Raw genomic sequence first — 144,179 nt, 5'->3', positions numbered from 1 at the left:
GTACTTGGTGAGTGGCACTGGGAAAAGGCGGATGAATATCCAACCAAACCTGATCTTGTCTTCATCCGCTGTATACACATATCTCTTCCCTACAGCACCAAGTGGACAAGCAACAGCAACGTGGACAGGGGATAATTTTTTACATTCTGGACAGTTGGGCCCAAGTTTGTGTCTTTATTCTGACTGAGATCTGAGAACTCAGGGCAGACTGGGGATCAAGGCAAAGGTACATGTGGCCTGTGGGGTATAGTAATTCAATCAGCAAACCATGTCACAAATGATCAGTTGTTTTTTTAGGTTGATACCTGTAGTCCTACAATCTCAGGCCCCAAATTGGACTTTCTAAGTTGACCTGCAGCCAGAGAAATTGGGCCTGCCCAGAAAATTAGTCAAACTAAATTGAACAGCAACTGTCAGACACTGAGAACAATGGAAACCAAGGTTAACAAAATCACAAAGATTCAGGGGAGCCAACTACAACCAGTTACAGGGGAGCAATGACTTAGTGATATGGTTAGTCTTTAACGCAGAAACCCAGCTATTGTTCCGGGGACCTGGGTTCAAATCCCACCCCATGGTGGAAATTGAATTCAATAAAGAAGCTGAAATGAAGAGCCTAATGGTGACCATGAATCCATTGTCGATTGTCAGATAAAGCCCATATGGTTCACCAACGTCCTTTGGATGGAAATTGATCATCCCTTCCTGGTCTGGTCGACATGTAACTCTAGACCCACAGCAATGTGATTCAAACTTAACTGCCCTCCAGGCAATTAGGGATGGGCAATAATTGCTGTCCCAGCCAGAAAGAGCTAGCTTTGGCAAATAGAATTAAGGAGAATCCAAAGGGGTTTTACAAATACATTAATTACAAAAGGGTAACTAGGGAGAGAATAGGGCCCCTCAAAGATCAGCAAGGTGGCCTTTGTGTGGTGCCACAGAAAATGGGGGAGATACTAAATGAATATTTTGCATCAGTATTTACTGTGGAAAAGGATATGGAAGATATAGACTGTAGGGAAATAGATGGTGACATCTTGCAAAATGTCCAGATTACAGAGGAGGAACTGCTGGATGTCTTGAAACGGTTAAAGGTGGATAAATCCCCAGGACCTGATCAGGTGTACCTGAGAACTCTGTGGGAAGCTAGAGAAGTGATTGCTGGGCCTCTTGCTGAGATATTTGTATCATCGATAGTCACAGGTGAAGTGCCGGAAGACTGGAGGTTGGCAAACGTGGTGCCACTGTTTAAGAAGGGTGGTAAGGACAAGCCAGGGAACTATAAACCAGTGAGCCTGACCTCGGTGGTGGGCAAGTTGTTGGAGGGAATCCTGAGGGACAGGATGTACATGTATTTGGAAAGGCAAGGACTGATTAGGGATAGTCAACATGGCTATGTGCGTGGGAAATCATGTCTCACAAACTTGATTGAGCTTTTTGAAGAAGTAACAAAGAAGATTGATGAGGGCAGAGCAGTAGATGTGATCTATATGGACTTCAGTAAGGCGTTCAACAAGGTTCCCCATGGGAGACTGATTAGCAAGATTAGATCTCATGGAATACAGGGAGAACTAGCCATTTGGATACAGAACTGGCTCAAAGGTAGAAGGCAGAGAGTGGTGGTGGAAGGTTGTTTTTCAGACTGGAGGCTCGTGACCAGTGGAGTGCCACAAGGATGGGCCCTCTACTTTTTGTCATTTACATAAATGATTTGGATGCGAGCATAAGAAGTACAGTTAGTAAGTTTGCAGATGACACCAAAATTGGAGGTATAGTGGACAGCGAAGAGGGTTACCTCAGATTACAACAGGATCTGGACCAGATGGGCCAATGGGCTGAGAAGTGGCAGATGGAGTTTAATTCAGATAAATGCGAGGTGCTGCATTTTTGGAAAGCAAATCTTAGCAGGACTTATACACTTAATGGTAAGGTCCTAGGGAGTGTTGCTGAACAAAGAGACCTTGGAGTGCAGGTTCATAGCTCCTTGAAAGTGGAGTCGCAGGTAGATAGGAAAGTGAAGAAAGCGTTTGGTTTGCTTTTCTTAATTGGTCAGAGTATTGAGTACAGGAGTTGGGAGGTCATGTTGCGGCTGTACAGGACATTGGTTAGGCCACTGTTGGAATATTGCATGCAGTTCTGGTCTCCTTCCTATCGGAAAGATGTTGTGAAACTTGAAAGGGTTCAGAAAAGATTTACAAGGATGTTGCCAGGGTTGGAGGATCTGAGCTACAGGGAGAGGCTGAACAGGCTGGGGCTGTTTTCCCTGGAGTGTCGGAGGCCGAGGGATGACCTTATAGAGGCTTACAAAATTATGAGGGGCATGGATAGGATGAATAGGCAAAGTCCTTTCCCTGGGGTCGGGGAGTCCAGAACTAGAGGGCATAGGTTTAGGGTGAGAGGGGAAAGATATAAAAGAGACCTAAGGGGCAACGTTTTCACGCAGAGGGTGGTATGTGTATGGAATGAGCTGCTAGAGGATGTGGTGAAGGCTGGTCCAATTGCAACATTTAAGAGGCATTTGGATGGGTATATGAGTAGGAAGGGTTTGGAGGGACATGGACCGGGTGCTGGCAGGTGGGACTAGATTGGGTTGGGATATCTGGTCGGCATGGACGGGTTGGACCGAAGGATCTGTTTTCATGCTGTACATCTTTATGACTCTATCACTCACATCCATGAGGAATAAAGACTCAGTCCAAGGTTTGTGCATTGGAAAAGTTTCGATCATACTTGCAGGCCCCTTGACTTCCAGCAGTGCCTGAGGTCATGCACTTATACCCCTCCAACTGGTCAACAATGAAGGATGTTGGCATGACTCCATTGGATGCTTTGAGCCTCGATCATGACTCCATTGGCCAAAGGCCGTGGAACATTCTGGAAAGTCTGGGGCAAACATGTACCTGGAAGCCACCTCCTCAATGAAGACTCAGAACAAGATCCATGGTGGAAAATAGTGCAATAACCCTAAATGACCCAGGAGAAGTTCCACTCTGACCTGTGAGACCCACCTTCATGGAAAACAGCCAGCCCTACGTTGGCGAGGAAGGAGACTCCAACTGTCTAGTTCAGACACTTGCAACATTGTGGTAACATCCTTTTTCAGATGGATGGAACTAGATAGAGAGACAATATTGTGAGAATTTGGGAAATGCTCACATGGAGTTTTTAATAAGGGATATTTTGTTAATAAAATTGATTTGAACTGCACTTTGTCCCTTTTTTCCACCTCAGGGCAAGATCGATGGTGTAAAGTGTCATTCATACATAAATTGTCCAAAGCACAGATAACAATCGTATTGAAATTACAGTGAAGCCAAAGTTGACATAATCCGAGAGGACAATAGGGCTGCTCTCTCCTCTGAGCAGAATAAATGGTGGTGAGTTTAAGCTGAGCATCAGCACACCTCAAGAACGGAAAGGTGGAGCCTTTATGGTGGCCACAGGTAATATGGGAATCAAAGCCGTGTAATTCCCATCACTCTGAATTGCAAATCAGCCATCCAGCCAACTGAACTAACTGACCGTAGTCTCTGGGCTGAAAAATTAAAACTACACATCCAGTATAACTGAGAATATTATGAAATGATCATTTATTTGGTTCTGACCATATAATCTTTATTCAGAAGGTCTGAAGACTTTGGATTAATTGTTTATATAGAATCACAGAATGACCAATGCAGCATTAGACCGTTCAGTCCATTGTAACTGTGCCAGCTCTTTAAAAGACTTCTCTGAAGCATCCCAGTTCCATGCTGTTTTCCCAAAGCTCCAGACAACTTGTCTCTTTCCAGTATTTCTTCAATTCACTTTTGATGGTTAAATGAAGTATTCTATCAAAGACTCTGTCAATCGACAAGAAGCTGAATCTAAAGGAATCTGAAGCCTAGGCAGATTACATCTCTCTTGTCAGTCATTGTTCAAGCTGAGCAATTGGAAAATGCATGAAAGGAGTAAACAGTTGAATTCCAGCTGCTTCTAAACTAGTCGGAAACAGTGGGCAAAGATGGTCAATGCCACCATAACCTAAAGAAAAAAGAACAACAACCTTTCTTGCTTCTCATCTTCGGAATGTGGCTTTGAGCCTGGTAATCATTACATTCCCAGATGATACGCTTTATCTATGTTTTGGACTGAAGTAAGCAACTGTGCCGAGGTTCAGCAACAACTGGCAAGCCATTCAGGAGAGATCAGTAGGTGGTGGAAATATACCAATGCCTGACTGATAAAATCGTCAAGGAGTGAGCAGAAAAACAGACCCGCCAGACAGAAAGCAATGAGTTGGCAGCTGGACGAGGTTCCATCTGTAGCTATTTCCTAAAGGTCAGAATAGCAGACCAGATGTGTGTTAGAATCAGTTTAACCGAACAGTTAAGGAGACGTTGTTCACAATCTAGGTTCACTGACAGAAAAAGGAAGCTCAAACATAAATAGTTCTTCCCAAACCCACCAATTTTGGAACGAAATAGTTTTCCAATGACTGATTTATTTAATGTTTGATATACATTTGAGAGAGAAAGAATTGACTGTCACATTTTGTCAATGCAAGTTTTTGTGTTACATTTTTAAGATGGAGTTACTAAAGAGGAAATCTGGTTCTTTCCAACCTACAGAGAAAATTCTCTGACAATAAAAAGACTCCTAATTTATCATAAATTACCCAAAAGCACATTTAATCTCCAATTGACCTCACTGTATTATAGTACTTTGTTCTATTAATGTTAGAGCTAACAGGCCAGTTACTAACTGCAGCCACTTCAGATTAGAATGATACAATATTTTTGCATTTCATGGTACAATATTTGTGGTCCTTCTAAACTAATATGTCCACTGACTCTTTGAACATAGGAGTTGGGGTGTCATGTTGAGGTTGTACAAGATGTTGGTGATGTCTCTTCTGTGGAGTACTGTGTCTAGGAGGGGCTGGATAGGCTGGGAAATTTTTTCACTGGAGTGCAGGAAGTTGAGCAGTGAAGTTTATAAAGATTTATAAAATCATGAAGGTGATAGATAAGATGAACGGCAGGTGTCTTTTCCCTAGCATGGGGGCATATTTTTAAGGTGAGAGGAGAAAGTTTTAAAAAGGACATGAGTGACAATGTTTTTACACAGAGTGTGTGGAATGTACTTCCAAAGGAAGTGGTAGATGTGGTTACAGTTACAACATTTAAAAGACATTTGGATAACTACACGAATAAGAAATGTTTGGAAGGATATGGGCCAAGTGCAGGGACTTGTTTAGTTGGGATTATGGTCAGCATGGACTGGTTGGACCAAAAGGGTCAGCTTCCGTGCTATATGACACTATGGCCCTATGACTGACTGGAAATAACACCAGTAAGGACCCCTTCAGAACTGCCATCTAGTTTACTCCTGTCCAAAGAGAGTTGGCATGCTTATGTACCATGCAAAGGGGCATGGGTGACCTTGGCCTTCCAAAACTTCTGGTCAGATCTGCAGAGGATGAGCTTGTTGTTGGAGTTTTGCCAAGCTGCTTCCTTCATTGTCGACTTCTTTCTCATCTTCTGTTCTTCCTTCAAATTCTGTAAGAAGATCTCACTGTTCTACACATGTTTGAAGGACTCCCATATTTGTCACCTCACTCAACACATCTTCATTGTTATTTCCTCCATCTTTCCTCCATCCACCTGACATTAAGATTTTTTTGAGACACCACATTTTGAAGCTGATTTTCTTCTCTTTCATTTTCCAAATGTTCTCAGCTTCCCACAATTCATTACTGACCAGCCATTCTCTTTCAATATGTGCATTCCTGTTCCAAGACTTCAGCTGGAATTTCTTAGGATATGGCTTAATTTTTCTACCAACATTGGATTTTAGATTCTAATATCAAATGTTTCTGTTAACATAAGAAAATGAAAATTAGGAGCAGGAGTTGGGCATTCAGTCTCCTCAAGCCTGTCCCCATTTAATAAGATCTTGGGTGATCTAATGTGGCCTTATTTCCTCTTTTTTTCCTGTCTCCCAAATTCTTTTGTGAATCACAGATCTATCCAGCTCAGCCTATATTTTATTCAATGATCGAACACCAACTACTCATTGAGGAGAGAATCCGAAACAGTAATGATCCTCTGAGAGAAGAATTTCTGAATGCTCTGTTGATTGTTAATTTTTTTTTTGCAGTACTTGAACACTGTGGGCAGCACAGTGGCTCAGTGGTTAGCGCTGCTGCTTCACAGTGCTAGGGACCTGGGTTCAATTCCAGCCTCAGCAAAATGTCTGCATGTTCTCTGCATGGGTTCCCACCAGGTGCTCTGGTTTCCTCCCATAGTCACATAGATGTGCAGGTTAGAGTGGATTGGCTGTGCTAAAATTGCCCACCGTGTTCAGGGATGTGTAGGTTAGCTGCATTAGTCCAGGGGTGAATGTACGGGGGTGGGTTACTCTTTAAAGCATGTTGTGAAACATGAGTGTGAGCAGAAAAGATTTACAAGCATTTTGAGGGTTTGATCAATGGAGAGAGGCTGAATAGGCTGTGGCTATTTTACCTGGAGCGATGGAGGCTGAGGGGTGACCTTATAGAGGTTTATAAAATAATGAGGGGCATGGATAGGGTGAATAGACAAGGCCTTTTCCCAAGGATAGGGGAGTTCAGAACTAGAGGGCATAGGTTTAAGGTGAGTGTGAAGTGATTTAAAAGGGCCCTAAGGGGCAATTCTTTCATGCAGAGGGTGGTGCGTTTATGGAATGAGCTGCCAGAGGAAGTGGTGGAGGCTGGTGCAATTGCAACATTTAAAAGGCATCTGGATGAGTATATGAATAGGAAGGGTTTAGAGGGATATGGGTCAAGTGATGGCAAATGGGACTAGATTAATTTAGGATATGTGGTCAGCATGGACGAGTTGGACCGAAGTGTTTGTTTTCATGTTGTTCAAATCTACGACTCTATGTATCTATTTAGTATAATAGAACAGTCTTGAATTTCCTCTCCCTTTGTTATCACTGCAATGCATATTTTCTTATTATTGAATGTAAGCCCACATTCTGCACTTTCATTTACAACGGTGTCAATTAATTGTTTCATGTCTTTCTCTTTATTGCTGTATGTTGTCAGCATCAGAGATGTTGCTGATGACTCTCCCTCCCTCTTCATTCTGCAATGAAATTTCAGATATCCAGAAATCTCTGGTGCCACCAGCCCCAGACGCATGATCCCTCTCAACCTGGTCGTTCATTTTCCAGTCTCTGATCTCCCTTTGACATTGAGTGTCTTTCTATCCTGCAAGAGAAACTGGAATTTTCTTAGTGAGTCAAGAGACACTAATTCTATTGTCTCCTTGCATCCCCATGCCGCACAAAACTACCTATATCTTGCCAGCTTATCATACGCAATATCTATAGCACAGTGTAACATCTTTCACATGTGCTGATGATAATGACCCCATATTTCCCAGCCTGACTCTTGCCCCACTTGCAAAGTCCATCAGCTTCACACTGTCATTAGAGAATCTTTGATGCACCTGCTCTGATATCCAGCTGCCTTTCTGGATGAGAGGAGGTCACTTCTCCATTTGCAACACTGGACGCAAGATTCTGAGCACTCTGCATAGCTGCTTATCAGTTATGAGCCATTCTTGATGAAGGGCTTTTGCCTGAGATGTCGATTTTTCCTGCTCCTCAGATGCTGCCTGACCTGCTGTGCTTTTCCAGCATGACTCTAACCTTCTCTCTGATCTCCAGCATCTGCAGTACCCACTTCCGCATAACTGCTTATCACCTCAGTGATCTCCAGCACAAACAAGAGGGTTTCCAATCTCCATCTCACAGAATCATAGAATCCCTACAGTGTGGAAGCAGGCCATTCGGCCCACACCGATTCTCCAAGGAACATCCCACTCAGACACCCCCGCCCTACCCCTGTACCCCTGTATTTCTCATGGCCTGCACATTCCTGGACACTATTGGAAATTTAGCATGGCCAGTCTACCTAACCTTTGGACTGTGGGAGGAAACCGGAACAGCCAAAGGAAACTCTTACAGGCACAAGGAGAATGTGCAAACTCCGCACAGATAGTCACCCAAGGCTGGAATTGAGAGGGATAATCTCCTTGGGAATATTATTGCCCCATTCCTCTGGATGACCCAGGGAAGAACCTCGAGGGAAGCATTGCTGAATCATGGGCTCGAATCTTTGGCTGTGACAAGATACCTTTGTGAATGGGACATGGAGTGAAGAGGAGTTTGAGAACAAGAAATGCAGATAAAAGCATAGACTGAAAGAGGTCCAAGAAAATCAACTGACAGATGAATAGTCGAGGAAAGGTTTGGTAATGAGGAAGTGATAGTGGTGGTCAACTGATGGAGGGTGTCAAAGAGCTGGGAGTCACTGGAAAAAATTTCCACATAGCCCTGCAGGAATCCTCCTAGCTGGCACCAGTACTCTCTCCCCACAGAGACTGACCCTTCCAAAGACTTCTCTGAGCAGGAATTAGCTGATGGAGGAGAGTGAGGGGAATTGGGATTGGAAGCTTCCTACCCGCTAGGCTGGAGCAGGGACATGTGCCCGCTGCTCACTTGATAGAATTTGCATGGTAAGTGTGGGTGAGTGCACATATATGTATGTGCATGTTTGTGTGTACATGTGCGCCCATGTGGATGTACGTGTGTATGTGTGTATGTGCCTCAGTGCATGTATGTGTGTGCATGTGCGTGTGCACATGTGCGCGCATGTGTATATGTGTGTGCACATGCACGTATATGTGTGCACGCATGTGTGTGCACGTGTGCGTGTGTGTGTACATGAGTATGTGTGCACATATGTGTTTGTGTGTTTGTGTGTGTGTGTGTGTGCGTGTGTATATATCAGCTTCTAGAAATAGGGATTGAAATTGACACTCAATTCCTGTCCTGCCTTTGGGAGTCATGCTCGAATTAAATCCCTTTGAGTGGTTCAGTGAGAAATTGCCTCAAATATTAAGATGCAAATAAGATTCCTGAAGAAGGGCTTATGCCCGAAACGTCGATTCTCCTGTTCCTTGGATGCTGCCTGACCTGCTGCGCTTTTCTGGCAACACATTTTCAGCTCAGATGCAAATAAAGCCCAGTTATCCAGCACAAGATTCTGAAACTGCAAAGCCATTAGCAAGCTTGATGCAAATTGTGGCCACTGGCAATAAAGCTGGATTCATTAGAGCTGTGTTTATTTAATAATTCCCTTTGGAGAGATATATTTACCAGAATGCCCCCTTGGGATCAGTTCAGCTCCAGAAATGTTCTAACACATACTGTCACAGCTGTGGAGGGGAAGTTTTTTATAAATAACATCCTGAATTAGGAAACAATGAACAGAAACCAAAGGTGGAAAGGGTTCAACAAGTTGGAATCTGAATTTCAAATGACAACCGGTCATTTGCACAGAACACACACAAACAGCACTAACATTTAAAGCCAGACGGCTGCAGTTAAACATAAATAAATTAAATTAGAACAACATTAGATAATCTTGTGACTAAATTCATTGAATCTCTGAAGAAACAATCAAAATATAGTTAAAATGAGAAGGTAAGATATGAGTCTGTAGGTATGACTGTGTCAGACTGTTGTTTAGCTCCCCCAATTTTGACATGATCCCCTAAATCATAGAATTCCTACACTATCGAAGCAGCTCATACCTACCCTCCAAAGAGCAACTCACCCAGACCCTTACCCTGTAACTCCGCATTTCCCATGGCAAATGCAGCCACCATGGACAATTTAACATGGCCAGTCCACCGAAATTGCACATCTTTGGATCATGGGAGGAAACCAGAGCACCTGGAGGAAACCCACACAAACACTACAAGAACATGCAAACTCCATACAGACAGTTGCCTGAGGATAGAATTGAACCTGGGCCCCTGGTTCATGTGAGGCAGCAGTGCTAACCACTGAGCCATCGCGCCACCCTTAACTATTGGTAATAGCTGGATTTGTTGCTGTTGGTTCCAGTGTCTAGGCCCATGCCAGCTAGTCCATCCAGTTTCATTTTTTAATTGAATATTCTGTAGCGGTTTGATACAACTGAGTGGCTCATCATTTCAGTTTGTGTGTAATTTCAGAGGATGTTTTAAAATCAACCACGTTGCACTGAGCCTGGAGTTACATGTAGATCTGATCAAGTAAGGACACAAATTTCTTTAATAAAAACAGAAAATGCTTGAAAAACTCAGCAGATCTTGCAGCATCTAAGGGGGGTCAGGCAGCGTTTTAGGACGATAAAACGTAGGACTAGAAGTAGACCATTCAGCCTATCAAGTCCGCTCCACCATTCAATGAGCTCATAGCTGATCTGATAACCCTCGACTCCATTTTCCTGTCTTTTCCCCAAAACCATGATTCCCCTCCTGATTAAAAATCTGTCAATCTCAGCCTTGAATATACCTTAATACTCAACCTCAACAGCTCTATGCGATTAAGACGTCCACCAATTCTTCAGCCTCTGAGGGAAGGAATTCCTCCTCATCTCTGTCTTAAATGGACAACTCCTTATCCTGGGTTATACCTTCATGTCTTAAAGTCTCCCACAATGGGAAACAGCTGAAAATGTGTTGCTGGAAAAGCGCAGCAGGTCAGGCAGCATCCAAGGAGTAGGAGAATTGTCGTTTCGGGCATAAGCCCTTCTTCAGGAATGAGGAAAGTGTGCCAAGCAGGCTAAGATAAAAGGTAGGGAGGTGGGACTTGGGGGAGGGGCGTTGGAAAAGCGATTGGTGGAAGGAGGTTAAGGTGAGGGTGATAGGCCGGAGTGGGGGTTGGGGCAGAGAGGTCAGGAAGAAGATTGCAGGTTAGGAAGGTGGTGCTGAGTTCGAGGGTTGGGACTGAGACAAGGTGGGGGAAGGGGAAATAAGGAAACTGGAGAAATCTGAGTTCATCCCTTGTGGTTGGAGGGTTCCTAGGCGGAAGATGAAGCACTCTTCCTCCACTTCTTCCACAATCGGAAACAACCATCCCACATCTACCTGGATTTGATTTGATTTATTTTTTGCCACTGGTCAAGTGATCTAAGAATCCTGTATGTTTCAGTAAAGATTGCCTCTCATGCTTCTATATTCCAACAAGTACAAACCCATGCTACCTAACCTCAATCTCTTTTCTTATTAGACAGTCTCTCCAAAGGAACATAGGAACAGAAGTAGGCCATTCAGCCCCTTGAGCCTGTTGCACCATTCAATGTGATCATGGCTGATCTGTGGCCTAACTCATTTCACCTGTCTTTGGCCATTATTCCTTAATACCTTTCCTTATCAAAAATGTATCTATCTCAGATTTAAAACGAACAACTGATCTAGCATCTGCTGTCATTTATGCAGTAGCGTTCTTTATCGATATATGCCCTGTTAATATCTTGAAAACTTTGATCAGATCACCATTGACCTTCTCAATTTGAGAGAAAACAGGCCTAATGTGTATTATCTCTCCTTATAATTTAATTCCTGAAGTCCAAGTATCATTACTGGAAACCTATGTTATACTTGCTCCAACATCAATACATTAATAAATCCATATCTCGTGTCAGTTTAGTGAATCTTCTCTGGATTGCTGTCAGGATATCTTTCTTAAACATAGAAACATAGAAATGAAAAGCAAAAGAAAGTCATCCAGCCCTTTGAGCCTGCTCCATAATTCCTTATGACCATGGCTGATCACCCAACTGAGAATCATGCTTCTGATTTTTCACTATACTCAACTACTATATCTCACTCCTTCTTTGAAAACATTCAATGTTTTGGCTTCAGTTGCTTTCTATGGCACAAGCTTTCACAGGCACACCACTCTCTGAATGAAGACACTTCTCCTCATTTCATTCCTAAGTGGCCTACTCCATATCCTTAGTCTGTGACCCCTGGTTCTGGACTCCCCAGTTATCAGGAACATCCTTCCTAATTTAACAAGTCTGCTCTGTTGGAATTTTCCAGATTTCTGTGAGAATCCACTCACCCACCTCCCCTTCTTCTAAACTCCAGTAAATATATTCCTAACCAATCCATTCTTTCTTCATATGTCAGTCCTGCCATCCCAGCAATCAGTCTGGCAAACCTTTGTTGTTCTCCCTCCATAGCCAGAATATCCTTCAAGACCAAAACTATGCGCCACACTCTGGGACAAAAACAGAAGTTGCTGGAAAAGCTCAGCAGATGTGGCAGCATCTGTGAAGAAAAATCAGAGTTAAGGTTTTGGGTCCAGTGACCCTTCCTCAGGAGTGATACAGATTCTGCTTTGTTCAGTATTGGTGCCTGTGTCCGATGAACTGGAGACCACTTCAACTATCTCTCTAACGTTGTCGTTACCTGTAGCCCCAAGCCACTTCCTGCTCTTGCCTCTGAGTTTATTGCTCTCTTCTTGCAAAATCTCTGCCTCCATATAGATTTGCTTGCTCACATACATTGTCATGATCCCCATCTTGCTATCTTGCTATTGGTAAATCAAACACTACTTATTTACTTTGATAGCTCCCTATCACTGTTACCTTCCCCTGTTCCAAATCCATTCCTTTCTGTTAATGCTGGGAACAAAATAATCTCTTTCAAATCATTCAAATTCCTCCCTATCTTGCCTTTTGCCTAAAATTCAAGTTAACATTTATGTAGCAACTATTTGGTTAAATCTCATTCTCTTCACAACCTTCAGTAGCCTTAGAATTCATGGAATGCTTTCAGGGTAGTTTCTTAGAACAGCACATTCTGGGGGTAACCAGAGAGCAGGCTGTACTCAACCTAGTGCTTTTCCAGCACCACTCTAACCTAAACTAGGCTTAATTAATGATCTGTTAGTGAAGTCGCCCCTTGGTTCCTGAAGAAGGGCCTGTGCCCGAAACGTCGAATCTCCTGTTCCCTGGATGCTGCCTGACCTGCTGTGCTGTTCCAGCAATAAAGTTTCAACCTTGGTAGTAGTGACCAGGTTTTTAAAAAAAACATTAAATAAGGGGAATTGTAACAGTGCAGATAAAGTGAATTCACAAATTAGGTGAAAGGATGGGTCAGTAGAGATGCAGTGGAAAACATTTAAAGGGATATTTCAGAATATACAGAATAGATACATTCCAACAAGTAAGAAAAATTCCAAGGAATGTACCAATCCACTGCAACGCACCAGAAATGGAAAAGATTGCATATAGCTTAAAAATAAACATATAATTGTGATAATTGTGGTAATAGGTCAGAAGGTTGGACCAAGTATAAAACGCAGCAAATATTAACCAAAGAATAAAGAGGGGAAAATTGCATTCTATGAGAGAAAGCTGGTTAGAAATATAAAAGAATGATCTATTGATATTTAGTACAGAAAAGAGGCAACAAAGAGACAACAGAGAGTTATAAGGTAGCCAGGAAGGACCTGAAGAGAGAGCTAAGAGCAGCAAGGATGGGACATGAAAGGTCCTTAGTTGGTAGGATTAGGGAAAACCCTAAGGCTTTCTATAGGTATGTCAGGAATAAAAGAATGACTAGGGTAGGAATAGGTCCAGTCAAGGATAGTAGTGGGAAGTTGCGTGTGGAGGCTGAAGAGATTGGGGAGACATTGAATGAATACTTTTCATCAGTATTCAATCAGGAACAGGACATTGTTGTCAATGTGAGTACTGAGTCACAATTAAATAGAATGGATGGCTTTGAGGTATGTAGAGAAGAGGTGTTGGAAATTCTGGAAAGGGTGAAAATAGATAAGTCCCCTGGGCCTGATGGCATTTATCCTAGGATTCTCTGGGAAGCAAGGGAGGAGATTTCAGAGCCATTGGCCTTGAGTTTTATGTCCTCGTTGTCTACAGGAGTTGTGCCAGAAGATTGGAGGCTAGCAAATGTGGTCCCCTTGTTCAAGAAGGGGAGTAGGAATAACCCTAGTAACTATAGGCCGGTGAGTCTCACTTCTGTTGTGGGCAAAATCTTAGAGAGAATTGTAAGGGATAGGATTTATGAACATCTGGATAGGAATAATGTGATCAAGGATAGTCAGCATGGTTTTGTGAAGGGCAGGTCGTGCCTCACAAACCTTATTGAATTCTTTGAGAAGGTGACTAAGGAGCTGGACGAAGGGAAAGTGGTAGATGTGGTGTATATGGATTTTAGTAAGGCGTTTGATAAGGTTCCCCATGATAGACTACTGCAAAAAATACGGAGGTATGGCATTGAGGGTGAGTTGGAGGTTTGGATTAGGAATTGGCTGGCTGGAAGAAGACAGAGGGTAGTAGTTGATGGCAAAGGTTAATCTTGGAGTGCCGTCACTAGCGGTGTTCCGCAAGGATCTGTTTTGGGACCATTGCTGTTTGTCATTTTTATAAATGACCTGGAGGAGGGGTTAGAAGGTTGGGTGAGCAAGTTTGCGGATGATACGAAAGTTGGTGGAGTTGTTGACAGTGAGGAAGGATGTGGCAGGTTACAGCGGGATATAGATAAGCTGCAGAACTGGGCAGAAAGGTGGCAAATGGAGTTCAATGTAGCGAAGTGTGAGGTGATTCACTTTGGTAAGAGTAACAAAAAGATGGGGTACTGGGCTAATGGACGGATACTTGGTAGTGTGGATGAGCAGAGGGATCTTGGTGTCCATGTACACAGATCTTTGAAAGTTGCCACCCAGGTAAATAGTGCGGTGAAGAAGGCATATGGCGTACTGGCTTTTATTGGTAGAGGAATTGAGTTCCGGAGTACTGAGGTCATGTTGCAGTTGTATAAGACTCTGGTGCGGCCGCATCTGGAGTATTGTATGCAGTTTTGGTTGTCATACTATAGGAAGGATGTGGAGGCACTGGAACGGGTGCAGAGGAGGTTTACCAGGATGTTGCCTGGTATGGTAGAAAGATCGTATGAGGAAAGGCTGAGGCACTTGGGGTTGTTTTCATTGGAGAAAAGAAGGTTTAGGGGTGACTTGATAGAGGTGTACAAGATGATTAGGGGTTTAGAAAGGGTCGACAGTGAGAATCTTTTTCCACGTATGGAGTCAGCTATTACAAGGGGGCATAGCTTTAAATTAAGGGGGGGTAGGTATAGGACAGATGTTAGGGGTAGGTTCTTTACTCAGCGAGTCGTGAGTTCATGGAATGCCCTGCCAGTAGCAGTGGTGGACTCTCCCTCATTATGGGCATTTAAGCGGGCATTGGATAGGCATATGGAGGATAGTGGGCTAGTGTAGGTTGGGTGGACTTGGATCGGTGCAACATTGAGGGCCGAAGGGCCTGTACTGCGCTGTATTCTTCTATGTTCTATGTTAACAAGATAAGTATTACTGTTCTAGAAGAGTAAGGCATGTGAATTAATAAAATCACAATAAAGAATTAAAGAAAAACTGAACAAGCCTTTTGAATCTGTCTTTATCATAAAGGTGAAAATGAACTCTGGCAAGCTACATCATTAATACTGATAGAATCTGAACAGCGGAGGATCAGCGAACGTGTCCCGTATGGAATCATATCTGGGACCTTGAATCGAAGGTCTCATGAGGGCTGAATTAGGCAGATTTTTAATCAGGGACCAATCAAGTGTTATGGAGAAAGGGCAGGAAAGTTGAGGATTATCAAACCATCCATGATTTCATTGAATGGCAAAGCAGACTCGATGGGTTGAATGGCCCAGTTTTCCTCCGACATCTTATGGTTTTATCATGGGGCTGGAAAACCGTGAGACTGCACTTTCCTCGGGATGTGACGTAGCCACTTGTAGCTGTGCAGGAAACATCTTTGTTATGTCAACAATAAAGTGAAATTTACTATTTTATTTGATGCATTACTTGTTTGTTAATTCAAAAACATTTTCTTTGGTTCTGATTAGTGTTAAAATAGAAACTGCAAATGTGAAGTCAGCTTCATTTGGGGCTATCTGAAAATTTGGTTACATTGGTTTATGGCTTTCCCACAGCTTTTACCACACTTGTCTTAAACTGACATACAATTTCTTTATACTCCGACACCTTTACTCCATCATATTCTTTGACACATTTTTAATACCAGTACTCCTTAAGTCTTGATAATTTCACTAACTTATCTGTGAAGCAGGATCTCTTGCCTCAGAAATACATAGATAAATCTGAAGTGTCAAAAATTAATAATAAATCAACTACTCAAACAATACTCAGCACAGTAATGTCAATGTAAATACTAAATAGGATTAACTGTGTTTTCAGGCACACACCAGGGAGGCTTTAGTTTTGATATTCACTGCCTGTGTCTGTGGTACAACATGAATAAATTGAAGCTCTCAATGAGTCCATATCTCAACAATGGTTTTATTCAATTTTGTTTTGTTTCCCCAACATAATTCAGTTCAGCACAGTCTCGTTCCCTGGTGAGACTCGGTGGTTTAAATGAGGCAGTTTCAGGATGTGGTGGTAGTCATATATTAAACACTAACCTTTGAGAAATAAAGTTCTGAACAAGTTCATTGGCAGACAGTGAAGCTCCCTTTCCAAAAGTTCATGAGTTCAAATACCAGACTCCTCTCGTATTCAAGCCCATTGTCCCTCACTTAAAGTGCGGAACCACTCGACAGATGACTGCAGTGATTTGAACTATTCCATCCCAGAGGCAGAATTGAAATCTCTTTCTGTCACCACACTCTACTTATGTATATTTATATGTTTTAATGCTATCATTTATAATAGGCACACAGACTTTTATTATCCATTTATTGGCAATTCAGCGTGGGAATGTCACTGGTCTGGTTATCCAACGACCCACCCTAATACTGTGGGTTCAAATCCCACCACCATTACTGGTAGCGTTTAAATTTAATAATTAAATCTGGAATTGAAAGCTTTTTTCAGTGATGGTGTCTATGACAGCTATCAGCAGTCAGACTAACAACTGGTTCACTAATGCCCTTTAGGGAAGGAAATCAGTCATAGATTCCCAACAGTGTGGAAACAGGTCATGGCCCATCGAATCCACACCAACCCTCCAAACAGCACCCTACCCAGACCCAACCCCATAACCCTGCATTTCCCATGGCTACTTGACCCAACCTGCACATCCCTGGACACAGTGAGCAATTTTAGCATGGCCATTCCACCTAACCTGCACATTTTTGGATTGTGGGGGGAAACTGGAGCATCTGAAGGAAACAAACAGACATGAGGAGAACCAGCAAACCTCACACAGTCACCTGAGGCTGGAAATGAACTTGGGTCCCTGGCGCTGTAAGACAACAGTGCTAACTACTGAGCCACTGTGTCACCCCATCGAAGTCCATTGTAAGTCATCCTTACCCAGCCTGACCTAGAACCAGTTCACTCTTCACAACTGACTGAAATGGCTCATAAGCCACTCAGTTCAAGGACAATTAGGGAAGAGTAACAAACTCTGGGATTGTCAGTGATATTCACAGGCCACAAAAGAAGAAAGACAAAAAAAACTATTACCTTGTGGCTATCTCTTAAAATGAATGGAAACTGGAAGAATGGAAAATAGGGTAGAGAACAGAAGGAGGTGAAATTTAGGGACTAAAACCAACCAGCAAAGGAAAATGAAGCAAGCAAAATTAACGATGAAGAATAAAAGGATTGCAAACTTATAAACAGGAGAATAATATCACAAATGTTGAATTAGGAAATATTAACACCACAAGAAAATGTTAAGAAATTACCACAGAAGTCGGCGACAGATTGTAGCAAATAATTGTCAGCTAATAACTGGTACTGTAAACTGTAAAGTATTCTTAAGAGAATAGTTAGATACCTAGGTACATTTTGTTGTGAGATTTGCCAGCTAGTTGTAATAATTATGCTATAATACTGGAACTATATAGATCACTACAGATACATGAGAGCACGACCCCTTCAAGCTCCCCCACCCCCCAAGTCACTCACCATCCTGACTTGGAAATATATCACAGTACCTTCACTGTCGCTGGGTCAAAACCCTGGAATTCCCTCCCCAACGGCATTGTGTATCAATCCATAGCAGGTAGACTGCAGCAGTTCAAGAAGGCAGCTCACCACCATCATCTCAAGGGCAACTAGGGATGGGCAATAAATGCTGGCCAGCTCACATCCCAAAAACGAATATAAAAACAAAGGTGAGACTGCAACTAAAGTACTACACACTGCCTTTAGTCACTGCACCGCAAGAAGGATATGATCACAGCAGAAGGATGTAGAGAAGATTTAAGAGGATATTAACAAGAATAAACAAATTTAGTTTCGAGGAAAAATTGGATTTGATGGGGTAGTTTCCCCTCAGAGAAGGCTGACGGGAGACTAAAGTTAGGTGCAAAACATTGTAATAGATTGGATAAGCGGAATAAATTTCTTCAACTGAGATGCCTAATGAGCTCGGATTTAAAATAATTGGTAGATTGGAGTTGAAAAGGAATCTCTTCATCCAGATAGTGGTGTGCATCTGGAACTCAAAGTTCGAAAAGTTGATAAAAGACAAAATTGCATTTTGAAAAATATTTAGATGTGAAGTGCTAGAACCTACAGGCTAAAGACGAGGAGCTTAAAGGTCTTAGGGATTAGTCTAGATAGCTTTTTTTATCCAGCACAGATACAGTGGGCCAAAAGACCTCCTTCTTTGTCTTAAACTTTATTTCAGTTTCTATCCAAGGCTACACATTAGTTGTAAAGCTAATTAATCAGTGAATTTCAGCTTAACTTCGATGATGGGTCAAATATTTTGAAAACGATTTATTAAAAGCAAGCTACTGTATATTTGTTTATTAGAAGGTGTTAACCACTTCATTCACTGATCCTATCCCAAGGAAATGGTGAGGGGGGAGAGAAACTGTGTCCTACTGTAATGTCAAGAACAATGCTCTTCAATAAATTGATGTAAATGTCTCCGGTACATAACTTGCAAAAGTAAATAACATTTTATGGTTACTTACTCAATGGTTGACTAATGGCATGTTTCCTGCACTTACTCAAATATCCACAGTTGAACTCTGCTGTAGTCTGAATGATGGCAGTTCTAAATGGTCTTACGGCATTATAAAAAGAAACAAAGTAGTACATGCTCGAGACAAGGAAAACATGGCATTACCATTGTGTTTACTGTTACTGACACTGATATAGTAATACATATTCCCCATATGTAGAAGTAACCTCTTTAGAATAATTCATGATTTGGAGATGCTGGTGTTGGACTGGGGTGTACAAAGCTAAAAGATCACACAACCCCAGGTTATAGTCCAACAGGTTTATTTGGAAGCCCTAGCTTTCAGAGCGCTGCTCCTTCATCAGGTGGTTGAAGGAGCAGCGCTCTGAAGGCTTGTGCTTTGAAATAAACCTGTTGGACTATAACCTGGTGTTGTGTGATTTCTAACTGAGAATAATTCAGTATTGCTGCATAGAAGGCAAATGTTCAGCCCATCGAGTGTATGGCAGCTCCTTTGACGAGGAATCCAGTTAGACCCACTAATTGCTCTTTCCCCAGATCCAAGCAATTTTTCTCCTTTATTTATTTATCCAATTGCCCTTTGAAGGGAACAGCTGAATCTCTTCCCATTACCCCATAAAGCAGTGCACTCTAAATCTGAAAAACTGAGTGACTTTTCCTCAAGTCACCTCAGCCAATGTTTTATATATGTACATTTTTCTCCTAATTCATCCCTCTGCTTGGTACTTCATCGTTAGCTGGGGTAGGTGTGGCATAGAGAACAGTTGAATACATTTCTTGGATGGTTTTAGATATTTAGATGTCATTACACCACATCTGGAGCAGGTGGGACTTGAAGCTGGATTTCATGGGCTCAGAAGTAAGGAAATAGTCACTAGGCCACAGGAGTCTTCTCTGATTAGTTTAATTTTATAAAACTTTAGCCTATTTTTCTAATCAACCTGTTGGGGTTATTATCAGATACCTCTGGAGCAAGTGGGACGTGAACCTAGGCTTCTTGGTCCAGGGGTAGGGAGACTACCATTGTGTCAAAAGAGGACCCATTTTCTCTGATGAGTTTAAATTATTTTTTACTTAACTGATTTTTCCTAATCAATCTGTTATTATACCCCTTTGGAGCAGGTGGGACTTGAACCTAGGTTTTCTTGGTCCAGTGGTAGGGATACTACTACTATACCACAAGGGGATCCCTACTCTCTGATGAGCTTGAAAATTATTACTTTATAAGTTACAGGTGCAGGTACCTACATTGAGTACTTCTTGTCAATTGACAAACCCTGTCCACTTCTGACGATCCCATCCTTGACTGGCCTATGTGATGGTGAAATTCACTGAGACTAGGTTAATGTAACTATCTAAATAGGAGTGTATGCTTTATTTGGAAGGATTTTGTTTTATTCAAACGCAAGGTATAAGCATTACTGGCTGAGCCAGTGTTTATTTCACATCCCTTATTCCCCTGAGAAGGTGGTAGTGAGCTGTCTTCTTAAACCACTGCCGAAAGTAGACCCACAATGCCCTTAGCAAGAGACATTTAGGATGTTGGCTCAGTGACTGTGAAGGAACAGCAATATATTTCCAAGTCAGAATGGCGAGTGGCTTGGAGAGGAATTTTCAGGTGATGCATCCGTTACCCTTGTCCTTCCAGATGGTCGCAAATATGAGTTTGGAAGATGCTATCTACAGAGCCGTAATGACCTTCTGCAGTGCATCTTGTAGATAGTACACACTGCTGCTACTGAGCCGCAGAGTGAGGAAAGTGAATTTTTGTGGATGTAATGTCAATCAAGTGGACTGGTCGGTCCTGTATGGTGTCAAGTTTCTTGAGTGTCATTTGAGCTGCACTCATCTAGCCAAGTGGGGAGTATTGCAACACACTCCTGATTTGTGACTTTTAGATGGTGGACAGGCTATGTGGAGTCAGGAGGTGAGTTATTTGCTGTAGGATGCCTAGCCTCTGACTTGCTCTTGTAGCTACTGTATTTATATGGCTCACCCAGTTCATATTCTGGTCAATGGTAACCCCCAGGATGTGGACAGTGGTGATGGCAATGTTGTTGAATGTGAGGTTTCTTTGTTTCTTGTGGGACATAGCCACAGCCTGGTATTTGTGTGGTGTGATTGCTGCTTGGAACTTTGCAACCTAAACCTGGATATCAACCAGGCTGCATTTCAATGTTGGCGAAAGTGGGTACTGCAGATGCCGGATATCAGAGTCAAGATTAGAGTGGTGCTGGAAAAGCACAGCAGGTCAGGCAGCATCTGAGAAGCAGGAAAATTGATGTTTCGGGCAGATGAGACCTAATCAACATTTCGATGTTGACTGCTTCAGTATCTGTAGAGTTGTGAAGAGTGGTGTGTAGTAGAAAGTCACTGGGAAAAAGCTTGATGTAAAAGCATTTGTAAAAAAATTATTCTTTTGTTGTGATGTAGGTGTTGGTAGTGAGACCCATCTCTAATTGGCCATTAAATAATTGGCTTGCTAGGCCTTTTAAGAGTACAGTGAATCAACCATAAGCTAGGACTGGGTAAGCAAAACAGATTTCCTTCTCTAAAGGACATGAGTGAACAAGATGGATTTTTGCTACTAATGATAGTTTCACAGTAACCAGCTTTCAATCCTAGGTGCCGTTAAGTAAGATTACTTCCACAAACATTAAAAGCCATGGGAATTAGCCTACGTCTCTGGATTACTTGTGCAAGTGTCAATGATATCTTGGAGTAGCTGTCATTCTGCTGGGGGTTAGTGAACCACCAGAGGTTGTGGTTGATGTTAGATTCAGGTAGAAAAGGGCATGACTTCTTGAAAGCAGACTGTAGAGAACTAGAATAGAGACTGAAAAGCAGGACTTCTGAACTGGAGACAGCTATTTGAAGGGAATCAGTGACAAATCAATGGGAGTCATTCAAAAGAGAGATTCCATGGTTATGTGCTCCCTCAAGATAAAAGCTGGTATTGCTAAGTCTACAGTTTCCTAGTTCTCCAGAAGTATACAGAATAAGTCAAAGCTGAAAAAGATATCCCATGACAATCATACAAAAGACAATACTGTAGAACATAAAAATGTGTTGCTGGAAAAGCGCAGCAGATCAGGCAGCATCAAAGAAGAAGGAGAATTGACATTTCGGGCATAAGCCCTGCTTCAGGAATGAGAAGGGTGTGCCAAGCAGGCTAAGATAAAAGGTAGAGAGGAGGGACTTGGGGGAGGGGCATTGGGAATGCGATAGGTGGAAGGAGGTTAAGGTGAGGGTGATAGGCCGGAGAGGGGGTGGGAGCAGAGAGGTCGGGAAGAAGATTGCAGGTCAAGAAGGCGGTGCTGAGTCTGAGGGCTGGGACTGAGAAAAGATGGGGGGAGGGGAAATGAGGAAGCTGGAGAAATCCGCATTTATCCCCTGTGGCTGGAGGGTTCCTAGGCGGAAGATGAGTCGCTCTTCCTCCAGGTGTCGTATGGCCATGGTCTGGTGATGGAGGAGGCCAAGGACCTGCATGTCCTTAGCGGAGTGGGAGGGGGAGTTAAAGTGTTCAGCCACGGGGTGGTTGGGTTAGTTGGTGCGGGTATCCCGGAGGTGTTCTCTGAAACATTCCACAAGTAGGCGGTCTGTCTCCCCAATGTATGGGAGGCCACATCAGGTGCAGCAGATGCAGTAAATGATGTGTGTGGAGGTGCAGGTGAATTTCTGATGGATATTGAAGGATCCCTTGGGGCCTTGGAGGGAAGTGAGGGGGGAGGTGTGGGCGCAAGTTTTGCATTTTTTGCTGTTGCAGGGGAAGGTGCCGGGAGTGGAGGTTGGGTTGGTGAGGGGTGTGGATCTGACAAGGGAGTCACGGAGGGAGTGGTCTTTCCAGAACGCTGATAGGGGTGGGGAGGGAAATATATCCTTGGTGGTGAGGTCCATTTGGAGGTGGCGGAAATGACGAAGGATGATCCGATGTACCTGGAGGTTGGTGGGGTGGTAGGTGAGAACTAGTGGGGTTCTGTCCTGGTGGCGATTGGAGGGGCGGGGTTCAAGGGCGGAGGAGTGGGAAGTGGAGGAGATGCAGTGGAGAGCATCGTCAACCACATCTGAGGGGAAATTGCGGTCTTTGAAGAAGGAGGCCATCTGGGTTGTTCGGTATTGGAATTGGTGCTCCTGGGAGCAGATGCGGCGAAGGCGAAGGAATTGGGAATATGGGATGGCGTTTTTACAGGGGGCAGGGTGGGAAGTGGTGTAGAACACCAAGAGGAGCACAGTAGAATCTCGATTATCTGAACGAAACAGGCAGAGAGTATTTTATTCAGATAACCAATTGTTTGGATAATTGATCTGGTCATAAACAAGTGGTAATTTATGAGTGCCAGTTATCCAAAGATTTCTCAGTTATCCTGCAATGCCTGCCATAATGCTGTTTAACTGATAACTGAATGCTGAGTTGCCTAATTTCTTTTTTATGGGACCTTGAGATCTTGTTCGGATAATCCGATATTTGGATAATTGATGTTCGGATAATCGAGGTTGGACTGTATAGGGGTGAAATTATAAAAAAGTTACCGATTACAGTCGTGTCAACTGGACAAGGAGCATTAACATGAAAACAGGTAAGCCCAGCACTGGCATTTGAGTATCTATAAGGCTGCTGCTGAGGGCAACAGGTTTGACTCTCTATGACTAATATTTGTCATAAGACTATTTCAAAGATTTCTTGCACAGTAATATGGTTAGTGATTTTTTTCTCTTTTGCGAGAAATGAACTTCTATGTTCTTTGAATAAAAGTACACTAGCAGCTTCTTATATTTACCGACTGGCTACTACAGTGAACAAATTTCAAAAGCAACACTTATGATTTATCAAGTCAGGTTTCACTGGGGGATCTGACGTGGCAAAGTTACCATCAGTTAGGATCATAATATTGCTTTTGTCACTGTGGTGTGCGAACTCTCATAATTTATGTGCATCTGGTACAGTAATCTACTGTGATTGAGTTTGCTTTCCCTTGAAGGTTGGAAAGATCTAGTACCAACCTTTGCCAAGGTCTTTGTGAGAGATGAGAAGATAATATGGGCTCTATTGATTTCCATGGTATCTCTCGACAATGCAATCACTATTGCCTGAGTTTGCCTGTTAGATGAGTGGATATATCAGCTGGTGTCTGGAATGCCTGACTACCTCCTTGAAAACTAATAGGATAACCAATGGATAGTAGTCTGTTGCAATTTGCAACATCAATTCTATCAGATAGTCTGCAAAATGACACATCCCCATATTACTGCTAGAGCCTCTTTTCTTTGGTGACATCATGTTGTTTTGTTAATGAACTGGATGTGAAATAAAGTGTCTTCCTTCCACCATCATCCTAAGCTTGGTTGAGCATAGAATTTTTTTTATTCATTCACAGGATATAGCCATTTATAACTAGGACAGTATTGATTGCCTGTCCTTAATTGCCCAGAGGGCAGTTAAGAGTCAACCACATTGCTGTGGGTCTGGAGTCACATGTAGGCCAGACCAGGTAAGGACAGCAGTTTCCTTCCCTAAAGGACATTAGTGAACCAGATGTGTATTTCATGGTCATAATTAGACTCTTAATTCAAGATTTTTTTATGTTGAATTCAAATTCCACTATCTGCTGTGGTAGGATTCAAACCCAGGTCCCCAGAGCATCACCTGGATCTCTGAGTTCACAGGCTTGGGATAATACACTAGGCCATTGCCTCCCACCAACCTAGCAAGCTGTATCTACTGCTATCACCTTGGGCAAACTGGGATTGTAATAGGATAGCACGTCTGAAGAAAGTAATATTTCTGTTATTTTCTTTACTGCTATGGTCTGTCTGAGACTCCAAAGTCACTGTTGACTTTTTGTCAACAGCTCGTTTAAAGGTTGTGTGAATGTACTCAAATTTGGAATGAATTCTCTGACCCGGCTGATGATTTTTAGATATTGCTGGACACATTGGCACTCTTTGGTGATGAGAATTCATTAATTGGCTTTATTTTTCCTTAGGATCTACCTCTCTGTAGAATGATGTGACCCAAAAATCTAATTCTTGTATTGGAAAATTTACACTTCCTATTCAAATGAGGCCAAGAGTTCTATAATGTGTTCAGAACTTCAAGAACTCTGTGATCAAGCTCTTTCTCTGATAGTATCCTGTATGTCACCCATGTGACACATGATTCCTTCTTCCCTTCTACGATTTGGTGCAGTACAAGTTGAAATATTTCTAGGGCTGATGATATTTCAAAGAGCGATCCAAGTAAAATTGCCTAAAAGGCTAGGACGAAAGTGATTGTCCACCTTGATCATATTGAAGGGATATGTGTCCAAAAACCACCCTCATTATCTAATGAGGGAACAGCACTTTATTGGTTAGCTTTGTCAAACTGTCACCTAATGAATTGGAGATGCCGGTGTTGGACTGGGGTGTACAAAGTTAAAAATCACACAACACCATCACCTGATGAAGGAGCGTCACTCCAAAAGCTAGTGTGCTTCCAATTAAACCTGTTGGACTATAACCTGGTGTTATGTGATTTTTCACCTAATGAAGACATTGCATAAACTTCTCTCTGGACTGCTTTTTGAAGTCTACACTCAGCCCAACCCCACTATTTGTTTTGGGGACTGTTACAAGCCCTGAACTCTAGCTTTTAAGTTCAACAACAGCTGATCTAGAATTTTAAATTTCACCAGCAAGGCTGGGGTGACCTTTTGGGATTGTGTAGGCACTTTGGCTTCACATCCTCAAACAGTATTAAGTGACATTCTTCCTGAGCTTTCCTAGACTTTGAAAGAGCTGTGGGAAATAATGGTGGAATTCTATCTCCTTGTCATTTTGTAATACTGCATCCAATACTTCTAAGAACACTTAATTATTTATCTGTATTAAAGAGATGTTACCTGTTTCTTTTTGATGTAGAGAGTTTCATTGATCTCCTTCCCCTTCTGGCTAATTGTGGTTATGAACTGAACCTGCTCTGCAAGATCCAGACCCTCTTGGGGCCTGTTACTTGTTGGCTGGACATTGACTGATTTAAGACATGACAACTGGCCTTTACTCATTAAAAAGTTAAAAAAAGGAAGCTTGCTCCTTCTGTAATGACTACTAAGGATCTTTGTTTGCTTCTTTTGAACACAGCTAAGAAAGTAGATTTATCTTATTGATTCCTTTTATATGTAATTTGTCAAATTTTCTGCTTTTCAAGAACTTCTTCAAATTCTTTACCTTTTCTTGGAAATTCTTAACAGCTTTCTTGGTGATGATGTGCATTTAGATCAGCTTAAAGTGCCCAATGCTCCTCTATTGGAAACACTGTGCTCCCCCAGCTGGGCATTCATGGTGTTTGCAACATTGCTTTGCTCTCCACCAGGAGCATTCCTAATATAGCTACTGTACCAATCTCCTGTTCGTTTTCCGTTACTGTGGATTTTCACAAGGGTGATGGTGCCACCATATAGGCTACCTAATAGCCATCCAGCAGCTCAGTATTTCTCAGACAATGGCCTAAATCTGAGGTCTCTGCGTGGCTCGCACCAATTGTTTGTTTGAGGTCAAACGTTCTGAAAACTCAGCAACTTTCATGTTGGATACCCCGCATAAAGGCAATTCAGCTCATCTTGTAATGTACTATGTCCACAAGAAATAGTTAGTCAGTAAAGGTTGTTAAGGGATGACTTGATAACCTCCCATAACCTCTGGGATCTGATTAAATTGCATTTGCACAGTTATGAGGGTGTAATCTCCCCAAGCACTGAAGAACATGGGCAACAATATCCACTATCTGCAAATGCATTGCTGATATTTACCAAGGCTACTTACACACTACCTTCCAAATGCTAGTCACCTGCATCTTACATCAGCAAATATATGGGAATGCAACTATTTGCAAGTTTCCCTCCAAGCCACTCATCATCCTGACTTGGAAATATATCGCTGTTCGTTCAGTGTCACTGGGTCAGAATCTTGGAATTCTCGTCCTAACATCCAGTTGTAAATGCTGGTGGACAATTAAACAATTTACTGGATGGTGAGGCTCCACAAACATCCCCATAGTTAATGATTGGAGTGGGCTCAGTACATCAGGGTAAAATATAACACAAAAGGAATGCAATAATCTTTAGCAAGAAGTGCTGAGTGGATGATCTATCTAGGTCGCCTCTCGTGATTCCCAGCATCACAGATGCCAGTCTCCAGCCAATTTGATTCACTCCACGTGATATCAAGAAACTCTGGATACCACAAGAGCTATGATCCCTGGCAACATTCTGGCAATAGTATAGAAGATATGTGTTTCAGACATGGCACACATCAAGCCAAGCTGTTCCAATACAGATCCAACACTGGCATCTACCCATGAATGTGGAATATTGTCCGTCTATGTTCTGTACACATAAAAAAAAACAGGGCAGATCCAACCTGGCCATATACTGCCATCAATCATCAGCAAAGTGATGGAAAGTGTCATCACAGCGAAATCAAGCAGCACTTGTTTAGCAATAACCTGCTCACTGACATTTAATTTGGGTTCCACCAGGTTCACTCAGCTCCTCACCTTATTACAGCCTTGGTTCGAATATGGGCAAAAGAGCTGAATTCCAGAGGTGAGGTGAGAGTGACAGCCCTTGATATCAAGGCTGCATACAACTGAATTTGGTATCAAGGAACCTGAGCAAAACTGAAGGCAATGGGAATTACGGGGCAAATTCTTCACTAGTTGGAGTCATACTTGGCACAAAGTTAGATGATTGTAGTGATCATAGGTCAGGCATCTCAGCTCTAGGACATCTTGGCAGATATTCCTCAGGATAGTATCCTAGGCTCAGCCATCTTCATCAATGAATTTCCCTCCACCACAAGGTCAGTCATAAGGAAGTTTGCTGATGATTGAATAATAGTCAGGGCCATTCACAACTCCTCAGTTAATGTCCAAATGCAGTATGACCTGGACAATATCCAAGTTTGGGCTGTCAAGTGGCAAGTTATTTTCACAATAGACAAGTGCCAGGCAATGACCATTGCCAACAAGAGACAATCTAGCCATAGCACCTTGATTTAATGCCATTACTTTCAATGAATCCCACAGTGTCGTCATCCTGCAGGTTACCATTGACCAGAAATTCAACTGGATTAGCCATAAAAATGCAATAGCTACAAGACAAAGTCAGAGACTAGGAATACAGCAGCAAATAAATCACCTCCTGACTCCGCAAAGCATCTCTACCATCTACAAGGCACAAGTCAAGAGTATGATGGAATACTCTCATATGTCTGGATCTGTGCAGCTCCAACAACATTCAAGAACCATCCAAGACTAAAAATCCCAATTGATAGTGCCACAAACATCCACTCCCTTCATCACCAATGCTGAGTAGCAGCAGTGTACATGAACTGTAAGATGTACTTCAGAAATTCACAAAAGCTCCTTTGATAGCACCTTTCCAAACCCATGAGCACTACCATCCAGAATGACAAGGCAGCAGATGGAAGCACCACGCCTGAAAGTTCCCTTCCAAGCCACTCACCATCCTGATTTGGAAATATATCGCTGTTCCTTCACTGTCATTTGGTCAAAATTCTGGAACTCCATGTCTAACAACAGTGTGGGTTGGGTCTACCTGGACCAAATAAGCTTCAGTCCTTTGAGGAGACAAATCACTACCATCTTCTCAAGCTAGGGAAAGATAATAATAAATGCCTGGCAGCAATGCCCACTTCCCATGAATGAAAGAAAAAGCCACGCCTTCATCTCTTTAATCTTATTTACACTATACCATTTTACTTGTGGCTAAGGAAATAATCCAGACATTAAAAATCCATGAAATTTTGATTTTTAGCTGCTCATGCTCCCAACACCAAAACTTCTTTCTAAGTTCTACTTCAGTTGTTGGTACCTATGTTCACTGGATCATCTTTCGCCAACTGCAATTTTCCCTTCAGCCAGGGCAATTGTCCTGACCTCTGGCACTGGGCAGGCAAAACTGTCCTCTGGATTCTCTCTTACCTTTTGCTGCTAAATTATAGGAGGAACCTCATTGGAAATGGTGTAAATATAGATACTGGATGAAAACAGGCTTAGGCTTGGATGTAAAGTTCATCACAGCCTTTCTTTAAGCTCACACGTTTATTTTAACAGAACATGACAATCTCCAGCAAGGCTTTAGTGGTGCCAGTTGAGAAAGTTAAAGTGGATACACTGGAAACAAAAGGGGAACTAAAATAGGTCATAACATTATGATTAATTTGCTTCACATTACAGAATATTGATACATTTTATTTATACATTCAGGAGCACTACATTTTCATAATTGACTTGCTATTATATACATAATATGTATATATTATATAAATATAATGTTATTCCAAATGCTAAGTACTAATATGATTGACTAGCTGTGAGTGAAGAAAAGATATTGTATTTGAACACAGTCTGAGATATCTTGCCTCAGCAGTAACAACGTTTTCCCTCTCTTTCTCTGAAACCCCTCTCATTGAGTTGAAAAACTCACTGGAACACCTCATCAGCACAACTTGCACATTTGGAATACCCATCACTGTCTCCAGAAAAAGTGGTGTCAGCCCACCGGAACTGATCCAGGAACAAATCTAAGTGTCAAAAGCTTGTGCGGAAAATGACATTGGCTGCAGACCAGCATATGGGACAATCTGTGAATAGTTCTTTCATTAGAATTGAACTGTTACTTGGCTAAAGCACTTTTAAGATAACACATGGTTCAATTGTTGTTTTTCAAATAAATGATAATCAAGTGATGTAGAAATTCAGCAGATCTGGCAGCATCTATGGAGAGAGAAAAACAAAGTTAACGTTAATTTTGAGTCCAACGAGTCTTATTGGACTCAAGACATTAATTTTTATCTCTCTCCACAGTTGCAGACTCGCTAAATTTCTCTATCATGTTCTGTTTTTATTGCGGATCCCCAAGAGTACTTTGCTTTTATTTCAGTGTTCATTTTTTCCCCGGGCTCTTCTGAATTATTTTGTGTGTGTTTCATTTTTCAATCTTTACATCTTTTCTTGAGTAACTTTGTTTGAAATAAACTAGTTCTTTATTAATTATTTAAGGGACGTGGCTTGTGGTACTGAGGAACATGCAATAAGGTACATACTGATAATGTCACCTCCCTTCTTAAATCGTTGTCACCAGTGGAGGAATCGAACAAGGAATTAATGCATCCTACTGGTCAAATACATAACCCCAAAGAGAGCTAATCCCACATACAGACTCACACAGAACGCTCACATATAGAATTTTCACACACACACACACACACAGGTCCCCACAGAATTTTCAAATATGTGCGCAAGCAGAACTCAGGCAAGAAAAAGTGAAATGCTGTAGATGTAAGAAGCCTGAAATAAAAACAAATGCTTGGACACACTGACAATTCCTAGACAATTTCACACGGGGAGAGGCTGCTGTCATTTAGTGACTCCAGCCCGATACCCTCTGACTACATCCTTCCACCCTCCCACCGTCCCCCTCCCCACTCCCACTTCCTGCTTCTCTCTCATACATCTCCAACCACTCCCAACTTGGGAAAGCCTCTCTTTCTCTCTCTCTCTCTCGCTCCTCATCCATTCTGCCGAGCTGATGAGAAGTTTCAGAGCCGGGCTCTGACTCTGGTGTGAATTATTCGGTAGTGGGAAGGGGTTGGGGGGGGAGGGAGGTGGCTGGTGTGAGCGATGTTGCCTGCTCACGATTGTGGGGCAGATGCGTCTGTCTCCACCCCCAGTTGTCATTTGAAGAGAGACTAATGGATGAAATATATATATACACACACACACACACATACTTACATATATATACCCATCCTCCTGCAGGAGCGAGCTCATACTGAGCGACCTTGGTATATTCTCCAACTCAGGGGCTTACTCCACATCTTCTGCAAAAGATCCATCAACTTCAATTCCACAAAAGTACGGATTTACAAGCCAAAATAGTTATCCTGTCCGAACTTCAGCCTCCTCGGGAACCTGAAAGTGCCTCATTCATACTTGTTTTTAGACAAAAATATTATTTGCAAAATATCTCAATGTGTCTGATCACTTCAGTTTTTCTGTTCTCTTGAAAACTTGTAAGTCAATGCAAACTTATTGGATGTAACCCTTTGACGGTATAGGGAGAGGGAGAGAGCAGTGCTATATTCCATCTGGCTTTTTTTTTGTACAGCCGACTGTTCTCTAGTTTCCCTCTTGTTTGAGTGTAACGGGACGGCGCAGTGTGTGCACGGAATCCCTCTCTCCCACACACGCGCACAAATTCACCTGAAAAGATTCAGACAATTCCTGTCCTCTCAGTCAGGCAGAACTTCACTATCCAAGCAGGCAGCTCTTCAAACCAAGAGACTTTCAGATTTCCAACATGGACTTCTAAGAAAAGGTAAATGATGCTTTGTTTAAAAAAAAAATCTTTTGTTCTGTAGCTCTGTGGGATTCTGGCGTTTATTGAAGGGGTCGACCGCCTTTGGAAGTTTCTGAGGTTGGTGCTGTCTGAAGTATCGAATGTAACGTTGACCTGGTGACTGTGGATTGGGAATGATCTACATGCACTGTATTTCAGTCTGGGCTGCTGCACATTAGTGGGATTATACCCGACGCTAAAAGTATTAACGGCGGCAAGCGAGGCACATTGCATTTACGTTACAAATAGTTCCCCCTGTCCAGAGAAGGGGTCAATCTGGTCGTGTTGATAGGGAGTGGGAAGGACTGATATCACTTACAGTGAAAGGTTCTGAAAATATCACACATTGCCGCTTGCACAGTCAGTACTGGGGTTCTGTGTATGTGTGTGTGTGTGTTAATGTGTAATAAGAATCATCTGTATTTAGGTAGCTTGAGGGAGACGGCGTGTCTGTGGTGACAGATTGCAACAAAGGCTGTTGAATTTCATCGGCAGAGGTTTAGTTACACTTTCCAACTTCCTCCCAAACGAACCTTGCCAGCGAAATGCCAGAGTCAAACTGACCCCCCCACCCCCCCACCCCGTCAATGACCCGGCCGCCTCAGACACTCTCCCGGGAACTTTCGTGTTACATCTAGCACCCCAGCTTCTGCAGAACTCAGTGCGCACCGTTCCTGCCTTGCATCTACAAAAGAAAATAACTTTTATTTGGTATGGAAACGGTTTTCTGTTTTAGCTGGCTCAGCAAGCGTACTTTTTAAATTGGGGGTCAGGTCTAGAGAGGCATCGATATGCCAACTTGTAGTCGGAAGAAAAATGCGCGAGTTTATCTTGGAAAAGTTAACAGAAAAGGTTAGTTGGACGGACAGGGCCAGTCCACCTGGTTCCCAGTCACCCTTGAGTTCAATTAGACAGAGAAGCTTAAATTCAGAAGCTGTGCTCAGCCCCTGGGCTGAGAGTGAGATTTTGAACCAGTGACTGATTGAATGAACCACTAATAGCGCCCTGGGGTTAGGATTTCCCTCACAGGACTCCCTCTAACGGCAAAGGATCAACCCCCCCCCCCCCCCCCTCCCCATCTTTCCTAACCTGTCCACTCCGGAGAGCGGGGGAGCTCAACGCAAAAGCCTTGTCCTGTCGCCTATCCTGCAGGCACCAATCATCTTCCAGAGTCTCCCACATTCTTCCTGACTGACGCTGGGCGATTCCTCACAATGAGCTCCTGAAATTTGTTGTGATTCTTAGATTGACGCCAGATGAACGTGCAGCTATTGAGAGGGGGAGAGAAAACAGTGCAGGCAGACACACTGTGGATACTCGCCTGTAGTCAAAAGTCAACCACTGGCTAAAGTACAGAAGGAGTCTTTGGAATTCCTTGCCACAGGGAGCTGTGGGCGTAGAATCTTTGAGTATATTTAAACCTGAGATAGATTCTTCATCAACAGGGGACTCAAAGACCATAAGGAAAACGTGGGGTAGTGGATGTGAGGGTGGCTCAGTGGTTAGCATTGCTGCCTCACAGCACCAGGGACCCAGGTTTTTTACATTAGATGAGGTTCCATACAGTGTGGAAACAGGCCCTTCGGCCCAACAAGTCCACACCGACCCTCCGAAGAGTAACCCACCCAAACCCCTTTTCCCTTTAACTAATGCACCCTACACTATGGGTGATTTGGCATGGCCAATTCACCGAACCTGCACACCTTTGGATTGTGGGAGGAAACTGGAGCACCTGGAGAAACTGGAGCACCTGGATGATTCAGGAGAAGAGTGAAAGTAATAGGGTGGTTGTTATGGGGGACATTAACTTTCCAGATATTGACTGGGAAAGCTTTAGCTCGAGTTCGTTAGATGGGTCGGTGTTTGTCCAATGTGTGCAGGAGGGTTTCCTGACACAATATGTAGACAGGCCAACAAGAGGTGAGGCCATACTGGATTTGGTTCTGGGTAACGAACCAGGCCAGGTGTTAGAATTGGAGGTAGGCGAGCACTTTGGGGACAGTGACCACAATTCGGTGACTTTTACTCTAGTGATGGAGAGGGATAAGTGTGCACTGCAGGGCAAGAGTTATAGCTGGGGGCAGGGAAATTATGATGCGGTGAGGCATGACCTAGGATGCGTGGCTTGGAAAAGTAGGCTTCAAGGCATGGGCACAATTGATATGTGGAGCTTGTTCAAAGAGCAACTATTGAGTGTCCTTGATAAGTATGTACCTGTCAGGCAGGGAGGAAAAGGTCATGTGAGGGAGCCGTGGTTTAATAAGGAATTGGAATCCCTTGTTAAATGGAAGAGGGCGGCCTATGTAAAGATGAGGCGTGAAGGTTCAATTGGGGCGATTGAGAGTTATAAGGTAGCCAGGAAAGATCTGAAGAGAGAGCTAAGAGCAGCAAGGAGGGGACATGAAAGGTCCTTAGTTGGTAGGATTAGGGAAAACCCTAAGGCTTTCTATAGGTATGTCATGAATAAAAGAATGACTAGGGTAGGAATAGGTCCAGTCAAGGATAGTAGTGGGAAGTTGCGTGTGGAGGCTGAAGAGATTGGGGAGACATTGAATGAATACTTTTCATCAGTATTCACTCAGGAACAGGACATTGTTGCCGATGTGAATATTGAGTCACAATTAATTAGAATGGACGGCTTTGAGGTATGTAGGGAAGAGGTGTTGGAAATTCTGGAAAGGGTGAAAATAGATAAGTCCCCTGGGCCTGATGGCATTTATCCTAGGATTCTCTGGGAAGCAAGGGAGGAGATTTCAGAGCCATTGGCCTTGATTTTTATGTCCTCGTTGTCTACAGGAATAGTGCCAGTAGACTGGAGGATAGCAAATGTGGTTCCCTTGTTCAAGAAGGGGAGTAGGGATAACCCTAGTAACTATAGGCCGCTGAGTCTCACTTCTGTTGTGGGCAAAGTCTTAGAGAGAATTGTAAGGGATAGGATTTATGAACATCTGGATAGGAATAATGTGATCAAGGATAGTCAGCATGGTTTTGTGAAGGGCAGGTCGTGCCTCACAAACCTTATTGAATTCTTTGAGAAGGTGACTAAGGAGGTAGACGAGGGTAAAGCGGTAGATGTGGTGTATATGGATTTTAGTAAGGCATTTGATAAGGTTCCCCATGGTAGGCTACTGCAGAAAATATGGATGTATGGCATTGAGGGTGAGTTGGAGGTTTTGATTAGGAATTGGCTGGCTGGAAGAAGACAGAGGGTAGTAGTTGATGGTAAAGGTTCATCTTGGAGTGCAGTTACTAGCGGTGTTCCACAAGGATCTGTTTTGGGACCATTGCTGTTTGTCATTTTTATAAATGACCTGGAGGAGGGGCTAGAAGGTTGGGTGAGCAAGTTTGCGGATGATACGAAAGTCGGTGGAGTTGTTGACAGTGAGGAAGGATGTGTCAGGTTACAGCGGGATATAGATAAGTTGCAGAGCTGGGCAGAAAGATGGCAAATGGAGTTCAATGTAGGTAAGTGTGAGGTGATTCACTTTGGTAAGAGTAACAAAAAGACGGGGTACTGGGCTAATGGTCGGATACTTGGTAGTGTGGATGAGCAGAGGGATCTTGGTGTCCATGTACACAGATCTCTGAAAGTTGCCACCCAGGTAAATAGTGCGGTGAAGAAGGCATATGGCGTACTGGCTTTTATTGGCAGAGGAATTGAGTTCCGGAGCCCTGAGGCCATGTTGCAGTTGTATAAGACTCTGGTGCGGCCGCATCTGGAGTATTGTGTGCAGTTTTGGTCACCATACTATAGGAAGGATGTGGTGGCACTGGAACGGGGGCAGAGGAGGTTTACCAGGATGTTGCCTGGTATGGTAGGAAGATCGTATGAGGAAAGGCTGAGGCACTTGGGGCTGTTTTCATTGGAGAAAAGAAGGTTTAGGGGTGACTTGATAGAGGTGTACAAGATGATTAGGGGTTTAGATAGGGTTGACCATGAGAACCGTTTTCCACGTATGGAGTCAGCTATTACGAGGGGGCATAGCTTTAAATTAAGGGGTGGTAGGTATAGGACAGATGTTAGGGGTAGATTCTTTACTCAGCGAGTCGTGAGTTCATGGAATGCCCTGCCAGTAGCAGTGGTGGACTCTCCCTCTTTATGGGCATTTAAACGGGCATTGAATAGGCATATGGAGGATAGTGGGCTAGTGTAGGTTAGGTGGGCTTGGATCGGCGCAATATCGAGGGCCAAAGGGCCTGTACTGCGCTGTATTTTTCTATGTTCTGTGTAAAACCCACGCAGAGGGAGAATGTGCAAACTCCACACAGACAGTCGCCCGAGGTTGGAATCGAATCTGGGACCCTGGTGCTGTGAGGCAGCAGTGCTGACCACTGAGCCACCGTGCTGCTTCAATCCCAGCCTCGGGTGACTGTCTGTGTGGAGTTTGCACATTCTCCCTGTGTCCACATGGGTTTCCTTCGGGTGCTCCGGTTTGCTCCAACAGGCCAAAGATTGGCAGATTGGCCATGCTAAATTGCTCATAGTGTCCAGAGATGTGCAGGCTATGTGGGTTAGCTGTGGGGAATGCAGGAATAGTGTAGAGTAGTGGGATGCCCTTCAGAGGGTCAGTGTGGACTCAATGGGCAGAATAGCCTGCTTCCACACTCTAGGGATTCTATGAATGTCTGATCACCCATAGTCCTATTGAATGATGAAGAGGCATGAGGAGCCAAATAGCCTACTCCTGTTCCTATGTCTTACAGAGACCATTCTACCCATCACATCCCTGTTGCCTCTCTTCAGTTGTCTGTCGTTCCCCTCTCCCTACTCATTTTTGTTTCAGGCCATACACACACAAACACTATCCACACCTCTTTGCTATTTTGAAACTGAAATTGAATCAACTAATGGGTTTATAAAAGATTTACCAGTGTGCTGCCAGGAATGGAGGGTTTGCATTATAAGGAGGGGCTGGATAGGCTGGGACTTCTTTCACTGGAGTATTGGAGGTTGAGGAGTGACCTTATAGTGGTTTATAAAATCATGTGAGGTATAGATAAGGTGAGTGACTGGTGTCTTTTCTTTAGGGTGGGGGATTTCAAAATTAGGGGGCATATTTTTAAAGTGAGAGGTGAAAGATTTTTAAAAAAACACATGGGGGCAATTTCTTTACACAGAGAGTGGTTCGTGTGTGGAATGAACTTCCAGAGGAAGTGATGAATGTGAGTACAGTTACAACATTTAAAAGACATTTGGATAAGTACATGAATAAGAAATGTATGGAGGGATAGGGGCCAAGTACAGGCAGGTGGGACTAGTTTAGGTGGGAATTATGCACTGGTTGAGCTGAAGAGTCTGTTTCTGTGCTGTATGGCTTTATGTCTCTATGACTCTAGTCGGCCTAAAGAGCTGGAAGAAAAGGGGGCAGTATAATAGAAGTTAGATCTTCAAAGGAAACTTGCCAATTTAAAATAGAATGTCATTCTTGGGGATGCTAATCCAGACACACAGCCACCAGGGCACACGCAGATACACACTGGGACAAAGACACACACTCATACCAATGCAAAAACATACACAAACACAAAGCTCAAACATAACATACATACACAAACCTTCACACATATACAAATACACCCACCCACAGTTATATCCTCTTTCCAGGCTGTACAACAGCATGATAAAAATGTAAGCACGCCAACACACACAAAACATATGCCACACAAACCCATGCAACTATACCAACACATAAACACCAACTCCAAAACACACACAAACAGGCTCAGACCACAGATACAAGATTGTAAACTGCTGGAATCTGGCTGGTAGTCTCATACAATCCCAGGACAGATGTACCCAAGGCCAGCTGCAACTTTCCCCACTTCCTGCTGTCCAGCTTGGATCAAGTAACTTAACAGGGATTGAAAACTGGATGTGTCACCTTCCTGCTTTGTGTAGCACAGTGCTTCACTACACTGAGCATTTCATTTAAGGTGACCTTTGAACTTAATATATATTGCACTAAAGCTACTAGCTTTTCTTAATATTTTAATATACGATGCAGGTATTTGATTAAAAATTCTTTGAGACAATGGATGCCTTCCAATCTGAATCTCCTCCACCAACCAGTGCCATTAATAAAATTAAACCTTGATTTAGTGTCATAGAGTCCTTCAGCTTATCCAGTCCATGCCAGTCAAAAACTACCACCGGACTATTCTAATCCCATTTCCCAGCACTTGGCCTTATGTGCCTTGATATCACACATGCACATCTAAATCCTTCTAAATTGTTATGAGGGTTTTCACCTCCACCACCTTCTCAGAGAGTGAGTCCCAGATTCCCACCACTCTCTGGGTGAAAAGCCTTTTCCTCAGATCTCCACTAAATCTTCTATACCTTGGCTTCAATCTTTGCCCCTGGATCCCACCATCACGACCTTCCTCTCCACCCAATCTGTGCCCCTCATAATTTTATACATCACAACCATGTCCCCTCTCAAACTCCTCTGTTCTAAGGAAAACAATCACAGTCTGTACAATCTCTTTAGATCAGAAACTCAATATCATTCTCAAAATGTGGCTACCATATATTTACATTGGTTGTTAATTCATGTATATACAGAATTATAGAATGATGCAACACAAAATGAGGCCATTCATCCCATTATTCCAATATTAACTCTCCAAAAGAGCCATCCATTTGGTCTTACTCAACTTTCTCTTTGTCCCTGGCATTAGAGATGTGCCCCTTTTAAGTAATTTTCCTTTTTGATAGTTATGATTTAATCTGTTTCCACTCCCGCCCTACCCCTTGCCCTTTCAGATGGTGAGGCCCAGACCAGTAACCTGTTGTGCTTAGCTTTGCGACCTGGACATTTCTATGAAGCAGAATATGTACAGTACTTCAGCATCTAGCAGATTGTTACCAGTTTGGGTGTAAATCTTCATCAGAATTGTTACGCTAAATGCTTACATTTGAGTGTAAAACTGCCCCATTCAGATGTTAATGATTGCCCTATGCATCTCCAGTACTTTTTGATTAGAATTGCAGTATTTCACCTATTATCATCAGTCGGATCCCTTGTGCTGCACACTGGGTTATACATTGCATTGAAAACTGTATTGAATTCTGTGGGAACTCTGCATAAACAGTGTGCTCCTTTTCTGTTCTCACTGCAATGAGAAACTGCCTCTCTCACTGGGAATCTATCTATCTCCATGGAGTGCATTCCTGCCTGGAGCGACTGTCAATAGACACTGTCTACCATCAAGTGCATGACAAAGTCAAAATGAAAAAATGCAGGGTTGTTTCACTTAGGAATCATTTAAAGTGTACCATTGAAAACATATGGGAGGTGTGGTTGAATGCATTGATCATTGGCAGAGAGCCATTCATTGACTGCTTGAAGTTAGTATGTGTGAATCATGGGAGAGACCATTAACATGGGTGGGCGCGTGGGATTGGTTGCGGGTGGGAGATTAAATCAGGAAAAAATTACAAGCGGCCTTCTGGGTTTTACTGAGCTAGGACTGCTTTCAGGAGGCGAGTTGGCATTTTAAACATCTTAATGAGGCTAACAGCATTATAACTTGGTTTATAAATTTGACAGCGAGGCACAGAGCTTTGCCAGGCTTTGGAGCAAGGTGAGGGAAGCTTTGGGAGAAAGTAAAGGCTTTTGCAGCATTGCTTGTGGGCAAAGAGGAGCAGAGGAAGCCAAGCCTGGCAATCAGGACATCAGGCAGACCTTCAGGTGGGGAACCCTCAGGGCCATAAGACTCAGATTTAGGAGCCATGACTTGGAGGTGCCAGTATTAGACTGGGGTGGCCGAAGTTAAAAATCACATAACACCAGGTTATAGGTTTATTTGGAAACACTAGCTTTCAGAGTGCTGCTTCTGCATCAAGTGGTTGACCTAGCTTCGAAAGCTAGTGCTTCCAACTAAACCTGTTGGACTATCGCCTGGTGTTGTGTGATTTTTAACAATGTTTTGGAGGTAAGACCTCCAGGTTTCCTGAAGTTTAAAACCCCACCTACATTAAGCAGCTCAGTAAGTCTAGGCCACAAAACTATATGGAACAGTAAATGGCTATTCAAAACATTGAGTGTTTCCTTTGAGGGGGGTATATATCTGTTGCCTTTCTCTTCTCTTGCCACACAGACTTGGGATATATTTTTAATGGAGTCATAGAGTCATGCAGCATGGAAATAGACCTTATTGGTCCATGCGGTACATAATCTCAAACTAAATTAGTCTCACCTGCCTGCACCTGGCCCATCTCCCTCCCAGGAGAAAGTGAGGACTGCAGATGCTGGAGATCAGAGCTGAAAAATGTGTTGCTGGAAAAGCGCAGCAGGTCAGGCAGCATCCAAGGAGCAGGAGAATTGACGTTTCAGGCATAAGCCTGAAGAAGGGCTTATGCCCAAAACGTCGATTCTCCTGCTCCTTGGATGCTGCCTGACCTGCTGCGCTTTTCCAGAAACACATTTTTCAGCTCCCATCTCCCTCCCAGTTTGGTGCTGGAAAAGCACAGCCGGTCAGGCAGCATCTGAGGAGAAGGAAAATCGACGTTTCCTGATGAAGGGCTTATGCCCGAAACATTGATTCTCCTGCTCCTCGGATGCTGCCTGACCTGCTGTGCTTTTCCAGTACCACACTCTCGACTCTGATTTCCAGCATCTTCATTCATCACTTTCTCCATATCCCTCCAAACCTTTCCTATTCATGTACTTATCCAAATGTACTTTAAACATTGTATTTGTGTCCAATTCCACCACTTTCTCAGGAAGTTCATTCCACATGCAAACTGCACTCTGTGTAAATAAAATTGCCTCTTGTGTCTTTTTAAAATCTTTCTCCTCTCACCTTAAAAATGTGCCCCTGAGTCTTGAAAATCCCCATCCTAAGGGAACGACAATTACCATTAACCCTATCTACACCCCTCATGATTTTATAATCTTCTATAAGGTCACCTCTCAACCTCCAATCTACAGTGAAAAAAGTCCCAGCCTATCCAGCCTTTCTTTATAACTTAAACCTTCCATATCTGGCAACATCCTGGTAAATCTTCTGAACCCTCCCCAGCTTGATAATATCCTTCCTTTACAATGATCAATTCTTTTATGAAAGTTACTGTGGAAGTTGCTGCCAGCGTATTTCATTTACATCACAGCTTATGTCCTTAAAGAAATTAAGATCATACACCCTCTGATTCTTTTGCGAATTGTCTGTGATCAGAAAGAAGTCACGTTGATTCCAACAAAAGAGGTTGGAAATGAGATGAGGTCCTGAAAGCAGCATTCAGGGAATTGTGAAGGAGAGCAGATCTCTGGATCTATAATCTCAGGATTGCTCCCAGTGTTGCCAGTGAGCATCGGGGAATTGATCTACTGGACACATGGCTGAAGAACAAATGTAGAAGGAAAGGCATCCAATTTCTGATGCACTGAAATCAGCTGCATAAGCTGGATGGGTTACATCTTATCAGGACTGGGAATGATACCCTCATAGGGAGATTTGCTAGTGCCATGAAAGTTGGTTTGAACCACCTTGTGAGGAGGAATGGGAACCTCAGGGTTAACACAAATTGATAAGGAGTTAAGTTAGCAACAGGAAGTACAAAAAGCTCTAAAGACAAATAGAAGCAGGAAAAACAAAGCCGAGCATTTAATGTGCTTTTAATGCAGAAAAGAGTCAACAAGACATGTATTTGGTTGTATTTGTAAAGGTAAGGACTGATTAGGAATGGTTTTTACCTGATTAGGGATGGTCAACATAGCTTTGTGCGTGGGAAATCAAGTCTCACAAACTTGACTGAGTTTTTTGAAGAAGCAACAAAGAGAATTGATGAGAGCGGTGGACATGATCTATATGGACTTCAGTATGGTGTTCGACAAGGTTCCTCAAGGTAGACTGGTTAGCAAGGTTAGATCCCATAGAATAGAGGGAGAACGAGCTATTTGGATAAAGAATTGGCTCAAATGTAGAAGACAGAGGGTGGTGTTGGAGGGTTGCTTTTCAGACTGGAGGCCTGAGACCAGTGGTGTGTCACAAGGATCGGTGCTGGGTCCACTGCTTTTGGTCATTTAAATAAATGATTTGGATGTGAACATAGGAGGTATGGTTATTAAGTTTGCAGACAACACCAAAATTGGGAGATGTAGTGGACAGCGAAGAAGGTTACCTCAGAGTGCAATGGGATCTAGATCAGACAGACCAATGGGCCAAAGAGGGCAGATGGAGTTGATTTTAAATAAATGTGAAGTGCTGAACTTTGGAAAAGCAAATCAGGGCAGGATTTATTCACTTAATAGTACGATCCTGGGGAGTGTTGCTGAACAAAGAGACCTTAGAGTGCAGGTTCATAGTTCCTTGAAAGTAGAGTCATATGTAGATAGGATAGTGAAGAAGGTATTTGGCATGCTTGCCTTCATTGGTCAGTGCATTGAGTAAAGCAGGGGGAGGTCATGTTACGGCTGTACAGGATGTTGGGTGGCTACTTTGAAACTTGAAAGGGTTCAGAAAAGGTTTACAAGGATGTTGCCGGGGTTGGGCTATCGGGAGAGGCTGAGTAGAGTGGGGCTATTTTCCCTGGAGTGTTGGAGGCTGAGGAGTGATCTTTTCTTTTATAGAGCCATAGAGATGTACAGCACCGAAACAGACCTCTTGATCCAACTTGTCCATGCCGACTAGATATCCTAACCCAATCTAGTACCGCCTGCCAGCACCCTGCCCATATCCCTCCAAACCCTTCATTTCATATACCCATCCAAATGCTTTTTAAATGTTGCATATAGAGGTTTATAAAATCATGAGGGCATAGATAGGGTGAATAGCCAAGATCTTTTCCCGCCGGTGGGGGAGTCTAAAACTAAAGGGCATAGTTTAAGGTGAGAGGGGCAAGATTTAACAGGGATCTAAGGGGCAACCTTTACATGCAGAGGGTGATAAGTGTATGGAATGAGTTGCCAGAGTAAGTGGTGGAGACTGATACAATAACAACATTTAAACAGCATCTGGATGGGTATGTGAATAGGAGGGATTGAGAGGATTACTGGCCAAATGCTGGCAAATGGGACTAGGTTAATTTAAGATGTCTGGTCAGCATGGACCAGTTGGACCGAAGGGTATGTTTCCATGCTGTGTGTCTCTATTACTCTATGACTTTAAGACCAACCTAAGGGGACTGTGCCTGAATACACAAAGCATTTGCAACAAGATAAATGATCTAATAGAGGTAACTATTTATGATATAATTGCCATATCAGAAACATGGCTGCATGGTGACCAAGAGTGGGAACTAAATATTCAAGGATATTGACATTTAGGAAAGATAGACAAGAACGAAAAGGAGGTTGTGTTGCATTGATAGTACATGATGGGATCAATCCATTTGTAAGGAAGGATTTCAGATCAGAAGAAGTGTGTAGAATTTGTTTGGGAGGAACTAAGAAACAGCAAAGGAAAGCAAACATTGGTTGGAGTAATTTCTAAGTCATCAAATAGTAGCGGTAATTCGGGGGATAATGTAAATCAGGAGATGAGAGAAGCTTGTAGCATGCACAAGATTAAACATGGATAACTTGAACTTGGGTAAACCAAGTGAGAAATAAAGCCATGGAGACTGAATTTCTGAAATTTATAAAATATGGTTTTCTTGAGCAGCACATTGAAGAGCTGACTGGAGGACATGCTTTTTTGGATCTGGTCTTATGTAATGAAAAAGCCTAATTAATAACCTTGTTGTAAAATAAATTTCAGGGATGAGTCACCTTAATATGGTAGAATTTTACAGTATATTTAAAAGTGAGGTAGTTCAATCTGAAGCAGTGGGCATTATATTTGAATCAGGAAAGTTATGAAAGCTTGAGGCACAAGGGCTGAACTGAATTGGGAAAATATATTGAAAGGTGCAACTAAACGCACAGGCTATTGACAGTCTTTAATTATTACAGAAACAATATATTCCTTCAAGGTGTAAAGACTCAAAAAGATCAATCAACTGTGTCGAACAAAGGAAATTAAGGATTCTATAAGGTTAAAGGTAAAGGCTTATGTAGTGGCCAGAAATAATAATAAATCTGAGGATTGGGAAGTTTTTAGATTACAGCAAAGGAGGACCAAGAAACTGAGAAGGAAAGTAAATCTAAAATATGAATGTAGTCTCATAAATGGTGAAGTGATTGGAACCAGGTGGATCTCATTGACTGTGAGATCCTTGATTGTGGTTTTTAACCTGGGCCAAACAGGGATCCCTGGGTGAAAAATATAAACAGGAGATTGAGAATCCCTTCACTTGAGGGACAGACTCAAAGCAGGCTGTGCAAATGTATATAAAGGGTGACTTGGTGATGGGATACCAACCTCTGTGCTGTTATTTCAAATGGACTGTAAAAATTTCTAGAGACAAGTAAAAGGTGAATGTTTGGTTCAGATGAGAGTGAGTCCATTAAAGCATGGTCAGGAGACTTTATAATTAGAGGAATCTCAAAAAAGCTGTGATTTTATTTATTTTGTGTGTATTTTCACTGAGGAAGATGCAAGGGATTTCCCAGATTAAGAGTTCCAAATTACAAGGGATAATGAGGAGATGAAGGAAATTAATTTTATTAACATAATTGCACTGGAGAAATTAATGGGGTTGTAAGTTCTCAGACGTAATACGCCAGAGTGTTGAAAGATGTGGCTACAGGGATAGCTGATGCATTGTTAATCATCTACCAAATTTTCACAGATGCTGGAATGATTCCTGCAGCTCACCAATGTGACCTCACTATTTACAAAAGGAACAAGGAAAATAAACAGGGAACTGCAGAACCATCAGCCTTACAACAGTAGTAGGGAAAATGCTACTATCTATTTAAAGGACGTGATAAATGAACATTTGGGAAAAAAAATTATCTAATTAAGCATAGTCAGCATACATTTGTGAATAGAAAATCATGTTTATCAAACTTGTTAGAATTTTATTCATGTTAGAAACAAAACTGATAAAAGGGAGTCAAAAATGTAGTATATTTGGATTTTCAGAAGAATTTTAATAAAGTCTCCCATAATAGGTTGGTTAGCTAAGTTAATGCACGTGGCATAGGTGGTAATAGAGATAAAATTGGGTAACAGGCAGAAAACAAGGAATAGGAATAAGTGTGTCATTCACTTATTGGAGGACTGTGACCAGTGGGAATCTCAATAATCAATACTTAGGACCTAACTACTCAATGATTTGGATGCATGATCCAATGTAATGTTTTCAAATTTGCAGATGGTACAAAGCTAAGCAGAAATGTGCATTGTGAAGATGATTGAAAATGTTTTCAGGAGGATTTGGACAAGCTTAGTGATTGGACAAGAATGTGGCAGATGGGATATAATGTGGAACAATGTAAAGTTCTTGCAGAAAGAGCAGATATGCGGAGTATTTCTTAAATGGTGAGAGGTTGCAAAGTGTAGATGTACCAATGGAATTTGAGTGTCCTGATCAATAAGTTACTGAAGACTAACACAAAGGTGCAGCAAGCTATTGGGAAGACTGATGGAATGTTGGCCTCTCTTGCAAGTGCATTTGAATACAGGAGTAGAGTAATTTGCCCAATGGGGCTTGCTGTAGAATCATATAGCATGGAAACAGACCCTTCGGTCCAACCTGTTCCCAAACTAAACTAGTCCCACCTGCCTGTACTTGGCCTGTATCCCTCCAAACCTTTCCTATTCATGTACTTTTCTAAGTAACTTTCAAATGTTTTAACTGTACCTGCATCCATCACTTACTCTGGCAGTTCATTCCACATATGAAACACTGTTTGTGGTGGGGGGTTAGGAAGTAGTAGATGCAGCTGATTGGATTGTCTCAATCTTGGTGACAATTCAGTGAAGACACAGGTGAGAGGGAGACCCCTTCAAAGGGAAGGATCACGTAGTGAAGTCTTGCTTCAACTCTATCAGAGCACCTGGAGTACTTTTGTGCATTTTTGGTCACCTTATCTCAGCAAAGATATGATTGCCACAGAGGGAATGCACTACAGATTTACCAGAGTTGTACTGGGATGGCAGGACTATCCTATGGAGAGAGATTGGGCAAACTGAGTTTGTAATCTCTAGAATTTCAAAGAATGACAGGTGATCTCAATGAAACTTACAAAATGCTTAAAGGGATAGTCAGAGTAGATGCAGGTAAAATGTTTTCCTTGGTTGAAGAGTCAAGAATAAAGGCATAATTTAACAAAAGAAAGGGTGCCATTGAGGATCGAGATGACAAGAAATTATTTCACTCAGAGCGTGGCGAATCTATGGAATTGTCCAACTCAGAAGACTGTGAATGATCACTCTTTGAGTGTATTTAAAGTAGGGGCAGATACATTTTTGATTGTCAATGGAGCAATGGGTTAGAACATTGCACAAAATCTGGAGGGAAGGGATTGAGGGTGATTTAGCAGTTTGGATCAGTAATTGGCTGGCTGAAAGAAGACAGAGGGTGGCGGTTGATGGGAAATGTCCATCTTGGAGTTCAGTAACTAGTGGTGTGCCACAAGGATTTGTTTTGGGGACACTGCTGTTGGTCATTTTTATTAATAACCTAGATGATTGCGTGGAATGATGGATTCGTAAATTTACGAATGACACGAGTATTAAATGCAATTATACCAACTGCGATCTGAAGCAGACCTCAGGCCTGCTTCAGACACTAAGGTGGAGTTGTGGGTAGTGTTGAAGGATATTGCAGGTTACAGAGGGACATAGGTAAGCTGCAGAGCTGGGTTGAGAGGTGGAAAATGGAGTTTAATATGGAAAAGTGTGAGGTGATTCACTTTGGAAGGAGCAACAGAAATACAGAGTACTGGCTAATGGTAAGATTTTCAGTAGATTAGATGAGCAGGGAGATCTATGTCCATGTGCATAGATCCTTGAAAGTTGCCCCTCAGGTTGATGGAGTTGTTAAGAAGGCATATGGTGTGTTCGTTTTTATTGGTAGAGGGATTGAGTTTCGGAGCCATGAGGTCATGCATCAGCTGTACAAAACTCTGGTGCAGCCACACTTGGAGTATTGCATACGGTCCTGGTCACTGCATTATAGAAAGGATGTGGAGGCTTTGGAAAGGGTTCAGAGGAGATTTACGAAGATGTTGCCTGATATGGGGGGAAGGTCTTATGAGAAAAGGCTAAGGGACTTGAGTACAATAGGTCAGTGGGGAAGGAGATGAAGGTGATAGGTCAGGGAGGAGAGGGTGGAGTGGATAGGTGGAAAAGGAGCTGGGCAGGTCGGACAAGTCCGGACAGGTCAGGGGATCGAGTTGCTGGAGGTTAGAAGCTAGGATGAGGTGGGGGAAGGGGAAATGAGGAAACTGTTGAAATCCACATTGATGCCCTGGGGTTGAAGTGTTCCGAGGCGGAAGATGAGACATTCTTCCTCCAGGCATCTGGTGGTGAGGGAGCGGCGGTGGAGGAGGCCCAGCACCTCCATATCCTCGGCAGAGTGGGAGGGGGAGTTGAAATGTTGAGCCACGGGGCGATTTGGTTGATTGGTGCGGGTGTCTCGGAGATGTTCCCTAAAGCGCTCTGCTAGGAGGCGCCCAGTCTCCCCAATGTAGAGGAGACTGCATCGGGAGCAACGAATACAATAGATGATATTAGTGGATGTGCAGGTAAAACTTTGATGGATGTGGAAAGCTCCTTTGGGGCCTTGGATAGAGGTGAGGGAGGAGGTGTGGGCGCAGGTTTTACAGTTCCTGCGGTGGCAGGGGAAAGTGCCAGGATGGGAGGGTGGGTCGTAGGGGGGCGTGGACCTGACCAGGGAGGGAAATATATCCCTGGTGGTGGGGTCTGTTTGGAGGTGGCGGAAATGTCGGCGGATGATTTGGTTTATGCGAAGGTTGGTCGGGTGGAAGATGAGCACCAGGGGCGTTCTGTCCTTGTTGCGGTTGGAGGGGTTGGGTCTGAGGGAGGAGGTGCGGGATGTGGATGAGATGCGTTGGAGGGCATCTTTAACCACGTGGGAAGGGAAATTGCGGTCTCTAAAGAAGGAGGCCATCTGGTGTGTTCTATGGTGGAACCGCTCCTCCTGGGAGCAGATACGGCTTAGGCGGAGGAATTGGGAATACGGGATGGCATTTTTGCAAGAGGTAGGGTGGGAAGAGGTGTAATCCAGGTAGCTGTGGGAGTCGGTGGGTTTGTAGAAGATGTCAGTGTCAAGTCGGTCGTCACTGATGGAGATGGCCCCAAAGGAGCTTTCCACATCCATCAAAGTTTTACCTGCACATCCACTAATATCATCTATTGTATCCGTTGCTCCCGATGTGGTCTCCTCTACATTGGGGAGATTGGGCGCCTCCTAGCAGAGCGCTTTAGGGAACATCTCCGAGACACCCGCACCAATCAACCAAATCGCCCAGTGGCTCAACATTTCAACTCCCCCTCCCACTCTGCCGAGGATATGGAGGTGCTGGGCCTCCTCCACCGCCGCTTCCTCACCAGCAGACGCCTGGAGGAAGAACGCCTCATCTTCCGCCTCGGAACACTTCAACCCCAGGGCATCAATGTGGATTTCAACAGTTTCCTTATTTCCCCTTCCCCCAACTCATCCTAGCTTCTAATCTCCAGCAACTCGATCCCCTGACCTGTCCGGACTTATCCGACCTGCCCAGCTCCTTTTCCACCTATCCACTCCAACCTCTCCTCCCTGACCTATCACCTTCATCTCCTTCCCCACTGACCTATTGTACTCTCTGCCACTCTCTCCCCACCCCCACCCTCCTCTAGCTTATCTCTCCACGCTTCAGGCTCTCTGCCTTTATCCCTGATGAAGGGCTTTTGCCCGAAACGTTGATTTTGCCTGTCCTCGGATGCTGCCTGAATTGCTGTGCTCTTCCAGCACCACTGATCCAGAATCTGGTTTCCAGCATCTGCAGTCATTGTTTTTACCTAAGGGACTTGAGGCTGTTTTCGTGAGAGAGAAGAAGTTTGAGAGGTGACTTAATCGAGACATATAAGATAATCAGAAGGTTAGATAGGGTCAACAGTGAGAACCTTTTTCCTCAAATGGTGATGGCTAACATGAGGGAACATAGCTTTAAATTGAAGGTTGATAGATATAGAACAGATTTCATAGGTAGATTCTTTATTCAGAGAATAGTAGGGGCATGGAACGCCCTGCCTGCAGCTGTAGTAGACTTGGCAAATTTGAGGGCATTTAAATGGTCATTGGATAAACATACGGATGAAAATTGAATAGTGTAGGATAGATGGGCTTCAGATTGGTAGCACAGGTCAGCGCAACATTGAGGGCCGAAGGGCCTGTAATGCGCTGTGATGTTCTATGTTCTATTCCAGTTGCATACAAGTAACTGTTCTCAACAATCCTAACCTATTCAAAAACAAAATATTCACTAAACTAAGAGGTCAACTGTATTTAAGTTGTTTATATTTCAAAAAACCCAGTAAATACATATAACAATAGCAAAATAAACATATAGACCTGGAGTGGGGGTGCATCTATAAGGGTTACTTTGAGGAACTATCCCGTCCATAGTAGCCAGTTTAGCAATAAAGTAGCAAAAAATTTCCATGAATTACATATCCAACAAGGATTTCACAGTAGCTTAGGGCTAGCAATTTGGTTTGAAGATTAGTGTATTGAAAACACGAAGGATTACAATTGCATGCTGTTTTACAGTTGAATAAGTCTTTAATCCAGATCTGCACAATCAAATGCTGGGTTAGATTATTTTGCTGTAATCACTCCAGGCTATCTAAATTTCCATTAAAAAAATGATCCATTTCCCTAGTGAATTACCAGTGTTAAATTACTGCTGAATAATTCTCAGAAAGTTTACATTATTCTTTACATGATCGGCATGTCTTTTTTCCCCCCGTAAATTGTCTTTCTTTTGTGGTTCTCTGTCTCATGCCATTCTGTGGGCCAACAGTGAATGGGTAGAGGAGACATGTGCTCATGTAACACCACCTCAGGGAGACTAAGATTGACTCCCCCAGAGACGGGCAATGTCCTGGCCCACGCCTGCAGAGCCCACACAATATCCTTCATTGTTCTCGTCAATGAGCCTTGAAGGATATTCTCCCCAGGCTGTTTGATCTGCTCCTTGCAATCTCACAGGTATACATGTGTGCTTGCCGCGGGGACAACTTTACATAACTTCTCCAGTGGGGTAAAAAGTTAGTATCCATAAGAGAAACCACTTGTCAGATTTTTATAACTACCTCAGTTCTGAGGAAAGATCACTGGAACCAAAACATTAACTCTGATTTCTCTCCAGAGATGCTACCAGACCTGCTGAGTTTTTCAAGCAATTTCTGTTCTCGCTTCTTATAACAACCTACCTGGTTCACTGATGCTCAGTAGGGAAGAAAAGGTACCATCGTTTCCTGTTCAGCCAATGTATGACACTACATCCACCTCAATGAATGCTAATATTGATCCTTTAAAAACTAAACCACTGGGTTGCTAGAAAGTTTCAATATTGACATTAAAAAGGGCATTTGCATCCACCAAGCCAGGTGGACCTCATTGACTATGAGATTCTTAACCTGGCCCAATCAGGAAGCCCTGGCTGACAGCTATAAACAGGAGAGTTCCCCCTTCAACTCTATTTTGATTTAGTCCCTACCCTCCCCTTCACTGTTTGATAACACAGCATTGCTCTTTAATGAGAAGGGCACAGCTTTCACTGGCCACTCGGTGTTTCTCTTCTTCCTGGTGGTGGAAACTGAATAAAGATTCGTGCACCTTGTGTCTCTCACTGTGTCTCACACCTGCACACACACACACACAACATGGGTGTGGGGGAATAAATAAGCACTACCGCAGTTAGGCAGTAGTGTGAGAAAAAACAGTTAAACAGGAGTATCAGAGGTTCTGTAAAAGAGAAAAGTAAATAAAATAAACAGGAGATTTGGGGTCATTAGGGCCGACTGCCTGCCCCTCTTCCGCAGTTACGTTAGAGCCTGGGTGTCTCTGGAGAAGAAGCATGTGGTGTCCACTAACACCCTGGAGTTGTTCAGGGGGAGGTGGGCACCGCAGGGAGTGGAGTGCATTATTTCCCCCTCCAACTCTATTTTGATTTAATCCCTGCCCTCCCATTCACTGATCACACAGCATTGCCCTTTGATGTGAAGGGCAGTGCTTGTCACTGGCCACTCGGGTGTTTCCTTTCTTCCTGGTGGTGGAAACTGTTGTATTTCACTGTGTCTCACACCTGCACACACCCAACATGGGTGCAAAAAAAAGGTAAAAAAAAAAGAAAAGAAAATGCACTGGGTCGCTGCACAGGTCTTGAGTGAAGAAGGAAAAAAAGAAGAGTGTCAGTCATCCTGATCACTCTCCGAGCTGGTTCTGAGGCCACTTGATCAGTAAAAAAGAGAAAGAAAAAATAAATAAACAGGAGATTCAGAAGGTCTCCTCAGTCTAGAGACTGGCTTTGAGTTGGCTGGTAGCCCATGTAGCAGGACGAACAGAGTAGTGTTCTCTAGTTTACTACCGGTGCCACGAGATAGCAGGGCGAGGAACAGGGAGCGGGCACAGCTTAATACGTGGCTGCGCAGCTGGTGTAGGAGGGAGGACTTCAGATATGTAGATAATTGGGATGCCTTCTGGGGAAGGTGGGACCTGTACAAGAAGGACGGGTTGCATCTGAACTGGAAGGGGACCAATGTCCTGGGTGGAAGGTTTACTCGAGTAGTTCGAGAGGGTTTAAACTAGTATGGCAGGGGGGGTGGGAACCTGAGCTGTATACCAGAGGTGAGAGTTGATGCAGATGAGGCAATAGCAAGAGGTAGACCAGCTAGTGGGAAGGATTTTCCTGGGAAGGAACCAAGGGATCAGTTAAAGTGTGTTTGCTTTAACGCAAGGAATATCAGGAATAAAAGTGATGAACTTAAAGCATGGATCAGTACCTGGTGCTATGATGTTGTGGCCATAACAGAGACATGGGTTTCTCAGGGGCAGGAATGGTTGCTGGATGTTCCAGGGTTTAGAGCATTTAAAAAGAATAGGGAGGGGGTAAAAAGAGGAGGGGGTGTAGCACTACTAATCAGAGAGGGTATCACAGCTACAGAAGCTTCCATTGTTGAGGAAGATCTGCCTACCGAGTCAGTATGGGTGGAAATTAGGAACAGCAAGGGAGCAGTCACCTCGTTAGGGGTTTAGTACAGGCCCCCCAACAGCAGCAGGGAGTTGGAAGAAAGCATAGGTCAGCAGAGTTTGGAAAAGTGTGGACGTAGTAGGGTTGTTGTAATGGGTGACTTTAATTTTCCTAATATTGATTGGAACCTCCTTCGAGCAGAAGATTTGAATGGAGCTGTTTTTGTAAGGTGTGTTCAGGAGGGTTTCCTAACTCAGTACGTTGACAGGCCGATGAGGGGAGAGGCCATTCTAGACTTAGTGCTCGGAAACGAGCCGGGGCAGGTATCAGATCTTATGGTGGGAGAGCATTTTGGTGACAGTGACCACAACTGCCTCATATTCTACATAGCTAAGGAGAAGGAGAGGATTAGGCAAAATGAGAGGATATTTAATTGGGGAAGAGGAAACTATGATGCGATTAGACATGAGTTAGGAAGCATGGATTAGGAGCAATTGTTCCATGGTAAAGGCACTATAGACATGTGGAGACTGTTTAAGGAACAGTTGTTGCAAGTGATGAATAAATATGTCCCTCTGAGACAGGCAAGAAATGTTAAGATAAAGGAACCTTGGATGACGAGAGCGGTGGAGCTTCTTGTCAAAAGGAAAAAGGTAGCTTACATAAGGTGGAGGAAGCTAGGGTCAAGCTCAGCTCTAGAGGATTACAGGTAGGCGAGGAAGGAGCTCAAAAATGGTCTGAGGAGAGCCAGGAGGGGTATGAGAAAGGCTTGGCAGAACGGATTAGGGAGAACACAAAGGCATTTTACACTTTTGTGAGGAATAAGAGAATGGTCAAAAAAAGAGTAGTGCCGATCAGGGATAGCATAAGGAATTTGTGTGTGGAATCTGAGGAGATAGGGGAAGCCCTAAATGAGTTTTTTGCTTCTGTCTTTATGAAAGAAACAAACTTTGTAGTGAATGAAACCTTTAAAGAGCAGGTGTGCATGCTGGAATGGATAGAGAGAGAGGAAGCTGATGTGCTGAAAATTTTGGCAAACATTAAAATTGACAAGTCGCCAGGCCTGGACCAGATTTGTCCTCGGCTGCTTTGGGAAACAAGAAATGCAATTGCTTTGCCACGTGCGAAGATCTTTGCATCCTTGCTCTCCACTGGAGTCGTACCTGAGGACTGGAGAGAGGCAAATGTAATTCCTCTCTTCAAGAAAGGAAATAGGGAAATCCCTGGCAATTACAGACCAGTAAGTCTCATGTCTGTTGTCTGCAAGGTGTTAGAAAGGATTCTGAGGGATAGGATTTATGACCATCTGGAAGACCATGGCTTGATTGAATGCAGTCAACACTGCTTTGTGAGGGGCAGGTCATGCCTCACAAACCTTATCGAGTTCTTTGAGGATGTGACTAGAAAAGTTGATGAGGGTCGAGGTGTGGATGTGGTGCATATGGACTTCAGCAAGGCATTTGATAAGGTTCCCCATGGTAAGCTCATTCAGAAGGTCAGGAACTTAGCTGTCTGGATACAGAATTGGCTGGCCAACAGAAGACAGCGAGTGGTAGTAGAAGGAAAATATTCTGCCTGGAAGTCTGTGGTGAGTGGTGTTCCACAGGGCTCTGTCCTTGGGCCTCTACTGTTTGTAATTTTTATTAATGACTTGGATGAGGGGATTGAAGGATGGGTCAGCAAGTTTGCAGATGACACAAAGGTTGGAGGTGTCGTTGACAGTATAGAGGGCTGTTGTAGGCTGCAGCAGGAATTGACAGGATGTAGAGATGGGCTGAGAGATGGCAGATGGAGTTCAACCTGGATAAATGCGAGGTGATGCGTTTTAGCAGGTCGAATTTGAAAGCTGAGTACAGGATTAAGGATAGGATTCTTGGCAGTGTGGAGGAACAGAGGGATCTTGGTGTGCAGATACATAGATCCCTTAAAATGGCCACCCAAGTGGACAGGGTTGTTAAGAAAGCATATGATGTTTTGGCTTTCATTAACAGGGGGATTGAGTTTAAGAGCCGTGAGATCTTGTTGCAGCTCTATAAAACTTTGGTTAGACCGCACTTGGAATACTGCGTCCAGTTCTGGTCGCCCTATTATAGGAAAGATGTGGATGCTTTGGAGCGGGTTCAGAGGAGGTTTACCAGGATGCTGCCTGGACTGGAGGGCTTATCTTATGAAGAGAGGTTGACTCAGATCGGACTTTTCTCATTGGAGAAAAGGAGGAGGAGAGGGGACCTAATTGAGGTATACAAGATAATGAGAGGCATAGATAGAGTCGATAGCCAGAGACTATTTCCCAGAGCAGAAATGACTAACATGAGGGGTCATAGTTTTAAGCTGGTTGGAGGAAAGTGTAGAGGGGATGTCAGAGGCGGGTTCTTTACGCAGAGAGTTGTGAGAGCATGGAATGCGTTGCCAGCAACAGTTGTGGAAGCAAGGTCATTGGGGATATTTAAGAGACTGCTGGACATGCATATAGTCACAGGAATTTGAGGGTGCATACATGAGGATCAGTGGTTGGCACAACATCGTGGGCTGAAGGCCCTGTTCTGTGCTGTACTGTTCTATGTTCTATGTACTGTGAACATGTAAATTAAAGGGCGACTTGGTGACAGATGTTGACCTCTGTGTAGTTATTTCAGTATCATACAGTTATTTGGATGGAATTGGTGTGCATGGATATGGGGAAAGACTGGAGATTGATGCTAAGTAATGGTCACATTGACAGTCTAAGGAGACAGACTAGGTGGTTTCGGACTCAGATGAGGCAAAATTTCTTCACCCAGAGAGTTGTAGGGCTATAGACCTCACCACCACCTTTTTAAGGGTCATTAATGGTAAGAAATGCTTGCCATGTAAGTGAGACCCACACCCTGGCAATTAATTTTTAATAAAGAAGAGAAGGGAGAATATAATGCAAGCTTTCCTCTGCTGCCTCTCTTTTGCATACAGAAAACTGAAAACACTGAACAGTGTGATGTGGCACGTGGAATCATCGATGTGAAGCACCAGTGGGATGCCATATAGAAACATAGAAAATAGGAACAGGAGTAGGCCATTCTGCCCTTTGAACCTGGTCTGCCATTCAATATGATCTGATCATTCACTCAGTACCCTTCAGCTGCTTTCTCCCAATACCGTTGATCCCTTTAGTCTTAAAGAATGATATCTAAATACTTCCTGAAAATGTTTTCAATCACTTTGCAGTGGGTCTGGAGTCACATGTAGACCAGACCAGATAAGGATACAAATCACCTTCCCTAAAGCACATTAGTGACCCAGATGAGTTCTTATAATGGCCAACTGTGGTTATATGATCACCTTTAGGCGAGTCAGTTATTCCAGATTTTTATTGAATTCAAATTTTGCCATCTTCCACCATAGGCATTAGAACCATGTCTTTGGAACATGACTGAGTGTTCTTCATTACTAGTCCAGTGACTTTATCACAATGCCACCACCCACTTGCATGTCCTTTTCTTCCATCATTGCCAACACTGGTTAATCGCTGATCAATGCCTAAATGGTTTCTTTCTTTTTTTCTGACAGGACAAGCTGGAACCTGGTGCTACTCCCAGGCCATTGTTTGCACGGTTAAGCAGCCTTCCTTTTCCTTGATGGATCACTCACCACTGAAAAAATGGCGATATTTTGACATTTCCTGAGAGGGTAACGGGTAGAATTGGTACCGCCTCTGTGCTTCAAAGTGGACAACATCGTCCATCCTTCCGCGACACACCTTGTAGAAATTCAAGCACTTCTTTGCGGCAGGGCGGCGAAGATGCGGGAGATTTTGTGCAATATGGTTAATGCAGTGACCATCTCATTGGTTCTGATTCTGTCTCTGGGATATCCATGCCAATCCATCTTCTGTCCTAATTCCTGTACCTGCTATTTCTCAACTGAAGTCCACTGCACGTTTCGGTCACTAAAAGCAGTGCCATCCAGATTACCGATGATGGTGGAAAGAATCAATTTAGGGTTTGTATACCTCTAGATATACTTGCAAAAAATCTCTTGTATAAGCATAAATATATTGTTGAAATGTCTAATATGAGCACTTACATGTGAGCATAAGAAGTATAGTTAGTAAATTTGCAGATGACACCAAAATTAGAGGTGTAGTGGACAGCAAAGAAGGTTACCTCAGATTACAATGGGATCTTGATCATATGGACCAATGGGCTGAGAAATGGCAGATAGAGTTTAATTTTGATAAATGTGAGATGCTGCATTTTGGGAAAGCAAATCTTAGCAGGACTTATACACTTAATGGTAAGGTACTAGGGGGTTTTGCTGAGCAAAGAGACCTTGGAGTGCAGGTTCATAGCTCCTTGAAAGTGGAGTCACAGGTAGATAGGATAGTGAAGAAGGTGTTTGGTATGCTTTCCTTTATTAGTCAGAGTATTGAGTACAGGAATTGGGAGGTCATGTTGTGGCTGTACAGGACATTGGTTAGGCCACTTTTGGAATATTGTGTGAAATTCTGGCCTCCTTCCTATTGGAAGGATGTTGTGAAACTTGAAAGCATTCAGAAAAGATTTACAAGGATGTTGCCAGCGTTGGAGGATTTGAGCTATAGGGAGAGGTTGAATAAGCTGGGACTGTTTTCTCTGGAGCATTGGGAGCTGAGGGGTCACCTTATAAAGGTTTATAAAATCACGAGGGGCATGGATAGGATAAATAGACAAAGTCTCTTCCCTGGGGTCGGGGAGTCCAAACTAGAGGGCATAGGTTTAGGGTGAGAGGGGAAAGATATAAAACAGACTTAAGGGTCAACATTTTCACGCAGAAGGTGGTATGTGTATGGGATGTGATGCCAGAGGAAGTGGTGGAGGCTAGTACAATGCAACATTTAAAAGGCATTTGGATGGGTATATGAATAGGAAGGGTTTGAAGGGATATGGGTCGGGTTGGTGTGTTAGGTCGGCATGGACGAGTTGGGCCAAAGGGTCTGTTTCCATGCTATACATCTCTAAGATTCTAACACTCTATGACATGGATCATACAAACCATCAATGATTGAACACTATAGATTGAACACTAAACAGTTTTTCCTGAGCATGGACTGAAAACTGAAGAGAAGAATTTTAACCAGAAAGGCTTGTATGATAATCCAGTAGTTATGTCATCGCTATAAATGAGATTGGCTTTTTAATTCAGATTTATTTAATTAACTGAATTTAAGTGTTGTGTTTCTGAACTCGTGCCTTTGTGTGGTGGGTTGCTAGTAATCAATATGCCGCCGTTCCCAATAACATTTTGGAAGAACATTTTGGCCCATCAAATCTCTTCCATCATTCACTGTGATGATGGCTGATCTTCAACACCAATCCCACTTTCCCTCCTGTTCTTCATATCCCTTGATTCCCTTAAAAACCAAACGTCTGCCCATCTCAGCCGAAATGATGGAGCATTTGCAATCTCCTGAGGTCGAGAATTCCAAAGATTCACAACTCTTTGAGGGAAGAAAAACTTTCTAACTTTAGCCCAAAATGATTGGCCCCTTTATCCTGAGTCTGTACCCTTAAGCATTTGACTTCCCAGCCTGGGGAAACAGCCTCGCAGTATCTCTCCTGTCAAGCCCCTTCAGAATCTTGAATGATTTAATTAATTTAGCAGTGATGGCTCGAGGGAATGTATGAACTCAATGTACTCAATCTCTTATTGAAGCACAAACTTTTTATCCCAGGGAGGTATCCAATGAATCTTCGCTTACTGTCTCCTATACAAGTGCATCCATCCTAAAATATAATGACCAAAACTGGACAGCAATTTAAATGCGATATCATTAACCCCTCAGGTTCACAAAATTATGAGGGGCGTGGATAGGATAAATAGACAAAGTCTTTTCCCTGGGATCGGGGAGTCCAGAACTAGAGGGCATAGGTTTAGGGTGAGAGGGGAACGATATAAAAGAGACCTGCGGGGCAACTTTTTCACACAGAGGGTGATACGTGTATGGAATGAGCTGCCAGAGGAAATGGTGGAGGCTGGTACAATTGCAACGTTTAAGAGGCATTTGGATGGGTATATGATTAGGAAGGGTTTGGAGGGATATGGGCCAGGTGCTGGCAGGTGGGACTAGATTGGGTTGGGATATCTGGTCGGTGTGGACAGGTTGGACCGAAGTGTCTGTTTCCATGCTCTACATCTCTATGATTCTATGACTCTATAATGCCCTATGCAAAGTCACAGTGTGCATTATTTATTTTCTAATGACTTGTACCTGCATAAAAACGTTCTATTCTAACACATGCTCATTAGACTCAAACATTAACTCTATTGCTCTCTCCACAGATGCTGCCAGACTTGCTGCATTTTTCTTTTCATCAGTTTCTGTTCTTGTTTCTGATGTCCAGCATCTGCAGTTCTTTGTTTTATTTTAACATACTAACATCCCGTGCCTTGTACAAAACTTGCAGAGTTTTTAGAATCTTGCACAAATACACCCCAATTCCTCTGAGCATCAACATTTACAAGCTGCACGTCTATCAAAAATATTTTCATTCCTACAACCAAACTGAGTAACCTTACACTTCCCACATTCAACTCTGTCTGCCACTTTATTGTGCACTGACTAACAAAAAACAGCACGGCACAGGAACAGGCCCTTCAGCCCATCAAGACTGCGCCAAAACACGATGTCTTTCTAAGCTAAAAACCTTTTACCTCTATGTGGTCTGTATCCCAATTCCCTGCTGATTCATGTATCTGGCAAGATGCTTCTTAAATACAGTCATAGAGTCATAGTGATGTAGAGCACGGAAACAAACCTTTTGGACCATTTTGTTCATGCCGTCCAGATATCCTAGATTAATCTAGTCCCATTTGCTAGTATTTGGCCTATATGCCTTTAAACTCTTCCTCTACAGATACACATCCATATGTCTTTTAAATGTTGTAACTGTACCAGCCTCCACCACTTTCTCTGGCAGTTCATTCCATACACACACCACCCTCTGTGTGAAAAAGTTGCCTCTTAGGTCCCTTTTAAGTCTTACTCCTCTCACCCTAAACCTATGTCCTCTAGTTCTGGATTCATCCACCCCAGGGGAATGACCTTGTTTATTTACCCTATCCATGCCCCTCATGATATTATAAACCTCGATAAGGTCACACCTCAGCTTCCAATGTTGTTCTTGCATCCTCCTACGCCATCTTCTTTGGCAGCACATTCCAGGCACCTACCACCTCTGTGTAAAAAACCTGCCTCTCACATCTCTTTTAGACTACCCCCACCCCCCTTTTCCTTAAACCTATGCCCCCCTAACAATTGACATTTCTATTTGGGAAAAGACTCCGGCTATCCATTCTATCTATGCCTGTCATAACTTTACACGGTTCTATCAGGTAGCCCCCTTAATCTTTTGGCGTTCAAGTGAAAACAAACCGAGTTTATACAATTTCTTTTCATAATCAATACCCTCCAAGCCAGGCAACATCCTGTAAATCATTCCTTTACCCTTTCCAAAATCTTAACATCTTTCAGTAATATGATGACCAGAACCTTACACGATATTCTAAATGTGGCCTAACTAAAGTTCTATACAGCAGATGTTCTAGACAGCTGTTGACTTGCTAAGTTTCATATTCCATGTCCCAATCAATAAAGGCCAGCATGCCACATGCCTTCTTGACCACTTTATCCACTTGGGTTGCCACTTTCAGGGAACTGTGGACTTATACACCTAGATCCTTCTGTTTGATGATGCTACGAAGGGTTCTACCATTTACTGTATACTTCCCTCTTGCACTAGATCTTCCAAAACACACCATCTTCTGATTGTCTGGATTAAACTCCATCTGCCATTTCTTCGCTCAAGTCTCCTGCTGTATCCTTTGGCAACCCTCCTCACTATACACAGTTCACCCAATCTTTGAACACCTGCAAACTTACTAACCAGCTCACTGACAATCTCCTCCAAATCATTTACATATATTAAACAACAGGAGTCCCAGCACTGATTGCTGCTGAACACTACTGGTCACAGATCTATGATCAGAAAAACACCCATTCACTACTACTCTCTGTCTTCAATGCTTAGCCAGTTCTGTATCCATTTTGCCAGCTCACTGCAGATCCCATGTGACTTCACAATTTGTATCAGTCTGCCATGAGGGAGTTTGTCAAAGGTCTTCATAAAGTTCATACAGACAATATCTACTGCTCCGCCTTCATCAATCAGCTTTGTCACTTCAAAAACTTAATCATAGAACATAGAACATAGAACAATACAGCACAGAACAGGCCCTTCGGCCCACGATGTTGTGCCGAACATTTGTCCTAGCTTAAGCACCCATCCATGTACCTATCCAATTGTCGCTTAAAGGTCACCAAAGATTCTGACTCTACCACTCCCACAAGCAGCGCATTCCATGCCCCCACCACTCTCTGGGTAAAGAACCCACCCCTGACATCTCCCCTATACCTTCCACCCTTCACCTTAAATTTATGTCCCCTTGTAACACTCTGTTGCACCCGGGGAAAAAATTTCTGACTGTCTATTCTATCTATTCCTCTGATCATCTTATAAACCTCTATCAAGTCACCCCTCATCCTTCACCGTTCCAACGAGAAAAGGCCTAGCACTCTCAACCTATCCTCGTACGACCTATTCTCCATTCCAAGCAACATCCTGGTAAGTCTTCTCTGCACCCTCTCCAAAGCTTCCACATCTTTCCTAAAGTGAGGTGACCAGAACTGCACACAGTACTCCAAATGTGGCCTAACCAAAGTCCTGTACAGTTGCAACATCACTTCACGACTCTTGAATTCAATCCCTCTGCTAATGAACGCTAATACACCATAGGCCTTCTTACAAGCTCTATCCACCTGAGTGGCAACTTTCAAAGATCTATGAACATAGACCCCAAGATCCCTCTGTTCCTCCACCTCACTAAGAACCCTACCGTTAACCCTGTATTCCGCAATCAAGCTTGTGAAACATGACCTTCCCCACACAAAGCCTTGTTGCCTATCTCTAATAAATCCATATATTTCCAAATGTGAGTAAATCTTATCCCTAAGAAACTTGTCCAATAATTTCCTTCCCAATAATGGATGGCTCACAGGCCTGCAATTTTCTGGATTATCCCCAGTGCCCTCCTTAAACAAAAGAATAATGTTGGATATTCTCTAGCCCCCTGAGACCTCTCCCTTGAGTAAAGAGGATGCAAAGATTTGATATCATAGTTGGCACAGACAGCGTGGACCATTGGGCCTGTTCCTGTGCTGTGCTGTTCTATATTCTATGTTCTTTATACCAAAGTGTATAAACTACACTCTTCGACATTGAACTTCATCTGCCACTTATCTGCTGACCCCACCAACTTGTCAGTGTCCTTTTAATGTTCCTCACTGCTCTCACAACTTATAATTCGTCCTGGTTTTATGATATCCGCCAATTATGGAATTGCCCCACGCATGCTAAGATCTGGATCGTTGATGTCGTTATCAGGAAATGCAAGGATCCCCAAGCAACCCATGGGATATTCTATCCCAAAAATTACACATTAACCTTTTCTCACTATTTCTTCATTGTCGATGAGAATCCCAACTCCTTGGGAATAGCCTTTCTTCCATCAAAACAAGAGTGCATTGTTTTTGAGGTGAAGGATTTTAACTTCTGATGACCCACCCAACAACAGCACTCCCCCAGCTTTTTTCAGTGGTTAAAATTCCCGCCAATAAATCATCGATTGACTGGTATAGTGATAGGAGAAAGTGAGGATTGCGGATGCTGGAGAGTCAGAGTCGAAAAGTGTGGCACTGGAAAAGCAAAGCAGATCAGGCAGCATCTGAGGAGCAGGAGAGTCAACGTTTTGGGCATAAACCCTTCATTAGGAATAAAGAGCTTATGCCCAAAATGTTGACTCTCCTTCTCCTCGGATTCTGCCTGACCTGTTGTGCTTTTTCAGCGCCATACTTTCTGATTCTGGTATTGTTACAGCCACAGCGTAGTTGCTATCTCTTTCCTCTGAGTTAGAAAGTTGAAGGTTTTAAGCCTTAGTCCAGGTGCTTGAGCGCAAAGCTGAGTCTGACACTCCCACCACTGAAGAAGTGCTGCTCTGTCAGTGATGCTGTCTTTCTAGAGGGATGAGATGGATGTAAAAGATCATTTCAAGGAGTCCACAGAGTGCAAGGAATGTCCTGGCCTGTTGGCCAACATTTATCCCTCAGTCAACATCAGTAAGGCACTTTCTGTTAGCAGAACTAGGGGATGCGTTTTAAAAATTAACAGTCATCTTATTAAGACAGAAACTAGGAGGATTTCTTTTCTCAGAGATCTGTGTGACTTTGCAACTCTCAGTCTCAGAAGGTAGCAGAGGCGGAGTCATTGAATATTTTTAAGGTAGAGTGAGTTTTAGGAATCAAAGTGTATTGGGGGAAAATGGAAGTTGAAATGAAAATAGATCATTTATTATCTTATTCAATGTCAGAGCAAATTTGCGGGGATGAATGATTTATGTCCACTCCTCATTTATCTGTCTGTATGTTTCTGTGTATGGTCACTGCAGTGTGAGCATTGGCAGCAGCATTTTTTACATTACAAGAATCCAAAACGATTCCACTTTTATCTGTCCTGAAGCCAGAAAATGCAACCATTTATTTTCTAACAACACTTGATTTTGCCATCTAAGATAAACATTACAGGTTTAACTTATTTCTTTATTTTTCTACTTTAACAACCAAGAATTTGTACTTAAGATGGTGCCATGTGTGGCGACATTGTACACTTTTCACTGCTGTCTTGTGTCACGTACTTGAGTACACATGAAAATAAAATCTAAATCTAAAAAAATCTAAGATAAAGATTAGTAGACTCTGAGATAACCCAACATCTGAAAAGCCTCTGTGGTAAGTGCAGTGCCTAAGTTTGGACATTTGCTGGGTCACTTTTATCTTTATTTTGACCAAGGTGCTGGAGAATGATCTGCGTCTTCCATTTTCTTGCAGCTTTAACAATATCCAATCTGTGAGCAACACTTCGTTTCGTGGGCTGGAAAAGTTGCAGCTTCTGATGTTGCATGGGAATGACATCCAGAGGCTTAATGATGGAACTTTTAAACATTTGCACTCATTGCAGGTAGTACCTGGAAATAGGTGCTTAAATTATAACATGCATTTAACGTCGAACTTGTGGTTTGTTTTCTCTGCAAGGATTAATGCCAAAAATAAATTTTGGACCGCATAAGACTTCAAAAGATGTTTGAGTGAAGACCAGCCATTCAGTCACATATTCTTCGCTCTTAGAAATTGGGTTGATGGTCTAGATGCTGGTTGTTTACAAAGTTATGCCAGAGATTTTTAATCAACATACTTGTGACTGCAGGGTTTGAGTTATAAGGAGAGTCTGGATAGGCTGGGAATTTAATTCCCTAGCTCAGGCAGTTGAGGGGTGACCCTATAGAGGCTTCTCAAATCATGAAAGGCATAGAAAAGGTGAATAGCAAAGGTCTTTTCCCTTGGGTAAGGAAGTTCAGAAACTCGGGGGCATGTTTTTAAGGTGAGAGGAGAAATATTTAAAAGGGACCTGAGGGATAACTTTTTCATACAGCGAGTGTTTCATGTGTGGAATGAACAGCTAGAGCAAGTGGTACATACAGGTACAGATAAAACATTTAAAAGACATTTCGACAGGTAAATGAATAGGAAAGGTTTAGAGAGATAGGAGCCAAATGCTGGCAAATGGGATTAATTTAGTTTGAGAAACATGGTTGGCATGGATGAGTTGGACCATGCTGTATGACTCTATGACTGTGGCTATTTGCTTGATGATTCCTGGAACATAGAACATAGAACATTACAGCGTAGTACAGCCCTTTGGCCCATGAAGTTGCGCCGACCTGTGAAACCAACCTGAAGCCTATCCAACCTGAACTATTCCATTTTCATTCATAAGTTAATCCAATGACCATTTAAATGCCCTTAAAGCTGGTGAGACTATTACTGTTGCAGGTAGGGCATTCTACAACCCCTACTACTCTCTGAATAAAGAACCTACCTCTGACATTTGTTCTATATCTATCACTCATCAGTTTAAAGCTATGTCCCCAAGTGCTAGCCATCACTATTCGAGGAAAAAAACTCTCACTGTCCACCCTATCTAATCCTTTGATTATCTTGTATGTCTCAATTAAGTCACCTCTCAACCTTCTTCTCTCTAACTAAAACATCCTCAAGTCTTTCAGCCTTTTCTCATAAGACTTTCCCTCCATATCAAGCAACGTCCTAGTTAATCCTCTCTGAACTCTTTCCAAAGTTTCCATATCCTTCCTATAATGCAGTGACCATAACTACATGCAATACTCCAAGTGTGGCTGCACCAGAGTTTTGTACAGTTGTACCATGACCTCATGGCTCCGAAACTCAATCCCTCTACTAATAAAAACCAACACACCATTTGTCTTCTTAACAGCCTTATCAATCTAGGTGGCAACTTTCAGGGATCTATGCACATGGACACTGAGATCTTTTGGCTCATCCACACTATTAAGAATCTTACCTTTTGCTCAGTACTCTATATTCCTGTTGCTCCTTCTAAAGTGAATAACCTCGCACATTTTCATATTAAACTCCATTTGCCACCTCTTAGCTCAGCTCTGCAGCTTATCTATGTCCCTCTGTAACCTGCAGCATCCTTCCGTACTATCCACAACTCCACCGACCTTAGTGTCATCTGCAAATTTACTAACCCATCCTTCTGCACCCTCATCCAGGTAATTTATAAAAATGGCAAACAGCAGTGGCCCCAAAACCTTGTGGTACACCATTCGCAACTGAACTCCAGGATGAACACTTTCCATCAATCACTATCCTCTGTCTTCTTTCAGCTAGCCAATTTCTGATCCAAACAGCCAAATCACCCTCAATCCCAAGCCTCCGTATTTTGTGCAATATTCCTTTTCAACTAAATTGCCATCATTCCTAATCTTTAAAAGATGTCCCAAAGTTGGATTGAAGAGAGAAGCTTGAAATAGCTGTGTCTACATTGGTACACTGAAACTTTCATATCCAAGAGAGTTGCTTTCTCTATCCCTTTTTTCTTTGCTTCCATGCGTAGTCTCTTTAGTTAGCGCCAATTTTCCTCTTCCCTTCTCTCCTGGGTGACCTGAAACATTACCTTAGTTTCTTTCAGTACAGACACTGCCTGTTGAGTATTTTCTGCTTTTATTCCAGACCTTCAGCATCTGCAGAATTTTCCTTTCACGTTAGAGGGTTGCACTTTGTCGCTTCATCTCCAACATTGTAATAGATCGCAAATAGCTGAGGCCTAAGCACTGATACTTAGGATACCCCACTGGCCTGCCAACAATAAAAATTTGTTTAGTGTATATAGCTCCTTAAAAATAATGCAGTATGGCAATGTGCTCCAGAGAAACAGGCTAAAACAATGGATGACATTGAGTCACAAAAGAAGATATTAGGTCAGATACACAAAAGCTTTTTCAAAGATGTAGGTTCAATAAACATCGTTAAGGAGTAAAGTGGTTTAGAGGCAGATAAATGCAGAGGAAATATCTGCAGCTTGTGACCTAAACAGATGATAACAAGATTGTCAATGGTGGAGCAACTTATAATTGGGAATTTTTTTTAAAATTAAGACACGGGGCAAGAGCATCACTGGCTAGGCCAGCATTTATTACCCAACCCTAGTTGCTCAAAGAGTCAACCACATTTCTATTGGTCTGATATCACATGTTGGCCAGTTCAGGTAAGGATGGCAGTTTCCTTTCCTCAAGGATACAACCAGAATTAGAGGAATGGTGATGTCTCGGAGGACTGAAGGATTGGAAGAGATTAGAGAAAATGGGAGGGACAAGGGAGTGGAGATGCATAGAAACAGGGGTGAGCATTTTAAAATTAAGGAATTCATTGATCAGGACCTTGATGTGGGTCAATAAGTATAATGTGGAAATGATTCATTTATTCTCAATCTTTGGTTTTCTGTTCATTAACCAATTTGAAACCAAATTAAAATGTTACGTCTCATCTCACAATCCCCAACTTTGTACATAACCGCCTTGTGTGGCACCTTGTCAAATTCTTTTGAAAATCTGAACACATTGCACTTAATGGTTTTCATTCATTGACCTTACTAGCTTCAAACTCAAAAAAAACCTCCAACAGACTTGTTCTTTGTCATAAATCCTCATTGCGCCAACCCTTTTTATTGACTCTGTCCAGCCATATCTGCATTAATAGTATTGTGTTACCACAGACCTAATAAAAATGATCCTACTCTATTAGATGTTAGGTTCTGATATTAGACTAAGTGACCTTTAGTTTTCTATTTTCTTTCTTCCTCTTTTCTTGAATAGCAAGATTATATGTTCTACTCTCTAACCACTGGGGAATCCTTTGGAATCTAGGAAATGGAATACAATAGAGAAACATGTTTTAACGGTGACCCGTGAATAGATGTTTCTTCTTGTGGGATAATCTCAAGTTTTACTTGGTCATAGTTTTAGGATAAGGGGTAGCAGATTTAAAACAGAGATGAGGAGAAATAACTTCTCTCAAAGAATCATGAATTTTGATGGAATTCATTACCCCAGTGTGTCTGATGCATTGAGTAAATTTGAGAAGGGACATTTGAGACAGATGTTTAATTAGTAATGGCGGAGGGGGGTTGAAGGGTTGTGGAGAGCAGGCAGGAAAATAGCTGAGATGAGATGAGCCATGAGTGTATTAAATGGTGGAGCAGGCTGATTGCCTACTCATTCTGCCATTCCTTATGTTCTCATGTTTTAGACAGATGAATGGTTTTCACTTGATCCCTGCATTCTGTTTAGTTAGCTCCTTGTGGTTAACCTTTTCCAGATCCCTATTAGTGTGGTAGTCTTTTCTCTCTAATATTTCCTTCCTCTGTCTCCTTTAACCCCTCAAACCTCCCAACATGATCCATTAAAGTCCAGTAAATCTCTGTGTGGTCATCACAGGAACAGCCACCCCAAAGGTCTGAGAATGTTATGCATGTGCTTCTCATTAATGTTATGCTTTGGTATAAATCCTTCTGCATACTGAACCAATTTAGTGTTTTTTATGAATTGTTCCTTATTATTGAACCTAATTATCTTTCTTTTTCAGGTACTTAAAATAAGCTACAATAAACTGAGTTCCATAAAAGAGCAGACATTTCAGGGACTGGTGAATTTAGTACGCTTGCACTTAGACCATAATAAGATTGAGTTCATTCAACCTGGTGCTTTCCACGGACTGACCTCTCTGAAGCTCATCCATCTCGAAGCCAACCTGTTGAGGCAAATCCATCCACGCACCTTTGTCACCTTCTCGTTTCTACAACATTTTACATTTTCATCAATAAAGCACCTCTACCTCTCTGAAAATCTCATTCCAACACTACCCAAAGACATATTCCATTCAATGTCCAAACTGGAAAGCGTCTACCTCCATGGGAATCCGTGGTCATGTGACTGCAGGTTAAGATGGCTCCTGGACTGGCAGAAAGAGGCTAGAGGTAATCAGTGACTTTACACCAAGTGGGAATGTAGAACTTATTGCTTCTTTCATGCTCACCAAGGTGAGAATCGGCAGTGCTGGAATGGGAGAAACTTTCACTTCCAATCCTGGATGAAGTGTGTTGTTGTGAATTACCCTTGTTTGATTTTTCTCCCAAATACACCAACCGTCAAATTGCAAGAAGTTTTCATTTGCAATAGTTTAAATTTGCAGTCAAATGAGGGACATTTCTATCCGGGGCACGGTGAGGCTGGAGTGACGGACACTTTAGGAGGTGGGTCTGTGGTATACACAGACCAACCACCTTCTCAATGCCACTACAATGGAGTTAAGGTGTAGGTCCATGGTCAGCTGTCATTGTCACCAAATGAGACTTTTAGGTGGCCACTTAAGAATCAATAATGGGCCTCAGTACCCCATGGCCGGAATTAACCCAGCTGCAGGTGCCATGTGCTATGTCCAATAGATCAATATGTGGAGGCAGCCCATTGTGTGGGAGGGGTAGGAATATCAGAATGTCATGTCTTTTCTCATAAGACCATAAGAAATAGGAACAGGAGTAGACCATTCAGCCTCTCGAGTCTGCTCATGGCTGATCCGACACTCCTCATCTCCAATTTCCTGCCCTTTCCTTGTAATCCTTGATTCCCTGACTGATTAAGGATCTGTCTGTCTCAGCAGTAAATGCACTCAAGGACTTTACCTCTCCACAGCTCTCTGTGACAAGGACTAAGGCAATCAGAGCCCGATTGAGGGACTACACGTTGGGCTGAGTCACCCCCAAATGGGGGTGCTAACACACCCCCTCCCTCACAAATACTGCCCACAACTCACTTAAAATCCCTGCTCACAGGGTGCTGTTCTGGCAACAGCCACCACCTCCTCAATGGTGCTGCCAGCCAGCCAGTCTCTGGTTGGCTGGCAGTCCTCAATGTGTGGAACATTCACCCCCAGGCTCTTAATTCCAGTCGATCAGACACTCCTAAGGAAACCACATATTTAAAAAACTGTGTCTAATGCCCTCTGCTAACATGTCAGGTGATCCATTTCCCCAGTCGAGGTGCATGCTGGGAAATATCCCACCGTCAAACAACGATTGCTTGACCTGAGTATCCTGAACTCGTCTTATCATGACCAAGAGTATCAAACAAAGTCCAAATACTACCCTAAAAAGTAATCACAATCCAGCAACACAAAGGGTGAGGGGTGAGCACACCGTTGTTTATTCATTCACAGTGGCATCACTGCCATTGACCAGTATTTATTGCCCATTCCTTATTGCCCACAGGGCAGTCAACCATGTAGGAGTCACATGTCAGAAAGGACCAAAGAGTTTCTTCTCTAAACAAAATTTGACAGGTTTTCACAACAATTGATTTAATTTGATTTATTGTCACGTGTACCTAAGTACAGTGAAAAGCTTTGTTTGCAAGCAGTACAGGCAAATCATAGTAAGGATATACAGAGTGTGGAGTGCTTAGACAGAGTGAGGCATACAGGTTACACTGCACAGGAGGTGCATAAAGCAAGATCAATATTATTTGAAGTTGGAGAGTGATATTGGCACCACAGTTATCATTGGACAATTCACTTATTCATTAAATGCAAATTCCAACACCTGCCACAGTCAGAATTTGAACCTGGGTCCCCAGATCATTACCTGGTTCTCTGGATTATCAGCCTGTCAATAATGTCAGTAGGCCATCACCTCACCACAGGCTCATGAAGACCTAACAGGCAAGCAAGGGTGAGTTTCCAGCCAATCACAGATCTCTACACTGGTGTCCTAGTTTGACAGAGACTAGCAGTGTCTACTCCTAATGGTGTCAGTCAAGGCCTACCTCTCACAGTGAAATTTTCAGGTTCTTTTCCTTCTAACCACAAAGTGAAGTGTTGTTTTGGAGAGGTGTCAAGAGATGTCGGAGGCAAGGGCAGGAGAGGTGGCTTTCAAAAGCCCTTACTTTGTGGGCGGCACGGTGGCACAGTGGTTAGCACTGCTGCCTCACAAAGTCAGAGACCCGGGTTCAATTCCCGCCTCAGGCGACTGACTGTGTGGAGTTTGCACGTTCTCCCTGTGTCTGCGTGGGTTTCCTCCGGGTGCTCCGGTTTCCTCCCACAGTCCAAAGATGTGCAGGTCAGGTGAATTGGCCATGCTAAATTGCCCGTAGTGTTAGCTAAGGGGTAAATGTAGGGGTATGGGTGGGTTGCGCTTCGGCGGGGCGGTGTGGACTTGTTGGGCCGAAGGGCCTGTTTCCACACTGTAAGTAATCTAATCTAATCTAATCTAATCTAATCTACTCATCACCTATAGCTCTAGTTAGAGCTAGGGAGTTAGAGAATTTGAAGGCCAGTTACCCTAGTTTCCCAGTTGGAAATACAGCCATCTTTCTCAACTCTTGCAAGGCTGGTCATCAGGGGAAGGTGAGTTGAGGCCTTTAAATGACTGGAAGTTGACCTTTTAAGGATTTTAATTAGTGACAGGTTGAGAAAGTTGTCCTCAGCAGAAATTCTTCCAGAGAAACCAATTGCTGAGATGGTGAGAAGGGAGCAAACATCTCTCCAGGGCCACTTCGCCCCATTATCGCCCTTTTCTGCATTTCTCTTGCAACATGCAAGAAAGAGGAAGTTCCATTGCAAGTGTCTGAATCGCAATCTCATTTCATTGCTATGTTCAGGACTAATGAGCAACTAATTAGGGGAGTGGTGTTAGTATGGTGGTGGAGTGTATAACTTAGAGGCTTGTAATGTTAAATTAGAATGAGACTGCCCAGGATGAAGCAAGGAAGGACATGTTTGTACAAAACATGAAAAATCTGGGAATTTTGAACGTGAGATTGATAGATTTTCGTCGGTGAAGTGTATGAAAGGATATGGAGTAAAGGTTTATGGATAGAGCTAGCTTTCAGGTCAAATGGAATAGACAAACGTGAGGGGCTGAATAATCTTCTCCTGTCCACCTCTCCCAAACACTGCACAGATCAGGAGGTGGGAGGGCTCACAAAACGTAGGAAGTGTTGAGAGGTAAGTGCAAGCAGTCTTCCCTCTGCCATGGGATAGTCCTGGTAGTGGGAGTGGCAGAAGTATAACCAGCCACCAAAGGGAGGTTGCTGACCAATTAGACACCATATTCCCCTGCCCCAACCTGCCACCTCTAGAATTTTGCTGGCGTTGTGACAGGCCGCCCTCCACATGAGAAGATCGCCAAGGCCAGCTACCTGGGTTTCCCTAGACAAGGCATGGGGCTTTTCTTTTTGGATGTCTCATGGTCCAAGGAGAGAATGCCAGGTAGCCCTTGCTTTTCTCACAGCGCCACTGCCTGCCTGGCCCAGGGACTTTGAGACAGAAGTTTCCTGACAGGACTGGACTGGGTAAAGGAAGGAAGGATGTTTGCAATGACTGGAGAGTCCAGAAACCAGAGTCACAGTCTAACAATACAGGGTAGGCCACTTAGGACTGAGATGAGGAGAAATGTCTTCACCCAGAGAGTGGTGAGCCTGTGGGATTCTCTGGTTCAGAAAATGGTTGAGGCTAAATGGATCAATGGGGAGAAAGTGAGAACAGGGGAATAAGTTGAATGATCAATCATGATCATATTGAGTGATGCCGCAGGCCTGAAGCACTGAATACCCTACTCCTGCTCCTATTTTCTCTGTTTGTACCTTTCAATGCTGCCTCAGAGTGGATGCACCTCTTAATTAGCCACTGCCTGTAAAATTCCCTTGAGAATCCCACTGTCCAGTCACACTTGTTTCAGTCCAGTTTAGGCCTGGACAGAGAGATTTCACTGTTCATGGCAAAATTCCAGCCCCCTGTCCTGGGGGCATCTCTTTGGAGATGTACAATACGGGTCAGATGTCTGTGAGACTGGAGTCTTGCAGCTTTCTGCGCACTCGGAACAGAAGGAAGAAAAGTAGGAACTGATCGAAAAAAAAGATAACTGAAAGAATTGTGGATGCTGTAAATCAGACACAAAAAAACAGAAATTGCTGAAAAAGCTCAGCAGGTCTCGCAACACCTGTGGAGAGAAATCAGAGTTAGCGTTTCCGGTCGAATGACCCTTCCTCAGAACTAATGGTAGCTAGGAAAATGTTTGGTTTATGTGCAGAAGGTAGGGTGGGGGGAGGCGATAAGGAGTAAATGGCAGGTGGAGATAGAGAGTAAGGAGAGAGATGAACAGTTGGATGGAGAAAGTAGTGGATAATGGTCTGGCTAGGAGGGTGAATAGCCATTAATGGGGACTGTTAGTGGCTAACAATGGTTTGTGTGCAATAGCAGTTTATGTGACAACAAGGCCTGGATTGTGAGGGTTGGGATAAGGACTTGGGTGAGATGAAGCCCTAAAGTTATTGAACTTGATGTTGAGTCCAGAAGGCTGCTGAGTCCCCAAGCGGAAAATGAGGTGCCATTCTTCCAGCTTACACTGAGCTTTGCTGGAGCACTGCAGCAAGCCTGAGATCAAGATGTTGGCCAGGGAACAGGGTGGGGGGTTGACGTGGCAGGCAACTGGAAGCTCAGGGTCTTTTTTGCAGAAGTAAAGAAAAATGACCTTTGCCCTTAAAAAATAATTTAGGAATTTGTCCTCTCCACTTTCCCTTTTGTCAAATATAGTGAAGGGTCTTTTCTTCCTATTCACAGGTGTTATGAAATGTAAAAAGGACAGAACGTATCCAGGAGGCCGAATGTGCTCACTGTGCTCCGAACCCAAGCAATTCAGCAGAAAAGAGCTTTTCAATTTGGATCCTAATGCCCTCACTTGTAAGAAGCCCACAATCATATCCCCATTGAAGAACAACAACAACACTGAATGGGACGATGAAGGTGAAGATGTATCACGTCGAAACTATCAAAATCCATTTGGCAGCATGACTTTGAACTTAACGGACCAGCAAGGAAACCACAACCACTTGGTCTGTCAATCCAACAGGATGAGGAATGGCACGAAGATTCAATGGCAGCGTCTAAATCAGCAGCAAGTCGCCATTAATATGACCCTTTCAGCAACCCTGATGTGCTATATGGATCAACAAAGGATGGAAAGGCTGTGGAAACTTATTGCCTATTACAGTGAAACACCTGCAAAATTAGAAAGAGATTTAATGTTGTCCAAGGAACCCAACTCAAGCTATCGATATAAGCAAGTCATTGATGACCAAGCTTACTATTACACTGGTGTTAGAGCGAATATTATGACGAAGCCCTCATGGTTAATGCAAGAGCACATCAATATCCAACTTGACAGAAGGCAAACAACTACAGACCATGTTATCCTTCTGTTCTCAATGCACTTGTCTCAAAGCTTTCAAATCAATGACAGCCCAAAGAGAGAGAATAGCTGGGTATTAATCAAAGATGATGGTGGGCTGAAGAGGCAGCATGTTTTAGTTACTGGGACTATGCTGCAGTTATACTGTCCAATCATTGCCTCAGGGAGTCCATCTATAAAATGGACATTTCCAAATGGTACCCAAAGGGAAGCCTCATACACCAGTGAAGACAACCGTGTTTCTGTTTCAAAAGCTGGCAAGTTAATAGTGAAGGCAGTGGGGTATGGTGATTCAGGTTTATATCAATGTATTGCATCAGTAAAAGATGATATGGATACAATGACCTACCGAGTTGTCGTGCAACCCACAAGAGTACATCCAAGCCAAGTTGAAGAAAATGGCATCACTGTACATTCGGGGGATACTATCTCTCTGCCCTGCAGTGCCACTGCAGTACCAAATGCCCAACTGAGTTGGATCCTGCCAAATAACAATGTCCTCAGTGCCTTAGCAAACACTACGAGTGGATCTGTAACGGAAAATGGAACTCTAGTCATCCAAACTAGCCATGTTAGTAATAGTGGTCACTACAGGTGTCTCGCCGTCAACACGTATGGAGTCGATTCACTGACTGTTAATGTGGCAGTCATTAAAAAGTTGCATGGCCAAACCATTAGAAAGGGGAAGAAAGACAATAGAATGTCAATTCTCAATCTCTTTTTCAGGAATGGTGGTTCAAAGGCTGAGGAACAGGATGGTTCAGGTAGAGACACAGCATATGAAAGTCAGAAACAGGTAACCTACAACAAATACACTGGCAGAATTCTGGCTGGACGTAAACAACTCCATGCTGATGAGACGCATGACCGTTCCAGAGCCGAATCCAGCCGGAGCATCAAACTAAGGCAGGGCTCACAGCGGGGGAGGGGGAAGCCAACCTTCGATGGCAGGAGGCGGTGGGATTCACGCAGGAGGGTCAGTATGTCCAATAAGAAGATCGATCCGCTAAAGTGGGCAGACATCCTGGCAAAGGTGAGGGCAAAGACTGCTCCTAAAGTAACGGAAAAGCCTTTGCTCCGAATCGACAAATCGACCACCATCTCGCCAGCTGCAAAAGAAACCAAAAGAAATCCCTTGGCAGTGAATCGCCCGGGAAATTTCGAACAAGTCTCAGAAGAGGAGTCAGGTCTTGAGGAATCATCAGGAAACAGTGAAATGAATTTTTCGGAGGACCAGTTGATACAAGTAAGCTCGCGTCAGAGTGCAATAGCAAAAGACTACATTATGTCAGAGAACACCACCCTGAACGAAATGTTCGTTCGTAGACAGCAGGAAAATCTTGCACCGAGAGGTGGTACTGATTCCCCGAGAAACCAAACATTTAATGCAACTGGTCATGTTCTGGAAACCACCACTGAGTCTGACACTGTAGCCAAGTTTCTTTCAAAGCCGGGGAATGAGTCAGACATTTGGGAAATGTTGATAACCACAACAGCAGCATTGGAACAGGGCAGTATTCAGTCAACAGCGGTAGTGATTGGGATGCAGCCAAGACAGGAGTATCCAGAAGATGATGATGTATCTGTCATAGAAAGCAACACTCAGGCTCCAGAAACACATACACTCGAGGGGTTAGCAGAACCTTGGATTACTGAAGCAGTTACAGATCCAGCGAAGAGACTTGCTGGGAAGGACTCCTTAATGGCTATTGCAGATATAAACTCAAACAGAGATAATGCCAGCATGTTTCACATCAGAGACGTGACCTTAACAAGTCAAACAGTTACCACTTTAACCACAACCAAAGCAACTTCAATGATCACCAGAGCCTTCACCTCCTCCACAAATGCTGGAACTACTGCCAAATTGGCCCCCACTGTAAAAGTAACTACCATTACAACCACGGTCCCTAATACCACAACCAAACTAGCTGTCATCACAGCCACTGCTACCATTCCTCCCACCACTACAGACAAAGCAACTACCATGAAAACCAAAGTACCCATTACCATAGCAAAGCCAACTGCCACCGTGAATGCCAGTGCAAGGGCTAGTCAAAGCAAAAACACCTCTACCACTTCTCAAAACTATCCAAAGCGAAGATTGCCTGGCAGAAGGAGATATCGGCCTAACAGGTACAGGCAAAGACAACATTTATATCCAATAACCAGGGCCAAAGAAACAAAATCTACTCACGTAAATATGACATCAAGCACTTGGCCAAGTGGGAAAGCCATTCCAAGAGAAATGAATCATTCTGAAAATGGCCATATGAAAGTCAACTCTAGGTTAGAGAAGGATCCAGATTCAAAGTTAGCTTATGGTAAATTCAATTTGCCTGCTTTAGAACAACTGACAACAAGGGAACCAACACGAAAATCAGTGAATCTCTTAACCATTGTCAAATCCCCACATCAAACTAACCCTTCAGGAGCACCTAGCACTCCGGAGCCAAATCAACCAAAATCATTAACTTCAACAACACAGACAATACTTGATACTACAAAAACCACTTCCTCAAAACCCCCTGAGATGGACCCAACCATTCTTGAATCTTTAGCCGACCCCACAAAACCGTTGCATCTTCAAAGGGATTATAGGTTGCGCAATGCTACAAAACTTGACACTACAACCGTATCACCTCCGATATCCAATACATTTGGAAAACCTCCCGACACTGCTTCTCAATTCAATGCTGCGGCATCAAGTAATAAACCTGTATCAACCACAAAAGCCTTAGCTTCTGTTGTTCCAGTTGGATCTGGGAAGTTAAGTGGAGTCCATGACACCACAAAATCATCAGATGTCATCTTAAATCCAATAGTCCCGACGGCAGTCCTTCCAATTTCTACAACAGTTACTTTGACATCAAAACCTACAATGGATTACCTTGGAGTGTTAACGACGATCACTGCTAACGCACAGGGATCCAGGAAAACTCCAAAGTCAAACACTGAGCTGAAAGTACCAACCGGCACATTTTTAGAAACTGAGACTAAACTACCAGTGGTTGAAATGTCTCAGAAAATTCCCACATTTCAAAAAACTGGAAGTGACTTTACACCAAATCTATCTTCTTCACCTGACACTAGAAATCCTTCACAATTTTATGACTTGAATGTTCCCGTGTACAGAAAAGCAACAGTTAATGTTGTGCCAGAAGCCCAACCGACCATTATAAACTTAAGAGCGGATCCTCCTTTGCCTTCTCAAGTCACAGTTAAAGTGCACAATGAAATTCTTCCTCCAACTATTTCTTCACGAGGTATCTTGCCCACTCAGAAAACTGCTGGAATGGGAGAAATTCCACTGGAAATCAACAGAACAGATGAAAGTAATAATAAACCAGATGGAGACCCTTTAAGACAACGTGCAGGAACTACACAGGGCAGGCAACAACTTAAAATGACATACATGCAAGGATCAAACAACTTAACTTGGATTTCAAGGCATAAGTGGAAGCCAGATTCAAATCCCAGCTTAATTTCCATTCCAAAACAAGGCTCTAGGCTTAAATCTCCCAATGATATCTTGGCAGGAGCAACACCAAAGCTGCTGACACCTGCAGCAAGGGCTAGGTCCCATAATTTGACAAATGGAGAATGGTCAGGAGTTACTGGTGATCCTGAGTTGACAACATTCCCACCTAGAACAGTGGAAAATGTAACAAAACCCGATGAATCTTTCATCCAGTCAACATCAAGAACCCCTTTCCAAAGTAGTTCAAGGATGATTAACAAGCCAATGGAGAGGGTAGGTGCTGATTCAGACAACAAATCAAAAACAGCATTAGGACATCCCATCGTTCAAACACCTACCGCAAATCAAGGTTACCAATGGCGTCATCGTGTAGAGATTCCAATTCAATTTACTAAAGAGAAACCGACAGAATCTATACCCAATAGAAGCATGTCCATGAGAACACCTACAACTATACCCAACACAACTAGCATTGCTGAAAGGTTCAGAAACACCTCATGGAGCAAATGGCTCCATCACACCCCAGTCCTTTCAAAGTTCGATGGGAACTTGTCCATTGCTGTACAACCATCTCCCAATTTCAGGATAATAAAGCGGAAGCCGAAAATAATACCAAGGCACCCTATGACAGTTTCAGTGAAAGCAGAGATGGACGCTTATCTTCCTTGTGATGCAGTTGGGGAGCCCAAGCCTTTTATATTTTGGACAAAAGTGTCAACAGGTAAGAGACTCATAATGACAGTACAGCGTTAAGTGAAATCTGAGCATGCTGGAGAAATGGAGCAGGCAAACCAGCATCTGTGGAGAGAGAAATGGGGTTAATGTTTTGAGTCAGTATGACTGAAGATGAATCAAACTGGATTCAAAACATTAACTCTGTTTCTCTCGCTATGGATGCTGCCACACATGGAAGAGTGTCTCCAACATTTCCTGTTTTTATTTCAGATTTTCAGCATCTGCAGTATTTGGCTTTTATTACTGTACATCCTTGTAGTCAGTGAACTTCAAAAAAAATTAAGTCTGTTATCAATAGGAGGTAAAATCTTGATGTCTCTAAAATGGGCAATTATTCAGCAATACCTGGTGTCAAGTTACAAATCTATTGTGTGGGTTTAGGGTGAAAGGGGAAAAATTTAAAGGGACCTAAGGGGAAACGTTTTCACGCAGAGGGTGGTGCATGTATAGAGTGAGCTGCTAGAGGAAGTGATGGAGGCTGGTAGGTTACAACAATTAATGGGCATCTGGATAGGAGGGTTTAGAGGGATATGGACCAAATGCTGGTAAATGGGATGAGATTATTTTCCAATATCTGATCGACATGGACAAGTTGGACTGAAGGGTCTGTTTCTGTGCTGTACATCTCCATGACTCTAATCAAGGCATTTGCTCAATACAATCTCACATTCCATCAGTACAAATGTCACCTTAATTCAGTATGGGGTTATCAATTCTGGAGTCAGACATATTCCTGGGTGTCATCACGTGACCTCCTGCAGCCAATTGCCCCATTCCCACACAGTGCATAGGAACAGGAGGAGGCCATTCAGCCCTGAAAACTGTTCCACCACTCACGGCTGATCTGCCACCTAACTCCATATACCTGCCTTTGGCCCATATCCCTTAATACCTTGGCTTAACAAATTGGTTTATCTATCTCAAATTTAAAATTAACAATTATTGCCATCTGTGGAAGAGAGTTCCAAACCTTTGTGTCTAAAAGTGCTTCCTAATACTATATTTCTCCTGAATGGTCTGATCTTAACATGTAGACAATGCTCCCTAGCTCTAGAATTCCCAAGCAATGGAAATTGTTTATTTTTATCCACCCTGTCTTTTTCTATTAATATCTTGAATACTTTTTTCAGATCACCCTTAAACTTCTAAATTCCAGAGAAAACAGGCCTAATTTGTATAATCTCTCCTCATAACTTGACCCCTGAAGTCTGGGTATCAGTTGTCATTAGTTAGCTAAGACGGCCATATTTGTGGTGCACCAGATTCCCATGTGAAAGCTAGGGGATCCTTCCTTCCTTCCTCAATTGTGTGGCTGACTATCAGCCTTCAATTGCATCTTCAATAATTTTGGAGCTAGCAAATCGAAATGCACCCAAGAGCTATTATTTATCATATTCTCCCAATTACCCCATTCTCCCATTCTCTGGGTGGCACCGGGGCTCAGTGGCTAGCACTGCTGTTTCAACATGCCAGAGATCCAGATTCAGGCTGGTGACTGCCTGTGTGGCTTTTACACATCATCCCTGTGGGTTTTCTCCCATAGTCCAAAGATACGCAGGTTAGGTGGATTGAGCATGTTAAATTGCCCTGCAGTGTCCAGGGTTGTGCAGGTTAGGTGGGTTGGCCATGGTATATTATTGTGACAAGGTGGGAGGATTGGTGCAGATTTAATGGGCTGAATGGCCCCAATCTGCACTAGAGGGATTCTATGATTTTCCTCATACAACCCAGAAAGTAGGGTCCCGGAGGTCAGTCTTTCCTTCCAGGGAACTGTAGGGCCATTCTGAAAATTTGGTAAATGTAGGTTTGTGTAGAACATGTACCGCTGAGACAAAAGGGCCTGGATTCAAGCCCCACGACAGACATAATTAAGATTGAGACATCCATGTGGGACAGGGGAGTGCTGTGCTATCAGGTGCAAAACTTTAAGCAAAAAGCTCAAGCAGATTTGAAATGATTCTATGGTGCAATTTGGAGTTATCATGACTACTCTTGCACTCATCATGACTGTTTTTGCCTTTATAATCTTTAAATTAGTATTCATTGGTGATGAAGTGTGTAGGATTGTTTTAAATGCCTTGTAAGTGATTGTTTATACTTAACATTGTGCAAAGTCAATAGAAATCATCTATATGGATCCCCAGATGTTGAATTATGGAATCCTTACAGTGTAGAAACAGGCCAAACAGCCCATTGAGGTCACACCACCCCTCCAAAGAACATCCCATCCAGATCTACCCCCCGTTACAACCCTGCATTTCCTATGGATAATCCATCTAGCCGAGACTCTGCAGGACAATTTAGTATGGGAAATCCACTTGACCTGCATATCTTTGAACTGTGGAGGAAACCCTCACAGACACGGTGGCACAGTGGTTAGCACTGCTGCCTCACAGCGCCTGAGACCCAGGTTCAATTCCCGCCTCAGGCGACTGACTGTGTGGAGTTTGCACGTTCTCCCTGTGTCTGTGTGGGTTTCCTCCGGGTGCTCCGGTTTCCTCCCACAATCCAAAGATGTACAGGTCAGGTGAATTGGCCATGCTAAATTGCCTGTAGTGTTAGGTAAGGGGTAAATGTAGGGGTATGGGTGGGTTGCGCTTCGGCGGGTCGGTGTGAACTTGTTGGGCCGAAGGGCCTGTTTCCACACTGTAATGTAATCTAAAAAAAATGGGAAGAATATGCAAACTCCACACACAGAAAGTTATATCTGATGCTGTGAGCATCAATGCTAACCACCGAACCAACATGCCACCCTAATGACCAAAAGATTTGAGAAGATTCTATGATCCAAAATTTGGAGGTAAAGTTTAAACTCATGGAATTAAAAGCAAACGGTTGACCTGATGAGGGCTCAGTGGAGTGACAGAACACATATACTACCGAGAAATGGTGGTTCACTAATTGGCAGGATGTGCCTGTTGGCCCTGCTCTACAACCAGTGTTGGAACCACAATTACACCATAGGTTTTCATGACAGAGATCAATATTCAGGGAGTTACCATTGAGAAACTGAACCAGTCATGTTTAAATATAGAATTAATACATTTAATAGTAACTCCAATAGCAGGTCAGAGGCTGGGAATTCTGAGATGAGTATCATCTTTTGACTCCCCAACACCTGTCCACCAATTACAAGACACAAGTCAAGAACATGTCAGAAGGTCCCAGCAGTTATTGACATGAAAGTTAGATGCGAATGTTACCAATTAGTCATTTATGCAGGTTTTTTAAAGTGCATTATTTAATGGAATGTGGGTATCTCTAGCTAAATCAGCATTCATTCCCATCCTAAGTTGCTCTAGAGAGGATAATGGTAAGTTGCCTTCTTGAACCACTGCAGTCCATGTGCTTTAGGTATAACTACAGCAACAAGGGAATTCCAGCAACAGTGAAGCAATAGGGTACATAAGGTGTATAAGATGCTAGTTAGTGCTTAGGTGGAATATTGCATGTAATTCTGGGTGTTCCACTTTAGGAAGGGTGTAAATCATCAGAAAAATGCAGAAGAGATTCACAAGAATGGTTCCAAGTTTGAGAAACTTCAGTTTTGAAGATAGATTGGAGCAGTTGGCAGTGGTCCATCCTTTGGAGAGGAGAAGGCTAAGAGGTGATTTGGCTGAAGGTTTTGAAGTCATGCGGGACCTGATTAGAGAACATTGAAAAAATCTGTTCGCATTCATAAAAGGATCAGGAACAAGAAGGCGCAGTTTTAAGAGAAGCAAATGTATTATGAGAAAAAAAACTCATTAACACAGCAAATTCTGAGTGTCTGGAATGCACTGGCTGGATGTGTGGTGGAAGCAGTTTTAATCAAAGCATTCAAGAAAGTATTAGATGAATATTAGATAGATAATACTGAGATGATATGGAGGGTCATGAGGAAGGGGTCTGCATTCAGAGACCAAGTGTAGATACAATGAGCTGAATGGCCTCTATCTGCACCATACCAGTTCTATCATTCTCTGATAACCATTGAGTTCCAAGTCGGGTTGATGGGCACCTGGGTGGGGAACCTGCAGGAAGTGGTGTTCCCATGCCTCTTATGCTCTTGGCTTTCTAGGTATTGGCGGTTGTTAGTTTGGCAGGTACTATCAGAGAAGCCTCAACAAATCGCTGAGTACCTTTCTATGGTACAAACTACTGCCACCGTGTGGTTGCAAATGTTGGTGCATGATTAGCTATCTACTTGTACAACCCTTTCATGACAGGTGGGGTGAGCTGGTTGAGGGAATGTATGGAAAGAATCTGATGTGGGGATCCTTATTGATACATAGAAGGTTCTTTTGGGATTTGACAGGGTAGGTGCAGACAGTTTGCTTCCCCTTGCAGGACAGTCTACAACCAGGGGCATAGTCTCAGAATAAGGCGTCACCCATAAGAGGAGGAATTTCTTTTCTCAGATGGGTAGAGAAACTATGGAATCCCTTACTGCAAATGGCCATAGAGTTTGGACTCAATGAGCCAAATATACACAGAATAGGGAAATGATTCAATAACCTGTGATATCTAACAGGACTGGATAGGAGAAGTGCAGGAAGGATGTTGCTATGGCAGGGAAGTCCAGAACATGGGTCACAGTCTAAGGATACAGGAGAAAACCATTTAGGACTGAGATGAGGAGAAATTCCATCACCCAGAGATTGGTGAGCCTGTAGAATTTGACCCCATAGAAAGCAGTTGAGACCAAAACATTGTATGACTTCAAGAAGAAATAGCATTGAAGCTAAAGGGGTAAAAGGATATCGGGGAGAAACAAAACCAGCTATGGAGTTGGATGATCATAATAAGTGGGAGAGCAGGCTTGATGGGCCAAATGGCCTGTGCTTGCTCCTATTTCCTATGTTTCTATGTCATAAATTCTTCAAAAGAATAACATCCTCGCTAACTCTCTGGCTGAAATTAAGTCGTTCAACCTTAAAATGCTCCTGTTTCTTCCAGGAGCTGTGATGATGACAAGCAGCAGAACACTGCGATTTGAAGTTTTTGACAATGGAACACTGGCAATTCGCAACGTCCAAGTGCAGGACCGCGGGCAGTACTTGTGCACAGTGCGAAACCTGCATGGCACAGATAAGGTGGTGACCACATTGATCGTGCTGGCCCAGCCTCCGAGGATAGATGGATCCCGCTACAAAGACACCACCGTCTACCTGGGACAACCATTCCTGGCGGAGTGCAGAGCTGAGGGGATGCCTGTTCCCCAGGTTTCCTGGCTGCTGCCCAGTAGAAAGCTCCTGCAGACCCCCAGCGTTGGCGTTGGCAGAGGAGGAGGCAGCTTGACGCTATCACAGAACGGGACCCTGTCCATCGGGGAGACCGCGTTCTCAGACCGCGGGATCTACAAGTGCATCGCCAGCAACACCGTGGGAGCAGACACCGTGACGGTGAGGCTCCACGTGGCAGCACTGCCACCCATGATTCAACAAGAAAAGGCCGAAAGCCTGACTATCGCTCCAGGCCAGGGCATCCACGTTCACTGCACTGCCAAAGCTGCACCCCCAGCAAATATCCGCTGGATCCTTTTCGATGGGACACAGATCCGGCCTTCCCAATTTATCAACGGCAACCTGTTTGTTTTCCCAAACGGGACACTTTACATACGTAGCCTGTCAGAGCGTGACGTGGGAAATTACGAATGCGTGGCGACCAATATTGTTGGTGTTGCCAGGAGGACAGTCAGCATAAACATTCAAAAGCGCTCAGCGACCGCCAAGATTACTGTATCCTCTCCCCAAAAAGTCGACATTAGCTACGGAAGCACTCTACACCTGGACTGTGTTGCTGCAGGAGATCCAGGTCCAAGAATACTCTGGAGATTGCCATCAAGATTGCTAGTGGATTCACGCTACAGGTAGTTTCCATTTCCATTTATTCCTTAATGGAATTTAGAGTCATAGAGATGTACAGCATGGAAACAGACCCTTCAGTCCAACCCACCCATGCTGACCAGATATCCCAAACTAATCTAGTCCCATTTTTTAGCATTAGGCCCATATCCCTCTAAACCCTTCCTATTCATTATTCCATCCGCATGCGTTTTAAATGTTGTAACACTTCCAGCTTCCTCTGTCAGCTCATTCCATATACGCACCAACTTCTGCATGAAAAGGTTGCCTCTTAGATCCCTTTTAAATATTTCCTCTCTCACCTTAAACTATGTCGTCTAGTCTTGGACTGCCCCACCCTAGAGAAAAGACCTTGGCTATTTACCCTATCCATGTCCCTCATGATTTAATAAACCTTTATAAGGTCACCCCTCAGCCTCTGACGCTCCAGGGAAAATAGCCCCAGCCTGTTCAACCTGTCCCTGTAGCTCAAACCCTCCAACCCTGGCAACATCCTTGTAGATCTTTTCTGAACCATGTCAATAGCAGGAAGATTAGAATTGCATGCAGTATTTCAAATCTGTTACATTTCCATGATTGTGTGGGCTGGCCTTGCCCAGACAAAAATCAACCAGCATCTTTCTGAACTTATACAAACAGGTGGTAAGGGAGGTAGATTGCTTTCTGTACAGGGCATCAGTGAACCTGATGGGTCATTAGGACAATTGATGTTGTAGGTGCTTTCCAATCAGTCTGTTCAGAGATGATATCACACATACCTATGGAGCAAGAAGGACTTCAAACTTGGACCTCCTGGCTAAAGGGTATGGTCACTACCAATGCACAATTGATGATAGCTTTCAATTCCAAATGTTGTGAATTAGATTTAACTTCCACCACCTACTATACTGGGGTTGTGAACTCTTACCCCCACAGCATTAGCCTGGGTCTTTGGATGACTTCTCCAATGACTTTACCACTACACCAAGGTCTCCCCCCATTTTCGGCTAAGGACATTAGAGCCTTTGTAGCAGAAGCTGTCTCAATGATTTGGTGGGTGAATGTACAAGCCAGTACATTATACCTGAGCTACAATCAATCAGATGTGGCTCACTTGATAGCTGGGCCTGTGCTTTTAGTCTAAATGTTATGTGTTCAAGTCTCCCTCCAGTGAGTTGATGTAAAATTCCAATTTGAATACCAGTGCGTTGTTGGATGGCAGCATTATCAGTTGTCTCAAATGACTGTATAAGATCACACAGGCCACTTTCTAAGGGGCAGAAAATGGACTTGCATTGTAATACATTGTCCCAATGCTCTCTTCAGCCGATGGAGCAGTTTTGCAGGTCATTCACAGTTTTTTTGCATCAAATGGACAACCAATTTGTGTGCAGCAAGCTGTCAGTCAATGTAATAATGACCAGACATCTTTTCTTTTGCAATGTTGGCTAAGGGATAAATTGATGCCAGGATACAGATGAGGATTCTTCTGCTCTGCTTCAAAACAGTGCTTTGGGTCATTTACATGCACCTGAAGTCACTGGGCAGAAGTCACTAACATTTAATCCAGAAGACAGAGGAAGGAACTGCTCCCTGATCTTCTAGTTAACAGTTATCCCTCAAGCAACGTCACTAGAAAAAAAAGAGACTATCTGATTATTCATCACCATCTTTCTTCCACCTCAATATTTCAAAAAATATTCATTGCCTGTAAACACTTTATAGGGATCTTATGAGATTGTAAAATGTACTATATGAATCCAAATTTGTTCTATGTCTGAATGCCTTTTTTGACTCCTATTTTTCATTGGATCTGGGTGTTGCTAGCAATATGCCCTTCCTTAATGTTCCTGGAATTGATTGGCTTGCTAGGCCATTTCAGAGGGAAGTTCAGAGTTAATCACATTGCTTTTGGTCTGGAGTCATGTATAGGCCAAACCAGGTCAGGATGGCAGATTTCTCTCCCGAAAGGACATTACTGAATCAAATGTGTTTTTACCACAAGTCGTGTATGATTGTCATAGTTACCATTACAGCAACTCATCTGAGAATGTTGGGCCTTGCAGCTGTGATTGGAGAACAAACCACTTTGCTTTGCAATAATAAGTAAGCAATTTTAATTGGGCAAAACCTCCTCACAGCATGAGATGTTTAATTCCATAGATGAATGAGGGGTTTTGGAATCTGTCAACAGACATGGTTTTAGACTGAAGTGTGATGATCAAAATCCATCCTTCACTGAAAGACCATAAGGCCAAAGGGCAGGATGCAGAGATTTAGCTCATTGCTTCGAATTCATTCACACCAGTCAACTCCTCAAACTTTTCCTTATATACTGAACAAATGGTTGCAGCCCAGGTCCAAGAACAACAACAACTGTTTATCTATGTAATGTACTTTTAAAGTAATTGCTTTGCATTGCCACAAAACATGTAGCCCATGGTTTGATTCACCACATTCGAGAGATAGCTATTCTTGTCTCTGCTGGTGGTTTGTGGCCATGTAATGGTTTCTCCACAGTTATGAATGATTCAAATTGGTTTCTGCAAACTCTTTCAGTTGCACTTATATTTGTCTCTGTAAGTCCATCTCTCGCTAATACTGTCCTTTCTCTACCACCTCTTGCTCGTACACTGATGTCACTATTTCTATAAGAGATAAGAAATAGGAATGGAGCAGACCATCCAGCCCCTCAAGCCTGCTCCCCATTCAATAAGATTATGGGTGATCCAACATTCCTCATGTCCACTTCCCTGCATTTTTTCCTATAATTCTTGAGTCCCCAACTGATCAAGAATCTATGTAGCTAAGCCTTAAATAGAACATAGAACATAGAACAATACAGCACAGAACAGGCCCTTCGGCCCACGATGTTGTGCCGAACATTTGTCCTAGCTTAAGCACCTATCCATTTACCTATCCAATTGCCGCTTAAAGGTCACCAATGATTCTGACTTTGCCACTCCCACAGGCAGCGCATTCCATGCCCTCACCACTCTCTGGGTAAAGAACCTACCCCTGACATCCCCCCTATACCTTCCACCCTTCACCTTAAATTTATGTCCCCTTGTAACACTCTGTTGTACCCGGGGAAAAAGTCTCTGACTGTCTACTCTATCTATTCCCCAGATCATCTTATAAACCTCTATCAAGTCACCCCTCATCCTTTGCCGTTCCAATGAGAAAAGGCCTAGCACTCTCAACCTATCCTCGTACGACCTATTCTCCATTCCAGGCAACATCCTGGTAAATCTCCTCTGCATCCTCTCCAAAGCTTCCACATCTTTCCTAAAATGAGGCGACCAGAACTACGCACAGTACTCCAAATGTGGCCTTACCAAGGTCCTATGCAGCTGCAACATCACTTCACGACTCTTGAATTCAATCCCTCTGCTAATGAACGCTAATACACCAAAGGCCTTCTTACAAGCTCTATTCACCTGAGTGGCAACTTTCAAAGATCTATGAACATAGACCCCAAGATCCCTCTGCTCCTCCACCTTACTAAGAACCCTACCATTAACCCTGTATTCCGCATTCTTATTTGTCCTTCCAAAATGGACGACCTCACACTTGACAGGGTTGAACTCCATCTGCCACTCCTCAGCCCAGCTCTGCATCATATCTAAGTCCCTTTGCAGCCGACAACAGCCCTCCTCACTATCCACAACTCCACCAATCTTTGTATCATCTGCAAATTTACTGACTCACCCTTCGACTCCCTCTTCCAAGTCATTAATAAAAATTACAAATAGCAGAGGACCCAGAACTGATCCCTGCGGAACTCCACTTGTAACTGGGCTCCAGGCTGAATATTTACCATCTACCACCACTCTCTGACTTCGACCAGTTAGCCAGTTCTTTATCCAACTGGCCAAATTTCCCACTATCCCATGCCTCCTGACTTTCCGCATAAGCCTACCATGGGGAACCTTATCAAATGCCTTACTAAAATCCAAGTACACTACATCCACTGCTCTACCCTCATCCACATGCTTGGTCACCTCCTCAAAGAATTCAATAAGACTTGTAAGGCAAGACCTACCCCTCACAAATCCGTGCTGGCTGTCCCTAATCAAGCAGTGTCTTTCCAGATACTCATAAATCCTATCCCTCAGTATCCTTTCCATTACTTTGCCTACCACCGAAGTAAGACTAACTGGCCTGTAATTCCCGGGGTTATCCTTATTCCCTTTTTTGAACAGAGGCACAACATTCGCCACTCTCCAGTCCCCTGGCATCACCCGTATTGACAGTGAAGACGAAAAGATCATTAAATATATCCAAGGACTCTGTCCCCACAGCTCTCTGTGACAAGGAGTTCCAGAGACCCATAGACCTCTGAGTGAAGAAATTCCTCCTCATCTCAGAATTCAATTGGTGCCTCTTAATTATGAGACTATGTCTCTAGTGTTAGACTCTCCCTCAGGGCTATCATCATCCCGGCATTTACCCTGTCAAACCCCTTTTAGAGTTCTTTATGTTTCAATGAATTCACCTCTTATTCTTATAAGCTCCAGTGAGTGGAGCCCCAGCTTTTGCACATATGCTAATCTCTCCATATCTAGTGAACCTTGTCTGAGCTGCTTCCAGCAAAATAATATCTTTCCTTAAATAAGAGGATGAAAACTGTTCCAGATGTTGTCTCCTCAGCACCTTGAATGGCTGCAGTAAGACTTGCCTCCTCTTATCCTCTAACCCCCCTTGAATAATGGCCAATATTCCATTAGCCTTCCTGATTACCTGCTGTACTAATGTGCTAGCTTTCTGTGTGTTATCCCTAAGTCCATTTGTGTTGCAGCTTCTGCGGCTTTTCACCATTTAAACAGTCTCATGAAGATATACTTCACCACTTCATTATAGTTTATCCATTCTCATTATACAAAGTGCATCAAGACACTTTGCAAGAGAATGTAAAGCAAAATATGATTACAAACCACATAAGAATAAATTAGATCAGATGATCAATAACTAGGTCTGAGAGGATGATCTTCCACATTGTCCCAATGGAGGAGAACATGGAACATGTTCTCATTCCTGCATGTGTTGCTTATCACATCCAGATTGTCATAGGTGAATTAACTGTTGGTAGATGATCTAGAAGGGCAAGGGTTGGCAGACACATGGAATACCAGAACCCTCTAAATCACTCACCATCCTCACATGGAACTGAATCCTTCAGTGTCAAAATCCTGGATCCCTTCCCAGTCAGCATTAAGGCTCTACCAAAACCAAATATACTGCAGTGGTTCATGAAGAGCTCACTTTCACCTTCACAAGGGCAATTAGGATTGGCCAATAAATGTAGGCCCAGCCAGTGATGCACACACCCCATGAACCTGCCAAGAAAGAGGAGACAGGCAGCCGGACCTGGACAGCATCTAACATTGACCACCTAAGAGCAGACCAAAGGGGATGACACTTCACCATCAGTAAAATGATGGTCAACTTGCAATTTTTAGCCACTATATCCAGGATTTATCTCCAAATGGTTGCACTTTATTCCCTCTCTCACCATTTTCCTAGCCTTCTTAAAACCTACTTATTTTATCACATCTTTGGCAGCTTGCCCCATTCCACCCCCCACCCCCCACCCCACAATGGTTGCTCGTGTGTTCATTGACACATTTTGGAAACCCCACTGGTATATCGTTTAGTATGAAAGGGGCTCTAGATGTGTGAGTTATTGGAGCATCTCAGGAGTTAAGGATGAAATTTGCTGTTTGGCTGTATCATCAAATCAAGTTTTACTCCATCTGATATTGGATCAGTAATGCAGAAGTAGTGCACAGCAAGAAAACTAGCGGCGAATACTGCTAATGCTACAATAAAAATGGAAAAAGTACAGTTCAGGGGTTAATGCTTTGATACCATAGCAAAAAAGCAAATCTTACAGCCAAGATATGCACTCATTTGCTGAAGTTAGAATACCTCCAGTTCCAAGCATAGCCCTCACAGTATAGGTATTAGATATTAAAGGCATCAAGGGAGATGGAGACAAAGCGGGAAATTTGGCATTGAGGTAAATGATCAGCCATGATATTATTGAATGGTGGAGCAGGCTCGAAGGACTGAATGGTCACCCCCTGCTCTGAGTTTCTATTCTTCTAACTTGGCCCCACTGAGATCAGCTAGATAGAGTGTCACAATGACAAACCGAGGATCAGTCCTCACACTGTTACAGCTCTTGCAAAGATATGATTTGGGAAAACTGCCTATCTAAAATCTGGGATGTAATTAAACATGTACATCTCACAGGGGTTAAAATAAAGTGCCAGCTCCCCCATGGAAATGGACATAGCAAGGTTCTAACTGCCAAAAACTTACATTGGAGGTGAACTACTGCAGATGCTGGAGAGACACAGAGGATGCTGGAGAAACTCAGAAGGTCTGACAGCATCTATGGAGAGAGAAACAAAATTAATGTTTAAGTCCAATATGACCCTTCATTAGAACTGAAGAAGAGTCATACCAGAATTAAAACATGAATAAAGTGTTCTATTGTTGGTTACCAAGTTCTGAATGTATCTTTTTTTAATGTTTCAGTTACAGCAAGAGAATCAAAGTATATGACAATGGCACCCTGGTCGTTCAATCAGTTACAGACAAAGACGCTGGAGATTACCTTTGTGTAGCCAGGAACAAGATGGGAGATGACTTCATGGTGCTTAAGGTGAATGTGATGATGAAGCCAGCAAAGATTGAGTACAAGCAGGATGTCAAGCAGAAGGTTATGTATGGTAAAGATCTCAAGGTTGACTGCATTGCATCAGGATTACCAGATCCAGAGATCTCCTGGAGCCTCCCAGATGGTACCATGGTCAACAGTGTCATGCAGTCCGATGACAGTGGGACAAGAACCCGCAGATACATAGTTTTCGATAACGGCACCCTGTACTTCAATGAGGTTGGGTTGAGAGATGAAGGTGACTACACTTGCTATGCGGTAAACGAGATTGGTAAAGATGAGATGAAGGTCAACGTAAAGGTAGTAGCAGAGCCACCAAGTTTCCAGAGTGGCGCTCCCTCCCTTGTTCAGGTGGCGTACGGTGAGTCCTTCACAATAAAATGTGGAGCTAAGGGAGAGCCAACTCCGTGGATCAGCTGGTACTCTCCAACCAACAGATTCATCCTGTCCTCCACAAAGTACCAAGTCACAACCGATGGTACTCTGCACATACACAAGGTACAGAGATCGGACAGCGGAAACTACACGTGCATCGCTAGAAATACGGCAGGAGAGAGTAGAAGAATCGTCACTGTGCAGGTAAACATCGAAGCACCCAGTATTAATGGGCAGAAGGGCACAAATACAGTGATCAAGGTAAAAGCAATGAAGGAAACCCGCAAGCAAATAGACTGTAAGGCAGAAGGGGTGCCTCCTCCACGGGTCATGTGGGTGTTGTCAGAAAATGTGGTTGTAACAGCCCCATATTATGGAAGTAGAATTCAGGTGCATCATAATGGAACACTTGACATCCAGAGCTTGAAGAGGTCAGATGCAGAAAAGTTAGTGTGCATTGCTCATAATGAAGGAGGAGAAGCCAGGCTGACTGTGCATCTCGAAGTAGTGAACACCCTGGAGAAGCCTTCGTTCACCAACCCACTTAGTGCCGGAGTTGCCATCGTGATCGGCAACAGTGTAAACCTGAACTGCTCTTCCAGGGGGATTCCAACTCCTGAAACAACCTGGATCCTACCGGATGGGAACAGGCTCCTGAGCGGTCAGCGATTGCGAAAGATGTACCACGGTAGGGATGGCACCTTACACATCAGTAGTCCATCTGCTGCAGAGGCTGGAGCTTACCGCTGCATTGCCAGGAACACGGTGGGCTCCGTTGAGAGGTTGGTGACTTTGGAGATTGGCCACAAACCCGAAATACGCAATCGGTACACGAGTTTGGTCCAAATCCTGCCGGGAGAAAGGATGAGGCTGGATTGCATGGTAGGGGGAAATCCGCAACCTGAGTTATCATGGGTTTTACCCAGTGGAGTGGTCCTGAACAGACCTCAAGATGTAGGCCGCTTCTCCGTCTTGCAGAATGGCTCACTCATTGTTAATGATGCCTCTGTGTACGACAGAGGGACTTACTCTTGCAAAGCCATGAGCGACCTGGGCCTTAGCTTCATGAGTGTCTCAGTGATTGTGATAGCCTACCCTCCCCGCATTACCAACGGGCCGAGTCCCGTGACGTATGTGAGACACGGTGTCTCGGTTCAGCTGAACTGCAGGGCCATGGGGATCCCGAGAGCGGAAATAAGCTGGGAACTTCCAGACAAGACCCGGGTCACTGTCATAAATCAGGCTCGCTTGATTGGAAACAAATACCTTGACCCTCAAGGGTTGCTAATTTTACAGAATCCGAGCAACAGAGACACTGGCTTTTATAAATGCACTGCTAAAAACCTGCTGGGCAGCGACTCAAAGATGACCTACGTCCACGTTTTTTAAGTGAGTGTTTCTTTTAAGATTGTTTCCTCTCCTCCCCCCTCCCCATTATTAAATGGCCTTCAATGGACAGTGCCAGTTGAGACCACCTTGCTGAGCTTTATGAAAAGGTGGCACAGAATATTGCTTCGACGTGCTCTCAAATGTTTTCCCTCACGTTTCTCTTCAAGTTTGGCAGTACGAGTTTCTGCTGACTTGTGCTGTTTAAAAATAAAGATGACCAATTTTAAATTTGTGCTGGGTGGATGTAAACACTGATAATTTCAAACCAGTTCCATTCAGAAGGAGAAGGGCAGCAGATACATGGGAACACCGCCACTTGCAAGTTCCCCTCCAAGCTGCTCACCACCCTGACTTGGAAATACATCACTGTTCCTTCAGTGTCGCTGGGTCAAAATCCTGGAATTCCCTCCCTAACTGTATTGTGGGTCTACCTACAGCACAAGGACTGCTGTGGTTCACCACCGTCTTCTGAGGGGCAACTAGGGACGGGCAGTAAATGCTGACCAGTTATCCACAAATGTACAAATGAAAAGGAGTTGATTGTTACCTCAGTCTTCAGTTGGAGGTTATGGAAAATATCCAGCACGCCACTAGTCAGTACGAGGGATTTTCTAAATACAAATGTCATTTGTCTCTAATTGCCATTGTTTGCAGGAAAAGAGAAATTTTGGCTTTGTTTAATGAAAAACTGTCTCAGCAATCAATCCCATTGAGTTTGAGCTTGTTGGTAATGAACTCTCTCCTGAATCATTGATCATTGTGGGTAAAGTAACATTGGCGTCAATGGTGCTCTTGCAATTAACAACAAGCTGTGACTGTGGAAAATGGGACTTGAAGCTTTTCTATATTAATGTGACATGAAGTCAATAAATTTTAGATGTCAGGTAACGTCAAGCGATACATTTTATACAGTTGTTAGTGCTAATTGTTTTAATAACCAAATTTGATTTTACTAAGTACTTCGCACCACAAGCGACAGTGGTTATCAAATGGAAGATACCCCCTTTCAAATAGCTTCATGACATGATACGGAGGTCATTTGGCCCATCTTGCTTGAGCTAGCTCTTTGAAAAGGCTAATCCAATTAGTCTCACCCAGCTGCTCTATTGCCAGCGTCCTGTGATTCCTTTTCCCTCAAGTATTTATCCAATTCTCTTTTGAAAGAGACGATTGGAACTGTTTCCACTGCCCTTTCAACCAGCATACTACAGCTCAATGCATGAATACACTTGCCCTCCTCTCTGGTCTTTGGCCTATTAACCTAAATTTGTGTCTCTGGTCACCAAATCTCCCGCCATTGGAAACAGCTTCACCGCCTTTGTCCAATCAAAACTCTTCATTTTCAACATCTATCGATCTCCCCATAGTCTTGTCCGCTCTTAAGGATAAGCTTCTGTAGTCTCTCTACATAATAGAAGCCCATCATTCTTTGTACAAACTTGAGTAAATCTTTCTGCGCTACGTTTCCAAGGATTTGGCATACAGTGCGGGACCCAGAATTGGATGCAATACTCCAGCCAAAGCTGAACCAGTGATTCAAAAGATTTCGCATCATTTCTGGACTTAATTGTACATAAATAATAAATATTTTTAGTAAGTTACTGTGAGAATTATCATTGCCATTACACAACCATGTAAATAAAAATGACTGTGTTTTAAACATGAGTAGCTTGTAAGTTTTATGTAAATCTTAGGATGTTATTAAAAGCAGGGATGCCGACTTACATTCTCTGCTCAGTGATTCACATTGGTTTATGTGCAACTCTGGTATTGTGCTATCCTGACCACAATGACCCAGCTCTGTGACAAATTAAGCTGAACAGTGTGACAGAAGGAATATCACAATTGGCCACATTCTCCATATAGCTTTAGAATACAGGACTGCCGTGGTTATGCTTTGTGACTACTACTCAACATCTGGATAATAATCCAGAGAATGTATGCTCGGATCAAAATGAGTTTGAGAATTGGAATTATATTTTACAAACCATGTTACTGACATAGAGAGCCAATCTCGGTAAAAGTGATCCATAATGTGGTCCAATGTTTGGTAAATAAAACCCAACTTACTCATGAATACAGGGAGAGAAAATTGTTGCACTTACCTGGTGTAGTCCACAGGGATTGTAGTCTCACACCAATGGGACTGACCCTTCAAGCAATCTCAAGAACCATTTCAGGTTTATCAAGGAATATCCAGTTGTGCACAATACGAAGGGCGGTAACTACCAGTGATGCCTCTAGTCTGAGAATGATATTGTGAAAAGACTAAGTGTTGGGAAAGCAGTCTGTTCTAGAATGTTGCTCAGGATGGTAATCCTGTCATCTCTGCACTTTTTCATGGCATAGATGGTCATTAATGTCAGAACAGCCAAATTTGTTCCAATATTCCACATTTTTGATCAGGATGGAAGACATGTGTTCTAACCTATCATTAATCTTTCCATTCTCAATTGTCACCACTCCAAGTTCTGCCATCAGAAAGCACAACAATTTCAAATATCCATCAATTTCTGAGAAGCAGCAAGCCAAGCACTCCGCACCCAGACACGTTGTACCATCCCCATGACTCATGTCAGACACAGGCACATCCATTGTGCAGGTGTCAATTAACTCAGTTGGCGGGATGGTGTGATGCCCTCCGTGCATTCTGGCTCTGGCCAAGGTCACCATGAATACCCTGCTATCCGAACTTGCCCCTCACCTGAGACACATAGATCAACAGGTTAAATCCACCAACAGTCGTCCCTCTCCAATGAGACATCAGGCCTCGGTGACTGACGTGACTTTTCCCCATACACTGCACATGAGAATAAAGGACAGGAGTAGGCCATTTCACTCGAGTCTGATTTGCCATTTATTGAGATCGTGGCTGATCTGTGACCAGTCCAATTATTTACCCTTAATATCCCTTAATATCTTGAAGTTAACAGAAAACTGTCAATCTCAGATTTAAAATGAGTAACTGACTATGCATGAATTGTCATTTGCATATGTAACTAACCTGTAAATTCATTGCTGAAAGGGTATGACTAACTTTGAGATTTTATTGTTCAAACATGCTGAAAATCTGAACCAAAAACAGGAATTGCTGGAGAAACTCAGCAGGTCTGGCAGCTTCTTTGGAGAAAAGACAATGTTAACATTTCAAGTCCAGTGACCCTTCTCCAGAACAAGATCTGATGAAGGGTCCCCAGACCCAAAACCTTAACTCCGTCCCTCTCTCCACAGATGCTGCCACACCTTTACCTCAACACCATATTTCCTGCTTTCGCTCCAGCAATTCCTGTTTTTGTTGAAGCAGAATTAGTTTCTCCCTATCCACCTCATCTGCTCCCTGTAATATCATGAAAACTGCAACAAGTACCATCACCAGGCTCAGATGGTGAAAAGGAATAGAGAGCAAGTTGACTTCTCCTACTATTTGTCTTCAACTTTTCAATTGATCAAAAAGATGAGCAGGTTAGGTGAACTGGCCATGCTAAATTGCCTGTAGTGTTAGGTGCATTAGTCAGGGGTAAATGTAGGGGTGGGTTGCTCTTCGAAGGGTCGGTGTGGACTTGTTGGGCTGAAGGGCCTGTTTCCACACTATAGGGAATCTAATCTAATCTAATCTAAAGTATTAAATCTTTATTAATTTATATGTGACTCAGAGCTAACTAATGCAAGGGAAATCCATAGGCTGGAGATTGTGTTGTGTTATTCCAAGCATTTTAAATTTACTGAATGATTTTACACATCAAATAGGAAGATATAGATGATAAGCAGACTTCCACAAAATGAAGAATTTCAAGTGAACCTTAGAACCCTGACAATGCAGATAAAGTCCATTAACTATGCATCAACCCTCTGAAGAGCATCCCACCCTACTCCACATTTCATAGAGTCTCTAGTGTGGAAGCAGGCCATTCGGCCCATCAAGTCCACACCAATCCTGCAAAGAGCATCCCATCCAGACCAATCCCTTACCCCAATCCTGCATTTCTCATGGCTAATCCACCTAGCCTGCACGTCCCTGGACACTATGGGTAAGTTAGCATGACTAACCCACCTAGCCTGCACATCTTTGGTCTAGGGGAGCAAACTGGAGCACCGGGAGGAAACCCACACAGACACAGGGAGAACGTGCAAACTCCACACAGATAATTGCCCCAGGGCAGAATCAAACCCAGGTTCCTGGCATTGAGAGGCAGCTATGCTAACTACTGAGCCATTTCAGCCAGGCTAGGCAAGCTGGAGTAAAATTTTAATGGCAAAACCACCCTTAAAATCTATACAGAAAATTAAAACCTATTAAAATAAAAACTATTAACTTAAAAGTCATTCTGTTGTAGCAGTTTCACCAGAACCTTTTCAGGGGCGACTCAGAGGACTAGCAAAACCAGCATGCAGCCAGCAAAACCATGAGTGCATGAAAAGGGGGAAAAGAGTCAAATATGCACATAGAACAGCGATAGAAACACACAAGATTCATGTCCTGACAACAATCCCTGGATTCTGGCGAAAAGTAGGGAACCTGGACAAATGTTCCTCTTTGTTCATCCAGCGCAGAGACGACAATTCTAGACCACAACAGACCAGTACCAGGCAAACATAGCCATTGGAGCAAACCTGGGACATTTGTCAGGATCGTTTATACGCTAAACAGTGTATTTAGTCAGCTATAAATGAAGCCCTCAGCTGCAACCTTTCAAACTTAAATCGAAGAACAAATTTGATGACAAAGATTTCACTCCATGTTTGAAAGAATATGTCATCTTTGCAGCTGCTGAAACTGAACATCCCCCAGTTGGGAAGTCATTGCATTTCCATTCGAATATTTAAATGCAAAGAAACAAAAATATAAATGTTGCATTCAAGCTTACCTAGACATTGTTAGCATTAAGATAGCACTGGAGCCATTAGCACCTATAAAGCAGAGCCTTCTAATGTATAGTTATATTTATAATGTTAATTCAATATGCTGTACATCTTGTAATAAAGAATATTTTACCACAAAAACGGATGATGGTCTCATTCACATTTATCAAAAATTCACAACAATCAATGTGTATTTACAATGATGAATTAGCCAATCTATTTCACAGCAAAAGTTCAGTAATATATATCACTATATTAGGGAATGTTCTGGCACTCAAGGAGACCATTCAACCTGTCACTAACTGGCAAGTTGTAGAGACATGTTTTAAGGAAGTGGGGAGCGGCAGCAAGGATGAGAATCTCTGGGCTTGGAGCAAAAGGTTCTGGCTGTTCAAGGTGATGCAGTTAAAGGGGTGGTCAACACAAGATTTGATTTGATTTATTATTGTCACATGTACCTCGGCACAGTGAACAGTTTTATGTGCAATACAGGCAGATCATACCATACAGAGTGTATTAGGGTAATAGAACAGAGCGAGGAATACCATGTTACAGCTGCAGAGAAGGTGTACATAAAGTGAGATCAACATTAAAATTAAAGTCTGAGAGGTTCATTCAGAAATCTAATAACAGTTAAAAATCACACAACACCAGGTTATAGTCCAACAGGTTTATTTGGAACGATATTTGGAACTGTTGGACTATAACCTGGTGTTCTGTGATTTTTAACTTTGTACACCCCAGTCCAACAGCAGCATTTCCAAATCATGTCTAATAACAGTGGGGAAGTAGTGTTCTTGAATCTGTTGGTATGTGTGTTTAAGCTCAGATGATCTAATGTGCTGAGAAGAATGAACTAGAGTGCAGGTGGTCACAAAATTAAATGAGGATTTTGAATTTAATGGACAGACATTTCCTGTGAATTTCAGCCCCTTTTTTCAGGATTAAATGGGAGTCCAGAAGACCACATTTACCAATGGAGAGAGAGAAAGAGCGAGAGAGAGAGAAAGAGAGCAACATCACAGTGTTCAGGAGATACCCTCCTTATTGTCTGCATCCAAGCTCACCATCCTCTCAGGCAATATATTGAGGTTGGCACCTCTGCTGGTAGACCTGGTCAGGAAAGGTGGCACTGCTGAAGCAGGTCAGAGATATTGTCAGCCCATGACATGGAATACTCTCCACTAACCTGCACACTCGTCAGTAAATGACTGGAATCTGGATCAATTGGCCAATCAGGGAGAAGGAGCTGGTGAGATGTTGGGGAACATACAAACATATGGATTCGGAACTGAAATAGATGATTCGGGTCCTTGAACCTATTCTACCATTCACAAAGATCATGGCTGATTAGTTTGTGTTTTGAATTCCACATTCCTATCCATTGCCAATAACCTTTGATTCCCCTCAAGACATTTGCATAATTTTCAGCAGAGGTACAGTCAACGGGTTAGACCGTAAGATGCTGAAGCAGAAGTAGGCCATTCAGCCCATTGAGTCTGTTCCACCACTCAATGACATCATGGCTGACCTGATAATCCTCAGCTCCACTTTTCTGCCTTTACCTTAAACTCCCTTGATTCCCTTCCTGCCTATCTCAGCTTTGAACATACTTAACGACCTAATCCTTACAATGTATCTACTCCACATTAAGTATATTTAATGACCACTCTTCATCACCTTCTGTGACAGAGAGATCCAAATTTGCACAACCCATTGAGAAAAAAAATCTCTCAATTTAAAACCATATTCCCCCAATTCTAACCTCACCCAGAAAGAGGACATGTCATTTCCACATCCATCTTATTAAAGCCATTTAGGATCTTATATACTTTGATCAAGTCACTCCTTACTCTTTTAGACTCCAGTGGAAAACAGCTCAGTCTGCTCAAATGTTCCTCATAAGTCAACCTACTCATTCATATCTCATGCGTGGTAAACCTGCTTTAATTGTCTTCAAGACATTTACATCATTTCCAGTGGAGGTATAGTCAAGAACTTACACGATATGTGGGCGGCACAGTGGCACAGTGGTTAGCACTGCTGCCTCACAGCGCCAGAGACCCGGGTTCAATTCCTGCCTCAGGCGATTGACTGTGTGGAGTTGGCACATTCTCCCCATGTCAGCGTGGGTTTCCTCCGGGTGCTCCGGTTTCCTCCCACAGTCCAAAGATGTGCAGGTTAGGTGAATTGGCCATGCTAAATTGTCCGTAGTGTTAGGTAAGGGGTAAATGTAGGGGCATGGGTGGGTTGCGCTTCGTCGGGTCGGTGTGGACTTGTTGGGCCGAAGGGCCTGTTTACACACTGTAAAGTAATCTAATCTAATCTAATTAAGATACGATATAGGAGCAGAAGTCAGCAGGGCAGCATGATGGCTCAGTGGTTAGCACTACTGCCTCACAGTGCCAAGGACCCAGGTTCAATCCCACCTTCGGGTAACTATCTATGTGGAGTTTGCATGTTCTCCCCATGTCTATGTGGGTTTCTGCTGGATGCTCTGGTTTTATTCCACACTCCAAAGATGTACAGGTTAGTTGGACTGGCCATGCTGAATAGTGTTCATAGTGTTCAGGGATGTGTAGGTTAGTTGGGTTAGCCATGGGAAATGCAGGGTTACGGGGGATGGATTTGGTTAGGATGATCCTTGGATCATCAGTGTGGACTAATTGTGCAGAATGGCGCAATTCCACGCTGTAAGGAAAAAAGTCAGCCCATTAAGTCTGTTCCACCATTCAATTCCTTCATGGCTGATCTGATAATCCTCAAATCCACTTGATTCCCTTACAGTTTAAAATCTGTCTATTTCAGCCCTGAATGTACTTAACAATCTAATCTCTACAGTCCTGTTCCTGAAAGAATTCCACATATTCAATACCCTTTGAAAGAAGATTTCGTACCCATTTCTGTCTTAAAATTCAATTCATTACACTGAGATAATGCCCTGAGTCCTAGACTCTCCCACAAGTGGAGAAAACATCACATTATCTACACTGTCAAGTCTCCTAAGAATCTTGCATGTTTCAATAAGGTCTCTTCTCAATTTTCTAAACAGCAATAAATACATGCCTAACCCACTTAACCTCTCCTCATAAGAAAATCTTTCCAAACCCAGTGAGCAACTCAGTGAGCCTTCTCTGGACTGCTTCCAATGCCAGTATATGTATCCTTTGGTAAGAGGTCCAAAACTGTGAGCAGTATTCCAGCTGTGGTCTGACTAGTTGTTAATGACTGACAAACTAAATATAATTTTGGGTTGGTAGTGGAAGTAAAAGTCTTTGATTGACAAAAAAAAAACTTGATTGTGCAAGATGAGGAACTGTGGCATCTTTTTCCAATGGCCTTTCTCTGTGCTTGATTAGAATAGATTCCCTACAGTGTGGAAACAGTAACCAGTCCATACCAACCCTCCGAAGAGTAACCCACCCAGACCCATTTCCCTCTGACTGATGCACCTAACACTATGGGCAATTTAGCATGGCCAATTCACTTAACCTTCACATCTTTGGACTGTGGGAAGAAACCGGAGCAAACGGAGGAAACCCACACAGACATGGGAGAATGTGCAAACTCCACACACACAGTCACCTGAGGCTGGAATTGAACCTGTATGGTCCTACGATATATACCTGCTCCATTTCCCTCATGTAAATAATAATCATAAGAAAAATAACATGTGATCCACAAACATAGTTAAATACTTTTGTTGTGCTTATTTCCTGTGTTCAAGGCACTGTCCATCTGTGATATTTCATTCTGCTCAAGTGCTGAACCTGCAGCACATAGTGATTGTACCAGGGTGTAATAGTGTCTTTGTAGGGGAGAATGCTAAAGGGAAGTATGACCAGCTGCTGTCGCATTCACCCATTTACTTGTCTGTCAGCGTCGGCTCCTGAGGAATGATCTGTATTGGAACTATGGACTGACTGTCATTGTTTTTGTCAGATGTTATGTGCATGGATTTATCGGATCAAAAGGTTGCACAACACAGAAACAGACCACTTGGTCGAACACATCCATGCTGACCAGATATCGTAAATTACACAAGTCTCATTTGCCAGCATTTGGTCCATATCCCTCTAAACCTTTCCTATTCATATACCCATCCAGGTGCCTTTTAAACACTAAATTGTACCAGCCTCCACCACTTCCTCTGACAGCTCATTCCATACATTCAACATCCTCTGTGTGAAAAAGTTGTACTTAGCTCTCTTTTAAATCTTTCTCCTCTCACCTTAAATCTATGCTCTCTAGTTTTGGACTACCCTGCCCTGGGAAAAAGTCCTTGCATCTTCACATTATCCATGCCCCTTATAGTTTTATAAATCTGTGAAAGGTCACCCCTCAGCCTCCAACACTGCAAGGAAAATAGCCGCAGAATATTCAGCTTCTATTTACTCTGCAGTTTACTGAGCAGTTCCACAAATTTCTGTTTTCCTTTGGGAAAACAAAACCTCTTTGTCCTCAAAACAAGCTCCTAATGCAAATGAAAGTTCTCTTTAAAAAACAAGTGGGACCTCCTACTGAGGGAATATGGAAGTGTTATTCCATGTTGTATTTTCAAGGTTGTGGACGAGGTTTAGACTCACAACCCTTAGACTTAAGATGGTGGTTGTGACCATTGAAGTCAGGCTGTTGCCAAAGTTACATTCAAGCCTGCTCTGTCAATGCAGCAGTAACTTGGCAAGGTAGTTGTATATGATACAAGATCCAGAATCACTAGGAAAGTGTTCATGAAGAGTATGACAATTACATCCAGATCGTCTCCCCGTTAGTTTGCACAAGGGAACATAGAGCAATTGGCCAAGGCAGCTCCAGTCTAATAACAGTTAAAAATCACACAACACCACTGCTGGCTGCAATGCAAACTGCCCACTTACTCTTCTTCCAAGACTATAAGACACAGGAGCGAAATTAGGCCATTTGGCCCATCAGGTCTTCTCCTCCATTTGATCATCGCTGATAAGTTTCATAGAACTCCTACAGCGTGAAAGCAGGCCATTCAGCACTGTAGCCTCACAGCGCCAGGGCCACGGGTTCGATTCCAGCCTCGGGCGACTGTCTGTGTGGATTTCCTCCAGGTGCTCCAGTATGCTCCCACAGTCCAAAGATGTGCAGGTCTGGTGAATTGGCCATGCTAAATTGCCCATTGTGTTAGGTGCATTAGTCAGAGGGAAATGGGTCTGGGTGGGATACTCTTCGGAGTGTTGGCGTGGACCTGTTGGGCTGAAGGGCCTGAAGGGCCTGTAGGGAATCTAATCTAATCTAATCTAATTCAGTCCACACTAACCTTTCTCAACCCCAATCTGCTGGCTTCTCCCTGTAACCATTGCTCCTGTTACTAATCAAGAACATATCTATACCTGCCTAAAGTACACTTCATATCTTAGCCTCCACAGCCTTTTGTGGCAATGAGTTCCACAGATTTGCTACACTTTGGCTGAAGAAATTCCTCTTTATCTCAGTTCTAAAGGGTCATCCCTTCACCCTGAGGCTTTGCTCCAAGTCCTAGTCTCTCCTACTAGTGGAAGCAGCTTTTCCACGTTTATTATATCCAGGCCTCTCAGTGTTCTGTAATTTCAATCAGATGCCTCTTTATTCTTCTAAGCTCTATCAAGTACAGACCCAGAGTCCTCAACCACTCTTCATCCTTGGGATCATTTTTGTAAATCTCTTTTGGACCCTCTCCAAAGCCACCACAGCCTTCCTCAGATGTGGGGTCAGAACCGGTCATAATATTATGTACCTTTCAGTCACAAATGTCTGAAGAATGCTAAGGAGTAATGATTACACTCCACTCATTAGGTAGTAGTTCAGCAAATGTTCTTCTAGAAGGGGAAAAGTAAGAGAAACTCATGTCGCTTTCATTACGATGCACTTAAGTGATGGTAACCACGGCATGCTCCCATGTTGCCTTGGTGGCAAAGTTTGGGGAATGACTCCCTTCAGTGCTCGCAAACCCAGCTGCTGGTGTGACATTAGTTGGACAGTGGTGCAGGTTCAAGGAGATTTACAGCTCCCCAATCCCCCCCCCGTCGACCGAGGAAAGTTGTCTGACGTCCATAACTCTTCGCCATTCCCGAAGTTGTGAACATACCTTTTGCCAGATCAATGGACGTCTGCCTTGTCCAATAATTCTACAACGCTTGACAGTGTGTGTGGATCATACAAAGCAAAAAATAAAGTGCAAGCACGAACGTGGCAAAGGTTAAAAGTGTCAGGCATCCTTTAAATTCTTTGATGTGTTCGGAAAAAAATAAGGAAACTTTTTTGCACCAGATCTATATTTATCCCTTATTAGGACTCCACCTCAGCATAACAGGCTTTGCACACTCAAAAAGATCCTGCTGTTTAACATTTTTGTGCTGAATTAATTAATTTATGCTTCCAATTTGTTTCAATAAACCATAAACAGCTGTCTCTGTGGAGTGGAAAATATAAGGAATCACATGAATCACTACTGGTGTATTTTAAACTGCTGACAACTTTCTTTACTCCATTCTAAGTTACACCCTGGGCAAGTATCAAGAAGATTTTCTTGAGGCCTTCTTGGCAAGGTTCCATAGGAACAGGATGAGACCCATCTGTCCGTCTAACCTGTCCCATCCGGAAGGAGAAGGGCAGTTGTCACTTGGGAACACAATCAAATGAATGTTGCCCTCTTTAAAGGAACAAATAAATGAATTGTTTTCAGATAAGAAGCTAATGGGGTCACTAGCTTCTTCCTTATTGTACTCTTGCCTACCTTCTCCCCAGCTCCACCCCCCTCCCATTTATGTCTCCTCCCTGGAGGTTTCTTGCCTCGTTCCTGATGAAGGGCTTTTGCCTGAAACATCGATTTTCCTGCTCCTCGGTTGCTGCCTGACCTGCTGTGTTTTTTCAGCACCATTCTAATCTAGACTCTGATCTCCAACATCTGCAGTCCTCACTTTCGCCTAGCTGATTTTAACCTTACTGCGAATTCTCTTGCAAAGATGCCTACCTTGAAGAAGTTCTCCTCCGTTCTCTACAAGGATTTCAGTGAGTCTCTTTCTCACTGCAACCCCCAAGTCACCTCCTCTGCCTTGAAGCTACAGACACGCTACCACAGCCACATCTGCTTCCTCATTTCATTTCCCCCCACCTTACCCCAGTTCCAACCTGCCTACTCAGCACCATCCCCATGATCTCTCCTAACTGCCAATCTTCCTTTCCACCTATCCGCTCCACCCTCCTCCCTGACCTATCACCTTCATTTTCTTGCTCCTCGGATGCTGCCTGCCCTGCTGTGCTTTTCCAGCACCACTCTAATCTAGACTCTGATCTCCAGCATCTGCAGTCTTCACTTTCGCCTCTTCCTTAGATAAAGCTGAGAAATGATGTGCTTCGTAAGATAAGATTAAAGAGGGTTTAGTGCTGATCATCTATCCAAAAGATGCAGTGAATTTTATTGAACTTACAGCATAGAAACCTGTCACTGGGCCAATCTATAGCACTGTCTATATATCACAGATATTGTTCTCCCACTCTCCATCATCCAAAACATGTCTAGCAAGACCCACATTCATCCCATCATAATAGCCTCTTGTTTCTTGAACAATCTCACAGTTTTACTTTGTATTGTCATTGGAAATATATTCCAAATGTTGTTTACTTTTTGCATGAAGAACTTTCTGACCCCTGCTCTCCCACCCAGCGCACCCCCCCACCCACCACCAACTCCGTCCAAAACAGTAATTGCTAGTTTGACACAAAAGCAAAATACTGCAGAGATGAAGGGAATTGATTAGCTTGAAGCTGAACATCATGCTCCGCCTCCTCACATGTACTTAACTGAACGCAAATTTAAACCAAATAAAATGACAGTGTTCATGCTGTGACATTCTTAAAGGACAGAGCTTAGTCTGTCATCGGCTGAAAGCATGGCTTCCCGGGTTTTTTTGAAGTCGCAAAAACTTTCTCAGCATGGAAAATTTATGCAGCAGGGTGTCTCAAGTATTTTACTAGAGGCACCGACTTGATTGGAGTAATCATGGTAATAATATATCTATTAAAGAGCAGAGAAAGAAATGTCATAGATATATATTAAGAGTTAAAGAGCCTCATTGCTCTTTTCCCTCATCGCTAGAAGCAGCTATTTCATTGACAAGACGATTTGTTGTTGGAGCTTCCCTGGTTTTGTGTGGTTATTCTCACAAGAAGTGTCATAAAAAGCAGGAAGGACTCACTGCAAAATTAATTCTGATGCACTGACAGATTAATTGTCTTAAAACGGGTTAACTAAAACTGAAGATCAAGCTGTCTCCCTCATTTTAAGGGAATTACACCAATGGGAGCTGGAAGTGCATGACATTGTGGTCAACAGTCGAAGGCAAAGTCAAGCTAATCTAACAGGTGGGATTTCATCACTGGGATTTTACGTACGCTGGGTTCAGTTGGCTGTTAGTAAGGCAAATGTAGTACAGAGGAACCTCAATTATCCAAATGACACGTGTGGGGAGGTTTTTTTCAGATAATCAAATGCCGGATGACACAGTTTAGCCAAGCATAGGGATCTTACGGTCTGAAATTTGGATAATCGAATGTCAGATAATCGAGGGTCCTCTGTATTTGTATTCATTTTAAAGGTTTCAGAACACCAGGGCAGAGATGTATTGTTGAGGCTGTATATGGCTCTGGTCAGACTGCATTTAGAAAATTGTGAACAGTTTTAGGCTCCAAATCTAAAAGAGGATGTGCTGGCTTTCGAGAAGGTTCAGAAGAGGTCCACATGAATGATCCCAGGGGTGAAGGGCTTGTCGTTTGAGGAGCAGTCTAGGTCAGTATTCAAAGGACTTCAGAAAGATGAGATGGGATCTGATTGGAACTTACAGAATACTGAAAGGCCTGGAGAGATTAAGAGCCGAAAGCACAGCCTCAGTGTGAAGGGACAACCCTTTCAAACTGAATGCAAAGGCACTCCTTCGGTCAGAGGGTGGTGAATCCGTGGAACTCATTGCAACAGAAGGCTGTGGAGGCAAATTAATTGAGTGTATTTAAGGCAGAGACAGGTGGGCTCTTGATTGGTAAAGGGATCGAGGGTCATGGGGACAAGAAAGGACAGTGGTCTGAGAAACATGTCAGCCATGATCAAATGGCATAATTCTCCGCCAATTTCTTATAGCTGTCTGGTCTTGTGATTTTGATGTTAACAAATAGAGAGTTATAATCAAATTTGTTAACCAATTTGTATTCAGCTCTTCGCCAACCTGCGAAACTAGGTGAGGGAAAGCATTAACATTCCCATGGTGATACAGATACATGTATACATTGCGCTGTTTATGTTTGCCCAGAGGAAGAAGCAACCTCTTGAGAAACTTTCTGGCCTATAGTGGGAAATCAAGACAGCAAAATCACAGAGTCATAGAGCATGCAAACAGGCCCTTCAGTCCAACTTGTCCATGTTGACCATTTGACCTAACCCCATTTGCAAGCATTTGGCCCATATCCCTCCAAACCCTTCCATTCAGATGTCTTTTAAATGTTGTAATTGTACCAGCCTCCAACACTTCCTCTGGCAGCTCATTCCATACACACACCACCATTTGCATGAAAAATTTATCCAGTTACTTTTTAAATCTTGTCCCTCTCACCTTAAACCTATGCTCTCTAGGTTTAGACTCACCACCTTAAGAAAAAAACCTTGGCTACTCACCCTATCCATGCCCCTCATGATTTATAAATGTGTAAAAGATCACCCTTCAGCCTCCAATGCTCCAGGATAAAAAGCCTCAGCTTCTCCCTATAACTCAAGCTCTCCAGGCTCAGCAACATCCTTGTAAATCTTTTCTGAACTCTCTCAGGATTAACAACATATTTTCTATGGAAGGGTGACCAGAATTGCATGCAATATTCTAGAAGTCACCTCACCTATGCCCTGTACGACCATAACAATGACATTCCAACTACTATATTTAATGTTCTAACCAATGAAGGCAAGCATGCCAAATGCCTTCTTCACCACCCTGTCTGCCTGAGACTTCACTTTCAAAGAACTATGCAGTGGCATCCCTAGGTCTCTTTGTTTGGCAACACCTACCATTAACTGAATAATTCCTGCCCTAGCTTGCCTTATCACCTCACATTTACCTAAATTAAACTCCAGATGCCCATTGACCCATCTGGTCAAAGCTACCTTGTACTTTGAGATGACCTTCTTCACTGTCCACGACACCACCTATTTAGGAGCCATCTACAAAATTACTAACCTTGCCCCCTATGTTCACATCCAAATCATTTATATAAATGAGAAAAAGCAATGCACCAGCACCGATCCTTTTGGCACACTGCTGGTCACAGGTCTCCAGTCTGCAAAGCAACCTTCTGTCTCCCACTTCAAGCCAATTTTTGTATTCATTGGCTAGCACTCCCAAGAGCACATGTGATCTAAACCGTACTAACCAGTCTACCTTGCAGAACATTGTCAAATGCTTTGCTGAAGTCCATACAAATAATATCCACTCCTCTGCTTTAATTAAACTTTGTTGTCCCTTCTTCAGAAAAACTCAATCATGTTAATGAGACACAATTCCCACGCACAAAGTCATGTTGACTATCCCTACTTAGTCCTTGCCTTTCCAAATGCATGTAAATCCTGTCCCTCAAAATCCCCTCCAACAACTTACCTACCACTGACATCAGACTTACTGGTCTGTAATTCCTTGGCTTGACCTTACCTTTCTTAAACAATGGTATCACAATAGCCAACCTCCAGTCTTCCAGCACCTCATCCATGACTGTTGATGATGCAAATATCTCAGCAAGAGACCCAAGAAATCTGAGCTTCCCACAAAGTTCTGAGAAACACCCAATCAGGTCCCAGGGATTTAACTACCATTATGCATTTTAAGACCCCCAGCACCTTTTCTTCTGTAATATGAGCTCTGTTCAAGACATCATTATTTATTTCCCCAAGTTCCCTAGCTTCCATATCTTTCTCCACAGTAAATACTGATGCAAAATATTTGTTCAGTATCTCACCCATCTCCTGTGGTTCCACACAAAGCAGAGTTAGTGAGTTTAATGGACCCCTTTTGTCTTGGAAATTCCTATGGTTCAAGCGGTCCTCTGGCTTTAGAAACAGTGCAACGCTGAGGGCTTTTGCCCGAAACATCGATTTTCCTGCTCCTCAGATGCTGCCTGACCTGCTGTCCTTTTCCAGCACCACTCTAATCAATGCTGCCTGATTCCACTTACAGAGCTTTCCTTCCTCTGTGGTCCAGATGGACAGTAACAGCAACAACCCAGGCTACATAAGGCATTTCTCATCTTAAGGTTTGTGTAAATATCTGTAGTTCAGGTGCCAATTGCAGTTTTTGTGTTTTTTTTACTGAACTGGGAACGTTTGCAGATGCAATGTCCCCTTTTCAGGTGACACCCTCAGTGCTGTGGAGCCTCCTGTGAAGCGCTGCTGTACTGTGTCGGGTGGTTTTGTTCCTGCTGCTTTCAGTTGCCAGTTAGATTAGATTCCCTACAGTATAGAAACAGGCCCTTTTGGCGCAACAAGTCCACACTGACCTTCCGAAGAGTAACCCACCCAGACCCATTCCCCTACCCTATATGTACCCCTGACTAATGTACCTGAAGAAGGGCTTATGCCCGAAACGTCGATTCTCCTGTTCCCTGAATGCTGCCTGACCTGCTGCGCTTTTCCAGCAACACATTTTCAGCTCTGATCTCCAGCATCTGCAGACCTCACTTTCTCCTAATGTACCTAACACTATGGACAATTTAGGATGGCCAATTCACCTGACCTGCACATTTTTTTTGGATTGAAGGAGGAAACCAGAGCACCTGGAGGAAACCCATACAAATACGGGGAGAATGTGCAAACTCCATACAGACTGTTGCCCAAGGCAGCAATCAAACCCAGGTTCCTGGTGCTGCGAAGCAACAGTGCTAACCACTGACCCACCGTGCTATCCCAATTGAGCCACCGTGCCACTCTGGTTGTTAATACCTTAAGAACATCTTAAGATGTTCACAGCCATTGTGGCCAAGGTTGCTTACAATCTTAGATGATGCATTGGACTGGATACATGCAATAATTTGGCTGCATTAAAGAAAATAGCAAAATTAACTTTCAACAGGTTAAAAGGCAACAGCTTACTTGATTGGGTTAGCAAACAGAAAGTCTCAGCTAGCTCTGAGTGATAGCATTTCAGGCAGAAGTGCCTCAGAATATAGCATATCCTCTCAGGGTCAGGATGGGGAAACATTGGCTGAATTTGACCAGACATTGGCTAAGGATTACATTTGGTGAGTTTCATGGGGAATTTCTGTCCACAAAGTCGACTGATATTTCTCACACTATCTTCCAAAATGTGGCTGGTTGGTGACACAGGATGATGCCAACAGCATCTGTCCAATTCCCGCACCAGCTGACATTACCAAAAAGCTTTCTCCTTCTCAACGTCTCTGTTGCCCGAATCATGGTGACCCTCAAGTTAAATCAGGACTAGTCATCTCTAATGAGAGAGCAGCCCTAAGGTCTGGTAAGATTGTGACAAGTTTATCTTGCCTGGGAGTGTTGCTGAATAAAGAGACCTTGGAGTGCAGGTTCATAGCTCCTTGAAAGTGGAGTCGCAGGTAGATAGGATAGTGAAGAAAGTGTTTGGTATGCTTTCTTTTATTGGTCAGAGTATTGAGTGCAGGAGTTGGAACACCATGTTGAGGCTGTACAAAACATTGGTTAGGCTACTGTTGGAATATTGCATGCAATTCTGGTCTCCTTCCTGTCGGAAAAATGTTGTGAAACTTAAAAGGGTTCAGAAAAGATTTACAAGGATGATGCCAGGGTTGGAGGATTTGAGCTATAAGGAGAGGCTGAACAGGCTGGGGCTGTTTTCCCTGGAGCATCGAAGGCTGAGGGGTGACCTTATAGAGGATTACAAAATTATGAGGGACCTGGATAGAATAAATAGACAAAGTCTTTTCCTGGTGTGGGGGAGTCCAGAACTAGAGGGCATAGGTTTAGGGTGAGAGGGGAAAGATATAAAAGAGACCTAAGGGGCAACTATCTCACACAGAGGTTGGTATGTGTATGGAACAAGCTGCCAGAGGAAGTGGTGGAGGCTGGTACAATTGCAACATTTAAAAGACTTTTGGATGGGTATATGATTAGGAAGGGTTTGGAGGGATATGGGCTGTGTGCTGGCAGGTGGGACATGATTGGGGTAGGATATCTGGTCGGCATGGACGGGTTGGACTGAAGGGTCTGTTTCCATGCTGTACAACTCTATGACTATATGAATCTTTATTCCTCTGTGACATCCCACTCACTGGATTCTCCCACCTACCATAGGTGGAAGTATTCATTACCATTTGAATCCCTGGCACTAGGGCCATCTTTAAAGCCCAGCCAGGCACCTGATCAAATGTTGGCAGTCTGGAGTTGCTTCCCCTGGATGTATTGGAACAGCAGTGATAAGGATAAACCAATGCTTCTCAGGATATATGAGAGGTGTAGCTGGCCCTTCATTATGTGTACAAGTGACTTAAACAACTACTGGGAGAGCCTGGGTAGTCTTGTAGAACAGACACCTAGTGGATCAGGTACATAATTCTTTGAAATTTGCATCACAGATAGAGAGGTTGGTTAAGAAGGCACTTAGCACGCTTGCCTTCATTGCTCAGACCTTTGAGTACAGGAGTTGCTATGTCAAGTTGAGATTGTACTGGATGTTGGTGAGGCCCCTTCTGAAAAAGTAAGATTTTCCTTAATTATGACAGGGACTTTAATTTTACTTCAGTGATTTGGGAGGCTGTGAGAGGTGCTATGCAAATGTAAGTCTTCCCTCCATGCTATAGAATGGATTTTCTGACTTTTTGCATAGCATGAATATATATCGGAATTTGGCTTTTGGGCTAAAGCATGCAATTTCCTAAGCCTTGTGGTCTGTGTGTACAGTGGCGCACTCAAGAATGCAAAAAAGCCATCCTGAGGAATCCTCAGATGTGGTTTTTACTTCCTGGAGGATGTCAAAGGAACATTTCAACGGAAATAAAATCTCCTCGTAACATAGATATTACCTTTCAGTTCTTCTCATTACCCCTGAGGTGGTATTTTTCCAAACTGTTCTTTAAGGTGTATGTACATTTAATCAGTGTGTTGTCTACTTTAAGAATACCCATAGGAGCTGGCCACTATAATTAGACATTGCTCTGCAATTGCTTAGTTGAACAAAATTACTAGCAAAGAGGCACATCAGCACTCAACATTAATACAGTGGCAGCCTATTATGAGTGTAATAGCTCAGTGATACTCAAAGCCTGTTGCTTCACAAAGCTTTGTCCTCATAATTTCCTGCTATGTATGCTAAATGTTAGCTAATAATTCCGGCCGGGGCTCTCTACCTATATCCAAACTGAGGGAATTTCTGAACATATTTTACTTTTAAACCTTTCATGACCAGAGCCATAAAGGTTCTTTCCCATTGAGGATTTTGATGTAAGATTAGATTAGATTACAGAGTGGAAACAGGCCCTTCGGCCCAACAAATCCACACCGACCCACCGAAGCGCAACCCACCCAGACCCACTCCCCCACATTTACCCCTTCACCTAACGCTACGGGCAATTTAGCGTGGCCAATTCACCTGACCTGCACATTTTTGGATTGTGGGAGGAAACCGGAGCACCCGGAGGAAACCCACGCAGACACGGGGAGAACGTGCAAACTCCACACAGAGAGTCACCTGAGGCGGGAATTGAACCCGGGTCTCTGGCGCTGTGAGGCTGCAGTGCTAACCACTGTGCCACTGTGCTGCCCACTAATGTATGATTTGAAGAATGCTGAGAAGGATTTAGGTTGGAATCCTGTTGATTAAAACAGGCCAAAGCCAAGCTTGAGGTATGACATGTCAGCCAAAGGTGCAGAGTTTTGGTTCCAAACCTATGGGGATGATGAAGGAAATGGGTTCCATCCTGAAGTGGATCTCCTGGTACTAACGTGTGCCACGTTTTTTCTCCATCTGTAGTGCTTCCACTACCACTTTATCCAGTTCAACTTTGACCATTACCAATATCACTGCTTGGTCCACCATCATTGCCTTTACTTCTGTCATGCATCAGTCATCAGCAATTCCCTGTTCCTTACCTCAGCCCTGATCCTACCATCATAAAGAAAAGAACACAAAATAGAGGCAGAAGTAAACCATTTAGCCCTTTGAACTGCAACCCCATTCTACATGATCATCGCCACCTCCACTTCAATTCCACTTCCAGCATTCTCTCCACAGAACTAAAAGCCCATCTTCTTTGCTCCTGGATTGCTTTCTCCGGCTATTCCATCGAAACAGCTGAGCAGGATACTGTCAGGCAGGGATTGTGCTCCCGTTATAGCCCTCATCCGACTTTTATCCCCATGATTGATCCAATCCCGTCAATTTCCTGTCAATCAATATATCAGCCGTCCCACCGATTCATTGCAGGGGCTCCAAACCAAATAGCTGTGTACACGCTTACCTCCCTGGAGACTTATCGACCCTCAAACTACTCTGTATGGGAACCTTCCATCATAAAAGCCAATTGTTCAGAATCATAGCATTATTATGATGCAGAAGGAGACCATTTGATCTATTAAGGGGAAGGTGTTGGCCTAGTTGTATTATCACTAGACCATTAATCCAGTGATCCAGGTAATGTTCTGGGGACCCAGATATACCACCACCATGACATACAGTCAGGAGGGAGTTGCTCTGGGAGTCCTCAACATTGACTCTGGACCCCATGGAGTCTCATGGCTTCAGGTTAAACGTGGACGAGGAACCCTCCTGCTGATTACCACGTATCATCCTTGCTCAGCTGATGAATCACTTGGAGGAAGCACTGAGGGTGGCAAGGGTACAAAATATACGTGGGTGGTGGATTTCATGGTCATCACCAAGAATGGCTCAGCGCAGTGCTACTGATCAAGCTGGTCGGGTGCTAAAGGACAAAGCTGCTGGGCTGGGTCTATGGCAGGTGGTGAGGGAAGCAACAAGAAGGAAAAACATACTTGAACTCATTCTTAGTAATCCACCAGCTGCAGATGCATCTGTCCATGACAGTATCGGTAAGAGTGACCACCGCATAGTCCTTGTGGAGATGGAGTCCCACCAACACATTGAGAATAACCTCCATTGTGTTGTATGGCACTATCACCGTGCTAAATGGGACAGTCTTCAGAGCAGAGGGTGGTACTTGTATGGAATGAGCTGCCAGAGGAAGTGGTGGAGGTTGGTACAATTGCAACATTTAAAAAAATCTAGCAACTCAAGAATGGACATTCATAAGGTGCTGTGGGCCATCAACAGCAGCAGAGGTGTACTCCAGCACAATCTGTAACCTCATGGCCTGGCATATTCCCCCACTCAATCAGTACTATCAAGCCAGGGGGAATCAACCATTGTTCAATGGAGAGTGCAGGAAGACGTGCCAGGAGCAGCATCAGACATACCTGAAGATGAGGTGTCAACCTGGTGAAGCCACCAAACAGGTCTATTTCTGCCAAACAACGTAAGTAGCAAGTGGTGGACAGAGCTAAGCAATTCCACAACCAATGGATCAGATCTAAACTTTATAGTCCTGCTGCATCCTGTCGTGAATGGTGGTGGACGATTAAACAACTCACTGTCGAGCGAGGCTCCACAAGTATCCCCACCCTCAATGGTGGAAGAGCCCAGCACATCAGCACAAAAGTTAAGGCTGAAGCTTTTGCAGCAATCTTCAGTCATAAATGTCGAGTGGATGATCTATCTCAGTCTCCTCCAGAGGTCCCCAGCATCACAGATACCAGACTTCAGTTAATTCAATTCACTTCACATGACATCAAGAAATGGTTGGAGGCACTAGATACTGCAAAGGCTACAGGCCCTGACAACATTCTGGCAGTAGTACTGAACACTTGTGCTCCAGAACTTGCCACTCCCACAGCCAAGTTGTTCCAGTACAGTTACAACACTGGCATATACCCCTGGGAAATTGCCGAAGTAAGTATTGTATATGAAAAGCAGGACAAATCTAACCCAGCCAATTAACGACCCATCAGTCTACTGTTGATTATCACTAAAGCTAACAAACAGCACCTGCTCAGCAAATAACCTGCTCAGTGATGCCCAGTTTGGGTTCTGCCAGGCCACTCAGCTCCGGCCCTCATTACAGCCTTGGTTCAAACATGGACAAATAAGCTGAATTCCAGAGGTGAGATAAGAGTGACAGCCATTGACATCAAGGCTGCATTCAACCAAGTGTAGCATCAAGGAGCCCTAGCAAAACTGGAATCAATGAGCATCAGAGAGCAAACTCTCTGGTGGTTTAGCCATACCTGACACATAGGAGGATGATAGTCATTGTTAGAGGCCAGACATCTCAGACCCAGGACATCTCTGCAGGAGTTCCTCAAAGTAGTGTCCTAGGCCCAAACATCTTCAGCTGCTTTATCAATGATCTTCCCTCCATCATAAGGTCAGTATTGGGAATGTTCACCGATGATTTCACAGTGTTCAGCACCATTCGCGACTCCTCAGATATTGAAGCAGTCCATGTCCAAATGTAACAAAATCTGGAAAATGTCCAGGCTTGGGCTGACAAGTGGCAAGTAACATTCATGCCACACAAATGCCAGGCTATGACCATCACTAACAGGAGACAATCTAACCACCACCCCTTGACATCCAATGATATTACCATCACTGATTCCCCCACTATCAACATCCTGGGAGTTGATCATTGATCAGAAACTCAACTGGACTGGCACCATAAATGCAGTGTCTACCAGAGCAGGTCAGAGGCTAGGAAGTAAGTCACCTCCTAACTCCCAAAACTCCCATTTACAAGGCACAAGTCAGGAGTGTGATGGATTACTTCCCACTTGCCTGAATGAATGCAGCCCCAGCAACACACAAGAAGCTTGACACCACCCAGGATAAAGCAGCCCATTCGTTTGGCACCACATCAACAAGCATCTACTCCCTTCACCAGTGATGCTCAGCATTAGCCGTGTCTATCTACAAGATTACTATCTACAAGATGCGCTGCAGGAGTTCACCAAAGATCCTCAGACAGCACCTTCCAAAACCATGACCAATTCAATCTAGAAGGACAAAGGCAGCAGATGCATGGGAACACCACCACCTTCACGATCCCCTCCAAGTCTCTCACCATCTTGACTCAGAAATATATCACTGTTCCTTCACTGTCCCTTGGTCAATATCCTGGAATTCCGTCCCTAATGGTATTGTGGGTCAACCACAGCAGATGAACTCCAGCAGTTCAAGAAGGCAGGTCACCGCCACTTTCTCAAGGGCAACTAGGGACAAGCAATAAATACTTGTCAGCCAGCAATGCCCACATCCCACAAAACTGAATAAAAAAAGACCTCAATGTTTGTGAGCCTTTCATGCATTCATTGTATTTACAAAAAATTACACACACTGCTCCTTGTGTTTCCTGGAGGAGCGAACACAGCGAGCTGAATCTGATGCTTTGTTGGTTAAGTCCAAGTTGTCAAAGTTTACTGGAAGATTTTTCATTGTGAATCCGAACACATTTTCTCACCCTGTCTTACTAAACCCACCTCATTAATTATCTACCATACCATTATGGTGTCTCTCATGTCTAATTCCAACCCTATCTTACCACACTAAGATGATCCCCCTGACCCCCCAATAGCTCCCTGATGCCAGGCAGCCTGCATTGTCACTAATGTAGTCTTTCAGATGACACGTAAAAATTAGGTCCTTCTTACCCCTAAAATTCCCAATTGCGCTACTGCAAGGGGGAGCAGGGCAGATCCCCCCAGTGTCTTGTCCAATATTTATCCTTCATAGATATTATTAAATAAAACAAACTGTCTCTTTGAAACATATCAGGATAGATGGCATGAGACAAACGCAGAGAATCTGGAGAAACTCTGTTGAAGAAACTCAGTTCCGAAGAAGAGTCAAATCAGATTTAAAACATTCACTCCATTTCTCTCACCACAGATGCTGACAGACCTGCTGAGTTTCTTCAGTGTTCTCTGTCTTTGTTTCCGACTTCAGTATCTACAGTATTTTGCTTTTATGAGACTCTTTGAGAAACACTTTCTGTTTGGATGGTGAGTCTATAGCATGGAGCACAATCTTAGGAAAACGAATCAGTCGCATTAACCATAAGATCTTAAGACCATAAGATGTAGGAACAGTATTAGGTCATTTGGCCGATCCAGTCTGCTCTGCCATTCAATCAAGGCTGATTTACAGAAGAACCTCGATTATCAAAACAAGATGGCCAGGCACTATTTCGTTCAGATAATTGATTATTCGATTCAATGCCTTTCCTCTGGGGCTTGGAATTCTCTATGAAATCTGCTCCCCGCTCAGGAGACGAGGCAGCAGCCCACCTCCCACATCTGACCCTCAAACGCATCCAAAACCGCCCCCCGCCCCTACAACACCTGCCCTCACCCCTATGCCCTCCCGCCACCCATCACTGCCCTCCCGCCCGTCCCCAACCCTGTCCAACACTGCCCCTACCCCTGTCCCCCTCTTGCCCCCAACCCCATCTAACAACCCCCCCACCCCTCTCTCCAGCGCCATACCCCTGCCCATCCCAAATCCCATCCAACACCACCCCTCCTTCCCCCAACCCCTGCCTGCTCCCACCCCTGTCCATCCCCACAGCACCCCTTGTGTGCCGCCGCCCCCACTGGGGCAGCTGAGCTGGACATCAGCATGCACACACACACACACACACACGCACACGCACACACACGCACGCACACACACACACGCACACAATGTGTTACTGCAACTTTTTGACAGGTTATCTGGCGATGCAGGGTTTAGGGTACACTCCTGTGTTGAACTCCAGGGTAAGTGTGGGGGGGGGAGAGAGAGGGCGGGAGGACAGTCATTTGGAGATGATACCTGGGCTCCCATCGACATCCAGGATTGTTCTCGGCAGCATTTCAGTAAGCCAAGTTCACTTTTAATCATTGTAATCAAAAGACGCGATCAGTGTTGGAAACGTGTCTTTGATGTAATGCTTCTATCGGGACCTCGAGATCTCCTTCAGATAATCTGATATTCGGATAACTGATATTCAGATAATCAAGTTCCTCTGTATTCCCCAATACTATTCTCCTACCTTCTATCCATGAGAGGCGAATGAAATAGCTACAGTTAGTTGTCTTAAAAATCCACTCTTTTGGGGAAAGCAATCTGCTGTCTGCACCTGGTCAGGTATGCGTGTAATTCAGACCCACAGAAATGTGGTTGACTCTTAAGTATTCTTTGATCCCTTACATAACCGAGAACTTATCTACTTCTGTCTGAAATGCATTCAGTGACTTGGCCTCCATAGCCTTCTGTGGCAATGAATTCCAATTGGATTGACAATCGGACGGACATTTATAGACATTTCTTCATTAAAAGGGGCATGAATCCTTGAAATTCTCTAACTCAAAGAGCTGTGGATGCACCATCATTGAATGCATTTAGAACTGCAGTAGGCTCATTCAGGTCCCTTCGGGAATTGGGGAATACGAGGAGGAGGCAGGATTTGTGGAATCACAGCTCAGTTCATGAGTGATCATGATCAAACTGAATGACAGAGCAGGCTTGATTGGGTACACGGCCCTCCCATGCTCCTATCTCGTATACAGAGTCATTGAGTCATAGAGATGTGCAGCACGGAAACAGACCCTTTGCCCCAAATCGTCCATGCCTACCAGATATCCTAAATTTATCTAGTCCCATTTGCCAGTACTTGGCTCATATCCCTCTAAACTCTTCCTATTCATATGCCCATCCAGATGTCTTTTAAATGTTATAATTGTACTAGCCTCCACCACTTCCTCTGGCAGCTCATTCCATACACGCACCACCCTCTGCCTGAAAATGTTGCCCCTTTGGTCCCTTTTAGACCTTTCCCCTCTTACCCTAAACTTATAACTTCTAGTACTGGACTGCCCTACCCCACGGAAAAGACCTTTTCTATTTACCCTATCCATGCCCCTCATGATTTTATAAACCTCTATAAGGTCACCCCTCAGCCTCTGATGCTCCAGGGAAAACAGCCCATGTTGTTGAACGCTTCTGCTGTAGTGATGTTTGTGAGGATCTTGCAAATTGGCTTTTGCATTCGCTGCATTACCGCACTGACAGTAATGCAAACATACTTTATTAACTGGAAAGCTGATCCTGACTGAATGAAGGGCTGTGCATAATAATGAAAGTCTTTCTTTGCTCGTCTGAAGTTCGATATCAGGGTTTTCCCTCCAAGACAAGAAAGTATGTGAAGTGCATATGAATACGAAAAGAAATATCAAACAAGGCTACTCACTGCTGGTTGCAGTAATGTCCATTCTCACTTGAGACTTCCTTGATAGCTCAGAGGCACCCAACCCCCAAGGTTAAATCAACAGTGAGGTACATTCTAAGGAATTTAGCGCGGTTGTGGAATAAAACTGCTTATTGACTTTGAAATGACATTTTAATGGGTGGGTCAATCGCTCTGAAATGTTTTTGACCCTTCTCTGTCTCATGGATTGCGCTTCTTGGTTATAAGAAAATGACACCATGTAGATGGGTTTGCTATCAAATATGTGACACAAATGGGAATGTTTATTAACATTCAATGAAAGAAAGAGAAAATGACAGAGAGAAAGAAAAACTCAACCAATCTATGTGTTCTACTTGATGATTAGTACCATATGAGAGATTTAGACACTTAATATAGCTACCTCTGCTGCAAGCTGGAAATAATGTTATTCCTCGGATCACTTGTTCAAAGTTGTCAAGGGAAATAACACAGTGAAGAAATAAAAAGGCTGGTTATAACTGCTTCCCACACCATCCGTCTCAGGTAATGTCACTGAAAATTTGCCGAGTAACATTTGCAGTCAAAATACAGCTGGAAGTTGCAGATAATGCTGTGGTAATGAAATGACCTCCATTAATTGTGGTAAAAATCCACTCTTTTAGGGAGAGAAATCTACTGTCCTTACCTGGAGAAAGTGAGGACTGCAGATGCTGGAGAGTCAGAGTCGAAAAGTCAGGAAGGGCTGATGAACGGCTTATGCCCAAAATGTCGTCTGTCCTTACCTGGTCGGGCATACGTCTGATCCAGACCCACAACAAGATGGTTGGCTCTTAACTATCCCCAGAGATAAACATAGAAAATGCTGGAGAAACTCAGCAGGTCTGGCAGCCTCTGTGGAGAGAGGAAAGCAGAGTTAACACTTCAAGTCCAGTATGACTCTTCTGCAGAATTTACTTCATCTGATCATGAAGGGGTAAGTCAATCCCACCAACACCATTATTGGACAGTTCCAAAGAGTCATACTAGACTCTGAATGCTAACTCTGCTTCTCTTTCTGCAGGTGCTGCCAGACCTGCTAGGTTTGTCCAGCAGTTTCTGTTTTTGCTACATATTTCCAGCATCTGCAGTATTTTGCTTTTATCCTCCAAGATAGCCTAGCAAGCCACTCAGCTGTATCAAACTAATATAAGGACTAAAGAAAGGAGTTAAACTGGACAGACCAGCCTGCATCAACCCAGGGACTGAAAACAGTGATGACAAACCTAGCCCTGTTGACTCCTTCAATGTCCTCCTTACTAATATCTGGGAACTTGTGTCAAAACAGGGAGCTCTGTCCCATAGACAAGTCGAGCAACAGCCAGTCATAGGCAGACACATAGAATCATACCTTACAATCAATGTCCCAGACACATTATTATCATCCCTGTGTATCTTCTATTCCACCAGCCAGCCAGACTCACCAGATGTGGTGGTACATTTGTAAACAGTCAGGAGGGAATTATCATTAAAGTTCTTCACATTGACTCCCCATAAGGTTTCATGACATCAAGTCAAACATGAGCAAGGAAACCTCTCAGTGATTATCCCCTACCTCTCTCTACAGTCTGATGAATCGGTACTACCTGCTGTTGAACTTGGAGGAAGCACTGGGGGTGTCGAGGACACAGAATATACTCTGAGTGGGGGATTTCCTTGTCTGTAACCAGGACTGACTCAGCAGCAGCAGCACTACTGATCGAATTGGTTGAATCCTGAAGGGCATAGCTGCTAGACTCGGTCTGCTGAAGATGTTGAAGGAACCAACAAGAAGGAAAAACCTACTTGATCCCATCTTCACCACATCTACCTGTTGGAAATGCATCTGTCAATGACAGTATTGGCTGGAGTAACCACCATATGGTCACTGAGGAGATGGAGACTTTCAACACTAAAGAAACCTTTCATTGTGTTGTGTGGTACGACCACTCTGCTAAAATGGACAGACTGATTAGGTCTCACAACCCAAAACTAGGCATCCATGAGGCACTGCAGGACTGAGCAGAAAGCAGAATTGTATTCAACCACAATCTGTAACATTATAGTCTGGCATACCCTCATGTCACCATTGCCATCAAGCCAAGAGATCAATTGGGGTTCAATGGAGAATGCAGGAGGGTGTGCCAAGAGCAACACCAGGCATGAGCAACACCATGAGGTGTCAGCCTTGTGAAGCTATCAAACAGGACTACTTGCATGCCAAGCTGCAAAAGCAATACATGACAGCTGCAGCTAAACGATTCCACAAGCAACAGATCAGATTTAAGCTCTGTGGTTCTGTCACATCCAGTCAAGAATGCTGTGAACAATTAAGATTTGGAGATTTCGCTGTTGGACTGGGGTGTACAAAGTTAAAAATCACACAACACCAGGTTATAGTCCAACAGATTTAATTGGAAGCACACTAGCTTTTGGAGCATCGCTCCTTCATCAGGTGATAGTGGAGGGCTCAATCCTAACACACAGAATTTATAGCAAAAATTTGCAGTGTGATGTAACTGAAATTATACATTGAAAAATTGATTGTCTGTTAAGTCTTTCATCTGTTTCAATACCATGATAGTTTCACTTCTTTCATGTGTAAATCACAAAACCTTTTTTAAAAAGTTGCATTCTCAGGTTAGCTGTTAACAATGGTGATAGCTAGACAATATATTGAAGGAGTTGGCCCCCTGTGTTCTCTGTCTATGCCATGATGCTTAGATTGATTCTAATCTAAAAAGTGAGATAACGGAGTTCTACATGAATGCATGCAGTTTTTGAGCAAAGTACAATGTAACCCTGCAAGTATAAATTCACCCCACAAAATATATGTGTGCATGTGGGTCTTTGTCTGTGTGTGTATGTCTGTCTGAGAATGCAACCTTTTTAAAAAAGGTTTTGTGATTTACAATGAAAGAAGTGAAACTATCATATTATTCAAACAGATGAAAGACTTAACAGACAATCAATTTTTCAACATATAATTTCAGTTACATCACACTGTAAATTTTTGCTATAAATTGTGTGTGTTAGGACGGAGCCCTTCACTACCACCTAATGAAGGAACAACGCTCTGAAAGCTAGTGTGCTTCCAATTAAACCTGTTGGACTATAACCTGGTGTTGTGTGATTTTTAACTGTGAACAATTAAACAATTGTGGAGATTCCACAGATATCCCCATTCTCAATGATGGGGAGTCCAACACATCAGTGCAATAGATACGGCTGAAATGTTTGCATCCATCTTCAATCAGAAATGTTCAGAGGGTGATTTATCTCGGTATCATTTGTGCAACCCCAACTTCACAGATGTCAGTCTTCAGCCAAATCAGTTCACTCCACATGACAACAAGAAATGATTGGTGACTCCAGATAATACAAAAGCTATAAGCCCCGGCGACATTCCTGGCAACAATACTGATGAAGTGCTCTAGAACTAGCTGCAGCTCCAGCTGCCCTCCCAGCCAAGCTTACAGCTACCACATTGATATCCACCCAACAGTGTGGAAAGGTACCCAGGTGCATGCTATACACAAAAAACAGTTTAACTCCAGCTTGGCCAGTAAGTCTTCTCATGTTCATCAGCATGTGATGCAAAGGGGTTATTGACAGTGTTTTAAAGAAACAATTGCAAAGGAGTAACGTGCTCACTTGTTGTTCGGGACAAGTCATCTCCTGCCCTCACTGCAGCCTTGGTTTAACTACGGACAAAGATGCTGAATTCCAGAAGTGAGATGAGAAATGTTCAATGCTATCCAGGATGACAGAGCTTGCCGTTAACATTGGCTGCCTTCACCACCCACTTCCTCCACCACCAACATTCAGTAGCAGCAGTGTGTACCCTCTACAAGATGCACTGCTGAAATTCATCAAAGCTCCTTCAACAGCGCCTTCCATACCCATAACCTCTACCATCTAAAAGGACAAATGCAGCTGATACATGGGAACACTACTCCTTGTAAGTTCACATTCAAGGCACACATCATTCTAACTAAGAAATGTATTAAGCGACGGTGGGTCAAATTCCTGAAACTCCCTTCCTAATAGCATTGTGGGTGTCCCTCCACCCTTAGGGTTGCCACAGTTCCAGAAAGCAACTACCACCACCTTGTTCTATGTAATTAAGGATGGATTGTATACATTTACCTAGTCAGCAACAGCCACATCCTGCGAATGAATAGAATAATTCCATTGTGCTTATTGCAATGAAAATTGCTGTTAGAGCTTTAAAATAAATAATGCAGGAGAAGATTCGCATGAATGGAGTTTGGCAAGTTGAAGCAAAAGGACAAGACATTAACACTGTGTAGCAATATGGTAAATGATAATGAGTGCTTGACAGGAATGGATAGAGCTTACAGACACAATAGTGCACCAGCAAATAACATCAGAGTTGGTAAAGATGCAGGATTAAATGAGTTTTGTCTGAATGTCTGCAATATTCATAGCATTATGGATGAAATGGTGGCACATATAGAATTAAATGATATGTTAGCTATTACTGAGCCTCAGTTGTAAAGTGCCTTTAACTAGAACCTGGTTATTTGACATTACAGAAATCTGGGAAAAGTGATAAAGGAGGAGGGGTAGCCCTAATTATCAAAGCTGAGATCACTATCTGAGTAAGTACCAGCAATTTCTGTTCTGGTTTCTTCGAACAGTTGGTTCTGTTACAACCCAGGGCACAATTATTTTAGATCCAGTAATAAGACAGAATTAATAAGTTACCTCATAGTAAAGGGTTCACTAATTATGATGGATCATAATACGGTAGAATTCTATGGTTAGTCTGTGAGTCAGAAATTTGGAAAGGAAATAAATGGGGGCAGTTTTATAAGACAGGAGGTCTGCTCTCAGTGACTATAAAGCTGGGAAGAGACCAATGTTGCCTTTATTGGGAATGCCAACTAAATTATGGCTCAATCAAGGAAATGTTTCTTGTGATCAGGATTCCAGGGGTAGACATCACACCCATTAACAGCTTAATGGAGGCTAGAGTAAGGAATCGCCCATTTAACATAGAAATGATAAGGATTTTTGTTCTCCCAGAGGGCAATGAATCTGTGGAGTTCTTTAACAAAAAGGGTCGCCAAGGCTGGAGCATTAAGCCTATTCAAGGTTAAGATGGACAGATTTTTAATAAGAAAGAAAATCTAAGGTTATGGGGAAAAGGCAGGAAAGTGTAGTTGAGGATTATCAGACCAGTCATAATCTCATTGAATGATAGAGCAGATTTGATGGACATCATGGCCTACTTTTACCCATACATCTTAAGGTCTATAGTCTTATGGATTAAAAGAAAAAACATAAAATAAGTGTCATCTACTAACCTAGTTTCAGACAAAATCTAAATCTTCCTGAATTTGGTTTTCTTTTCCAAAGCTTTGGTTCCATCTACACATCTGGTGTATTCATTGTTGGAAAAAAAGCAGAGATAATGGGTGGGAGTTTTGTCCTCTGATGGTGGCAGGAATGGAGAGAGATATGTAAACATTTAAGATTTTAGTGCGTTTCCAAACCTGTCTTATTTATTTGTGTTCCATTTGTAGATTTGGAAGGTCTTAAGTATGATCTTCATTCTTACCTCTTCTGAAGTTGGGGTTGTTATCGGGAGGTCCAGAGTAGGTTTGATTGTTGTACCCCAGACCAGTTTTATGCGCTGGTGTGGGTTTATGAACCACTAAAATCCCCACCAGGTTAGAAGGTTTTCAATCAATAGGGGAAGCCTGCTGAGGAGACAAGAATGCTCTCACAGGGATGTACATGTTTTGATGCTTTCCAATGTCATTAATAGGTAGTTGATGAAGCAGCGGTGCTCCAAAAGCTATGCTTCCAAATAACCTGTTGGATTATAACCTGGTGATGTGTGATTTTTAACTTTGTCCACCCCAGTCCAACACCGACACCTCCACATCATTAACAGAGGCTGCATTGTGATGTTGATACATTTTTATGCAGACATTGATGACATGGCACTATCCTAAGCCATATTATACAAGCGTTGACTTGCAGTACATTAATTTTCCCAATGATGAGATAATGATTCAAAACCATTGAAGAATAAACTGGAAAACTCTTTTGGCTTGTATAATCTTTAGTGTTGAACCAAAGTTCTAGAACTCAGCAATGGGTGTCTGCACTCACATTTTGGTTTTGGACCTTTAAGAGGTTATTAAAGAATTATCTGACTTTGGTGTTGGAAGTGGGTACACGCTTAGTTATTTTATAACAGGTTGAACACTTGAAGAGATTTTCATTTTGAGAATGAGGTTTATGGAAAAATGTTTCTTCAGCATCAAATTTCTTTGTCTATCACATAACCACAGAATTGTTGTGGCATATAAAGAGACCATTTGCCCCATCATGCCTGCACCAAACCCCCATTCTAAGCAGATATATCTCCCGACTGTAAAGCCACACTTCAGCTCCACTAAACAAAATTCCATCCATAACTGTCAGGCCACCCTCTGCCTTTGACTTATAAAGATCATATGAAAGAATTTCACACTGTGAGAATGGTGATGTAAATACAAACTAAAATACCAGAGAAGGCTAAGGAAGTGAATAGAACAAGTGAGTTTAATGGAAAAAGAAAGATAAATTATCTGGGATGAAAAGCAATATTGAATATGATGAGTTTATTTGGCCAAATACTTTTATTTGCTACTCCATACCATCAGCAAGATCAGGTGAAAGCTATAAGAACTGTTTAAGTTTTTTTTTAGTCTTCTGAGATAAAATCATGTGCAAATTTATTATTACAACAGTTCAAGGTCAACTCATAAATCTTGCATTATAAATTTGATGTCGAGCTCACAAATGGAACCTATTAACACAAACACCTTCAGTAACCACTGCGGTGTCTATAACACAATAATTAATGTGGTTGCTCCCTGTGAGAGGTATATCCTCGCTGCTAAACTGGCTGTGCTTCATCAGGTGGATAGGTTGGGGATTCAATGGCGTGTTGAACTTAGCACTATGTGCTCACCCATGGGAGGTTGATTTGAGTCCTGTCTAGACACAGGGAATGAAAACCACTGCTCAGAATTTAAAGTAATCAATTATACACGTGGAATTAACTTTGGCAGTCACAACTGCAACAGTGACCGAAATTCACATCCAGGTGCAAATAGACTGGGAAACTCACACTGACAAGAGTGTGGAGACTCAAACTGTTACATGTAGAGAGACAGATTTTGGTTTTCTGCACCTAAAGCTGAAGTGATTATGTGAGAGCAGCAGGTGACCTCTGCAGTAATTTATCATTCTGCCTCTCCTTTGCTACAACAGATATCCAAGCAGTTCATATTCAGCCATACTTAGCATTGACTATAAGTCAAATATTTCAGCGTACTGCAATGAAAAAAATAACAGAACAGGAAAAGTCTATTTGTGAGTGCAAGTTACTCACAGTTTCCTTGTGCTGTTGCATCTTGAAAATCAGTAACTTCTCTGAACCAGTTCCCTCAAACACGCAATGTGTGACCATCGAGAATGGACTGATGATAATTGAGATAAACAAGCAGCCGGAATTGGAGAGACAACAACTGAACAAAGTCCTAAGAGAAGGGATAAATTTTCCCCTATTGATGATTTTAGTGTATTTAACTTGAACATAAAATAAGCCTTATCTTGTACTGACACCAAATTCCTCTGTATTTTCTCTGAACAGGTGGAGTTTTACTTTTGCAGAAATTTATGCTATTTCGACTTGAGTGTAAAACTTGAGTACAGATATAAAAAGACATACTTTGTAAAATGTTCCAGGACAATTCTCAACAATGCCAGTGTAAAGGGAAAACACTTAAAATGTATGAGAAAGAGAGTTGTCTTCTGTTTGGCAGAGGAGAATGCACCAGTTAGATTATGACTGACAGTTAACTATCAAGTTATACATTTTAAGCAGGACAGGTCAACTGTAATTAATCAAGGCACTGTCCTAACAAGTGAACAGAGAATATATTTCACTATTTATTTGAGTTGAAACTAGGTGTGGCTTGTGTGAATGTTCTTTCTGTCTGCAAACAGGGTCCTGTGTATTGATATACATAATTACTATATGTGCACACATTACGAGCCCGATTGACAGCTTAGGTTAAAATGATGGAATGAAAGATCCTTCAGGACAATACAAAGAGTAATCAGGAGTTTGATTTTAATGATACTGACTTCTTTGCAGTGTAAACGCTGGTAAAACATCGCAGGATTGTTAGGGTGCAGAAGGAGGTCATTCAGCCCTTCATGTCTTCTCTGTCTCTCTGAGCTCTTCACTTAGTACGAATCTCCTGTATTTTTGCCATAACCCTTCACATTGTTTCATTTGAAATAATAATCTAACATCCACTTGAACTCCATTGAATTCCACCTCACTTTCGAGCAGTGCATCCCAAAGCCTGAACATTTGCTGTGTGAAAGAAATTCCTACCTCTCATTTTCTTTCTTCTGCAAAACACTTTAAAACCATGCCCTCTGCTTCTCTGTTGATTTTTGAAGAGAATGAGTTTCTCTCTCTTCATGCTTTTGAAAGCTTCTATCAAATCTCCTCTTCACCTTCTCCTCTCCAAAGAAAACAGCCCGACCTCTCCAATCTATCTTCATAAGTGAATTGTTTCATCCCTGGAACCATTCGTGTAAACCTCTTCTGTACTCCTCACAACCTTCCTATAGTGTGGTGCCCAGAACTGAGCATAACAATTCAGTTGAGATCTAAACAAAGTTTTATATAAATTCATCATTACCTCTTTGCTCTTGTATTCCTTGCATGGATCCACCGGGTCATTACACACCACCGGAGCAGTTGAGACATGAACTCAGGGCCTCTGGGTTCAGAGGTTGCAAGAGCCCTCAAGTACAAAGTTAAAGACAATGAGTGTTAATGATCTGCACTCTCCCTGTGTCCAGTCTTTATATGTCACCGAGTGAGCGGCTCACTGAGAGTATAAAGCATCCTGTCCATTCTGGAAACTTTTAAGCATTAATAATCTGAGTTATAGGAATTGTATAGATTCTATTATAGAACCATGAAATACATTCTTATTACTTCTTGTGAAGATTTTTTTAGACACTTTTTTCAGCTGAACACTTTGTCATTGGAAGAATTGGAACTGAAAAGTGAGCCATGCAGAAACATATATTTGCACATGATTAATCATATCCAACACATTTGTAGATGCAAATGAGGTTTAGACATAATGAGTTGGCCATACCCCTGTGCTCTAATGATTCTACAATCCTCTTTCAAGAATCTGGGACAAGTTAATGCTCTAACCCTCCAAACTCTGTCTATTCCCCCATTCCTGGTATCTTGCACATCCTGGATTTTCACAGAACACGAGAAGCTATGCATTCAGCTTGTGATGCAAACATAATTCCTGCTCAACTGCACCTTGATATCAGAAAAGTCATCCCACATGCAGAAACAATGCGGGCACAGGCCATTCAGCCCATCAAGTCCACACCACACCTAATCTACGCATCCCTGGATACTATGGACAATTTAGATTGACCAACCCACTTAACCTGCACATCTTTGGACTGTGGGAGGAAACCGGAGCACCCGGAGGAAACCCACGCAGACACAGGGAGATTGTGCAAACTCTACACTAGCAGTTGCCCAACAGTGAAAGTAGGGAAATGGGTCTGGGTGGGTTGCTCTTCGGAGGTTGGTGTGGACTTGGGCTGAAGGGCGTGTTTCCACACTGTATGGAATCTACTAAATACTTGCCTGGATGGGTGCGGCTCCAACAACACATCAGATGTTTGACACCATCTGGAGCAAAGCAGCCCACTTCATTGGCATCAGACCAACAAACATTCACTCCCTCTACCACCTGTGCTCAGTAGCATCAGTATGTACCACCTACAAGGTACATTGCAGAAACTTATGAAAGATCCTTAGGCAGCACCTTCCAAACCCATGATCAATACTGTGTAGAGGGACAATGGCAGCAGATACATGGGAACATCACCACCTGTAAGTTCCCCGCCAAACCACTCAACATCTCGACTTGGAAATCTGTCGTTTTTCCTTCAGTTTTGTTTGATCATGAGGATTCTGGTCAGAGTCAGAAAAATCTTTACCCACTGGTGGATGGTTTGAGGATACAAATTTAAATTAATTTGCAAAAAAGATAATGGATACTTGAGGAACAACATTTTCTCATAGTGGGGTGGCACGGTGGCTCAGTGGTTAGCACTGCTGCCTCACAGCGCCAGGGACTCGGGTTCAAGTCCCAACTCGGGCAACTGTCTGTATGGAATTTGCACATTCTCCCCGTGTCTGCATGTGTTTCCTCTGGGTGCTCCGGTTTCCTCCCACAGTCCAAAGATGTGCAGGTTAGGTGAATTGGCCATGCTAAATTGCCTGTAGTGTTAGCTGCATTAGTCAGAGGTAAATGTAGGGGAATGGGTCTGGGTGGGTTGCTCTTCGGAGGGTCGGTGTGGACTTGTTGGGCTGAAGGGCCTGTTTCCACACTGTAGGGAATCTAATCTCACCATGGTTAAAACCTGAAAGAGGTTGCCTGAAGATTTGTTTTCTTTAATCTGTCATGGGAGGTGAGGGAAGCAGACTTCCTTCCCTAAAGGACATTATTGAGCAGCTGCTTTTTTTTAAGAAAAACAGGATGATAGTGACCATTACTGGGAATAGTCTCGTATTGCAAATTTATTCATTGTCTGGCAGAGGCAGGTTCAGCTGATGCTTTTAGGGGATGGTTGCTTCATATTCCGGAGAGGGAGAATGGGCAGATTTCTGGGGAGAAGGCAGACTGATGGCATAAGCTGCATTACTCATTTAAAAAGTTGGTAAGACGCAAAGGGTTGAATGGCCTTCTTCTGTTCTGCTATGAGTTCTATGAAATACAATGACGCAATGATTAAAATCTGGACCTGCTTGAGGCTGGAGACAGAATCACAGATTCCCTACAGTGTGGAGGCAGGCCATTTATCCCATTGAATGCACACAGACCCTCTGAAGAGCATCCCGTCCAAACCCAGTCCCTATCCCATCCTTGTAGCTCTACATTTTTCCATGTCTAATCCAGGGAATAGGAGAATCAACGTTTCGGGCATAAGCTCTTCTTCAGGAAGAAGGGCTTATGCCCAAAACGTCGATTCTCCTGTTCCCTGGATGCTGCCTGACCTGCTGCGCTTTTCCAGCAACACATTTTCAGCTCTGATCTCCAGCATCTGCAGACCTCACTTTCTCCTCCATATCTAATCCACCAACTCTGCACATCCCTGGACACTATGGACAATTTAGTGTGGCCAAGCCACCCTAACCTGCACATTTTTGGATTATGGGAGGAGATCAGGGCACACAGACACTGGGAGAACATGCAAACTCCACACAGGCAGTCACTCAAGGCTGAAATTGAACCCAGATCCCTTGCACATGAGTCAGCAATGCTAACCACTGAGCCACTGTGCTGCCCTGTGCAGTGATCTTGTAGCCCTTGAAGAGATTAGAGATATGATGCAGACATAAGGAGGGGTATGAAAAGATTAGAATTGTGTCACAGGACTCACTGCATTGTGTGTAGCAGAATTACTGGAAGTTGTGGAGAAAGTTTGGAAGAGAATGAGAAGGAGGATTTATTGTTAATTGATTCCATGGTAAGCCAGCTCAGAATAGAACATGCAAAGAAAATTCAGGGAGAGAAAGGAAGATTTGAATTCCTGCAGCTTCTTTCATAAGATCTCAAATGAACCAATGAGGTATTATAGAACCATAGAAATAAAACAGCACAGAGGGGGCCATCTTGTCCATGTTGATGCAAAGGCACCCAGTTGCCCTTTCTAATCCCATCTTCATGTCCAGAACCCATAGTCTTGCAGCTTTGTGTACCTCCAGATACTTTTTAGAAGAGTTTAGGTCTCTGCTCTACCATCAACTCAGACACCTAACTGTACTTCTTAAGTGTAATCACTGGTGCAGGGTAGGAGATGAAGAAAACCAATGTATACAAAGTATGTTTCTACAAAAACGATGTTGTAATGACCAGATAATAATTTGTTTCAGTGATACTGATTAAGGGAAAAATATTGGTGTAGATGTCAGGGGGAACACCCCTACCTTCATTCCGATACTGCTACAGAATGTTTTAAGGAATCAAAGTGGGTTAAATAACACACTTACAGCTCATTATTAAAATTAAAAAAACAACGCAGTTCTCAAAGAAATTTAAAATAGAAATTGCTGGAAAAGCTCAGCAGCTCTGGCAGCATCAATGGAAAGAAATCAGAGTTAATGTTTCGGGCCCAGTGATCCTTCCTCAGATTTGTCTTCCTCAAACCATTAACTGTGATTTCTCTCAACAGACGCTGCTAGACCTGCTGAGCTTTTCCAACAGTTTCTGTTTTCGTTTCTGATTTCCAGCAACTGCAGTTCTCTCAGTTTTCTCAAAGAAGATTGTTGTTCAAAGAGATGCAGGAACACTTTTCTTGACAGCAATGCTGAGAACTTCTGGCCTATAATGCATCCCCGATTCTCATCGCTCTGTCATTTTAACTGCTTATGGGGAGATGATGTAATTGTAATATAACTGGGTTCAAAATCCAATGTCCCGGCTAATACTCTGGGTACATTGATGGAAGATGGTGGAATTTATGTACTACTAAAAAAAAATCTTTAACAGCAACTTGTTTCAATATTGACAAATGACAATTATTATCGATTATTGCAATAACCCATCTGGCTCATTAACGTCCTTTAGGAAAGGAAATCTGCCATCCTTACCTGGTCTGGCCTACATGTGACTCCAAACCCACAGCAATGTGGTTGATTCTAATCTGCCTTGAATGGCTGTGTCTTCAAGTGTCTAGACCCAACTTGGGAATGCTCTCCCAAACCAACTATTTCATTTTATCAAAGATTTGTTTGGGAAATCAATGTTTTTCATCAATACTTAAATATCTGAATTGTCACATCAAACCCTAAGAAATGTGCTTATTATCTAGACTTCCAGGAGTCAGAACTAAAACAATCTAACTGTGATATCTTCTAGTTTGATAGATTGAAAGTGCAGGCAGGTGGGACTAGTTGAGTTTGGGATTATGGGCATGGACTGGTTGGACTGAAGGGTCTGTTTCCTTGCTGTATGATTCTATGACTCTATAAAAGGAAAGGGGATAAGCCACATCAGTTTCATTAGTTACATGTATTCCGTGATGCAGTTGACTTCATAACATCACCAATGCATCTGTCCTGTGAGTTTAATGCTGATCACTACTGCATTATAAACATTACCTACTGCCCACGAACAAAGAATCTGAAAATCTTGATCAGTTTCAATTGGGCATTGACAATGTTTTGCAGTTGCTCAGTTTAGATTTGTCGACGTATTTTAAAAATGGGCCCATTATGTTTTCAATCTAGTAATGTCACCCAATGTCTCAAAATTAAAATCCATTTGCCAACCATCAGCATTCTCCTCTCATACTGTATAGTCGGTTCTGCTGTAATATGTGTTTCTTCAACGAGAATCGGCTTTGACTCGATTGAAGAATTTAGACTGATATTTGTAAAATGTGAACTTTCCTTATGTGTTTTGGCTATAACATGATTCTGGCCCCATTAGTTTAAATGGTGTGGCTATTGCATGATTTTCTTACAACACGGGATCACACGAGAATAGAACTACCATGTTATCAGTGAACCGACTATATCAGTGTTTATATTCCCCTTGAATTGGGTATTCTTGTGAGTCGAAAGTGTGGTGCTGGAAAAGCACAGCCAGTCAGGCAGCACCCAAGGAGCAGGAGAATCGATATTTCAGGCATAAGCCCTTCATCAGAATTGCCCAAAATGTCGATTCTCCTGCTCCTTGGATGCTGCCTGACCTGCTGTGCTTTTCTAGCACCACACTCTCAACTCTGATCTCCAACATCTGCAGACCTCACTTGCTCCTAATCTTGTATATTGTCTTTATGCATGCAAGATGAGAATCTTTGACAAAATGTGTCTCCTTTCAGCGATATGCAATAACTACACTTCAAAAAAGTACTAGCACACTTGCCTTCATCTGTCAGAGCATTGAGTACAGGAGATGGGACGTCATGTTACGGCTGTACAAGACATTCGTAAGACCACACTTACCAAACTGTGTACAATTCTGGTTGCCCTGCTATAAGAAGGATGTTATTAAATTGGAAAGGGTCTAAAAAGATGTACAAGGATGTCACTGAGACTGGAGGTTTGAGTTATAAGGAGAGGCTAGATAGGCTGGGATCTTTATTTCTGGAATATACGAGGCCGATGTTTAGAGAGGTGAATAGCCAAGGTCTTTTCCTCAGGATAGAGGAGTCCAAAACTAGCGGCCACATGTTTATGGTGAGAGGGGAAAGATTTAAATGGGACCTGAGGGACGTGTATGGAATGAGCTGCCAGAGGTAGTGGTAGAGTGAGTACAATTTCAAAATGTAAAAGACATTTGGTCAGGCACATGGATTGGAAAGGTGTAGAGGGATATGGGTCAAATGGGACTAGATCAGTTTAGGAAATCTGGTCAGCATGGATGAGTTTGGCCAAAGGGTCTGTTTCAGTGCTGTATGACTCTCTGACACTATGACTCTGCATCATTGGCTGTAAAGTTCATGGAGACATCCCATGATTGCGAGAAGTGCTACACAAATGTAAGTTTTTCATTCTTTATCATGGAATGTTTCCACATTGACATAGACATGTAGCCAGTAAAATCTGCACTGGTTTTTGTCTCTGTACAAATCACCTCATCTAATCCTATTCTCCCCTACATTCATATGAATATTTCTCTTTTTCAATTGTCAAATTTATTTTGTTTTAAACAAATAATTTTTTTCAATTGATGACATGTGTCCAAGATTCTAGGTTCTTTCAGATCACATGTAATAATATTTTCTTAGCCTCTCCTTTAGTTTTCTCCTGTGAATTATCTTAAATTTGAGCTTTCTGGTTTTGGCATAGTTTCTTGCTGTTGTCTTTAGCATCTGAAATTATGCTCATTTCCAATTCCTCCTTTCTGACATTCTGAGAGAGTTTGACAGGGCAGATATAGAGTGGTTGGAGACAATAGAACTCAGAGATGTTGAGACCAGATTTTTCCCTCTCACACCTACCACCAGGATTGAATTAATTGGGAAGGCGTGGAGAAGGGCTTATTTCGAAACATCAATTCTCCTGCTCCTCAGATGCTGCCTGACCTGCTGTGCTTTTCCAGTGCCACTCTCTTGACTCTGCTCTTGAGCATCTGCAGTCCTCACTTTCTCCAAAGTGTACAAAGGGCCAGGATTTCAACCTTTTATTCTCACAGGCCTTCTTCTCCATCGCTAGCAAGCTTACCAGACCTCAACACTGCAGTCATGTCCCTGTGATATTGGGATTACCATTATGAAGCCATGGGGACATTTGTATTTTATCTCATATACCATTTTTTGGCATGACAGGGGACTGTGAAGACTCCACCAGGTAAGTCATTTCTTAATCTTCAAGACAAACCTGCTGAGGATTTGCAAACATCTTGGCAGGCAAGTTAAAAAGACCTCGCTGATGCAGCCTCATTCCCTCCCACCGACCCCCCAAATTGCCCCTCTATCCGTTATGTACCTTCATATTCTCCCTGCTCCCTTATATACCCAGGCCCCTTTGTATTACTCCATACACCTTGCGACTCATGTATCCTCCATACCTACCATTCACTGTAAGTGTAAGTAACGCGTTATAAACTTTTCACTGTATTCATTTGAGTACATATGACAATAAAGCAAATTTTAATTCCAGTTCTAATTCTATCTACCATGAACAGAGTCAATTAAACATCCTTGAACTGCTCCTGAAACCCAAAGAGTAAGTTGCAAAAATTCCGTTTGCAAAAATAAAAATCTCATAAGTGTCAATTAACTGTACCAATTCATTGTATTAATGAGCGAAGCTTTGATCTTCTTAACATCTGTGAAGCTTTCCCAAATATATGGATTTTGAGAAAACACATCAAAGAAATCAAAACTTCTTATAACCTAATAAAGATGTCAATGAAACAAAGCCAGCACTCCCCTTCTAGCTGTGTCAATGTTGGCTACAGGGCTGAGACTAATAATCTTGAAGCTCAATTAGATAAAAGTGGGTACTGCAGATGCTAGAGATTAGAGTCAAGATTAGAGTAGTGCTGGAAAAGCACAGCAGGTCAGACAGCATCTGAAGAGCAGGAAAATTGACGTTTCAGGCAAATGCCCTTTATCTTGAAGCTCAGCCAACCATTCATCATAAATCTCAGGCCTACTACAGGAAATGACATTGGTGATAGCAACTCACCCTCGCCCCTGGAGCTCAAATCTCCCAGGAGTCTTGTGATTTTTCAGGAGTTGGAAACGTGATGTTGGGAAATGGCCCGACTCAAGGTGCTGATTCTGAGAGAAAATCTGGCCTGTAATCACAGGATAAGGTATCAGGGTTTTGAGACTAAGATGAGGAAAAGTGTTTCTTCACTTGAGACTTTCCTGGAATTCTCAATCCTAGTGAGCTGTGTGTGGTCAGCCGTTGAGAATATTCAAGGGTTAAAACAATGTAGTTTTGGACTTTAAAGGAATCAGGAGTTATAAGGAATAGGGAAGGCGGAGCTCACTTAGACATTCAACCACAATCTTATTAAATGGAGGAGAAGACCTGAAAGGCATTATGTCTATTTCTGCTCATTTACAGAGGAACCTCGATTATCAAAAGGACAAGGGCAGGGAGCATTTCATTTGGTTAATCAAATTCCACTTAATCAAATGGCGGATAACATTGTTTAGCCAAACATTGAGACCTTGCGATCTGCAGGATAATCCGATATTCCAATACTCGAATGCTGGATAACCAAGGTTCTTCTGTATAGAGTCATCGAGTCATACAGCATGGAAACAGATCCTTCAGTCAACCCATCCATGCCGACTATAATCCCCAACTGAACTAGTCCCACCTGCCTGCTACTGACCCATATCTTCCGAACCCTTTTTCTATTCATGTACCTAAGTGTCTCTTAACCATTGTAACTGTGCCTGCATCCATCATTTCCTCAGGAAGTTCATTCCACCCTCTGTGCAAAACAATTGCCCCTCACGTCTTTTTAAATCTCTCTCCTCTCACCTTAAAAATCTTGTGCTTTGGATGTTTCCTCCAATCTTGCAATGAATTTGGCTTCCTGTAGATGTTCTGAGGTGCATTACTTTGTAAAAAATTCCTAATGTCTCAGTATACCACCACAATCCTTCATTTTATATTTTCTAACTTATCTATTCTTTCTCTTCCAACTATCGCCGTAACTCATGAAACCAATGCCATTGGGGTGCTCATAATTCCCACTCTCTCCCCAGTCTGTCAACTTAGATTTGCTCTACATTTCAAGATGTTGATGGTCTTTTTCAAAAATGTATATTTGGTTATTGATCCTTATGCATGTGTAATGTTATGGCCTGATTTACATTTGCTGTTGTCAGTGCTACTTAACATCACTAGTTCAGCTCAGAGTTTCGACCTGTACAGTTCCCATCATTTTGGGTCATGAAGCAATCAGGTATGACAGCAACAAATTCACTAGCAGTCACTAGGGCCTTCTCAATTATAGATATGGCAGTTGTAACTGTCCTTATTAATAGAAAATAAAAACTTCAGGCATTTCATAGAATCATTTGACAGAAAAATCTTCTCCCTCTCTTTCCACCAAAAGTTTTGTCATCCCTCAGTACAATTCCTCAGAGATATTTTAATTGTCCTCATCCTGATTTCCTTTATTGTATAACTTATCCCTTCCTGCTGTCATTCAGGTCCCAGGGACCTGCTATCAATCTCATTGGTAATAGAATCTATTACCAATGTCAACCAAGTGTGTTTTGTTTTATCTGTTTGTGGGATGTAGGCAACATTGGCCGGGCCAGCATTTATTGCCCATCCTTAATTGCCCTTGAGAAAGTGGTGGTGAGCTGCTTTGTCGAACCATTAGAGTCCTTGGGGTCCACCCACGAGAGTAGTTGGAAAGCTCCAGGACTTTGACTGAGTGACAATGAAGGGATGGCGATATCGTTCCTGTTAACGGTGGTGAGTGGCTTGGAGAGGAACTTGCAAGTGGTAATGTCATCTGTACCTGCTATCCTTGTCCTTCCATATGGTAGAGGTCAAGGGTTTGAAAGCTACTGTTGAAGGAGCCTTGGTGACTAACTGCAGAGATTCTTGTAGGATGGTACACAAGGTATGTCTCAGACATTATTAGCTGTTTCAACATTTGCCATATTTTTGAACTTTCTAAGAATATTTTGCAGCCTCTGCCTCCCAATAATGCCACTTTGTATCTGCAATTCAGGGCAGGTATAGCAACTGATTTTGACTATGTTAAAGGACATATGTCCATGCACAATGACACATGCAAGATTCTGAATGCAGTCGCAGAGGGTAAGGCTCCTACCAACAGATTGAAATCTGACGCATAGCCTTTTTGAATATTGTACTCACTTCCATCTGCTGGGAAAAGTCATGTTTCAGTTACTCCTGTTATTCATAGCTCCCTAGTGTTTCAGAATCTAGATCTTGGGCACTTTGCTATGAATAATTCCATCTCTCATGAATTTGCACTTTAATAGAAAAATAACATTCTCATCCATAAGTCCTCTCACTGGTGCTGTTGTGGTGAGCCCAGTATTTCTCCATGAGTTCTGTGAATTCCTGTTATTTTGTTGGATATTATCCATCCCTGTATCAATCTCATCTGGAATCTAGTAACATTCCTGGCCTTTAACCCCACCCTTCCCCCTCCACCTCAAATAGAAGTTTAAATAGTTAATGACAGCTGCCATTACTTTTTTTTTGCAATCTCATGGTTCCGCTCTTTCAAGTTACAGTCTATTTTCCTGAGACATTTCCTTTCATCCTGAGAGCAGTCCAAATGAATTACAGAAATGCTATTATTGTTGCATTGGTTGGTAAACGATTTGCTTTAGCAAACTCAATCCCTTGATCAAAAATAGCAAGTGGAAATTCGATACTTTGCTGACATGTCCTTGAGCACTTCTGTAATATGCTAACCCCTATCTGAACTGTCAGTGCACAATTCTTACTGTCCTTCAGTAATGGTAAGGATTTTCCAAGGGCCGGATAGTAATTTTTACAGCTTGGGTGGGTGTCTCAGTGAGGACCTATGGAACTTCTGTCATAGCAGACTCCAAAGAGAAATTGAAAGTTTTGCTGGGGATTTCCCATATGCTTGGAACCCCTCCAGAATTTCAAGGGGTACACTAAATTTAAATGAGTAGTTACCCAGGGAAGGTTAGACTATAAAATACGTAGGTCTAACTCCTGAGTAATCGTTCAACTCATCTCATGGACCCCTGACCACACCTTGCCCAGAGCCCTAACAACCCCCAGACCCTGATCCAACAGTCCCATCCTCAACATGGGAATCAATACCAACATCACCCTCTACTCCAGGACCTGACACATGCTCCCCTTCCCTGCCACATGACCTGAGAATCCCTCTGTTTCCAGGGCCCAACTCCCTCACATCCCCTATCATGAAATGTGATCTCCTCTTCCCTCTAGCAGACCACACACACTCTCCCCCCACCTTCACTCCCCATGCCCCTGTTAGTTCCAACCCTCTCTGCTCTGGACCTAACCGTCCTGCTCCACCTCTGGAATTGACCCCACCCATTGTCCCCAGGACCCAATACACCTTCCAATGTTTACCATCTCCTTTTTCTCACTCTGGAACAGAGCCCCATTTTCCCCAGTGAAGGACCTGGTCCCTCCCCATCCAGATATGACACCTCCTTCCCTCCACTGGCAATAACGTCCCAAAACCCCCCATCTGCCTGCACCTTCATGGGACCCAAAGCCTTCCCCCTGCTCCACCCACAATGCCTTTGGGCTATTATGGACCAGGCCAGACCCCCTCAAAACATTTCAAGAAGGCAGCCCCCAGGCACTAATTTTTTTGTTTTTTCAGGCAGATGTGAAGTGAATATTGCAGGAGTGATGCAGCTAGACAAACCACTCGGCTTTAAGCAAAACAGAATTTATTTAAACATTACGGATGAAATACAAACAAAAGAAAACAGAATTTACAATAGCTTAACTTATTTGTTAATTCAACTGACCTTTTATCACAACTTAACGAGCATTCCATAAACACACCCCTTGGCAAAAGGTAAATTCAAACACAGGTTCTTATAGATTGGAGTTTTCAGAGAGAAAGTTCAGTCACGATTTCTGTTGAAACAGGCATCTTTTTTTCACTGTAGCTGCTTCTCTAGAGCCCCAACAAGTTTTTTTGACTGCCTTCTAAAACTAAGCCAAACTAGAAAAAAGAAAACCTGAACTGGAAGAACTGGCCACTCTCCTGCCTTTGTTTTCAGGTACGTATTTCCAGGAATATCAGCACCTCTGCCTTTACAACCCATCTTGAAAAAGACCAAGGATAACATAATCTTGTTAAAGGGGCAGCATCGTCACATGATGCCAAAATGTCCCAGCCACTCCGGCCTACCCTACCCCCACTTACCTGGCTCCCTTGACACCATGCAGCCTTGCACCTTGCTTACATGGAACCATATGTATTCAGCAGTCTACTTTCTGACGTTCTACCCCCTACCCACTTGGCAACCTCTTCTCTGACATTTTACCCCCTTATCCACTTGGCACCCTCCCCCTTGACAATCTACTCCTTACCCACTTGGGACCCTCCCCCCTGACACTCTACCCTCTTACCCACATGGCACCCTCCCCCCTGACACTCTACCCCCTTACCCACTTGGCAGCCTCTTCTCTGACAATCTCATCCCTATTTGGCGCCCTCCCCTCTGACACGCTATCTCACTTACTCACTTCACATGCTCCTCTCTGACTCTACCCACTACCCAGCCGGCACTTCATAACGCTGCATCCTATCCCACACTCACCTTCCTTGCTGCTTGACAGATGCTGTTACAGTGGTTTGACTGTGAATGTGGATGTTTTAATTTCAGCAAAGTGCAGCTGACTGCTGCTAAAGTGGCACGTGGTTTGCCTTCCTCTGTAAGAACTGTTCCATTAGGTATCTACATGCCAGAGTCTCAGTATAGCTCTTCATTTCTGAAGGAGCCCTGATCAGACCCACCTGTCAGAAACGTGGAGCTCTTGCAGTGAATAAAATAGAAGGAACAGAGTGCCAAACTGTGTAACAATGCCACTCTTTCAGAAAACCCTCTTTCCTCAGTGTGCTAAGCCTTATCTCTATCTAGGCAGTGGTATAGGTTGAATGTCACTGGATGAATAATCCAGAGACCCAGGCTACTATTCTTCCAATAATTGTTGTCAAAGTCAATCTGGAGTGCTATTGCCCATTAGAGAAGGAGCCCTGCCATCTTTACTTGGCCCTGATATATAATCATTTAGTACTGCTCTACTAAAATCAACATGTTCAGAAATGAGGCAAAATCAAAAAAGACCATGAATGCTATAAACAACTGTAAAGAAAATGCTGGCAATTCCAAGCAGGCCTGTAAGCATCTCAAGAGCATGAAATAGAAATACTGAGTGATGATAGAGGCAGGAGGTGGAAACATAGCAGGGAGCCATGATTGCCAAATTAGTTCTGCTGCCAAGTACATTTCCCAGTAGATAGCTGCCTAATCCCTTCATACAGATATGCCATCAGAGAGAAAAACTTTCAGCAAGGCTGTGGCCTGTGCAAATGCAATTGAGCAAGCATTTCAGGACATTAGTCCAACCTAACATTGCTCAATGTTCTAGTCCCAGCAAGCCAGCAGTCATATTGTTACATGGGCCAATTGATCAACTTTGCCTGTGGTAGTGCATTACTTCTTCAATCTTATTCTTAACAAAAGATAAAACACGTGGAACTTGTCAGGGAGGCAATGGCCAAATGGCTTTATCCAGAAACCCAGGTATAATGTTATGGGGACCTGGATTCAAATCACACCATGACAGATAGTGGAATTTGAATTCAATAAAAATTTGGAATTAAGAGTCCAATGATGACCATGAATCTATTGTCGTTTGTCAGGAAAAGGCCCTCTGATCCACTAATGTCCTTTAGGAAAGGAAAATGGCATCCTTACCTGGTCTGGCCTACATGTGACTCCAGACACACAGTAATGTGGTTGACTCTTATCTGCCCTCTGGGCAATTAAGGATGGACAATACATGCTGGTCTAACGCACTCATCCCTTAAATGAATAAAAAACACTCGCTGTTTCATATATGGGTGGAAAGTCCATGACTATGCAGTGATAATCCCTAGATACTTTATTGCAAGCAAGATATGAAGGTGTCAGAAATTGACCCTGGTAACTGGGAGACAGTCGTCATTGACTGTGAACTCAGAGGCTGTCGGTTTGGAAGAGCAATGGGAGAGGCGATCAGGAATGGAAAGCACAACTGAAATGAGGGCCCAAAGAAAACAGAGACCAGCAAATAGTATATCCTCTTAGCCCACTGTCTTCTTCCATAGCTAATGAGGCAGATAGTGCCACACCAGAGTGGGACTCTTGAATTATACCTGTCAAGGTCTGTTGGAGACTTGACCATGACCATCTTGCAAGATGAAAGGCTGCCACTTTATGAACGTTTGACAGTGCCCAAAAGGCCAGGGTCAGGTCTCCCTTCAATTTTCTTTCCTCTGTGAACATCAACCACAATGGACCACAACTTCTTCTTAAAGTAGAAAGCTCAGAGTCTGTCATTTTTTGGCATCATTCTAAGCCTTCAAATTGGTTCAATAAGCATTGTGCGTAAACATTCTTCGGAAGAAAAGGTATTCAGATCGAAATATGACAGTTAAACACAGCCTGTTAAATTAATTTTGCAGCATTACAGTCTGCAATCCACATGCTAATTCACACCAAACCTGTCCACCCATTGTCCTTGTGCTCGCTGGCCCACACTGGCTTCAAACCTTTCGTTTTAAGTTTCTTATCATTGGTTTCACAGCCCTCCATGGACTGGTCGCTTTTTTAAAACTGCTACCTCCTCCATTTCTACTCCGATATAGTTATGTTACATGAACTCTCTCCCTAAATTCTATAACTGCACCATTAACTGCATTCCCTTCAATTGTCTGGACTCTGAACTTAGGAATCCCTTCCATAAATCTGCCTGCTTTGCTACCCCACACTCTGCATTCAAGACACTTGTCAAGTCCTACTTTTTTCACCAAATATTTGATCATCGACCCTAATTTCTCAACATAGCTCAATGCCCAATTTTGCATGCTCTTATGTTGAAGTCATTGCATTTTTTTTTATTTGCTCATGGGATATGGCCATCCCTGACAGGCCAGTATTTATTGCCTATCGCCATTGTACAGGGATGATTCCGTGGCAAACACATTGTTTTGGGTCTGGAATTATATGTAGTCCACACCAAGTAAGGATGGCACATTTCCTTCCCAAAAGGACATGAGGGAATGAGATTTTTTTTAAGACAATCAACAATGGTTATATTGGGCTAACTTGCTCTTCCACATTTTTGCCGACTTTAAATTCCACCAGCTGCCAAGTTAGAATTTGAACCGAGATCCCTTGAACATTAACCTGGAATTCCAGCCTTTTTTGGAGCAAGAAGGTTTTAATTCTCTTTGTGACTTGCAAGTTCTATACTGTTCTTGCTTCAGATGACCCCAGTAACATTACCACCAAGCCACCACCTCCCCTTATTTCAGATATTGTTTGTACTGTCAGAAGCTATCAAGATTGACTGAGAGGAAAATACTTAAGTTACAAAGTTCTTCCAGTTTCTGATTATTCTCGATGATCTTAGTGAAATTCCTATAATACAAAGAAAATGACTAGAGACCACAATGTCGAGATGGATTATTCCTGGACATAATCATCATGTGGCGTTTTTAATTTAAAATTGCTGTGATCTGATGTCATTGTTTACAATATGTTTTCTACAGATTCTTAAAAGTACTTTACAAGGCTAGCTGACATAATCAATAGTCTTCCCTCTCATGCAGGATAAACACTGTGTGTTCCCCCTTCAGTTGTATTCTTGGGAACTGACCTGGTTGAGTGCAAAATTTGACAATATGTACTTTCTCTCAACAATTATGTATAGCTCTTTCTATCCAGGGATTTTCTCTGTCCCCTTCTAAATCATTGCTCTGACCTATCTATTCTAACAAACCATCCTTGACATTTGATCCTTCTAACATGCCAATCACCACTGCATCAAAACTCATTGTAATACACCGGCTAGCAAGCAACTTTGATGATCACACGAATAAAATTCATTTCCATTTGTTCTGAATTTGATTGGTCCCGAGAGTCACCTGGTATTTGTACTTCTATGTTCTTGACACTAGATGATACTGTTAGCTCCCAGAACCATTTTGAAAGTGGTCTCTTTTAGGTCCAAGGGTGTCCAACAAAAATCCCAAACCATATTTCCTTTGACCGAACTTTGGTGCAGTCTTTATCTTTTTCTTTCTTGATGTCACTGCAGTGTCAGACCTCATGCAAAAGTCAACAGTTGTCATACAAAGCGGCCAGACCAAAAGCAACTGACCTGGAGGAAAGCAAAGAGAAGAGAAGAGAATGATATAGACAGTGAGCTAAAATGCTGCTCCAGAAGAAAACTCTTTCAGAGGCTTGTCAAAACAGCTAACGTTAAGCAAATATAGAAGAAATTAAGAATTGAATTCCTGAGGAGGGGAGACATATTGACAATCTTTAAGGATAGGAGAATTGGGGATTAATTGACAACTGAGAAACAGATCATGTAGACATTGAGGCAGTCCATGAGGGTGGGTGGGTATACTGAGAATGCAGACTTGATGGCTATAGATGTTTAGAACTATACAGCTCAGAAAGACGTCATCAATCAGTTTTAGCCATGCCAACTCTAATCTTTCAAATAATTCATAGAATCTCTACAGTGTGGAAGCAGGCCTTTTAGCCCATTGAGTCCCAACCAATCCTCTGAAGACTATCCCACCCAGACCCATCCCGCTACCCTATCCCTGTACCCTGCATTTCCCAAGGCTAACCCACCTAGCCTACACACCCCTGGACATAATGGGCAATTTAGCAAGGTCAATCCACCTAATCTGCACATCTTTGGACTAATTATCTCTAATTATCCATTTCCTTTTTAACAGTCTGACTTTCATTACTGTTTCCATGAAGGATTCCACATCCTAACAACCTTTTCTGTGAAAAGAAAAGAACAAACATTCTCCAAATTAGTCCCATCATTGTTTCAGGGATGATAACATTAGAGGAATGACTGTAGTCTACTGGCTAATAGATGCCTAGTCATTGAAGATGGAACATTTAGTCTTCAGACAATTATGGATACCTTAATTGACTAGTGGGCAATGCAATGTGGGTTAGGAAGGTCTCACTTGGCAGAAAATCTCAAAATTCCCAATGATTCCCAGTGGTCCTGAATTGCTAGAATGGACTCAAGACTTACTATAAAGGGCAATAATTTAAAAAGGGTAAAGATACACTGCTCCATATTGGGCACCAGGCTTCTTGCTGCCCCAGTTTTAGTTATTAGTTAGCCTCCAGAAATGCCTTCCTGTGCTCACTGTGCTCACATCAACAAAACCTTTACTGAACCCTCTCTTGATGGTTCTGTTGATTCAGATGGATGTTAAACACCCCAATATAATAATGTAAAACAAAAAATTGCGGTTGCTGAAGATCTGAAACAAAAACAGAAATTACTGAAGGAATTTGGCAGTATGGAAACATCTGTTGAGAGAAAAACAAGAGTTAACATTTCCAGTCCAGTGACCTTTTTTCAGACACTTCAGAGACTGCAGGGATTTGTGAACACAGCCCAGTCCAGTATGTAAGCCAACCTTCCATCCATTGAGAAAATGAGAACCCCAGATGTTGGAAATCAGAGTCAAGAGTGTGGTACTGGAAAAGCATAGCAGGCCAGGTAGCATCCGAGAAGCAGGAGAGTCAATGTTATGGGCATAAACCTTTCACCTGAAGAAGGGCTAAGGCACGAAACTTCGAGTCTCCTGCTCCTCGGATGCTGTCTGGTCTGTTATGCTTTCTCAGCGCCACACTTTTCATCTTTGATCTCCAACATCTACAATCCTCACTTTCACACAATCAAAGACATCCCAGTTGCAAGAAAGTAAATGATTCTATTGATAATCTGGAAAATATAGATCTCTCAAATAACAGAGAAAAAACAATTGTTCAACCAGTCTCCATCTGGTCCATTTCCCTGCTTCGGGGATTATGCTGAGTGTACAATAGTTGCTGTGTGTGGTCATATAATGACAGTCACTTCCCATCAAAGCTAATTGATTGGTGGATAGCTAATGGTTGATCAAGATGCACCCTATTCAATATTGCTCAGTGGTAAGGAAATTAGGAACGATGTGCAGCAAGTAGTCAGTCTTCCAATTTACCATCCACTCCTAAAGTGAGAATTACTCCTAATTTATAGAGTAATCTGAGGTAGATAGGAGAGATGTGATTAAGCTGCTTCCTTGTTCAGCAAACATTTACCCTGCATTCAGGAATTCACAACACAACTGGTATAAGGAAGGCACCAATTGAGGAAACTGTACGATTTACCAACACCATTTTAACTTCTTGCCACAACACAGCAAATAGATTCTTGCCCTCTCTTTCTTTCTCCGTCTCATGCTCTCTGAAGTTGGCTTTACTCAAAAACATGTCATTCAAACTGATGTCTCAGAATTGCAGCTGGCAAGACCTGCTTTACAAAGATAAACTGCATTTGATCATTGCTAGTCATAATCACAAATTTCGAAACAGAAGAAAATTTTTCTCGCTGCACAATTTTGTACATCTGGAATTGCTTAACTTTAAAAGATTTGACATCTGAACTTCTACATTTATACTAAACTTGGTTGAAGTACAGACCTATCCTGTTTCCAAGTGTTCTCACCAGGGATTGGATGGTCTGATGCGGTCCTGTCCTCAGATGGATCTCCACTGTTCCTATTGCCAACACCATAGGCAAGAATACTTCAGGGGTACGAGATGTCTGGTGAATGCTCCTTAGACATGAGTTGGAAACAGTTTAAACATAGTGGGAAGATCAAAAAAGAATGATTTTAACCCATAACAAAGAGAAACAGCAAACTCTGAATGCTGGAAATCAGAAACCAAAGCAGAAATTGCTAGAAAAACTTAGCAGGTCTGTCTGCATCTGTCTAGAAAAAGTAGAGTTAACATTTTGAGTCTAGTTCTTCAGGCCTGAAATATTAACTCTGCTTTATCCACACAGATGCTGCCAAACTTGTTGAGTTTTACCAGCAATTTCTGTTTTGGTTTCTGATTTTTTCACATGACCTGCACAACTTTCCAATATTTTCATAATGGTTGCAGTAAGATCCATTTGCAAATCCCCAACAAGAGTCCAGGCTGTTTTACACCGTTTTTTTGCCTGTAAACTGACCGCTAGCACTCCGTGTCAGGTTCACGCACTGTTGAGAGAACCAAAATCTTTAAAGCGTTTTAATAGCTGGGAAGTTCTTTGGAAGTCCTCAGGGGTAATGGAGGCTCCTCACTCACTCG

General features: G+C 43.0%; 1 protein-coding gene across 2 annotated transcripts; it reads left to right on the top strand.

The window, feature by feature from the left end:
- The first annotated feature begins 30,648 nt into the window (after positions 1-30,648).
- On the top strand, positions 30,649-92,202 carry mxra5a (matrix-remodelling associated 5a). Of its 2 annotated transcripts, XM_043692722.2 has the most exons (7): positions 30,649-31,191; positions 54,789-55,220; positions 62,200-62,329; positions 66,334-66,724; positions 71,362-76,191; positions 81,144-82,056; positions 88,577-92,202. In XM_043692722.2, exons 2-7 carry the CDS (start codon positions 55,021-55,023, stop codon positions 90,480-90,482), a joined length of 8,370 nt encoding a protein of 2,789 aa, XP_043548657.2. In that variant the 5' UTR covers positions 30,649-31,191; positions 54,789-55,020; the 3' UTR covers positions 90,483-92,202. The 2 variants fall into 2 exon arrangements, with proteins under 2 accessions (XP_043548657.2, XP_087844524.1); XM_087988398.1 differs by lacking the exons at positions 30,649-31,191; positions 54,789-55,220; positions 66,334-66,724 and having other exon boundaries at positions 62,259-62,329.
- Positions 92,203-144,179: the final 51,977 nt, after the last annotated feature.

This window comes from Chiloscyllium plagiosum, unplaced genomic scaffold, assembly GCF_037043375.1.
Source record: "Chiloscyllium plagiosum isolate Xiang-an unplaced genomic scaffold, Cpla_swu_hap1 HiC_scaffold_6, whole genome shotgun sequence".
NCBI lineage: Eukaryota > Metazoa > Chordata > Chondrichthyes > Orectolobiformes > Hemiscylliidae > Chiloscyllium > Chiloscyllium plagiosum.
The sequence above is the reverse complement of the archived record's forward strand: the minus strand, read 5'-3'. Positions and strand labels throughout refer to the sequence as shown.

Excerpts from the sequence above, each read along its gene's own strand:
- mxra5a (XM_043692722.2), top strand. The coding sequence starts at position 55,021 with ATGCGGGAGATTTTGTGCAATATGGTTAATGCAGTGACCATCTCATTG. Across the intron at positions 62,330-66,333 it reads AACATTTGCACTCATTGCAG|GTACTTAAAATAAGCTACAA; the intron begins GTAGTACCTGGA and ends TTTCTTTTTCAG. Across the intron at positions 76,192-81,143 it reads TTGGACAAAAGTGTCAACAG|GAGCTGTGATGATGACAAGC; the intron begins GTAAGAGACTCA and ends TGTTTCTTCCAG.